This window comes from Hypomesus nipponensis, chromosome 17, assembly GCF_054491055.1.
Source record: "Hypomesus nipponensis isolate SF chromosome 17, ASM5449105v1, whole genome shotgun sequence".
NCBI lineage: Eukaryota > Metazoa > Chordata > Actinopteri > Osmeriformes > Osmeridae > Hypomesus > Hypomesus nipponensis.
In genome coordinates, this window is record NC_140377.1 from 20,035,001 (window position 1) to 20,155,000 (window position 120,000).

At 46.9% G+C, this 120,000-nt stretch overlaps 13 protein-coding genes and 1 long non-coding RNA gene across 27 annotated transcripts in view; 4 read left to right on the forward strand and 10 right to left on the reverse strand.

The window, feature by feature from the left end:
- nfixb (nuclear factor I/Xb) overlaps positions 1-12,520 on the reverse strand; it is a 111,950-nt gene extending 99,430 nt beyond the window's left edge. For 2 of the 6 annotated variants that reach the window (XM_084676856.1, XM_084676848.1), the window contains exons 1-2: positions 11,805-12,520; positions 6,627-6,710 (exon numbers count right to left, since the gene is read on the reverse strand). In XM_084676856.1, the coding sequence (XP_084532982.1) occupies positions 6,627-6,710; positions 11,805-11,807 (87 nt within the window). In that variant the 5' untranslated portion in view covers positions 11,808-12,520. Of the gene's footprint in view, positions 1-1,356; positions 1,393-3,371; positions 3,806-6,626; positions 6,711-11,804 lie in introns of those variants that run through there. The other 4 variants (XM_084676847.1, XM_084676850.1, XM_084676854.1 and 1 more) reach the window with 4 other exon arrangements.
- An 8,730-nt stretch (positions 12,521-21,250) lies between these two features.
- On the reverse strand, positions 21,251-26,690 carry LOC146253932 (uncharacterized). Its single transcript, XR_014731805.1, has 3 exons — positions 26,601-26,690; positions 26,244-26,436; positions 21,251-21,334 (listed from the first exon to the last, which is right to left on the reverse strand). It is a non-coding gene; the product is annotated as an uncharacterized LOC146253932 (long non-coding RNA).
- Positions 26,691-33,947: 7,257 nt separating this feature from the next.
- On the forward strand, positions 33,948-35,037 carry gadd45gip1 (growth arrest and DNA-damage-inducible, gamma interacting protein 1). Its single transcript, XM_084678100.1, has 2 exons — positions 33,948-34,374; positions 34,566-35,037. Exons 1-2 carry the CDS (start codon positions 33,974-33,976, stop codon positions 34,858-34,860), a joined length of 696 nt encoding a protein of 231 aa, XP_084534226.1. The 5' UTR covers positions 33,948-33,973; the 3' UTR covers positions 34,861-35,037.
- Positions 35,038-35,070: 33 nt separating this feature from the next.
- Positions 35,071-44,968, reverse strand: LOC146253934 (tetratricopeptide repeat protein 39A). Its single transcript, XM_084678098.1, has 18 exons — positions 44,598-44,968; positions 43,736-43,840; positions 43,070-43,201; positions 42,328-42,386; positions 42,111-42,178; positions 41,937-42,001; positions 41,439-41,538; positions 41,249-41,314; positions 41,028-41,136; positions 40,825-40,892; positions 40,450-40,509; positions 39,832-39,993; positions 38,744-38,835; positions 38,299-38,419; positions 37,512-37,623; positions 37,062-37,176; positions 36,247-36,363; positions 35,071-35,859 (listed from the first exon to the last, which is right to left on the reverse strand). The coding sequence occupies exons 1-18, from the start codon at positions 44,630-44,632 to the stop codon at positions 35,748-35,750; spliced, it is 1,698 nt and encodes a 565-aa protein (XP_084534224.1). The 5' UTR covers positions 44,633-44,968; the 3' UTR covers positions 35,071-35,747.
- Positions 44,969-49,131: 4,163 nt separating this feature from the next.
- Positions 49,132-52,022, reverse strand: tspan34b (tetraspanin 34b). Of its 2 annotated transcripts, none has more exons than XM_084678249.1 (7): positions 51,966-52,022; positions 51,201-51,416; positions 50,953-51,027; positions 50,630-50,737; positions 50,360-50,482; positions 50,025-50,117; positions 49,132-49,617 (listed from the first exon to the last, which is right to left on the reverse strand). In XM_084678249.1, the coding sequence occupies exons 1-7, from the start codon at positions 52,020-52,022 to the stop codon at positions 49,558-49,560; spliced, it is 732 nt and encodes a 243-aa protein (XP_084534375.1). In that variant the 3' UTR covers positions 49,132-49,557. The 2 variants fall into 2 exon arrangements, with proteins under 2 accessions (XP_084534375.1, XP_084534376.1); XM_084678250.1 differs by having other exon boundaries at positions 50,354-50,482.
- A 5,177-nt stretch (positions 52,023-57,199) lies between these two features.
- On the reverse strand, positions 57,200-63,446 carry znf653 (zinc finger protein 653). 2 transcript variants are annotated; one of them, XM_084677533.1, is made up of 10 exons: positions 63,018-63,446; positions 62,730-62,770; positions 62,314-62,607; positions 61,431-62,020; positions 60,866-61,034; positions 60,398-60,488; positions 59,852-59,969; positions 59,541-59,655; positions 59,299-59,398; positions 57,200-59,048 (listed from the first exon to the last, which is right to left on the reverse strand). In XM_084677533.1, the coding sequence occupies exons 1-10, from the start codon at positions 63,311-63,313 to the stop codon at positions 58,871-58,873; spliced, it is 1,992 nt and encodes a 663-aa protein (XP_084533659.1). In that variant the 5' UTR covers positions 63,314-63,446; the 3' UTR covers positions 57,200-58,870. The 2 variants fall into 2 exon arrangements, with proteins under 2 accessions (XP_084533659.1, XP_084533660.1); XM_084677534.1 differs by having other exon boundaries at positions 62,730-62,766; positions 63,018-63,076.
- A 135-nt stretch (positions 63,447-63,581) lies between these two features.
- On the forward strand, positions 63,582-65,543 carry swsap1 (SWIM-type zinc finger 7 associated protein 1). The gene is made up of 2 exons (XM_084677539.1): positions 63,582-64,126; positions 64,574-65,543. The coding sequence occupies exons 1-2, from the start codon at positions 63,854-63,856 to the stop codon at positions 65,114-65,116; spliced, it is 816 nt and encodes a 271-aa protein (XP_084533665.1). The 5' UTR covers positions 63,582-63,853; the 3' UTR covers positions 65,117-65,543.
- Positions 65,544-65,553: 10 nt separating this feature from the next.
- On the reverse strand, positions 65,554-71,394 carry epor (erythropoietin receptor). Of its 3 annotated transcripts, none has more exons than XM_084677537.1 (8): positions 71,116-71,394; positions 70,430-70,562; positions 69,985-70,151; positions 69,655-69,806; positions 68,859-69,015; positions 68,655-68,742; positions 68,436-68,523; positions 65,554-68,332 (listed from the first exon to the last, which is right to left on the reverse strand). In XM_084677537.1, exons 1-8 carry the CDS (start codon positions 71,213-71,215, stop codon positions 67,640-67,642), a joined length of 1,578 nt encoding a protein of 525 aa, XP_084533663.1. In that variant the 5' UTR covers positions 71,216-71,394; the 3' UTR covers positions 65,554-67,639. The 3 variants fall into 3 exon arrangements, with proteins under 3 accessions (XP_084533663.1, XP_084533661.1, XP_084533664.1); XM_084677535.1 differs by having other exon boundaries at positions 68,859-69,021; positions 71,116-71,393; XM_084677538.1 differs by lacking the exons at positions 70,430-70,562; positions 71,116-71,394 and adding an exon at positions 70,236-70,416 and having other exon boundaries at positions 68,859-69,021.
- A 1,410-nt stretch (positions 71,395-72,804) lies between these two features.
- rab3db (RAB3D, member RAS oncogene family, b) lies at positions 72,805-82,196 on the reverse strand. Its single transcript, XM_084678110.1, has 5 exons — positions 81,831-82,196; positions 79,162-79,401; positions 75,865-75,983; positions 75,500-75,624; positions 72,805-75,244 (listed from the first exon to the last, which is right to left on the reverse strand). Exons 2-5 carry the CDS (start codon positions 79,399-79,401, stop codon positions 75,057-75,059), a joined length of 672 nt encoding a protein of 223 aa, XP_084534236.1. The 5' UTR covers positions 81,831-82,196; the 3' UTR covers positions 72,805-75,056.
- An 881-nt stretch (positions 82,197-83,077) lies between these two features.
- On the reverse strand, positions 83,078-85,421 carry tmem205 (transmembrane protein 205). Its single transcript, XM_084678917.1, has 4 exons — positions 85,288-85,421; positions 84,703-84,813; positions 84,394-84,557; positions 83,078-84,174 (listed from the first exon to the last, which is right to left on the reverse strand). The coding sequence occupies exons 2-4, from the start codon at positions 84,800-84,802 to the stop codon at positions 83,872-83,874; spliced, it is 567 nt and encodes a 188-aa protein (XP_084535043.1). The 5' UTR covers positions 84,803-84,813; positions 85,288-85,421; the 3' UTR covers positions 83,078-83,871.
- Positions 85,422-85,536: 115 nt separating this feature from the next.
- Positions 85,537-87,895, forward strand: LOC146253941 (uncharacterized). Of its 2 annotated transcripts, none has more exons than XM_084678915.1 (11): positions 85,537-85,626; positions 85,712-85,739; positions 85,853-85,923; positions 86,082-86,163; positions 86,365-86,590; positions 86,847-86,914; positions 87,009-87,064; positions 87,217-87,302; positions 87,392-87,465; positions 87,596-87,713; positions 87,806-87,895. In XM_084678915.1, the coding sequence occupies exons 1-11, from the start codon at positions 85,606-85,608 to the stop codon at positions 87,813-87,815; spliced, it is 840 nt and encodes a 279-aa protein (XP_084535041.1). In that variant the 5' UTR covers positions 85,537-85,605; the 3' UTR covers positions 87,816-87,895. The 2 variants fall into 2 exon arrangements, with proteins under 2 accessions (XP_084535041.1, XP_084535042.1); XM_084678916.1 differs by having other exon boundaries at positions 86,389-86,590.
- A 109-nt stretch (positions 87,896-88,004) lies between these two features.
- On the forward strand, positions 88,005-89,946 carry elof1 (elongation factor 1). 2 transcript variants are annotated; one of them, XM_084678009.1, is made up of 4 exons: positions 88,005-88,094; positions 88,720-88,842; positions 88,977-89,047; positions 89,191-89,946. In XM_084678009.1, the coding sequence occupies exons 2-4, from the start codon at positions 88,727-88,729 to the stop codon at positions 89,253-89,255; spliced, it is 252 nt and encodes an 83-aa protein (XP_084534135.1). In that variant the 5' UTR covers positions 88,005-88,094; positions 88,720-88,726; the 3' UTR covers positions 89,256-89,946. The 2 variants fall into 2 exon arrangements, with proteins under 2 accessions (XP_084534135.1, XP_084534136.1); XM_084678010.1 differs by lacking the exon at positions 88,005-88,094 and adding an exon at positions 88,115-88,547.
- Positions 89,947-90,881: 935 nt separating this feature from the next.
- On the reverse strand, positions 90,882-97,580 carry cnn1b (calponin 1, basic, smooth muscle, b). The gene is made up of 7 exons (XM_084678008.1): positions 97,216-97,580; positions 94,472-94,593; positions 94,300-94,366; positions 93,364-93,501; positions 92,945-93,061; positions 92,698-92,844; positions 90,882-92,561 (listed from the first exon to the last, which is right to left on the reverse strand). Exons 1-7 carry the CDS (start codon positions 97,273-97,275, stop codon positions 92,316-92,318), a joined length of 897 nt encoding a protein of 298 aa, XP_084534134.1. The 5' UTR covers positions 97,276-97,580; the 3' UTR covers positions 90,882-92,315.
- Positions 97,581-106,172: 8,592 nt separating this feature from the next.
- tlcd4b (TLC domain containing 4b) lies at positions 106,173-116,316 on the reverse strand. Of its 3 annotated transcripts, XM_084677979.1 has the most exons (8): positions 116,000-116,316; positions 115,587-115,705; positions 113,015-113,167; positions 111,892-111,981; positions 108,148-108,206; positions 107,623-107,717; positions 107,390-107,463; positions 106,173-106,522 (listed from the first exon to the last, which is right to left on the reverse strand). In XM_084677979.1, exons 3-8 carry the CDS (start codon positions 113,158-113,160, stop codon positions 106,183-106,185), a joined length of 804 nt encoding a protein of 267 aa, XP_084534105.1. In that variant the 5' UTR covers positions 113,161-113,167; positions 115,587-115,705; positions 116,000-116,316; the 3' UTR covers positions 106,173-106,182. The 3 variants fall into 3 exon arrangements, with proteins under 3 accessions (XP_084534105.1, XP_084534104.1, XP_084534106.1); XM_084677978.1 differs by lacking the exon at positions 115,587-115,705; XM_084677980.1 differs by lacking the exons at positions 115,587-115,705; positions 116,000-116,316 and adding an exon at positions 113,539-113,876.
- Positions 116,317-120,000: the final 3,684 nt, after the last annotated feature.

The window sequence follows — 120,000 nt, forward strand, 5'->3', positions numbered from 1 at the left end:
CAGGAGAGAGGGAGAGAGAGGGCGAGAGAGCACAGGCCTAAAGCAGGAGAGAGGGAGAGAGAGGACAAGAGAGGGCGAGAGAGCACAGGTCTAAAGCAGGAGAGAGGGCGAGAGAGGGAGAGAGAGGACAGGCTGAGAGCAGGCGAGAGGGAGAGAGGGGGGGTGAAGGCTGGAGAGAGAGGACAGTGAGAGAGGAGTCCGGGAGGGAGAGAAGGAAAGAAGAGGGTGTGCAGGAGAAAAGTTGGAAGGCCACATCACGTAATAAACGGATGTGTTCAGTGAGAACGTGGAGCATTAAGACTGCGTTGATAAGGGAGATTTCAATTGAAAACATTAATCCCAAACAAGGATCCCATTAATTCAATGGGATTTTCACACAAAACATTGCAACCCATTCCATTCTATGTGAACCGTGCATACTATTTTTACTCAAAACACTGCAAGACAAAACATCCTAATATGGGTTAGATAATGAAGTAGGAAAATATAATCTATTTTACTGGAGCAACATAACCTACCGCAATATAAATAGTCCCTTAGCTAATTAATGGAGAGGCACCCAATAAACTGACCTCAGTTCAACCTTGAACTCCCATTAAGGACCAAAAATGTATAGCTACAGATTAAATCTCAAAACATACACAATAAAAAAAATGATGTAGTTGCTTGATAATTAGGTACTCTCTAGATAAAGATTAGGTCATAGGCTAAAAGGCTATAACCATTCTAAAGCAGACATTAAAATTAAACTGCACAGTGAGCCAAGACAGAACAAATAACGTTATCCAACTTTCTCATTTCGAATATTAAATTAACAATTAAATTGGACTGTTCTTACTTCTGCAACGGCCGATAGTGGCCGAGAATTACACAGCCTTACGCACCATCGCAGGCTGCATATCTAATTAAGATATATAACAATTTCTCAGCTGTTTTGTCTCCCACCTACATGTTTCCGTTTTTTGGGAAGTATAACTCAAAAGATGTAAACCATTCCATGTATGTAGTATGCGTTACATGAGGAGACAAGAGGATAAAACATGAGGCCTATTTTAAACCAGTCGAAATGACTGCATACAGCATATTTTTCCACTTCGGGCCTAGTTCATCGTACTTGCCTATATTGTATGGAAAATGCATGTACAAGCGATGAATCAATTGGACTTGAACGTGAATTTAAATGGTAAGTTTAGTAAGTTCAAACCAAACTGAGACGATAATCATTTCTCCCTCTCTGAATAGAAGTCAAAAGACTGAGGTCAAATGACGACCTTTCATCTCTGCCTGAACAAACGCAACATTACATACATCAGAAATATAAAATATGTACCTATCAAATAAATAGTTCGGACTTACCACTAATGCATTGTTTAGAAGGTGAGTAGGGTAATACTTTAGAGTGGCGAGGGAGTTAGGGAGCGGGGGAGAGAAGGGCTCCCGCGCGCGGCCAGGGGTCACCGTCGGCGGGCAGGAGAGCAGAGGGAAGAGGATGTTAACATGACGTAAGAGAATATGAGTTAAGCACATTTTATTAGTTGCATAAAGTTATGGAACATAACGGATGATGAACAATAGTTTAAGCAAAGGCAAAGGGGAGATCAGAAATGAGTTCGGCCTGGGCGAGAATAAGAGCAGTCCGACTCGCATGCTTAAGGCTACCCGATTACTGCAACACTAACAACTAAAACATAAGTTGTTATTTTAATTAAGATCATAATAATACACTGAACTCAAACGAACGTTTTCATTAAATCGTATTTTCTGATCAATAACAATAAATCATCATTATTTACGTCGTGATTGTTACCATTATATTGCCAGAGCAGGTCTCGTCGTTGTACCCTAGGCCTATTATTATACTTTACCACTTCAAGACTATACCATGCTTCAGACTAATAATAAACGACTGAAAGTGTAGCCTATCTTAACCTCCCCTCAAACCTATCCGCAACTCCCCTCCATTACGCACTAGCTCGAACGTCTTACCACAGCTGCTTTCCAGCAAAGCTTTTATCGCCGTTAATAATTCATTCGATTGTTTACACGTGTTGCCATATTTGAGGTTCAAAGTAGTTTTCACATTTTTTACTGCAATTAAATAAACACAAATGTGCGCCTCACTGTCAGTCAGCGCTGCCCAGTGTGCGGTAGAGTCTCGAGCACAGGGGAATGCTGGATAGTCATTCTGAGAAAGGCGCGTGCAGGGAAAAGCGTTGAAGTTAGCCTATTTCTTTCTTTGTTGCACATCCAAAGATAGGAAGATAGAGAAAAATAGATGTAGAAATGTGCAATAATGATAGTTACAATGCGAAACTTAAGTGCAATCTTAAGATTGCCCAAAGTATTTTCAACCCATCTGCATGTGTGCAGCACTTGCGCAATGCTTGTTCTGTTCTCAATTAATGTTAATCAACAGGAAATATCTCTGGCTCGATGCAAACCTTGATTGTTAGGCTATAGCGTTCATTGAATTGTGTAAAACAATTACAACACGTGCAGAACTATAGTGTAGTCTACTACCAGCTTTACTTAGGCTACGTTGACCGTCAATTATAGGCCTACCTACAAATCAAACTAGGCCCGCTTCACTTCAACAAAAACAATCTGGGGGAAATGTTATTCAAATAACTTATATCACAAGTAGGCTATGTCAATCTCAAAGCTCTGTAAAAACAGTACAATATTGTACCCATTCAACTTTTTTTAATAGAAAGCAGACTTCACTACCCTGCCAGTGCCCAGAAACACACCCTGTCTCTGCCTCGTCAGAGGCAAGAGAGTCAAACGTTTAAATAAAATCATTGTAAAAACATAAATGAATTAAACATCACACAGCGCTTGCCTTGGCAGTCTACTGCCCTACACAGCCAAGGAATAAACAAGTTAGCTTTGGAAGAGGGATAGGCCGATCTCCAACAGTTGTAAGTTGCAGACCAGTAGGCCCTATATAGTGCCTTTTTTTTAAAGGCTGCGCGCACTCACTTACTGCCCCTTCTCACCGTCACCCGTTTCCGAGGCCAGCCGAGTGAAACTTTTAAGTAAGACTGTAATTTTAAACCCCAGTCCTCAGTCTCTACATTCGACTTTCTCCTCCTCTTCCTCCTCTCCCCATACTTTTATATCAAATAGATTCGGGTGAAGCGCCATTTTATCTCCAAATCCATGTGCAATGCAACGCACAAGTCCAGAGAGGGGAATTATAATCTGCAGTACAAAGCCTACAGAGTAGCTGTAATGCCCCCAAAAGGACACGAAAAATCGAAATAAACTCTAATGCAAAGCCTACAGAACAGTCCCAAAGGAAGATCAAATAGGCTATTCAATCCCGCGACACCGATAATAAGCAATGACAAAATAATAAGGACTTTTACCTGTGTCAAGCAGTACGGGGAGTACATGGTTATTTTTAGAAATCAAAATTGGAGAGCTTATTTAAGTTGGATGGAAGTTCGCTGTAGTGCTGCATTGCAATCGCTCGCAGTCCTGTTTCGATCCCTCCACGCTGTAGCTTACAGTAACCCCGCCTTGGAGTCTGAAAGTGAACGCTTGCACAAACTTCGGGGGGAAAAAAAGTTTTTTCTCCCACCCTCCCTCTCTCTTCTCGCGCACGGCACAGAACTATCGTTACAACGACATTTGTATACACGGTGGCAAGTGTTTTTGTTTTGTATCAAAAACGGCATTCGTACTTACTGCAGAAAACACGACACGGCTATTATAAATATTACGTAGTATAAAGTCGAGTGTGATTACTGTGAAGGTGTGTGGAAACTTATGCAACAAGGTGGCTTGTCTGTTCAAGTTTAGGTTGATGCCAGAATGAATCAATAGGCTACATTTTACTGTGAAGTTGTGGACAGTGTTTTTGCGGACCAAAAGCAGAGCGAGTCAACCAGAGACTTTAGACCTGTAATCACGACTAGAGAGCGAGCCGCCACGTTACCGTTGGCTCACCTGACATTTATAGATGTTGACTTGGGCAAAAAAGGGCAAATATGACGCCAGATGCAAAATATCAAAAACAAGTTGTTTTTGTGTGTGCACGTGTGGTACATAACATAAATATTATTCAAAAACATGGTGCGTGATTTACTGAAAACAATTATATTATATTTCTCTCTTAAACACAAGCACACACATAAGCACTCGGAGAAAGACTTGTGTACTTCACACAAAGTAATAAAAATAAACTTTTGGATGAAGTCCTGAGTGTGTTAGGGGTTTGGTGTGTGTGTGTGTGTGTGTGTGTGTGTGTGTGGTGGTGGAGGAGAACGAGGGAGGGTGTGGTGAAATCATTGTGGCGAAGTGGATCTGAAATTTGGATCTGACACTGGAGTCCCCCAGATTTATGAGGGCCTACTGCTTGTGCATTGACACCGCAGGTCTCTGCTCCAGAAACAAAGAGATGTGGGGGCTCTGTGTGGCCAATTACTGCACACAACCAACCAGAGGAGCCAAAGAAGGAGGGAGGAGAGAGACAGAGAGAGAGAGAGAGAGAGAAAGAGAGACAGAGAGAGAGAGAGACAGAGAGAGAGAGAGAGAGAAGAGAGAGAGAGAGAGAGAGAGAGAGAGAGAGAGAGAGAGAGAGAGTGAGAGAGAGAGAAAGAGAGACAGATAGAGAGAGAGAGAGAGAGAGAGAGAGAGAGACAGAGAGAGAGAGAGAGAGAGAGAGAGAAAGAGAGACAGATAGAGAGAGAAAGAGAGAGAGAGAGAAAGAGAGACAGATAGAGAGAGAGAGAGAGAGAGAGAGAGAGAGAGAGAGGATGGAGAGGGGGGGTGACAGACGAGCCACAGAGAGAAGTGTGCGGTCAGGGGTTTGTGTAGCCCACATAACCGTAACCTCCCTCCCCCGGCCGCACAAGGTCATAATATCAGCATTCCTTTCCGGCTGATTCCGTCTCTGAATATGCTGGGTGGAGGACTGATATGACCCAAGTTAGCTGGATCTAATGGCACTGATGGCTCTACTGGACTGTAATACATTCTGCTGATACATGTCAAAGTAACGACCCCCTGTAAGCGGCCACATACACATACACACACACGTACACACACATACACACACACGTACACCCCCCCCCCCCCCCCCCCCACTCTCAGTTCTGGAGGCATTAAATCTGGTACGCAGGACCACAAAAGTGAAAGGTTACAATGAGTGGTTTGAGAAAGGGATAAAGAAGAAAAAAAATCCCTTTCTCTCTTTTATAGAGTCGAGTTGAATTCGCCACACTCAAACACTCATCCACCGACGTCCCTCAAACGAGTCCCACATTTAGCGGTCTGTGTGAGTAAATCTCTCATTAAGCAACACATGCTAGAGCCATATGCTATGGTGGATGAGACTGTGGCTCTGCCTCTTCACACGCTCAAACATACATATTTGCTGTGCTTCCACCACTAAGAGTAGTAAACTCATTAGCTGGTTTGCTGCTGCGTACCGAGAATCCCTAACAAGAGTTATTTGTCTTATGTCCTGTGGTTAAAGACAGACATTTTTCCTAACGATGACAGCAGTCAGATCCTCTCGGGTGCCTCCTTGTCAAGTCCTTCCAATTTGTTCAGGATTGCAACATTGCAGCTCACATGAATTAGTTGCTGAGTACTGATATAAAACATTTGTGCTTCTTGGACTATGACTAGGCCTTACACAGGCCCCCTAGACCTGCTAGTTCAACGTTTTGGACTACAAATAAAGTATGTCAGAAGAGGATGGAAGAACAGGAAGAAGAAAGATATTCCTGTCAACAGAAGGTATCCTGCTATCCTACAAGACACACATGGTTTTCTTCCTATCATATCTCCAAGACCTCCCCATGAGGTGAGAGGACTGGGGTCTGCCTCCCCCCCTCCCCCCCCCCCTCCCCCCCCCCATGTTGTTCTTGAACTCACTGGCCCCAAAGTCCAATATGGCCGCTGCAACGCCCCTCCCCCTGAACTTCTCCACCAACCAGGATCCTCAATTACCTCGATTATGGTTCGTTTCTGTACCCCGAGACACATGATACACACTCTATAGCCGCCCAGACTCCCTCTCTCACAGAGACTTGGCATAAGGCTAGCTCGCTGGAAACAAAGAGCAGGGAGAGAGAGCTGGCTCCTAGCTCATTAACAATCACATGTTCAGTCATCCACAGACTCCCACAAACCTCCATCCTCGCTTCTTTCTTTTTATCACCGGTTCAGGCCCGATTGCTATAAATCCAATGCGCTCTCTGGGCGGAATTTAATGGTGTTGTTTTGTGTGTTTTTTTTTCATCTGTATGTCGTTTTTGGGAGGAGTTGGGGGGGAGGGGGGTGGCGAAGGTTAAGGAGTCAGCGAGTTGGGGTCTTTTTCGTTTTACTGAACTCGGCTTGCTGTGCATTTTCGTTCTAATTTTCATTCCCACGAGGCCCGGGCACTTCGGCAAACTTGCAAAGGGCCCTCGTTTTTTTTTCTTTTTCTTTAATGTGCGAGTGGAAATAATGATTGTAATGGTTTGCAGCTGAGAAACGGGGAGCTGTGAATGACATTATGATTGTGGTGCAATTACCAAGAGCATGAAACAAACCTTGAGTCAAAATAATGACTCAAATAACACATTTAATAATAATAATAATAATAATAATAATAATAATAATAAGCCTACCCTATAGGAATCTGAAACTACAAAGCACTCAGGCATCCCCGGTCCTCTGGAGGGGTCCTCGTTCACCAGGAAGGATTCGGTGGCCTGAAACAGAACAGACTAGTCATCCACAGTATCAACGCAGTAACAGCCCTGTAAATACGGGTCATTTCAAATGATATCAACAGGAATAAATACTGCTTTCATGACTTTTTAATGCACATGTTATTGTCACAATCATTGTAGAGCAGCTTCATTCTATTCCCATTGTGACGGTCGTAATTTTGTCAACCAGTTCTGATATTCTGACTATCTGTATCTGACTGTGGCAGTGTGACACACACACACACACACACACACACACACACACACACACACACACAGGCAAACAGATACAAAAGCCTCTCCAGTCTCTTGCTGACTCTCTCCTGTTTCACACTCAATGGCCATGGCGTTAAAACGTCCTTGATAAAATCCGATCATATCATAGCATTGTTTCCATTCGTCTTGGTATATTTGTGCTGTACTGTGGAGCCAGACAGCAGGGGCTGAAACCTGGGGTCCTGAATCCTCTCACTAAGCCGGGACGTGAAGGTGTTCCCTACACTTCGGGCGAAACCCTTTCCATCCTCTCACATGCACACGCATGAATTGAAAACACAGGAACGGCAGATGAATGCATGACCCCCCCCCCCCCCCCCCCACGCTCGCACGCGCGTGCGCCGACACACGCGCACCCCCGTGCTCACAAACGCTCACAGACCCAAACATAAACACACAACACTATAATAAGTCCCAGACTTTGGCTAACCAAACTGCGGCTAGAAGACACAGGCTATTCACATCCTCAGCAATGAGAGGTTAGAACTTTTGTCTTCTTTCTTTCCCTCTTAACAGTGAAAGGCCACCCGTTCGTGTGCGTCTGTATTTCTGTGCGGTGTGTGTGTGTGTGATTAGGATCTCTTTAGCTCGTGTGCGCGCACACACACACACAAACACACACACACAGTTTCCTTGTTCCATCTTAGCCCAGCGCTCCAAGCTTCAGTCCTCATGTCATGACTGCTTTAGCCTTGCTACGATGTGGTAACTTGGCTGAACAGAGCTAGATTGCAGGTCTTCCAAAAACAGGGTCACGGAATACTATGAAAATACTTTCTATGGCATTAGGCCTTGACTCAGCGCTCTGAGCTGTCGCCATTAATATCATGAAAACAACTTGAGCAAAACCATTTGAAACCGTTTGTCCCTCTAAATGCTGGCCTCTCTCCCTCTTTCTCTGCTCTCCAGCATTTAACAGCCCTTGGTTCAACTGCAAAATGTGCTCAACTCCGCTAATGAATATCTGCCTGTCCAGCGATTTTAGCCATGGAACTAGTCATGTTAATACTTCAGACTTACAGTCTTTAAAGCATAAAAATATCTGTAGAGAGATGCCCCTTTAACACTAATAAACAGTGTTTTAGATTTGAAGTACACGTTTACAGTAGGTGTGATAACACCTGACTGAATACATGGATAGTTACGAGCTGTGTGTGTGTATAGGTATCCGTGTGACTGTGTGTATATGCATTGCATGTGTGCGTTTGTTTGGGTATGTGCATTTCCATGTGGATTTGAATACATTCCAAATGCACACCTCTCTCTCTCTCTCTCTGTCTCTCTCTCCCTCTCTCTCCCTCTCTCTGTCTATTTCTCCACGGTACAGATTCTCTCCATACCAGATGAGGGGCATGGTTTGTTCGAGGCGGGAGCTGATTGTTTGATGTCGCTCCCCGTTGCACTGGCCCCCTTCTTCCTGTCTGTGTGTTTTTATGGAGCATGGTATCAATTATAAATGCCACCCTTTTCTATATATGAGTGGCATATGCCTGATCCATATGGCCTGCCTTGAGCAGAAATGGTCTCAAGGCCTCCCTTAATTAACACTTAAAAAGCAGGAGAAAAATATCCGTTTTTGATGACCTAGATTGAGTGACTTGCTCAATTCGAATCAGGTTGACCAAATCTATCAGCTGATTGATATAGGTTTTCTGCACAGTGCATACTCAATTGAGTATGTGGTGATGTGGACTGATGGTTTGAGCCAACCTCAAATGATATACATTTTTGGTGTACAGTATGATCTTCCTGTGTGGACGTCATATGGATATCATCCATCTCTGCACTAATCACCACCCTGCACATGGTCTTTGAAGGGAGGATGCTTTCTCATGGCACTGTATTCATGAGAACACGTACTATCTCACACACACACACACACACACACGGTACAAAAGCAACTGACCTGCCAACGTGTTATTTTTACTCGTCATTCATGATCGAGAAAGACAAAAGTCAGTCAGCTGTGTCTTGCTATCGCACTGCTACCCTCGACATGTACTGCTGGCAGTGCTGGATTCAAAATCACTGGTCTTCATCTGCTGTCTCTTGTGCCGTATTTGCTGCCTCTCCTTTGCTCCGCTCAGTGGCTAAGACCTCATTCTATACCCGGTAACAAGCTAACAAACCTGTGCACATGTGGCAAACACTTCAAAGACAAGGAATGAGGGGAGGAGGAAGTTGTTTGTTCAAAAATGTGGGGGGAAAAATATGAAAGGAGAAATTTACGTTGTGTGAGACCACGCCAGGGCCACCTTAGGGAGAAATGCTGGGAAAATGTGATATTTTACACCTGCATCTCAGGAGAAGAGGGGCAGGAGAGGGAGAGAACGGAGGGTAATTAGGAGTGTGTGCGTGTGTACGTATTTGGTTTGTGTGTGTGTGTGCTTGCGTGCGTGTGTTTGCAGGTGTTTGCATTAAGAATTTTAAATTGCTTATTGTTTTAAAAGCTCTTTCGGCTTCACCATTGGTGCTTTCATGCTTACATCCAATTGCTGAGTCTGGTATCTGATGCCAGGTCCTACTGATTGCCCGACCTCGTGGTGAATACTTCAAAAAATTATAAATAAATTGAAAATGCTTAGGCTGATACACTGATTAATGGCCTGCGAGGGATAATAGTTTTAATGAATAACAATATTGGCTCGGACACCTAATCAGAAACCCGGACCAAGCCAACCACGTAAATACTCCTATTGTTAGAAACATTCTTTCAAATTAAACAAGGTGGGCAGGAGACACCTATTCGGTTCCAAACTAAACAGATTAAAATGACTCACTTAAGACTTGGTATGCAGTCTGTAGTGTGCTGAGACCGACATGTTGTCGACTAGGTGTGAGGTCGATGTGTTCTACTTCATCGAGAGAGCGTCATTATTGGGATCTGCCTTCTCACTGAGAAGGAGCTGCTGGTCCGAGGGTGGAAGGTCATCAGGTTTTGCCTTGGGATCAAACCCAGGTCTGGATCCAAGAAGCATGAGGATCTATCATTGGATTAAGAGGGACTCTTTTTCTTGTGGTCCGACGGCAACCAGGAGAACATGGTTCCGAACCAGCTCTGCTATGTTCACCCTTCCTAACTGCGAGAAGACCATTCAGAACTTCTCTCTGCTTCCTTTCCATCAGTCTGGTCATCGCTACAATCTGTAGGATGCAGGCCACTTTATCACAGACTATTGACGGGCGTATAGAAAAGATGGAAGGAGGTTCACATCTATATTCTGATGACATCACCCGCAGGGATATCCAGCAGCAGGAGAGAAGGCAACAGACTGGAAACAGACTGTTTGATTACATGCAGAATATGTAAGAACGTATAAGCGATACACACACACATTGCAGAAGCGCAAACAAACCCAGCTTTACGCACGTATGCACACAGAAACACACACACACACACATGATAACAACCAGGTTGAAAAGAATGCTCAAGTCTGACCCAAACCAACCTCATCAAAACAAACTAAATTGTGTATGAATACAAAAAAAGAAGGGCAAGTTAAGAATTAGACACAATCCTGATGCTGTACTGGTGGAAAAGGAGCTGAGCCAGAGGGAGGGGAGATCATTCTGATTGACACATGTCAACTCCTCGTTTCCTGAGGAAGGATTCAGCTGACATGGAGAAAACGACAAGCAGACTCTCTGAACTTTCCTTAAAAAGAGGTGATTTGCTAAGTAGCTGAATAGCAAATCACTCTAATCCCACATGAGGCCTGTCCTGAATTTGGTATTTAATATTATTTTACTGATGAGCTAGCCTACTTGGACCAGTGCCATGTCAGAATGCAAGTAAACAAATAATTATTCACACGAAATAATCGCAATTAATTAACCTCTCCAAAAACATTGCTTTCCTAGTTTACCTACATTCATATCTATGGTAGTAATCAGTTTCGTAATTGGAAATTAGTCAAACTTCTTACCCTAGTTACTTGATTAGTTGTAGTTTTAGAACAATGTTTCAATGTATAGGGTATAGGCTACTAGGCCTTAAAACTGGCCCAAGACTTATGCCAGTGTCTGAAATGGAAAATTCGGGTGGAATCCATAAAAAGCCCATTGGACTGGATTATTCGTTTATTTTAATATGTTACTATTTGTTCCTTTATGTCCAGCACGACAGGAGTCTTGAGTCTTGGGGAACTAGAATAATGCGTAATTACGCACAATCCATACGCGAAACAAAACCACGAGCTGCAAGGGCAAAAATGATCAATGTCCTCGTTCAACAACTTATGTCGTGTAATAGCCAATTCTGTTTTGTTTAAAACAAACGTACAATATTGGCAACATCTCAGCTACTAGTCCTAGTCTGTCTTTGCACAATCGGTGTCTTACACGCTTGTGAAACGCTGAGAGCAGTGCTGCACTTAGTAAATAAGAAGGCACGAGGGGGATGACCGCGAGCTACCCATGATGACTGGCAGCGGGCGCCCTATGGAATGGTGGAAAGTTCACTTTGTGTAAAGTTAGGAAACGAAAATATATTGTATAGGGTTCCTGAAGGCTTTTGAATTCGGCATATGCATATTACGAGGCAAACGTCGATTCTGCTTAGAGCTACACACAGGGTCAGATATTACTTAGGAAGCCCAAATACTGCTTTAGAGACGTTCCTCTACAAACTTCGGACAATATTAAAATGATAGCAAATAGGCTTCCACAAAACTTCGATAACCTTAGAGATAGTAAATACTGCTTTTGTACTATAAGCAATAGCAATTCACTTTCTATTCGTGTTTAAGTTAAATAAAGTTGTTCAGCCAAAGCCGGAGATTCATAGATGGGTAAATTATTGATTTACACAGCACGTACCATTGTGGAGCAGGGAAAAGAGCCAACAGTCTCAAAGACCCATTTTCCTTTCAAAAAAGTTCAGCTTCCAAAAGAGGCGAGAGAGAGAGAGAGAAAGAGAGAGAGAGAGAGAGAGAGAGAGAGAGAGAGAGAGAGAGAGAGAGAGAGAGAGAGGGGGAGAGAGGGAGAGGGGGGGAGAACCGCTCCGTTTCTTCTGATTCTTCTGATACCGGAAGCAAAATATCCCTCTTATGGTACGACCCGTGGCCCGGAGAACATTTCATATATTGTGGCTAACTCTTCTCCACAACCGGGAAACGGATTATCCAAGGCGAACGGTTCTTATTTTTTTTTCATTCGGGGAGTTTATGTTTGCCGTCAACACATGTTAATTCCATGAAAACAACACAGTCCTCCTCGGTGTCAATACTGTGAACGTGCTGCGGTCGCTTGTCGGCGTGCCGTCCTTAGCTGTCCCCGCTGCCCAATGTCCTGCGAAGCAGCGCCGTTCGCGGTGTGACAGTCTTGTCAGCGCCCGAGTTAAAAAAGCAGAAGTCTCGCAATGCAAGGGCACCGAGAGTAAGTAGTCTCTGCTTACGCGCTCACAAATCAGCTGTTGCTCCTTGGTGCCTCAAATGGACTATGTAGCGCTGAAGCTTACCAATCCTCTGCTTCTCGTAATTAAAAAGCCGGTATTCCCTTTGGTTCCTATTCACCTGTTCTCCAGTGGCCGGAGAAACTCGGGGCGAAAAAGGAGCCTGCAACTGCCACAACTATGGAGGTTTGCCACATCAGAGTTTTCGAGACTTTACCATCATGAAATGCCAGCCTGGTGACTCGCGAGCACGCGCACACGTATAAGTCTAAAACTAATAACGAGAAGAGGAACGTTTGTGTAGTTGCACTGGTTGTCAAGAATAGTCTAAACAAATTCAAAGCTAAAAAAGAGGAAAGTGCTGAAACTGTCCAATAGCGCGTCGCGAGACGCAGCAGTGGATCGCGGCCGGGGAAGCGCGAGGGCTGGTGAATTATTAATAACCGGAGCGGTTCACAGTCTGTCGTGTTCAGTGAGTAACCGGGGCGGCAGCTGGGGGTTTAGAGGCATTAAATACGGGCTCAGAGTAAACCATGGACGGCATGGGATTAGTAGCCTCTCACCCGCAACAGTGGAGGCAGAGCGGGATGCAGAAAGGGAGGGGTGAGGAGGTAGCCTAGTAGCCGTTGATAAACAACAAAATTATAATTTAAACAGTGCAATGTAAACTACGCGTGTGCAAACCATTTCATTTAAATCGGGGTTAGGTAACATGTTATGATCCAATAAAAATACGAAAGATAGACAGGAAATATAAGGTTTAAAAAAACAGTCTCATATTCACATAATAAGAGGATTTGTAAAGAATGCATCATATAGGCCTAACTGGTCCTTATTTAGTATGCCTATTTTATTTATATAGGCCTATTTAAAATGAAAAGAACACGCTAGACTTATTATCAACATAAGAAAACTTGGGACACAAGGACAACGTGAATGCCCTGCGTTTTTGTTGTACAAAATGAATTACTTGCTCTAATTGACACAGAATGAGGTGAAAATGAGATGTTCACCAATAATAAACTTTATTTGTGTGATAGGCCCTGATGGTATGCGTGTATAGAATCCCCCTCATCCATCCACCTTCTGCAGACAGCAAAGAAGCGGCAGGTGCACGTGCTGATGATGTGATTGACCACATGCGAAGATAATAATGCAAACATCACACTGGCCAACAAAAGTTTATACAATCTTATCGGACCTTTATTGGAATTCATTATACAAAAATGTTGACCTTTTATGATCAAAGGCGCACAGAGTCGCGCAAGCGCAGACATGATGCAGCTAATTATAAGAGCGCCCTAGGGATTCCAAATGCCAACTGTGGTTCTATATTCCCTCAGTCAGTTGATAAATTCATGAAGAGACATGAAAAACACAAACGACAAATTTACACTATTGGGCAGACAACAAACATTTAACCAAAATGTAATGTATCCTCTACTGACCAAATGGTCAAAAGGAACATGGTGCTTTCTTGATATTAAATTGTAGGTTGTGGGAAACATGAATTGCTTTTAGAGAGGCTCTTGAGAAAGAGTTGCGCATTATGAAGTAAGCTTAACAGGATGTGGTTAACAAAAACGAATTTATAGATGAATAATAGCAATGTAAAATATTTGCATTTATTGCATTATATATTGCACTTTTTATTCATATTTTTATATTTTTCAGGTAAGCTATAGTATGGTCGGCAGTAGCATTTAACTTTTGTTATCATGAATAGCCTATATTTTCCTAATAGTGTTATTAGCATTGTTGATTTGTGCAACTATCATTTAAATGATCCATGTTATTATTTTACACAGCTCACCCAAATGTCTCTGACTTTTGTCAGTCTGATATTAACTATTTTATCCATGCGTTTTTAATTATATTATTAATAATATAAATGCATCCGTTTTTGAGTGTTTGTAATCGGTAGAGATTACAAACGGTAGAGAGCTTGACCTACAATGATATGAAACACAATCGGACATTTCGAATAATAAGCCTTCAACAACCAGAACCGTAAAAAATGTCTGATTGAAAAGTTCTACACTAGCCCTATACAGAAAGAATAACGAAAATTAAAGCCTGATACAATAAATCCCGTATATTTCTACTAAATTTTATATATTCAGATCACCAAAAATAGGTTTCATTTGTTGCTATGTCCATAGGCCTGTATTTCATGGATAGGCTGAAATACAAATGAAAGATTTGTCCTCTACATATAGGGGATTGCATCATCAACATTCTGCTACAAATGAGCGATATATAATAACCAATCCAGCGTAGCTTTTAAAATGAATGTTGTCTAGTTTACAATCTAGTCAAGTATTTATCCTACATTTTCATATTCATTCATACATCCTATTGTTTTACCAACGATACTGCTTTAAGTGGATTTATGCGACCTGATTAAGTGAAACTAAACAATATTCGATTGAACCAAACAGTCGTTTTTCCAAAGCTCAGTTTTACTCATTCCAATTTTGTTTGCATATGTTTTTAGCAAAAGCTGTGACCGATACACCTGTCACAGCTGGGACGGGGCCTACTGCGGATCACGAGCTCTGGGCAATCACAACCAATTAACGTGTACGAAGTCAACACAGTGCATATTTTGAGTATGAACAGGCACTATATTCAGATTCCTCAACTGTTTCCATAGGAAACCCTGGTTTGCTTGCATTTGTAAAAAACGATTAGCTCGCAATCACGAGGAACAGACAAAGGGTGTCCCATCGGCTCGGCCATTTGTGGCATGGGTTGTAGGCCAAGTTACACCTCTGCCAACATCAGTCTTTTTTAGACTATTAAGCTACTACGACACGTTATGCGAAGCAAACAAAATCATGGTCGACCGGTAACACTGGTTACATGAAAATGAGAGGCCCTTCAGGGTGGGTTTGTAAGGCCTTATTCTCAGTATTCTCCTCATGCACGGCCCAGACTTGGTTTGTTTTTTTGCCGGTTTGCTCGGTATTCTTAACGGCTCGAGCTTTACAAAACCAGTGAAACAAAAGTTCCACTAGGCAACGCTTTGTCGTAGAATGAACCTTGGCAAGAAACGCGGGCACAGTGGGTGCAAGGGCAGTAAAAGCATGGCGGCTCGACACTGTCCTGTCACCTAATACTTGTTCTCAGTTTAGATATTTTCAACACAACGCTGATTAAATGAACAGGTATCGGTTTAACTAAACTTGCATAGAGCTTGTGACTTGTGAAATCAAACATTTTAGAGGTAAACGTTCACACCTGCATACCTTTTACAGTATAACCAATTACTTGGTCTATAAAACGAAAGAATATTAGGTATACTGTTTGTTCTTTCATGATCAAATCATCAAAACATATTTGTGAAGGAAAGGTTGAGAGTTTTAGGTGGAAGTGGTGTTAACTGCAAATTCCCTGAACCAAATAGCCCATTTCAAAGGGCCTCACTGATCTTAAAGGTGTACATTTCTGCATCACAGATGATAGGGAAATTAATCTACTAAGGGAGTTAAAAATCCAATGGGTTTTTAAAATTTCAAGTTGAAAGTCCATCAATAGTATTTCACCTTTAAACCCCTTTAGGTTTTAGAAGCCGGTGAAAGAGTCTATTGACCCTGAAGAGTGCATGCATGCTTTTCGCAAACATTTTTTTTACAAGCACATCCAACAATATAAGAAACTAATCAAGCTGACATCATTCTGAAGCAGTAGGGGAATATAATAGTAACAACCAAACTCCCAAGGTACACACTGCACACACACACACACACACACACACACACACACACAGCCAGCCAGGTAGAGCAGCGCACCGCACTGCACACACACACACACACACAGCCAGCCAGGTAGAGCAGCGCACCGCAGGCACACCCATAGCGCTGAGATTAACAACATGTGACGGAGAGCAGTGATTGGCTGGCCCCCAGGGCCATGTCTGTGTCTGGAGGTTGCATCAGTGGAGCAGCCCCTGGACCCAGGCGATCCCACACTCCCTGGCCTTATCAGGCTCCTACCACGGCCCCGCTGGAGGACCACAGCTCTCAGGAGGACAGGGCTACCAGCACACTGCTTATCTACCAGGCGCAAGCAGGGTTTATAGGGTTTATATGTCCGATTAACCGTGAGTGGGGTTGAGGGGGAGTGTGTGTGTGTGTGTGTGAAAGAAAGAAAGAGAGAGAGACATGGATGTGTGTTTGTTTGCAGAGAGCATTCCGCCTGTATTGTTTGAGCAGTGTGTTTTAAGTGTATGTGCTTGTTGAGGTGCTGTTATAATCACGTCCAAACAGATAGAAGGATGATGCCCACTCCTCGATAGTGATGTCAGTGCCAGCCCTCTCTCTCTCTCTCTCTCTCTCTCTCTCTCTCTCTCTCTCTCTCTCTCTCTCTCTCTCTCTCTCTCTCTCTCTCTCTCTCTCTCTCTCTCTCTCTCTCTCTCTCTCTCTCTCTCTCTCTCTCTCTCTCTCTCTCTCTCTCTCTCTCTCTCTCTCTCTCTCTCTCTCTCTCTCTCTCTCTCTCTCTCTCTCTCTCTCTCTCTCTCTCTCTCTCTCTCTCTCTCTCTCTCTCTCTCTCTCTCTTTCTCTGTCTCAGTACTTCAAAGCTACTCCAAAGGAACTCATTGTATTTTTCTCCACTAAGGTAAAGTGTTCTTAGTGCTGCAGGTTCATACTGCCATGGTTATGCACCTTCCTGCCAAAGTAAATTCCTTGTCTGTGCAAACGTTCATGCCGATTAAAACCCTTTCTGATTCTGATCATTCCCAGACAAAACAGGAGGTATAATTTCAACATTCCTCACAACAATGTGGCCACAGTACCTGGCTACCGGCTATTACAATCCTATCAAAGACGCAATGCCAATAAAAGAAACTGCGTAGTGGGGAAAAACCAAAATCATGACATTTCTATTGAGATTGGGTCAGAGTGCGTCTCCACACATCTGGGTATTCCAGAGGTAACCCTCTTCATTTCTGAGACGTCCTCTGGGCTGGCTCCAGCCAGACACGGAGGAGGGAGGTTTGGGGGGGTGGGTGAGGGGCTGGAGGAGGGGCTTAAAGGAAGGGGGTTCTGGGTGAGTGGGGTAGTCTTCCCCTGGAGGACATGTCGATGGGTATAATCTGTTTTTCTGGCTCTCCATGAAAGAGAGAAGGAGACCCACTAGAGGCCATCTCCCCCCTCTTAGATCCACTGGCCTAACCCTGACTGTCTATCTTCCTCTTCTATCTCTGTTTAAACCTCCATGTCTTTCACTCTCTCACGGTCTCACCCACTCGTTTTACAGTGACATGTTAAAACAACATGTTAAAACAAGCGCCAGCCCCACGTTGTTTTCCCGAACGCAACTCTCTCCGACATGTTGCGTTACCCACGCCGCCCGCTCTGCCCTTCCTCTGCGTCGTCCCCCTCGCTCCGTCTCTCTGTTTCCTGTGTTCGCTCATTCACACCTCTGAGGGGAGAGCCTTGTTTATGGAACCCGGCCATACAGTCTGGTCTGCTTTGGTCTCTCTCTTTCTCAACCCTCCAACCCCCCCCCCCCCCCCCGCCTTTTCCCCCTGCCATTTTTCCTGTCTTCCTCTCTCGACTCCTTTAGTCCGACCACTCTTTCAGGGGGCGGGGCCTGCTCAGTAGGGCCAAGCTCTGTTTGGTAGAGGGGATCCAAGAGAAGATGCATATTCATGACTTCCCCCAACCACCCCCCACCCTCCCCCCGAACACACACACACATACACAGTCGGCGGCAACACTTGGTAGCAGCACATGGCGAGACAGCTGTTGCAAGCCCAGCCAGGCATCTGTGGGAGAGGGAGAGAGCGGGAGAGGGAGAGAGAGAGAGAGGGAGAGAGGGAGAGAGAGAGAGAGAGAGGGAGAGAGAGACAGAGAGAGAGACAGAGAAGGAGACAGAGAGGGAGAGAGGGAAAGGGAGAGCGGGAGAGGGAGAGCGGGAGCGAGAGAGCGGGAGAGAGGGAGAGCGGGAGAGAGAGAGAGAGAGGGAGCGGGAGAGAGAGAAAGAGAGTGGGAGAGCGGGGGACATTGGGAAACGGGGGAGGCGCCGACCAAAAGACGGGGGAAAGGAGAGGTGGAGCGCGACACGGAGCAGGGGCAGCGTTTAGGACCAGGGCATCAGGGCGGGAAGGAAAGACACAGGGACGCAGAGACACGGGGACGGGCAGACAGACGGGCAGGCAGACAGACGGGCAGACGGGCAGGCAGACAGGGGCGGTGGTAGGGTCATCTGGGTGGGGAGAAAGGGGACAGTGCCAGACTGGGAAGGGCACCAGTGGGAGGGCCCATCTGGAGGGGGAGGGACAGGCAGACTGGGGTGCCAAGGAGAGGGTAAGACAGTCAGAGAGAAAGACAGGTAACGGGAGAGGAAGACATACACACAGACAGACAGACAGACAGACAGACAGACAGGCAAGGGGCAATCTTGTGGGTTGTTTAAGGGGTGGTCTTACGGACGTATTGTGTGGACAGAGTCGTTCATCCAGAGGGAGGAACACAGAGAAGGCCTGGCCATACTGAAGGACCACAAGGCGAGGGAATGCTCCTTCCTCAGCCGTGCCCCACCCTGTGCCCCCCATGACGCTCACTCCCCTGCCCCTCTTTCCATCCCCCCCATCCCCCACTTCCCACCCCTCACCCCCCTGTCAGCGTCGGGGGCGGTGCCCGGGCCCTGTGCTGCCCTACATAGCAGTGAGCTCAGCAGACTGGCACTGCAGGGAGGCCTGGGGTTTACAAACTGTGTCAGGCCCCAAGACGGCCCTCCCTCCCCCACCCACCACCCCCACCACCCCTCCTACACCCCCCTGCCCCCACCCCTGCCACAGGCTGGGCAGTCGGGACTCTGAGTTGTCAATCTGCTGTCAGATGAAATGGTTTCATAAGGGACGACCTGTAGATGAAACCATTTTCATCTACAGGGACCAACGGGTGGCCCCATTTTGCTTTGCGAACCCTACCCCATATCAGAACATCTCACTGTAACCCATGGTGTTAGCGCTGCGGGTTTGTGCACTCAATTTGAGGCAGAGCCCTTTCAAATGGATGGAAACAATTGTAGCACTCTTAAGGTGGCTTCCAAGCAAAAGTTGACAGAAAACGTGCTCTTGGACAGGGTGTTCAATTCTGTCCTTTCGAGAACATTTCAGTCTGTCTTTCTTGGGAACATGAACAAGTAGTGAAAAAACAACTTTCTTTTATGAGCTCATTATTCTATTGAATGTGTCTATTCAATATGTCATATATCTAAAGAGAAAATATATTCTGTCCAAACGTAATATTGCTTTTCAAAACATTCGAATCTCAATCTTGGCACCCTTTCCATTTTCCCCTCAAGGAAGTAGAGCCAAGTGATTGAGAACTGTTGGAATAATTGAAGTGATCAAACTTTGTTAACAGGGAACAGGGAATACCAGAGATGACTGTAAATGTTCCTGTGACCATGACTATGAGTACAAAGGTGACCATGCAAGCTAACGTAGGTATGTCAACAACCTACCCAGCGTTGGTCAAGTATTTTTACACCACCTAAATTTCAAGCCGACCGCTCAGAGCCAATAATCAAAAAGGAAACAATTCCGAAAAACGCCCACCCTTTCCAACAACAACATGGAATCATGCACCGCTGTTCCAACAAAATCCCTGGAAGCGAACATCACCACGTCAAAGACACACTAGCGATAAACTACACTCAAGGAAGCCCCTTCAAATTCAGCCAATAAAAAGGAAGAACATGGACGAGGAAAATTAAAGGGGTCAAAGTAAAAAAGACAGGAAGAACGACCGTACATCTCCGTGATAAACGGCGAGAGACAGAGAGGGGTGGATGTGCAGATAGAGGAGAGAGATGGAACAGCCCTACCATCCACCATGACCTGGCAGAGAAGCCATAACACAGCTGCCACCTGAGCCCAAGGTCAGTCTGACGCGCCGACGCCATTCCTGGACTCCCACGCCAACTCCCTCTTCCTGGAACCGCTGACAGATATATAAATAAAGAACCCTCAACGAGGGACGACGCACATGCAGCCCCAATTTGGTGGAACCAGGAAGCTCCCAGTGAGAGTAGTAAGTGTGTGGATGTTTGCGAGAAAGAGAGAGACAGAGAGAGATAGAGACCGAAAGAGAGAGAGAGAGAGAGAGAGATAGAGAGAGATAGATAGAGAATTACAGAGAGAGGAGAGGGGAAGAGAGGACATGAAAATGCCAAGAAGCTCTCTCCAGGCAGCGGTGCCCGGTGCTCTGCCCGTCCAAAAACTCTCCCTGCCACGGGTACTCTCAGCCACCAACTCTAAACCAACCCAGGCTGAGCTTAACATGCACATGGGGGGGGTGTCATGTATGCTATTGTGTATGCGTGTTTGTTTTTATGGCATTCAATGTACTCTCTGTGTGCATGTTTATATATGGGTGTATTTGTTTTGTGTATGTACATATGTGTAATATGCTTGGATGTATGTCTGTGTGTATGTCACACTGACACAAGTTCGGAAATCAATCATTTATTGTCTTTGTATGGTCAATAGACTGTGTTCCTCAAAGGGCCAATGGCCAAACTCTCGTGTCTGTACCACATGTCTGAAATTGCATTGCATTTAACAGGTATAACAATTACATCTGATGCTGCTTTTGGGGTCTAAATGGAATCAGTGGTGATTGAATACAAGTGGGCGCTTGTAAATAAAGCTGTGGTGTTTCAACGTAGCCTACATATGAGTGTGTTGATTGGGATCTATACTGTCGGGGTTCCAGTCTTTCTTCCTTCCGCTGCTGCCTACTGGCTGCTTCATCTTTCCCCCGCCTTCTCTCTTCCTCTCCTCCTCTCTCTCTCTCCTCCTCGCTTCCTCTCTTTTTATCCTCCTCCTCTCTCCCTCTCCTCCACTCTTTCCTCCTCTCTTTCCCTCCTCCTCTCCTCCTCACTTCCTCGCTTTCTCTCCTCCAGAACGCCTGCAGATCGGTTCGGACTGGATGGAGGTCTGTTGTTGATGAGCATAATAAAAACAAGAGAAAGCCATTTTCCTCTGTGGTGTAAACAGTTAGTCATTCACCATGAGGACATCATTATTCTGAAGGGAATTTAGTCAGGCCGATTATGGAAAATAACAAAGAGATGACTTAGACTAAAATTAGGTTTATGCTTTGTTGCACTTTTCTGCATATTACTGCAAAAGAGCACCATTATGTGTTTGTAAATCCTCACTCCTGTGTGGGTGCCTTCGTATCTGTCTGTCTGCGCTACAATAGAGTTTCATTCTGCTGATAGAGACACCAGTACTTATGGAGAGGTTCATTCGTAGTCAATGACAGACTGTGAAGGAGAGTACTATTCAAAGGACATGTATTCCCACATGACTCTGCTTAAGTGCTTCATTCATCTGTGCGAGTTACATACGAGCACATGCGTGTGAGCAGATGACAGTTACAGGGAAGAGAGCTAGCGAAGGAGAGAGTGAGGAAGGAAGAAGGCCGAGGAAAAGAGAGGTGAAGGAAAAAGAGTCTTGAGGACAATGGAAAGAGAGAGAACAGGCAAAGAGACTGAGAGATGTAAATATACATGTGGAGACATACAGATGGACAGAGAGAGAGAGAGAAAGAGAGAGAGTAGGTAAATGGGGGACCCGAGGTGTAGGATGAGATGTAATTATAGAGCCAGTTATACCGTGATAGTTATTACAGAGGCTGCGCTTGGCATGGATCCCCCAGTTTAAGGGAATTAAAAAGCGTTAGACGAGACCCTATTGTGTGACCTCCCCCCGCCTCTCTTTCCCTTTCTCTCACACTCACACAAACACACACACAGACACAGACACACACAGACACACACACACACACACTCACACACACACACACACACAGGGCTGTCTTTAATCTCGGCAGGACACAGCGGGGCCTACAAGCACAGGGAACGGGCGCAGTGCCTAGATGACCTGAGGTAATATGGAAATGGGAGGAGAAATCCCTTATTTTCTCCCTCCCTCCCTCCCTCCCTCCCTCCCTCCCTCCCTCCCTCCCTCCCTCCCTCCCTCCCTCCCTCCCTCCCTCCCTCCCTCCCTCCCTCCCTCCCTCCCTCCCTCCCTCCCTCCCTCCCTCCCTCCCTCCCTCCCTCCCTCCCTCCCTCCCTCCGCTCACAACACCACCCCTCAGCTGCCCATGCACCAAGGTGGCAGAGCGTAAAGTGCCCATGCAGCCTCTCAGCCCATACACACCCTTATCTCCACCCATCATTATGTTTACTGGTCCGGAAGGTTCTGCTCATTTCTCTCCACACCGTCGTTCCTCTACAGACTGCGAGGCCTGATACTGTCGTGTTAAATGAGCTCTACAGATCCACTTCAGTGCATTAACGCACACAGGGTCAAGAGCTTGCTGAACGTAGAAGAGGGAACCATTCCAAATTTGAATGGAATTCTGGCTGAACATTTCCTCTACACTCTCCCTTTTTGTTATGCTTGTCAGCTGACTATATCTGCTCTGTTACAGTAGGTAACGTGTAGCCCCTAGCGTGTGCAGGATCTGTCTGCTACTGTGGACATGCGCAGTTACATCGTTGTTGTGATATCAAAGTGTTGTATGTTGTAAGACAGTCTGCCTCCATGTTCTCACTAGGCTGGCCCTCTATCCCTGCCTCTCTCCCTCGCTGCCTCCCTTCCCGCCCCCCCTCCTTGCCTCCCTCCCTGCCTCTGCTTGCCTCCCTTCCTGCCTCCTTCCCTGGCCTACTCGGTACTGATCACTAATCACAGGCCTTTTTCCACTCAAGACTAAATGTATGCCTTGGGACAGGATACACTCAAATACCAAGTTTACCCTCTTACTCTGTTTCCCTCACACACTCCCCTCGTAATTTGTCTGTCCACTGGTTTCACTTATTACGTTTCAAAAGGTTTCTGGGCAACTTGGTATAAGAAAGAAAAAAAAAAGTTACCATGGCATTTTTTTGGCACAACACTCTACCCGTCTTGTCCAGGCCGAGGGGGTTACCATGGCATCGGATTGCACCTCATAAAGCACACCATTGTTGGAATCTGTGTGTGTGTGTTGTGTGTGTGTGTGTGTGTGTTTGTGTGTGTTTGTGTGTGTGTGTTGTGTGTGTGTTTGTATGTATGTGTGTGTTTGTGTGTTTCTGTGTGTTTGTGTGTGTGTGTTGTGTGTGTGTGTTGTGTGTGTGTGTGTGTGTGTGCGTGTGTGCGTGTCACATCAAGTTGCCAGCCTCCTTTGAGCACCAACACTCACAAGAAACCCCAAACGATCATGCGGGCAGAAATGCAACTATACTCGACCTTCTTCGTCTCTTATTTCCCGCCTGTCTCTCAGTTGGAGGGCTAAAACGGTAATGTTTCCATTTACTATATTCCAGTCTTATGACAACCACACTTTTAAGCACACACACACACACACACAGACACATTATTCCATTGAGTCCATCATTCTGTCATCATATCTATACAGTATTAAAAGCTCATGTAATTATATTCAGATCACCATTAATTATGTGTCACAGAAAGGACTGCAGGGGCAATCCTACAAGAGAAAACATAGTCGTGGAGGCCTCAATGAAATCTATGATTTCCAAAAACATTAAAATACCTAAAAAGGGATGCTTTAAGCACACCCGCAATGATTCAAAAATAAACTTGCAATCAAAAATAACCGAAGGGGGAAAAATATTGTGATTTATTTTCCTGCCTTTTCAACTTAGATCCATTAATGTGCGGAGACATATGATACAGGTTTGTTTGTGATTGTTTCTGTTCCAGATAGCCCCCAAACACTAAGTTACTATGTGTGAAAACCTGGAAACAATTTGTGGTTGGTTCACTTCACGAAAAATCACACACACACACACACACACACACACACACACACACACACACACACACACACACACACACACACACACACACACACACAGGAGTGGAAGGAAGGAAAATGTCTATTTTCAGTTTGTAAAGGTTTGTTTGAGGTTGAAAACTCATGGACGACCATAACCTTCGACAGGTGCCTGTTCCCCGACCCCATCTTGCAACAAGCCAGATAAGGCTGGGTCTTGTGCCACAGATAAACACACAACAGTCTGAGGGAGGAACCGCTCTGGTGCTCCCTACTGGTGTCTTTGGGAAATTACATTTGACAGCCCAATCCAAGTCAAATGATATATAATATAATATTTAATGATTGTAAATATTTTACGTTGTGGTGTTCAAATTTACAGATCAATCATCAAACGCGATATGTTCAGGCAGTGCCTCTGTTTTGAACATGGCTTGTCACAAATTGTTCAATCGCAGAGAAATGTTGGGTGCTGTGCATAACTAGGCGTCCCCTAGTCTATTGATGCTCTGCTGTTGTGTAGCATGTTCCCCTTAAGATGACTGCAACCCATGAGCCAATCCTCCTGTTTCGAACTTGAATGAGTCATCTGTGTTACTTACAAGCCCTGGGTGTGAGAGAGCGGAGGGATTTGGGTTGGGGGTTGATCGGTACCTCCTTCGACACAGAGGCAGCACCCCTTCACGATGGAGGAGAAATGAGGGGAGGGTTTGGTCCCACAAAGGGTTAAACCTGAGGTTCATCTGGCTCAATGCGTACTGCTGGCTTTTTTGATACATGTGGAAAACAGCTCCGGACTGATTTTAGCACAAGACACGTGCCAGGATTACCATCTGCTTTGAGTTTTACCCCCTCCTCCTTCCTCTGACTCCCCCCCCTCTCTCTCTCCCTCGCTCTCTCTCTCTCTCTCTCTTTCTCTCTCTCTCTACTACCCTCATATACCCCCAATCTGGCTTTATCCAACTCTGTCTCCAGTTCTCCTCTCTTCCAATCACCGGACGAGACTTGCCCCCCCCTCCCCCCTCCCCCCAACTGGCTGTGTACCTGGCTGAGATGTGGAGAGAAAGCAGAGAGAAAGCTGTAAAATAATCGGAATTCTCATCAGGTACCCCAATTTCTGCAAGCAGGCTATCATGCACAAATACGCAAGCACACACTTGCATAAACACACACCGACACACGGACAAACACACACACACACACACATACAGAGAACACACCGACAAATGTTCTAGGTATTCTGGCGGAATATGACATTTATTTTCTGTACGCCTCTACAGACACCCTGAGAAGAGAGGGACAGAGGGAGTTTGCGTGAGTGACCCAGCCTGTGTCGGGCTGCCAGTCATGCACGCCTTATCTGGATTGTCCTTGAATGAGCTCTTGGTCTAGCGCATGGCTTCTTTCCCTTCACTGGTGGAGTCTTTCCTATAAATCAGCTGTAAAAGCAGACCTAAACTGCATGAGGCCTTCAGGCGCCAAACACTGGAAACTGCTGGGACCATTGATTTATGTTCCGTACTGTTCTCTAGACTTCCTCCCACTGATTTGAAATGTGCTTTGAGCACATAAGACCAATTAAATGCAAGTCGACTCACATCATAGTCTATATTCAAATCCAATGTTTTCTGACCAAAATGAAACGCTACGAGAGAAAAAAAATACATGTTGATATTTCTTGGGAAATTGTCCGTTTGGTACAGGCCCAGTTAGGAAAACAGCGACTTTAAAATGAAAGCACATTTGAGCACATTTTCCCCAACGGAGGACAGGGCCAAGCCTCACTGAGAGCTTGGCGCCTGCTCATTACTTGAACCTGCGTTTGCGCGTTGCTGGCACGGGGATGCCGCTAATGAGGCCGTAAAGACAGAGGTGAGTTTTAAAGAAGAAGGTAAACAGGCCAGGCGACAAATGGCTACATGGAAAGGAGTTTCCGAGGACGGGATGTACCGTAACTCGGCGTTTCCTCTGTTCAAAAACGATGTTGGTGAGTAAGTGCCAATTCTTTAAGCGTTGTGAGGTCTGTTTTTGTGTTGGTATGATGGAGACTTAACCTACCTCGCAGGTGCTCTTTTCAAAGACAAACCCAACACAGCACTTCTTGGCTAGTCTTGAATGTTGCGCTCTCAGCAGACTTGTTTGGGGACTTCATTTAGTTACTCTTTGTACAGCATTTTCCTTTCAATTGCACTCACTGTTGTAAAAGGACTGTTCGGGTTTTCATGAAGATGAAGTAGTCTATGCTATAAACCTGTTACGGGCAGAAAAGGGAGATCATTCATGTTCACCAACTTCTCCACAGAAAAGATAACCGCAACTAAACTGCTCCCTCAAATGGCACACAATGAAAAGCTTATTCAGCAATAGCATCTTAAACCAGACCACAAATAGGCTAGCCATAGCTCCCCGTTTTACCACAATTTGGTGTGTTTATAACACGGTTCTAACTGTCCTTAAAGATGTTATGAACGTGCCACACCACGGGGAAAGCCTTCAAAAATCCAACTATCGAAGAAAGTATGCCCAGTTCCCATGGCAACCATGTGTGCCCTTTCAGTCTACCCAAGGGGAAGGTGGTCTGAGCCCAGACCGGTTCACATTATCTGGACGTGCCTGTGAATATATTTCTCTCTCTAAAGGGGGAAGGCTGTGTGTGTGTTAGTGTGTGTGTGTGTGCGTGTGTGTGAGATTCTTTGTGTGCCACGTCAGGTTGCCCATGCAGGGCAAGTCCTGCCCTCTCTTTCATCTCAGGCTTCTTCTCCTCAATCAGCTGGCCAGAGTCCTGCCCACGCTCCCAGCAGATGGCTGTGGAGAGGGGCCTGATAGCGTTGTGCGTGTGCGCGCGTATCGCTCCGGACGCAGCTGTGAGAGGTGAACCCCGGCCCAGATACTGCTGAGTCGGGCTTCACGTGGCAGGGCACAGCCGCGGCTAATAACGAACAGAGAAGAAAATAAATGAACGCGCACGACTCGGGTGTTTTTCGGCGATCGGGAGATACGGAAAGGAGCGGTCTCTGCCAAGCTCGCCGTCAAATCCTCCTATCTCTCCCCCGTGACACCCTCGGAGGCGGTCGACGATTTCATCGGAGGGTAATCCGTGAGATTATATGCGTGCGTGGTGGACAATGAGCATATTGTTTTGATCTTGTTGCTGTAATCCAGCTCAGCCCCGTATGCAGTAGAGGATGGCCCTGTGAATGTGGCCAGATCTCATGTGGGCTCAAGGCCCAGTCGCTGTCCCCTTCCCTTCCATACTATGGATCCCTCTGTCTGAAAACAGCTTCTAATATCTTCGATTTCTCTCTGCGATACATGGTTAACATAAGACAACCGTCTATCTCTGCGTGTCCCCGACAGCTGTATGTAAGAGATGCTGTGACTTCGTTGTTTATTTGTATTTGTGCCTAATTGAATGTTCCTCAAGTCCTTTATTCCAGCCTTCATGAACAGTTGGCACGGTGTGCACTGATTAGAAAAATATCATCTCTCTCATGAATGCATTGACAGTAATGAATTTCCTCGGAGCTGACACCCCATGAACACACACAGCACCAGTAGTTATGTGAAGTCCAACAGAGAGAGAGAGAGAGCGAGAGAGAGAGACAGAGAGAGAGAGAGCAAAGACAGAGAGAGAGAGAGAGAGAGAGAGAGAGAGAGAGCAAAGACACAGAGAGAGAGAGAGAGAGAGAGAGACAGAGAGACAGAGAGAGAGAGCAAAGACAGAGAGAGAGAGAGAGAGCAAAGACAGAGAGAGAGAGAGAGAGACAGAGGGAGAGAGAGAGAGAGAGAGCAAAGAGAGAGATAAAAAACAAGAAAAGGATGAGGCCATCTGTTTTGCTGAAGAATCAGAGACAGGCCAGAGACTGGGGGGAAAAAAAGAGAAAAAACGTTGCTGCAGCCAAGAAGCCTCATAAAGAGAGTGCAGACTGAGGCCAGCCTGACAGGCAGTGAGTGGATCATGATGGGGTGTCATGCTAGCCAGACTCATCTGCCTGGGAGGACTAACATCACCACAACTGGAACCACGCCGCCGCATTTCTGGTGCCGGTTCGGTGCTGGTTCGGTGCTGCCGTTCGGGGGTGACGCCAATGAAAACACCAGGCGCACTGCCGTGACACCGGGTGACAAGGGCACCTTGGCGTTGCAGATGTTGGCGCTGATGACAGATGGCGCCGGTCTGGGCAGGGGAGCACCGGGACGCGAACTGCGCCAGCCTGGTGCCAACTGCAACTCCCTCCTCTACCCCCGCTCTCCCATCTGAACCCCATTCCCCCACTCCCACACTTGTAGTCGCATGTGTGTGTGTGTGTGTGTGTGTGTAGGGGGAATGTGTTTGTGTGAAGGATGGGCAGGGGGGGAGGGGGGTTGGCTTGTGCTGTTTATGTGCTGTGCGTGTTTGTGGGGTTGGTGCGCGTGTGTGTGTGTGTGTGAAAGAGAGAGCCGTTGCGTGACTCGGCGTCCTCGGATCGCCACGGATACCGAAAGGGTTTTGCCACGCTTCTGCGAAACGATTCCGGATCCGTGCGTTCTGTGGGACGTGTCGGATCAGGTAACACAATAAGGACAAGCTCATGGAACAAGTCTGTAAGTGTTTCCATTTTCACTCTCCAAGGGACCGTCAATGTAGAAAAAGCAGGACACATGAGGTCAAATCTATATTCCATGTAAAACTCTTTGATCGTTCGGCTTACGGTTTCTCCAGAAGTAGTTGGTCTTTTTTTTTTTTACTGCAGTGAGAAACTGCTGCAAGTTGCCAGGAAGGTCTTTGTGAGACTGAAGTACAAAGGTGTTTTTCCTACCACCATTTTAAAGGGATATGGAGCAAAATATTCTTACTACCCCAAGATGCTTCACTGTCAGTAATTCATCGGGTCCGTATAACGGATGTTTGACTGTTTAACTTCATGGGAGCTAGCGGAATTCTACCACAGCATATGCCCATTTCTTTTAATCAAGGAATTCTAGCTCAGCAAAAGAAGAAAGGTCTGCGATTTGGCGTGCAGCAGCTTGGACCAGCCAAACACATGATCAACAACAGAGGATACAAGGTGTTCGGCCGTTGAAACCCTGCGGTGTGGAAGTGTGACGATGAGGTCACTCCTAAGAGCTGTCACTCACACAGTAGACTCCAGCCACCGCGTAACCGGAGAAACATGACCCACACAGACCACAGGAAAACTTTGGGAGGAGGGGTGAGAAGGGGGTGTGGAGGTTGTCTGGGAACCGATAGGGCCAGTAATTACCCCTATTCATCTTCCCAGGACCCGAACACCCTGTTATGAAGACACGCCCCAGCGTTTGATAAATCTCCCCTCAAATTAGCAGCCACCAGTGAGTAGACAGCCTCCATCACTGCCATTCATCATCTCGTTACGACCCGGGGCCCCAGGACTAGGGGCTGGCCCCGGGACTCCCTGCCATGCCATGGAGCTTCCTCCAGAACCAAACAAGCAGCTTTGTTACTAAGCTGGATTAGTCCAACCCCAGTCCCATTTCAGCAGTGTTCCTTCACAAATTGTTTTTCGCATTGTGTTCTGGACAGTCCACACAACAAATCCTCTACACTGACTCCCACCACATCTTTGACGAGAGAGGAGTATGTGTGCTAGCTATGCATTTATCACCGGTTGCCGGTAAACAGTGAGCATCTATCTTGTTGTCTTGGCTAGGCCAACCACTTCAGGGATGGTGGAGTGGCACGAGCAAAGGGAATTGGTGCCAAGTCTGAAGTGCACCATATAGATGCTTATGCGGGGCATGTGTGTTCCTCTGCAGGTGTTTACATGGTAAGCTGGGTTCGTTGATGTAAGTTAATTTGGTTAAAACATTTCTGCTATTATGTGGCAACACACAGGATGCACTGGCGATGCCCGGGGAGTCCCTAACTCCCATTTAACAGCTCTCTTTGCTGCAAAGTGAGCAGAAATAATAGCTCCCTCTGGGCTACACACACACACGTACACACACACACACACGTACACACACACACACACACGTACAAACACACACACACACACACGTACACACACACACACAGGTACACCCACACACGTACACACACACACACGTACACACACACACAAACGTACACACACACACATACACACACACACACACACACAGACACACACACATACACACACACACACATACACACACACACACACACAGACACACACACATACACACACACACACAGACACACACACACACACACACACGTACACACACACACACAGACACAGACATACCCCTCCCGGGTCCAGGTGGATAAATCTTTTCAAAAGCCACAACCATCCCTGCCTTTTTTTCCGTAACACTCAGAAGAGCGGGGCACAAAGCCTGCGTCTACCGTTGCGCTCCAAACACATCACTAACCCGATCTCCATGTGGCACATCCATTACTGTAAAATACTCTGCTGCTCCCTGCTGAACACTCACGTCGACCCCCCACCCCCGGCCCCCCCACCCTCGCCCCCTCCCGTTATAAGACCGCTTACGCAGGCAGTTCTCTATTGGGCTATGTCCAAGTTTAACATTAGCCTGCATGCGATCGTGCGATCGTGCAATCGTGCGTGCGTGTGTTTGTGTAAGTGGATGGCGAGGCCTTTGCGTGGGTGTGTGTATGTGTGCGGAGGGCACGGAGGGGATCGCGGAGATGCATGCGAAAAGGCTGGGAAGGTCCCGGTCACAAGTTTCTGCTCCGGTGACAGACTCCGGACTGTTCTTCTTCTCTCTACCGTGCCAACGTTGACTGATCTCTTCTGATCAGATCATGCTCGTACTACATACTGTACCTATCACATCAAATCAGCTTTCTGTTCGCCTGTGAGGCCCACTGGGTCGTTGCTAACTGTCACACTGCCATATATGTTTACAGTTAATGCCTTTTTATTTGGCATTGGTCCAAAGTGTTCTTTCCTATTGACAAAAGATGCTGACAATCTGCTTCTTTTTTCGCCAGATTTTGAGGAAGCACTTTCCATTGTTCAAGACAAGTGATTTGACCCACATATGATCACGTCTTGTTTGTGTTTCTGACTGCAGTGCAGGCTCAATGACGAGGCTGCACTGGTGAATCCATGGACCGTGATAACAGGATTAACAAGTGCGGAGCTAGGGTCACAGTGCAACTGAGTACAATGAATATCTCTCCAATTTGAACATGAATTTTACATGTGTTTGTGGTGCGCTGACGTGTTCATATTTAATCTCTATGAAGGCCATATGGATGGCGTCTATGGGGGTAAATGTCTTGGATTGGGCCAATGACGGAATCTCATCCAAATGCAGTCATCACCGTCCTCCATTGGATGCCATGTTTGGTGCCAAGACCAGTCGTCATCCAGACTTTCACATTGTCTGCAGGAGTGACATGTCGCTTCTCTCTCATCCCACAAACCCTGACCTCCACCCTACCTCCCCCTGATCTCCATCTCGCTTCCACATAACCCCTCCCTGGCGTCCATCCTAATGCCACCCTCCATCACCCTGACCTCCTCTCTACCTCCCTCCCTCCACCCAATCTACCTCCACCCTTCCTCCCCTTGTTCTCCACCCAACCTCTTCCTGACCTCCACCCTACCAATCCCCGCCCTGCCCACCTCCATCCTACCACACCTGACCTCCACCCTACCAATCCCCGCCCTGCCCACCTCCATCCTACCACACCTGACCTCCACCCTACCAATCCCCGCCCTGCCCACCTCCATCCTACCACACCTGACCTCCACCCTACCAATCCCCGCCCTGCCCACCTCCATCCTACCACACCTGACCTCCACCCTACCAATCCCCGCCCTGCCCACCTCCATCCTACCACACCTGACCTCCACCCTACCAATCCCCGCCCTGCCCACCTCCATCCTACCACACCTGACCTCCACCCTACCAATCCCCGCCCTGCCCACCTCCATCCTACCACACCTGACCTCCACCCTACCAATCCCCGCCCTGCCCACCTCCATCCTACCACACCTGACCTCCACCCTACCAATCCCCGCCCTGCCCACCTCCATCCTACCACACCTGACCTCCACCCTACCAATCCCCGCCCTGCCCACCTCCATCCTACCACACCTGACCTCCACCCTACCAATCCCCGCCCTGCCCACCTCCATCCTACCACACCTGACCTCCACCCTACCAATCCCCGCCCTGCCCACCTCCATCCTACCACACCTGACCTCCACCCTACCAATCCCCGCCCTGCCCACCTCCATCCTACCACACCTGACCTCCACCCTACCAATCCCCGCCCTGCCCACCTCCATCCTACCACACCTGACCTCCACCCTACCAATCCCCGCCCTGCCCACCTCCATCCTACCACACCTGACCTCCACCCTACCAATCCCCGCCCTGCCCACCTCCATCCTACCACACCTGACCTCCACCCTACCAATCCCCGCCCTGCCCACCTCCATCCTACCACACCTGACCTCCACCCTACCAATCCCCGCCCTGCCCACCTCCATCCTACCACACCTGACCTCCACCCTACCAATCCCCGCCCTGCCCACCTCCATCCTACCACACCTGACCTCCACCCTACCAATCCCCGCCCTGCCCACCTCCATCCTACCACACCTGACCTCCACCCTACCAATCCCCGCCCTGCCCACCTCCATCCTACCACACCTGACCTCCACCCTACCAATCCCCGCCCTGCCCACCTCCATCCTACCACACCTGACCTCCACCCCACCTCCCCGAAAAGGGGATAGTGACCTCTGTCATTAGCAGTCTTCATCGGTACACCCGCTTTACATGTCCGACGGAATTCTGTTCCAATTGTTACCATCTCACACCCTCCTCTTGCTCAGAAATAGAATATTTCCAGCTTGCCATTGCCATGGCTTATCTCCTAACTCCTAACAAGCTTATTTGCCAGTGACTGACGTTGATTTGATCCCTAAAGCCTTACGCTTGGCACCGAATCGTTCCTAAGCCAAATTAAGCCTCTGTCATGCCAGCCCCCCACTGCCCCCCCCCCCACTGCCCCCCCCCCCGGCCCCAACCCCCTCCATCCTCTCCTCCCCCCTGCCCTGGGAGCCCTACATCTTTAATGACGATGGAGGGCTCTGCCCGCTCACCGCGCACAAAAGCAGTGACATCTGTCCCTGTAAATGCTGCACTCAAGAGCAACCCCATTTGTTCTAACTCTCCTTCTTGAAAAGAAATCAAAAATAAAAGAGTGGTTGGTGGGAGGGGGGCTGTTTGAAAGGGGAAGGGGAGGAGAGGGCGAAGTTAAAACAAAGGACCTTTCTTTCAAAGTGTGTTTTCTGATGAATTCCCTATATCGTATTCCAAAGTGTTCAAAGAAGGCGTTGGAGTCCCTGCTTCTCACCATGGGCTCGTTCGGGAACGAAGCCCACCTGCCCTTAAAGGAGGTGGTTTCAAGTCACCTGATCTTGAAAGACCATTTTCCCAATCCAGGGCTTTTTGTTTAAAAGAAAATATCAAAGGCAGAGTATTTTGAAACTTTGTTAGATTCACAGTCGAAAGTGGCCTGACTGCTAGAGATACCGTAATGATATTTCTTTATTAGACCACTTAACAAGCATAATCCATAACGCAACTCGTTTAGCTAAGTTAATTAAAACTATAACTGAAAGAGTAGGCTACTTCTTAAACAACGCACAGGTGTTTTCCAGATCTGATAATGCTGATCGAAATCTGTGTGTAGGAATGTGAAAGACGAGAATTATAATACATTTTGTTTTTGGACAGGCACCGTTGCAGCCGCCTATCATACGTCACGAAGGTCCTGCAGTTTGCAAGCAAAAATGGCGACCTCCTTGCTAGGCAGGAGGACGGCAATTTTCTGTTGGTCATTTAGGGGTATTTTACCCTCAAAATCTGTTTTATATGACAGTTTTCCGTGTGGGATCTTACACCAGATTGCAAATTATAATCCTAAACCATTGAAACTAAATCTAAAAGATCCCTACATCCCAGACAAAGAAGGACAGAAAACGCCAGAATGGCAGAAGACGTTGAAGTATGACCGTAAATTGTACGGTAGGTACGGTTCTGCGTCGGGGATCGACCCGGAGAAGCTGTGGCCTTCTCCTGCCAAACTAGAAGAGCTCATTGCAGAGGAAAGGGAGTGGAATCCTTCGCTCGAAGTGATGCTGGAGAACATTGGGGCCAGAGAGAAGGAACTCGCAGCAAAACGCCTCGCAAAGTAAGTTAATGATCAAGTCTAGGAAATTGTGCTAACGTTAGCTAGCCGGAACAGACATTATCTGTCAGAGGTGCGTCATTGTCAGTGCATTACTATCCGTGTTGTATGTGGCACAGTTTTCTATAATGTAGTTTCGGCTTCCAGCAGATTATAATATAGTGTCAACACAATCTGTCCATCCTGTATTCCAGAGAGAAACTGATAGCAGCTAACATGGCTAAGATGCCCAAGATGGTAGCAGACTGGCGAAAGGAGAAACGGGAGACCAAGATGAAGGCTCGGGAGGACAAGGAGAAGCGTGCGCGTCTACTAGCCGAGGCCCGGGAGCGTTTTGGCTTCGCCATAGACCCCCGCAGCACACGGTTCCAGGAGATGGTGGACGAGATCGAGAAGGAGGAGAGGAAGAAGAAGAAACTCATGAAGAGGAAATTGAAGATCGAGCAAAGTCTCACACCCGTCGCAGAGGCACCTGCTGCCTCAACGTAACCCTGGGAAATGCCAAGAGTTACACTGTAGATAATGAGAATTTTTGATTTTGTTTACCGTCTCTCATGCTAGACATGACTGGTTATGCTTGCGTGTCTGTTCCACATGTTTATATTTGTTTCTGGTAGCAAGAGTGGCCTGTCATTAATTTAAATAAATCACAATGCAAAAAAAATACTTTGAGAAGTTGTAACACATTATTGGTCATTCCACAAGCCTTCAAGTGAGTTGTGTTAAAATAATTGTTATGTTTATTCTTACGACATTTGCACAGCCTGTAAATATACTGTATTTCCAGTTTTTAAATAGTGTGTAGGTGTATACTGGCTAAATGATTTCACACTTGAAAAACTAAAAAGGTGAAATATTTACTATTCTGGAAGGCGCAAAATCTGGCATCTGTAATATGTTAATCTACAGATCTTTCCCACAATACTGACTTTCACTGAAGTCATTTCTATATATAACTGGTCTAACAGTGTAATCCAACATCAATAATTGGCCTAACAGCATAATACAAATGTCAATAACCAGATAAATCACATTAATTTTTTGATTATAATACAGTGTCCTCAAATGAGATCACTTCTAAACATACAGCCCACATAAGCCTAGTGCTGATATATAGTGTGTGCATGTGAACAGCGCACACTGATGTAGCCCGTGTTTGAGATATTGGAAGTGTACACCTTCCTCTCAGCCCTCCACCAGGAAGGGACCCACCAGCTTTGAAGCTAACAGTCTTTGCCCATTGGCTTGGCCACACAGAGAGGCAGTGGATGTTAACAGAAGGACGGTGTCCCTGGAGACCTCCAGAGAGGCTCCGATGGGGGGGGGGGGGAGAGTCCAGAGTGTCCTGACCACCAGCTCCAACCCTCCACAGGCCCCTACAGTTCAGTGATCTCATCCTGGTTGCCCGTGTCTGCCCTCAGCTTGGACAGGGCGGCGTGGATCCGAAACTGAGTGCGGGACTCCATGGAGTACTCCTTGTAGTTATTTCTGAGGGAGCAGAGAACAGGATATGGATTCAGAGGCAGAACCGGGTAGCACTGTGCTCCTGCCTCCGAAAGACTAACGCGAAGAGACGCCACATTTTACATTTTGTCATTTAGCAGACGCTCTCATCCAGAGCGACTTACAGTAAGTACAGGGACATTCCCCCCCGAGACAAGTAGGGTGAAGTGCCTTGCCCAAGGACACATCGTCATTTGACACAGCCGGGAATCGAACTGGCAACCTTCAGATTACTAGCCCGACTCCCTAACCACTACACAGAGGAAACAAGCGTGGCTTATTGTTTCGTCCGACCGCTTCGTTGTCTTTGTAATTCCATTCCAGCCAATACAGTTTTGTGTACATTCCTCCAGCCAGTAGAGGGCCACTCACTTGGCCTTGTGCAGTAGTTTGACAGCTTGGTCCTTGCATCCCTGGTTTGAATAGAGAAGGCTGAGTTCCAGCAGGGCATTGGGCACCAGATAGTGGTCAAACTTGATCTTCTTCTCACTGTGGGGGCGGGGGGAGGTGTAGAAGACATGCTCAACAACACACTATGGAACACTCGTAGTATCAAATACAAAACACAACGCTATTTACAATGGCTACAATAAAAATCTAGAAATACTGTTGGTGTTGATAGTTAAAGGCATGTGCTCTCAAGCTGGTTGGCGATCCCCTGTTCTAATTCAACAAATAATGATTCATCATGCAAATCGAAAATGGAAACAAGCACTTCCTACGTCACAGATTACATTGAGGAAAATGCATCACAAAGCAGGCGAACACTAGAATAGCTACACTCCAGCTGTAAAACATAGGCTTGGCAAAGCAACCATCTTCGGCATGTAAATATTGGCGCTATGACTTAAGGAGCTTGTTCAGGTGGTTTATAACCTCCAAACCAACAACACACTGTTCATGCTCGATTGATCAGGCAAATGTTTTCCCATAAAGAACCTCACGCTGTATTCGAATCACATTTACACAGTGGATACAGGAGGACCCATGCCCTGAAATTCTATATTTTGGACATTCATTTTTGACCGTTTCCAGTGTCATGTCTTTAGATAGTATTTCTTATTTTTAGGACTTATTTGAATGTCTTTCTCGACCTCGGGAGGAATGACTTCAAAGCCGATCCAAAAAGACAGTCCCTCGAATAAAGGCGACGGATCGTCGCGCGAGTGAGGTGATGTGTTGCTGACCTGCTGTGGACCTTGTTGAAGCACTCCTCAGCAGCCTGGTACTGTCCCTGGTTCTTCAGACACAGCCCCTTCAACAAGTGGATGACACAGCGGTCGTCCACAAAATACTCGTTCCCTGTCCGGGAAGAGGAGAGGAGCCAGACAGAATGATACTCCACTCCACCAGCTTCACATGCGTCCTCGAGCCTTAAATCAGTGATCCCAGAAGTCATTTTCCCAGAAGTTGAAATACTTTTAAGCGCCAGAATCAAACCCGCACACGATTTATGGGAAACATGCTAAGTAAGGTTTTATATCTAACTGGGCAGGGCAGATTGATGTAAGATAACATTGCATACAAGTGTAGTGTCCTTAAAGGGGAATTGGTCTATCATCAATAATGTCATGTATTCATTTAGCAATGCTCATGACAGTGTCCTGCAGTAGGGCTGAAGTAGTGTGTTGCAGTACCGGGAGACTCCAGCAGGGCGTGCTCTGCCTCCATCAGTGTCTGCAGCATCCCCTCAGTCATCTCTGGGCGCTTGCTGATTATGGTGAAGCCGTTCCACATGTACATCATCTCCTACAACAGCACAGGAAAACACAGTCAGGACTGCTGGGGAAGGCCAAAGGTTAGGGTTCACACACCTCTCCCTGTACTGCATGTCGCTTTGGAGAAATACAAAATGAATACATGACATTATTGTTATTATGACACAGAGATAGAACGAAGGAACAAAAGTGAGTCAGTGAGAGAGAGAGAGAGAGAGAGAGAGAGAGAGAGAGAGAGAGAGAAAGAGAGGGACAGAGAGAGAGAAATATATAATATATCATAAAATAAATATATAGATAACAGATTTTTGGGTCATGTTTAAGCTGACACAGTACTGGCTCCACAGTATTACACGTTTCCCTCCTTTAGGCTGCAGCCAGACTCCCATGTGACCAGACTGGTCGTTCACTGCCCTGGGACGGTTCTTGAAACGAACCCCAACGCAGGTCAACCTTCCAGCTGACCTGGTCCCAGACCCATGCTCTATTAACTCTTCCTCCAGAGACACTATCTCCTTGGCTTTGCTCTATCGGCAAACCCCTGAGATTTGTTGCCGTCTCACGACCCTTTATCTTCGAGGCGAAGCCTATCAATCCATCACCACCGGCCCTTCATCTTTGTTTCTGCGTATCTCCGTAGAATCTTTGTCATCGCAGCGCTCCTCCTCCGAGAGAAAAGAAGTAAATAAAGATGGAGCCAACTCACCAGCACAGGCACAGGAAGCTTGACGGGAATTTTTGCTTTGTATCGTCTGGCTTTACGGACAGCAAACTTTTCAGTTGGGGGCGACTTCCCTGCTATCTTCTGCTTGAAGGTCGACACCTGTCTGAGAGAGAGAGAGAGAGAGAGAGAGAGAGAGAGAGAGAGAGAGAGAGAGAGAGAGAGAGAGAGAGAGAGAGAGAGAGAGAGAGAGAGAGAGAGAGAGAGAGAGAGAGAGCAGGAAGGAAGGATGGAAGGAAGGAAAAAAAGAAAGAGCAAGGACAGTCGGAGAAAGACAAGAGGGCTGGTCACATGGTGATCCACACTGCAAGGATTCCGGATTTGGATCTCCGCACCGCGGCTACACCGGGCCCGACTGAGCTGACGCCGAGGATGCTACGGTTCCTCAGAGAAGGCCCACCCCCCCCCCCCTACCGGGGGCGTGTGGTACCTGAAGAGCTCCACCTCATTTTCCCCGAAGGGTCTGGCCTCCTCGTGGGGCAGCATGCTCAGGTAGGCAGCCTTCATGTACACGTACATGGCCTGGAGGGGGACAGAGCGGAGACGTCAACACCTTGGGAAAGGCACGGCACATCGGGCGCGGCCTAGGCAACAGCACCTTCATGCATGGAGGATACAGAGCAGACTCAATGAGCGAGAGGTACTTCCAATTCAAGGATTAACATGTGATTAAATGCTGCACTTCCTGTAGGGAGTATTTACATTTACATGTATTCATTTGGCAGACGCTTTTATCCAAAGCGACTTCCAAGACTGTACTTTGCATGCTAAATTAAATGGAACGTTTGGACATAAGGTAAGAGGTAGTAATGCATTTAACAGCATGGCTTTGCACTCTGTGAATAGTGTAATCAGATATGATTAGATAATAAGATGTCTATGCTGTATTATGTCAACTGCCCTCTTTCGTCATCCTCAAAGATAACCTCAGATGACTGAGGTCTCGTAGGACTTCTCCTGACAGCATTCTCAAAGATAACCTCAGATGACTGAGGTCTCGTAGGACTTCTCCCGACAGCATTCTCAAAAAATAACCTCAGAGGACTGAGGTATCGTAGGACTTCTCCCAGCAGCATTCTCAAAGATAACCTCAGATGACTGAGGTCTCGTAGGACTTCGCCCGACAGCATTCTCAAAAGATAACCTCAGAGGACTGAGGTATCGTAGGACTTCTCCCGGCAGCATTCTCAAAGATAACCTCAGATGACTGAGGTCTCGTAGGACTTCTCCCAACAGCATTCTCAAAGATAACCTCAGATGACAAAGGTCTCGTAGGACTTCTCCCAACAGCATTCTCAAAGATAACCTCAGATGACTGAGGTCTCGTAGGACTTCTCCCAACAGCATTCTCAAAGATAACCTCAGATGACTGAGGTCTCGTAGGACTTCTCCCAACAGCATTCTCAAAGATAACCTCAGACGACTGAGGTCTCGTAGGACTTCTCCCGACAGTATTCTCAAAAGATAACCTCAGAGGACTGAGGTATCGTAGGACTTCTCCCGGCAGGCTCTCCTCACCTTGGACCAGCGGCTCTCCTGGCTCAGCAGGTCGGCGTAGAAGTAGGCCATCCTCCACACCCGCTTGTAGGTGAAGCACCACATCAGCTCCCAGTAGCACATGTGGTGAAACTGCTTCCACTGCTGCTGGGCCTTGCAGCCGGCCTCAAACAGCACCACCGCCTGGCCGGGGAGAGCAATGCAACAGCGGGTCAGGCGCAGGTAGCGGACATGACGCCTTGAGGGGCTTTCGTGTTCTCCTCGGGTCATTCTGACCCATCAGTCATTGTGACCCACCGTCGTTTGCGACAACTTTACCGCATACAAAAACAAAGTGAAGCATTTTCTTTTAACCGTTGGGCTGTCTCAGACCCCCCACATTGCGAATGTTAAAATAAAATTATTTGTATTTGCTTTTGTATTGGGTAAAATTGGGTAAACACAACAATGGTTCGTTATGAACCTTTTGGTCATGTGACCCGAAGGCAGCACAAGGGTTAAAACAAATCTAAACTGATTGACATGCTGTGAGCGGATTAGGGTTAGACATTTGTAGCTCATGGACGTACAAGATGGCGCTAAGGTTTTTTTGTTTGTTTTTTGATTCAATTAGATGAGTCAGATGTTTGTCAGTCCCACCTCGTCGATGTTGCCTTTGATCTCCTCCGTCCTGCCTTCAAAGAAGAGGAAGATAGCCCCCTGACCAGAGAGAGAACCACGCTCAATTATTGCAACACCATAACCCTACATACTGCACTGCTGATGTTTGGGCAAGACCTGCAACGACACCTTACACAATGGAAACCACAGTTTCTCCAGGCACACCTACACTACCACAACAGGGCCAGAGCCCACATTAAAATCCTATTAAAACGTGCAACAATGTTTGCCTGTGGCGTCACATGCTGTGAGCACACATTTGGTTCACTCGCTCCCTCCCTCCCTCCCTCCCTCCCCAGTCAGAGTTTGCTCTGGGTTGGGCGGAGGCGTGGGCGGAGGTGTGGGGGGGCTCACCTGAGGGTAGCGCAGTCGGAAGGGCTTCAGCAGTTTCTCGGCGTCGGCCACCTCTCCCTCGCCTGTCCCTGAGAGGGGTCAGAGGTCACACGCTGGCCAGGAGCAGACAACACACACACACCCACACACACACACACACACAGGGGTGCACAGTCTCCCACACAGACACAGGTACACGTCCCGTCCACGCGCACCTGTCCTACCTAGGATGAAGGTGAGGAAGGTGTAGTAGCAGAGCAGCAGGAGGGCACACAGCATGGAGCGCAGGTTGAGCGCTGTGGCCCCGTCGTGAAGCTGGGAGAGACCGTACTCCTGCACGCACACACACACACACACACACACACACAGGGAGAGAGAGATATATACATTGGAGTCACCCGACCCAATCATTTTACTATGTTCTATTTATGCCGTGCGACCCTACCTTGTCTCCTGAAAAGCCAGCAAACTCTAAAACTTTGAGTATCCGGGGAGGAAACAGAGAGAGAGTCTGTGGGAGACAGTACAATTGATTGCAGAGGCATGATTACATATATATAGATAGATATAAATACATATGTCGAACAACAACTCTCAGCCAACTAATGGAGTAAGTGTGGGCTTTTGGGACGTACCAAGTTGAATGCTCCGATCCCAAACGCCACCCCCCCCTCTAAGTGGATGTGGTTGGGCCCACGAAGCGAGTTTCGAGACTGAATGAAGCCATGCAGCTCCCTGGGCGATAAAAGGCAATTAAGTCATTCATTTACCGACATGATTACACATAATTACATAATAGGCCCTAATAACGCATAATTATGCAATAAAAACATGTGTTAATGGACCGATGTGCGCACCTGACAGAAAGGCTGCTTTTGTGTGTTTTTTTTAATTTTTTAAGCGAAACATATTTTATATTGTCCATGAGGAGTTAACTTGGGTGACTGTTCACTCCTGTGACTCACAAACCTGGCACAAATCAACACTCTTCAGAAGTAGAACTTAACTTGGTTCCTGCATGTTTGGCCACGTCACTTCCACCTGTACACTCATATCTGGATGTGGGTCATGGTGGGGTATGGGGTCCCTGGATCTCATCCCCCACCCTTGCTCCTCCACTCTGGTCAACTTACTTGTAAATGAGGTAGCTGTTGCGAACTTTGATTCCTCCCTTGATAAAACTCACCATGTTCTCATCCTTGAGTAAGAGGAAATAAAAAAACACAGGACTTCTTCTGTTGTTTTTGTTGCTGCGGCATGAAGACAGGTACAACCTGTTCTGGTTGTTTGCGAGGGAAAAGTCTCACCTGTAGGAAGGTGAGAGCAGATCTCTGGAGCTGGCACTCAGCGTAGCACACCTCTGCATGGAGCTGCTCTGCAAACACAAACAAACACACGCTTTTTGAGTAAAAATCGTTGTAAACAGTTGCAGGAACGTGTCACATGCGAGTGAGATTTGAGATTTGGTTTGCAGACGGGACTCAGTCTTTAGTTTTGGGATGAAACGAGTCTGATGCTGCCCACCTTCAGTCAGCGCGTCTCCCGAGGACTTGCTAGCCAAACCAGGGGACTTCTTTCGAAATCTGAAACGAGAAAGAGGACGTCAACCATCTGATAACGCATCCAGCTCAATAAACCAAGCATGTTAGCGTGTGGCTGAAAACTCCCAACCAATCCAAAACAGTTTCCCCCTCCACTTACAGTATGGCTCCAGAACAGTCCGGCACTCTCCATGCAAACATAGGGAAATGCTTGGGAGCCGATTACCATGTAAATGCTCTCATTTACCTGTCAGTGACAGCTTCTGGTCAGGGAGGACTAACTGTGGTTCATGCTGCCCTGTCCAGAAGCAGTAGCGCACGTGCCATCCCTTGAGGCCAAAGTAACCATAAAGGCGGGGTGATTTTTCACCCAGCCCATTGAGGGGAGAGCATAGCCATCATTCCCAATAGCTAGCAAGACATCTCATGAAGGAACTATTCTCGTAGTTCCACTGATGGTTCATCTAATCCCAGGTCAAAAGAGACCTTTTTCAGGAGGGGACAGTGGAACGAAAGGCTCTGTTCGGACCATGACGGCCCTCCTGCTGATGAATGGGGATGGCGTGGGGGCGTGCTCAGAGTGCGGATCATACAATGACAATCGGGGGGGGGGGGGTCAACTTCTTCTCCAGGGCGTGTATCGACCCCCCCCCACCCCCCCCACCCCGACTTGTTGTTTTTACCTGTTTTGGGGTGGTCCTAGTCTTAATGAGGGGGGTGCTCACCTCTGACACACTTCCTGGGCGGTCTTCATGGTGTTGCCGGCGCTGGTGATGTCCTCCTGCTCGAAGGTCATCATGGCCTGCATCTCCAGAACCGTGGCGTAGATCAGAGCATGGTACATGCTATCCTTCGCCCTGCCCCAGAGCGCACGCACACACACACACACACACACACACACAGTATCTAATGACAAAATATGATCATGCAGAATGCAGACTGGTCACAGGCTACCCAGGTCCGTATCTTGCCCAGAAGCCAAGATAAAACCCCAACAAGACCGTAGTGTTATTATTGTGTCTGTCTATCTCTTCCCTCCCACACTTTGCCTTATGTGCTGTTGATTTTCCGGGCCGCCGCTCTGCTCTGCTCTGCTCTGGGCGTCAGCTTCAACAAACACTTCATATCCTGGAGAAGTGGTCTGACACCTTGCCTTAGCTACCAGGAAGAGCTAAATGTGATGTGACACCACAGCCAACGCTCTCACAACTTACTGGACAAAGTCACTGGTTGAACCATAAGAACCACTAAAATGATCAAAAAGGACGATGATAGTAATCTACTGCTTAGTCTGACACGTATTCATTGTAAGGTCTAACAAGGTCTGGCCCTGGAACAACCAGTCCAAATACTGTGCTGTCCACTTGAGATAGAAAAGCGGTTGTAGTCACCGTGGCTGCAGCTTGTCCAGGCTCTCGCTGAAGTGGTTGTTGAGGAAGAGGTCCAGGGCCTCCATGCACTCATCCAGACACTCCTGCAGGCTCATCTGAGCGGAGCTGTACACACACACACATTTTAAGTACATAAGCAGAGTTCCAGGAGAGCCCCTACAGTATAAGGCCCCTTGTGAGGTGATCACATGGTCAGAAGTAATGGTGGTTACACACACACACACACACACACCCACACACCCACACACCCACACACACACACACACACACACACACACACACACACACACTCTCCTGGGAGTCCTGTGTAGTCTTGGAAGGAAAGGTATACACTGTCCAGACAGCAGTGTGCTTTGCAGCATACACAACTCAAGATGTCGTCTGTTTACATAGCATATGGGCCTGAAATCTATAGCTCTCTCTGGGCAACAGTAAAATGTTAATGACTTGCAGATAAATATTGTCTGTTTTGATGGGCTGAAGGGCATTGTTCTCCGAGGATTCAATTGGAATAACTTAAGTACAATGACTCCTGTCGAACACAGTTTAAACTTATTATTTTAGCGTTCTTTACAAGGCCTTGAAAGGGTTGCTCAATGAGGAAGGAATGTAACGGATATGCTGTGAACGGCAAGTAGCCTAATCTTTTTAACACAAAGTGGAGGAAACGAAGAGGGTGGGTGGATCTTATAGAAATTACGTTTCTTTTTAAGTAAAGAACATTCATTTATATTTAGCTAAGGCTTATAAAGTACCACCAAGAAATACATTTACAGTTTAAAATAATATAATACTGTCGTACTGTAAAGCCGTTTAATACCCGACTTTCGGAGACGGAAAACGATAAGCGATGTACACTTACGTCTCTGTGGCAGGTGCATCTTTCCCATTGGACATGTTTGTCTCCCCGGGCGGCGTGCCCACGCACCTGTGTAAAAGTTGCCTATTCAGGACGGCTTGATGAAAAACATGAACAATCTAAGCGCGTGCGAATGAAAGTCTGTTTAGCAGATTTGTGGATTCCGCGTTTAGATGTGTCACATTGACTGGGGAATTCGCGATCACTGTTGGAATAGAAAACTGAGATGAGGTGGACAAATGTATTCCATTTGCAGGTCTCCTCGGCCGTGACGTGAGGGCGGGGGAACCAGGGAAGATTGGGCATCGAGATGACTCCTCCTAACAAACTTCGAACATGTCTGTTTGCCACGCACGCATACACACCGTCCGCATAACATTTCTACCTTACTGACATAACTTTTACCTCAACAATATTCCACAGTGTGACTGGCTTTAAATGTCATCCATGTTGTAATGGTATGTTAATTAATATGATGTTAAGTGTGAGTACACGTATATATCCTGGATGGCATCAGTATATTTTGTTTCGTGATGTAGCCTATATGCTCAAGAGCGAAATTAGTTCGTAAAAATGTTCACGTTACAAGATGTCCTTCTGGAACTTTTACGACACTCAATTCGTGAACCATCAAGAAGTGTTTCGTATTGACCAGTGATCAGGTGGGATCACAATGTTCCAGTAGCGGTTCTAGACAAATTTTACTGGGGGGGCCAAGGGGGGGCCAGTGTTTAATCAGACGGGCACATTAAAAAACGGAAACAAATTATATATGAACATTAAATACGTAAATTTGCTTTACATTAAAATGATATAAAATGCTCTGCCTCTCCCTCTTCCAGCTCCTCAACTCTCTCAATACATTGATATGTTTCTCTAACTTCACTTCTTTATTTACTGGGGCAAGAAAGGCTGCAATGTCCCTTCCTCGGTTCATGATGACTACTAGAAGAAGAAAACCGTTAACAAAATAAAACCGTTTTCTTTTTATTTATTATTCAGTCAACTCAGGGGGGCCACGGGGGGGGGGGGGGGGGCAGGGACATTTTTACAGGGTACTGGCCCCTGTAGGTCCCCGTGTAGAAACGCCCCTGCAATGTTGTCATTAGAAGAGGGAACAATTTATTCTTCTCCGTGACCCTTTACATACACTCCACAGCATTTTCCAACTCCCTAGAAAGAGAAGGAAAACCCTAAAGGTAAACAAGAAGTCAAAGCCATTCTGATGTTACAGCTCGGCCTACCTATTGTAAGTGAACACTCCCAATTCCTTACATTTGATAGATTTATATTCAAACCCATGTCAAAAGATCATTAATTAGGGTTAGCGGCATATAGGGTGATAAAAATGTTTGCCCCCACCAATGTTCAATACAAATGTGCACATTTGAATATCATCCAAAGAGATTATGTAAGAATGATTACATGATGGAATGAAAATCTGTCATATTATTGGTATGTATAGATTGTCTATCTACACCATAACCTAAGACTGGAGTGGAGATAAAACTGCAGCACTTGACACAACTATGCCCCCCAATAATCTCTGTTCAGTTTGAGTCCACGCATTGCTGGTTTGTTGTATGACAAATACACAAGAAGAAATGTCTATGTAGTGGAATTCTATGCCATTTGTAATACATGTAACTAAGTTCTCAGTCTAACAAACAGTACTTCTGAGGAAAACAGTGACTTCCATTTAACTTCTGAAGTTGCTAACTCCCTCTAACTCCCGTATCCCTGGTGACCCACCTTGCTGCCTAATTTCCCCTCATGATGTAGATTGCAATATGACTAACAGCAGCATGGTGTTGGTCATGGTGGTCACTCAGCTAGACGAGGGGAAAAGAGGAGGGAGTCAAAGCCAACTCCTTCCATGACATTAATTTTTGAACATGGTTTCCCAGACACAAATCAAGTACAATCCTTCAGAAACCTTTCGAGGAGTCTCAGTTTACTTATTTTTCTTCCATATGCCTGGTAATATGTTTATAATACATCCCATAATATAAAAAAACAGATCTGTATTATAAATCTATAGAAATATACTTTCTGTTGCACAAAACGTAATGGGACATTTTTACAGACATGGATTTCAGCCTCGTCCTAGACAAAAAATATGTTTTCAATGGAGATTCAATTTCTCTAGGTCCAGGTTAATCCATGTCTGGGAAACTGGCTCTATATCTACGAAAGGCTTTGTCTCAGAAAGCAGGAGAATGGTTTGCTGCTGCATGCTGCAGTGTCCCAGCTTGACCACAAGGGGGCAGTGTAGCTCCATGGCCAGCCTCACCTAAATTGTGCAGATGTCCCAAGCAGCAACTGAGCGTAGGATGACACCCTGCCCTCTATCACTGCAAAGATCTTACCAAAACGCCTCTGAGTGGGGGAGAGACAACAGGGGTGTCCCTCAAGGGCGTCTACAGTTCCTCTTGTGTTTTCTTGATGTAAGAGGACTTCTTGATGGAGAGGGGATTCTCCGATCTCCTCACATGCATTTTAAGAAAGGGGTCACACAGGTAGAGGGAAAGACGCACAGGGCTCATCAGGATATACGCACAGGGCTCATCAGGATACATTTACATTTAGTCATTTAGCAGAGGCTCTTATCCAGAGCAACTTACAGTAAGTACAGGGACATTCCCCCCGAGGCAAGTAGGGTGAAGTGCCTTGCCCAAGGACACAACATCTTTTGGCACGGCGGGGAATCGATCCGGCAACCTTCTGATTACTAGCCCGACTCCCTCACCGCTCAGCCATCTGACTCCGCGGATAGACGCACAGGGCTCATCAGCATATACTCACAGGGCACATCAGGATAGACGCACAGGGCTCATCAGCATATACTCACAGGGCACATCAGGAAAGACGCACAGGGCTAATCAGGATAGACGCACAGGGCTAATCAGGATATACGCACAGGGCTCATCAGGATAGACGTACAGGGCTCATCAGGATATACGCACAGGGCTCATCAGGATAGACGCACAGGGCTCTCGAGTCTCATGGGATGAACTTGTTCACACAGCACATGTTTGGGTACAACCACCCTGTAGCTTTGGTGAAAGCAGAGTCCTCGAAATCGAGGGTTGAATTCTCTAAGCCACAGCACTTGAGCCAAAGAGAAATAGAGATGTTCCAAAACCAAATGAATGTAACATCGTATACTCCAGCCAGATGAACTAATCTTACAAGCTAACACTCGTTAGTTAACTCGTTAAGTTTACAAGTGAAGTCCAACTAAATATGGCCGCAGTGGTCTGTCTTTTGGATGTAAATACAGTATCCACAGGACTGAGTGCTAATGAAAACTCTGCATCACTGGACCAATTAAGGGGCGCTTTTTGGCCTCATTATGGCCTCTCTCATCTTGATCATGACTGTGTTTCAGGCTAACGAGATGGGGTCTGTTGCTGCCAAGTCCGTATAAGAAGTCACCAGGGTCTTTGTGCTGGCCTGGTGCACCATTACGCTTCCCTGTGACACAAACAGGCCACGGCTTACAGAGATATGCATTAAGACCGGGCAGCTACCAGTCCAAGTGGAAACAAGGTTAATGAACAACACCATGGACATTGTTTGCACCTGAAACCCTTACCATATCTCTGTACAGGGTTACTCTATAATTGTTATCAACAGATAACACTGTCACGATTAAAGAACTGGAGAAAAACAACATAAAATGTCTGTGTAAACTTAAGTGAAGTTTGTAGGGATAAAACACGTAGGCCAACAAATAAAGTCTGCAACTGTATGCAATTGTCATATAAGGGTATGCAACTCTCATTATAGAGTACTTTGTTGGCCCAAATGTTGAAAAAAAAAAAAACCCTGGTCTAATGGCAGATGTTGAGGCCTGAGTTCTTAGCTGTGCTGGTTATATCCACTCTGGTGAACAGAGCTGTGTCTCACCAACAAGATGGTGAAGCAATTCTCCTTCCAGGCTCTGCAGAAACCAGTGAAGCCAGTGATAGACCACCCTGCACCCAGAGCAATGCAGATGTAGCTGACCTTGACAAACTGACCCATGTAGGTGCCTGGGACACCCAGGACATGCTGCACCATATCTGATCCGAACACCAATTCCCCAGGGAGCAATACTCCACTTATTTAGAGGGTGGTAGAGCTGAGGTCTGTTGTTTTTCGAATAATGGTACGTTCAACTAGGAATCTTGGATATGAACTGTAGCTGGCTAATAGATTTAGAAAAAGTTAGAAAACTGGTCAGGATTATTTTTATATTTTTAATGATTTCTGCTAACAGTATAGTGTACCTTTAGGTAACACATTACTGCACATAGAATGACAGCTAATTATAAAATACTTACATAAAGTATCCCACAAAAGCAGAACAAATACCGCATTCATGTGCGCCGATGGTCATGTTTGTCCACTTTAGTGCAAAATATTTATTGGAGTATAATTGAAACCGAATATTCATATGAAAATCTTTAAATAGAAAACATGGAAACAGCACAAAACACTAGGAAGAAAACAAAGGGACAGCAAGTGTAAAGCTTTATTGAAAAACGTCAACTTTACAGTTGCATTTAAATGTTAATTGCTAAAATAAATCTTAAAAATAATTTAATCAGCTTTGAAATCTCCACTGCAACTCTAGCTACATTATTACAATGAAAAATAAATTGGAAATTTTCCAACGATATTGACCAGTAATGTCTTTTTGGTTTGTGATGTTAGTCAACTGGCAGATCAGTGAAAATGCACAAAAGGCCACTGTTGTAGTGTCAATAACTAGAAAGTATGTAAATACTGTAACAAACATAAAAACGAATTTCATAATATATCTAGTGTTGATCCCTTAGATTTGATGAAACTCTCAGTTGAACGAAGCTTCATTAAGGTCCTTGGCTCTTCAGCTTCATGCAGACAGAGAACGTGTGTCTGTAAGCCCGAAGATTATGCTTCTGTCACAGCTCGAATTAGTTGCTGTAAATTGATCTCAGTCTCTCTTTGAGCCGATTTTACAGTACAGAGTCATAGAGAAAACCATTGCCAATATCTGTGGGATTAACAAATAATAATGTGAATTAGCAATCCATGATTGAAAAACCTATGGCCTCAGTGTCGCAGTTCTATGGGTGTATGTGAAGCCCTCTGTGACATGCTTGCGTGTAAAAAGGGCTATACAAATACATTTGATTTGATTTGAGTGTCACTTCCTCTTTGTATCATTTGCAACATACATGTATTGAAAAATAGATGGCGTATTTGTATGTGTGTAAATGATTGGCTATGCATAGAATCCATTTACAAAAAAAACAAACATACTATGTAATGTTACAAGCCAGAAGGAGGAGAGAGAAAGAGAAAGAGGGAGAGAGAGAGAGAGAGAGAGAGAGAGAGAGAGAGAGAGAGAGAGAGAGAGAGAGAGAGAGAGAGAGAGAGAAAGAGAGCAAAAGTCCATACCTCTAGGGCTGCAATGCCCAATGCCACACCTGCAATCACCGCTGAGTTCTCATCAATCAATTTCTTGAATTTTGGGAAGCAGCCAGTCACGGTCTAGAGGAGAAACAGAAAACGGCTAAGAACAATAGAAAGACCAGAAGTACAAGGAAGTAGTACACAAAATAAACAGACCATTAACATACACGGTGCTATTTGCAGAGCTATCAATTTCAGCTAAATTGATATCATTTGTCATCTAACAATCCATATCCTGTTGTACTGTACAAAGTCAATAGTGATGGTAACAGTTTGGCTTGGGTAAATCCCCAAAGGATGAATGAACACAAAGCTAGTACCGCATCTGCCAAACCACAAGGCCTTGTTGTGTCTAGGCAGCACTGTGGTGGGTACTGGCTGCCCAGCATGAAGAACGGAGAGCCATCAAAGTCTGAGGAGTTGTAGAATCCACAGCACTTTAGCTGTTGGGAATGATAATACCATTTATATAAGATTTTTTTTTTAATCATATCTTTCAAGTGATTTAGCCTTAACATGGCTTAAGAGCAGCTATATACACCGCAAATATTATACATTTGTAGATATCTTGCGTGTTGGGGAGATTGTACCGTATCCATTGTAGCATTCCAAAGACCAGTCACATCTGGATTTTTTCCATAATCCTTTTTTATGCTATCAACTGCTTGAGTGCCCAGCTTGCTGATCAAATCTTCTGCCTGAAACATAAATCAGTCATTATCCCAATGTAAAGTGGCAGTTTCAACGTTCACCTTCCAAAATAGTGAGGAGATCAGTGAAATAGTGAGGGAGTGAGGGAAACAGGGAGGGAGGGAGTTAGGGAGTGAGTTGAGTTGAGGAGAGGAGGGAGGAAGGGAGTGAGTTGAGGAGAGGAGGGAGGAAGGGAGAAAGAGAGCTAGAATTGCCTCCTTACCAACGGCTTAAATACCAGGATCACCACTGCACCAGCAACCTCTGCTATGAAGACCACCAAAACTACTATAAAGAACTAGACAAAGATGAAAGGAGATGGCAGCAAAAGAGAGAGAGTAAAATACCTACACAACATCATTACCACGACATGTATTAAAGTGGTTCATCTGCTTGTTTGTGTATACTAAATATTGGGTGAGTGTGTGTGTGTGTGTGTGTGTGTCAGGCCTTATTCACAAAGTCACTGACCAATAGCAGCATACACCTGCTCTCCCTGACGGCCCCACAACAGCCCAGGAAGCCGATGATTAGCAGGAGAGCTCCTATTGCTATGAGCAGGTAGCCCACGTTGAGCAGCTGGTTCAGGCCCTCCGGTGCGTCCTTGATGCCCTGGATGAAGCCCAGGATGGAGCCACTGTCGACCTTCACCCATATCCCCACCCCCAAGATGGCTGCCCCCGCCACCTGAGACACGAGGTGGAGACATACCAGGAAGGAGAACAAGTAGGAAAGAGAGAGGGAGATAAGGTTACGGGAAGAGGGAGGAAGGCGAGCAAGAGAGGTGGGAATGTCGGTGAAAAGAGACATGTATGTTGAGGATACTTATTGAAATGTATACTGGGTATTTGATGTTTCATGTTATGAACCGAAGTTTAAAACAGAACCACACATTTCTTTTGGGTGAGAGAACACATTGTCAATTGTTGTGTACAGACGTTTACTCCAATCTTGTTGTGTTCCAATCAGAAGACTGAAAAGTATCTTCACCTGCTTGGACATTCATTGTTTCGTTCACCTCGCACTTTGGACAACAAATTCACAAGTCCATGCCTCTTATCTTTCCAAGCCAAAACCATGAAACCTTTTGTCCATTGCACGTCTATAAAAATGCACCTGTACTTGTGTGTCCCGTAAAAAATATAATGAAAGTGTCAGATGATGTTCTGTACATGCGTCATATGCCCTTGAAGCTATTTAAACCTTTCTCAACCTTGTATAAACATGTGTACTTACAAAGATGATGCCGTTGAAAACAAACATCATAACTTTGAGAAATCCAAAGCAGCCCATGGTTAAAGCAGGTTCTTCTTTTCTAGAAGAAAGTAGGAGAGAGGAAGTAAACATGTAAACAATGATTGAAATTAGATCTAAGGACTTATGAAGTATGAATAGGATTATTGCTTCTGTTTGTGGAGTTGGCTATACAGTTACTTTTTAGGTACTCATCACAAAGAAGGGTTGTTTGTGATAATTTACTATCTTTATTCAGCATTTTCAGGGAGCCACAAAGTGAATATTCCCACCCAGTGAATAAAATGTCCCACCCACAACTTCCTACCAGATAATTATTTTAACATATGAAGTGGGCGAGCTAAGGACATAATTGGGGCATTTTAAGCAGTTCCTGGACAAACATATTATCTTGTGAATCACTCAGTTGCAATACAATCCAATTTCTCAAGCCATTGTGTATCATTGTGATAAGGTGTTTCTTTAATGCATTTACTCGTTCGTCATGGGTCCAGTGAGGTGTCATATTCTGGTGATGACAGTTGGTGACAAATTAACAGACTTCCTGTACACAAGGATGCTGTTTGCTAGCTCTGACGTGTTGCTAGGAGACCAGTACTTTGTCAGGTAAGTGAGAAGGAAGAGATTGGTGGGCCCAAAAAAAACAAACACCTGGTCCTTTCACAAGGAACGGTTCTCTATCAACTTTTCGTCCTTAAACACTCAAGAGTGCCCTTGCTTTTTGTCCACCCCTTGCAATATTGACATTAAACATTACAACCACAATGGGGCTGGGGTTAGGGCTTTGTTTAGTGGCACACCTGCGATGACAAACTCCCACACCTCTTTATAGTCTCAATACAAATGGGTTTCGATGGACAATTATGGATAACAAATGTTATGCAAACATTCGGAATGACATAAAAATCACACTAACCCCAGAGCCTCATCAACATTATGCTGGAAATGGCCCTTTACATTTACGCATTTAGCAGATGCTTTTCTCCAAAGCGACTTCCAAAAGAGATCTTTACAAAAATCCATAGGTCACTTATCATAACAACAAGATAGCCCCAAACATTGCGGGTAGTCAAAACATGAAGCATACACTGTGAAAACTAAATAAGTCCCAAAGGGAAGAACCATAAGAGCATGTAGTTGCACAAGTTACAATTAAACAATTTAACAACATGAACCTCTTTGGTTGGAGTTGTTTAACCCTATTTCCTATTCAAAATAAAATTCCTTAGCAAGCCATAGACATACATCAAATGTTAAGATCTATCATGGTGGATCATTTTGAACAGCTCATGTGAAGTCAAGCATGTGTAGGATGATAAGTGAGGCCCATGTGGGCACGCAGAATACGGACTCGAGAGTTTTTGGGACAAGCTTTTTGCGTGGGAGACTCGTCGCGTGGCGGCATACCTTTATCACGGCTCCAAGGAAGTAGGACTTTTATGGTTCTAACACTCGTTAGCCATCAGTGGAACATCTGAATACAGTTGGCCATTAACCCCCCCCTCACCCCCTCACCCCCTCACCCCACAGACAGACACAGAGGGTTTATGAGCTTGTCTAGTTCTGGTTGAATGTACTATCTGTGGACCATCTCAGACTTTTTTATGATCCCTCTAGTTGACCTTTAACTCTGTATGTCCAGGGCCCTTCACACTGTGCATGTGTGTGTGTCTGTCTGTGTGTGTGCGTGTGTGTGTGTGTGTGTGTCTGTCTGTGTGTGCGTGTGTGTTTGTGCTTGTCTGTGTGTGTGTGCGTGTGTGTGTGTGCGTGTGTGCGCAAAATATGAACACATGGATGGGAACCGTGCCGTTTGTCTTAAAAGGACTGAACAACAGTCTTGTCTTTGATCTATACTTTGGCACCCTGTGGCTTCTCTAGTATCACCATCCTTCCATTTTCCTTGTATAGCATCTTCCTGGTCTACCTGGGAAAACTGCTATGGATGGACAGGGGCCTAAACGAAACAACCTTAGTAAAGACTCGGGGGCTGGTAAACAGATAAACAGGTTTCCAAAAGAGGAAAGAAAAGCTCAATGATTAGCCAGAAACAGGTTAATCATAGGACAGGACTATGGTAATGGGTACGTACTGTAGCAACTCACATGCTGGGGTTACCCTCTTTTCTCAGCCCGGAGCGCTTCCTCAAACATGACGCAAGTCACTCCTCAGAGGCAGTCAGCTGTGATTTAGCACGGTTACTCGTTAACAGCTCGAGTCACATGCAAATGACCAACGAACGACCTCAGCATCCACTTCCACATGTCATCCTCGTGAGAGATAACAGCCATTTTGAGCGTGCGTGCCATCTTGAGTTTTAAATTTTTTTCTGTAGAATATTGATGTTGGCTTGATTTGTTTTTTACTGATCTCAGCCAAGGCACTTTGGTCCATGAGATATTCCACCTTTGAACAAGATGGGGTTCCCAGAGATTATAGTGAATAGACCTGATTTGTATATTCAAAACAGTTCCATAACACATTTACTTTTGCATGTGACATCATCCAATGATATGTACTACATTTATAAACAAACAATGAAGAATAAAGAAGAGGCATGTTGAGTTTTAAACAGTTTCCTCAACATTATGTTACTGAGTCATGCTGTAGAGTCTGGGGGGATAGGGGACTGCTGACAGACGCTTCCTGCTATGACAAGGTGGAGTCAGGTGGCTGAGCGGTTAGGGAATCGGGCTAGTAATCTGAAGGTTGCCGGTTGGATTCCCGGCCGAGTCAAAATGACATTGTGTCCTTGGGCAAGGCACTTCACCCTACTTGCCTCGGGGGGAATGTCCCTGTACTTACTGTAAATCGCTCTGGATAAGAGTGTCTGCTAAAATGACTAAATGTAAATGTGTGACAAGAATGGTTGAGCCCTTCAGTGGTGTACACAAACAATTAGCTGAAAGAAGTTTAAATGCTTCTGTACAGTCTTTTAAATACGCCACACCGATTCTAGATAGTTTAGTTTGGCGACGAAGCTCGTGAATATATTCCGAGCAACCTTGGTTACAGGTGACTATTTTCCAAATGTGGTTAGAAGAACGTACTTTATGATGATAGTCAACAAGGACCGCTAATTTCAGGGACAAATCTCATTAAGATTTGATAGGTTTGAAAAGTTTGAAGGGAAAAAACATCTAACAAAGACAAGCCTTAGTAGGATGAGTACGATTTTTACCGTCTCAAAGGATGTCATTGAAAGAAATAATTGCTGGCTAGAGACCCCAGGAGACAAAACAAAGGCCCATTGTGGGATCCTTCCTAAGTTGTCATGGTATCAAGTAGTATAGAAAAACATCATCAAAACTACAACTACCATCAAAGTTTAGAGAACCCACAGTCAAATATGAGCCCTTTCTTTCCCTACCCACCATTCCGACCAGTGGAGGAGAAAACAGGTTAAGTGGAGACGAAAGGTGCGGAGGAGAGAAAGCCTCTTACCGTCACTCAGGTGATGATGGTGTCAGTCAATGAGAGAGCAGAGCGACTGTGAGATTACAAGACTGGAGGAGCGTTCCCTGAGAGCGATCTGACCGTCCCTCTCTCTCTTGCTCTCTTTTTCTGTCTATATTCTCCCGTTACCTCCCTTCTTGTCCTGTTTTGTGACTCCAAGTCAGTTATAAACAGAGGGGGGAGGGGGACATGGGCGAGTGAGTTTGAGAGAGGGAGGGACCGTGGGAGGGAGGAAGAAGGAGGGAGAGCGCACAGTGACAAACAGGTGGGAGTGATTGGAGAAGGCAACCATTCTCTGTGGACTGAACTATACCTGGGGGAAAGAGGCAGCACAGTTGTCTTTGTAGCCACAGCAATGTCACTAAATTACACACACAAACTTTCCTGTTGTCTACAGATAAAAGTCAATTCCAATATGTGTTGTGGTATATTAGAGAGGTTCTGAGAATTCAACCCTGACACTGCGACGTGCCTGCTTGTTAATCAAAGGTTGTGGTGAGCGAACTGACCACATCAGGGCGTGAGCTTGGATCCTGCTGCAGGTGCCTGTGTACAACTTCATTCAATGCATCTTATTGACATCCATTTCGTGTAAAGGTTAGCTGATGAATATCCCGTATAATGCATGTTGTGACTTTTAATACCTGGAAGTGGATATTTTTAAGCGCATGGTCTTTAGACATGGACATGACTAAGCCTCGTACAGGTTACTTAATGGATGAGATGAGTGAAGGGGTTGAATCACAACAGTTGTGGAGGAGGTTGTATGAATCTAATTGGAAAGAGTATCTATTCTAAGTTTTGCATCACATATGACCACAATTTCACCGGCTCACTCCCTTTGACGTCAAACTTAACATATTTCGATTGTGTCTGTAAGGCTAACAGAAAAACAAATGTGCTGATAGGCTCAATACATGCAGTGAATGTGTGTCTGTGTGTGGAGACACCGGTCTAGTGACATTACTTTTCTATGCCAACACATTTACATTTACATACATTACATTTATTCATTTAGCAGACGCTTTTATCCAAAGCGACTTCCAAGAGAGAGCTTTACAAAGTGCATAGGTCACTGATAGTAACAACAAGATGGCCCCAAAGCATTGTGGGTAGCCAAAACAAGAAGCACACATTGGGAACAACCAAAAAATAAGTGCTAAAGGAAGAACCATAAGAGCATGTAGCTAAGCAAGTTACAATTAAACAACATGAATCTCTAAGTACAAGTGTACCTGTAGAAAAAGCAAGCAACAATAAAAATAAAAATAAGATGAACTAAAATAGAATATTTTGCAGCGAATACAACAGTTTAAATCAGTTACCACCAACCAACAAGAGCAACAGGTCTCTGAGCAAGAGTCATTGTGATCCTTGAGGAAACTAGCATTGGGTTCAGCAAACCATTCCTAAGTACCGTTGTACTCCCGGAACAAGTGCGTCTTGAGCCTTCTCTTTAAGGTGGAGAGACAGTCTGTGTCTCTGATGGAGGTGGGGAGTTGATTCCACCACTGGGGGGCCAGGCAGGAGAAGAGCTTGTGTTGGGACCGGGCGGTCTTGAGCGGTAGGACCACCAGGCGGTTGTCTAAAGAAGACCGTAGGTGGCGGGTGGGGGTGTAAGGCTGCAGGAGAGACTTGATGTAGTCGGGTGCAGTCCCGTTCACTGCTCGGAAGGTCAGTACCAGGGTCTTGAATCTGATACGGGCTGTGATGGGTAGCCAGTGGAGGGAAATAAGGAGCAGAGTAACGTGGGAGAGTCTGGGTAGGTTGTAGACCAGGCACAATTACTTTATTTGTCTCAAACAAATACAAATACTGTATCTCTGTCAGAACGGTACATCATTGGCATTATCATATCTCACAGGAACCAGTTCATCCACACAGAAAACAAGAACATAACTACAAATAAGTGCATCCGCTTCATCATCGGCAACAATATGACGCAACAACGACCCACCCCCCTGGACAGGAAAGCATTTCGCAACATCCCAGCATGTGTCAGAACCGTTAGTGTGCGCGTGAGACCCAATAGTTGCCAGAAGCCAAGAGGACATGACTTGACCTGACATCTGAAGCCCGTTCCATAAACCAAGTTCACCGAATAAGCCAGGCAGTTAGTTGGTTGGAGGCATTTTCAGTTGATTCGATTCCGTAAACCAGACATTCCTGTAACACCTGATTGGGAAGAAGGCAAAGCCTGGCAGTTCGCTTGCACTTGAGCAGGTTAGTTTGCAACATAAGTTGCCATAGGAACTGAACTTGTACTAAATTGAACTGGCTTTATGGAACCAAATAAGCTGTAAATAAGACTAACTGACATAAGCCTGGCTTTTTAAACTTGCTTCATGGGACAGACCTCAAAAGTCAACAAGACACACACACACACACACAAAACCTATGTGAGTGACAGGGAGAACATTTAGGATCCAAAAAGGATGATATAGGTGTTTATCCTGAGCCCCATCTTTCATCCCCCCCAAAAAAATAAATACAAACATGTGCAATCCATGGACATGGTATTGAACAATTATAAAGTTGCAAAGGTAAACAATATGTAATGTAAACAAGGATGGGGAAGGTACAGAGTACTGTGAGCAACAGACTTAGCGAACAGTCTGCATCCAGGCCTGTAGCCTGCCACCTAGCCACCTAGCCATCAGTCTGCATCCAGGCCTGTAGCCTGCCACCTAGCCACCTAGCCATCAGTCTGCATCCAGGCCTGTAGCCTGCCACCTAGCCACCTAGCGAATAGTCTGCATCCAGGCCTGTAGCCTGCCACCTAACCACCTAGTGACCAGTCTGCATCCAGGCATGTAGCCTGCCACCTAGCAAATAGTCTGCATCCAGGCCTGTAGCCTGCCGCCTAGCCACCATCTGCATCCAGGCCTGCCACCTAGCCACCTAGCGAATAGTCTGCATCCAGGCCTGTAGCCTGCCACCTAGCCACCAGTCTGCATCCAGGCCTGTAGCCTGCCACCTAGCCACCTAGCGACCAGTCTGCATCCAGGCCTGTAGCCTGCCACCTAGCCACCAGTCTGCATCCAGGCCTGTAGCCTGCACCTAGCGACCAGTCTGCATCCAGGCCTGTAGGCTGCCACCTAGCCACCTAACCACCAGTCTGCATCCAGGCCTGTAGCCTGCCACCTAGCCACCTAGCCACCAGTCTGCATCCAGGCCTGTAGCCTACCACCTAGCCACCTAGTCCCTTCCACAAAAAAAACTGACTTCAACTGAATATTGTTATTATGTCCTTTGAAGGTTCCGTTCACAGGCTTCCAACGTCTATAAAAGAACTATCTGTCAGTCAGGCAGTCTCTGTCTGCTTGCTTGGTTCCACGAGGGCATGCCCTCCGTCCAGCTCAGTGGCGGTTTCTTCGCCAGGTGCTCTCTGGGTCCTATCTTCACCCGGTTTTCTCTCCGTCTCTCTCCACTCCTCAGGTGGCCTGTTTGTCCGGGTGGCTCTTCAGCTTGTGGAACTTGACGCTGTCCAGCTTCTCAAAGCGCTTCCCACAGTGTTCACAGGTGAAGTTGTAGTGGGCCTCCGTGGTGTGCTTCTTCATGTGCCAGTTGAGAGACGCCCGCTGTCGACACTGGTAACCACAGATCTCACACCTGGGACCACAGACCGAGAAAGACAAAGACAAAGACAGAGACAGAGGGAGAGAGAGAGAGAGACAGAGAGAGAGAGAGAGAGAGAGAGAGAGAGAGAGAGAGAGAGAGAGAGAGAGAGAGAGAGAGAGAGGGAGAAAGTGAGAATGAAAGAGAGAGAGACACACACAGATATAATTTGTATTGTACTTCTACCAAAGGAAATAAATGTTGGGTATCTTGGATAGCTTCAGACCAGGGTGGTCATACTGACTGTAAGGGGGTCTCTCCTGTGTGGGTCCGCCTGTGTACTTCCAGGTGGTTCTTGCGTTTAAACGACTTTCCGCACGTCTCACAAATAAAGTCTCGGACTCCTGAATGGAGAGTTGGGGAGGGGGGGGTTAAAGGTAAACATACATTTTGTGCTCATATTTACAAATGACTTAGTATTTATCTGTGTGTGTGTGTGTGTGTGTGTGTGTGTGTGTGTGTGTGTGCGTGCGTGCGTACACCCACCAGAGTGGATGATCATGTGTCGGTGGAGGTGGTTGGACAGATAGAACTTCTTGCCACAGCCTGGGTGGGGACACACCTTGGTTCTCCCCTTCCTGTGCACGAGGTTCACATGGTTCTGCAGGTGAGAGGAACGACAGCACGGGGCGGAAAGAAAACGAGTGAGTGGAAGGTAAGTGAAAATGGTGTCGTCTTCGATACTTGGTCAAGAATCTGCATTTGTACTCTCCATGTCCACACAGTATTGGGATTATATTCCAGGTCAAAGGGCTTCCTGGTAAACTCCCAGGGAGCCCCCTGGTTACTGTAGTTACCTGGAAGCTGCTGATGGCCACGTAGACCTGACTGCAGCCCTCGTACGGGCAGTGGAACATCTTCAGCATGCCGTCGGCCTCTATCACAGGCCCACGCCGGCTCCTCTTTGACCTGACGCTACACAGACAAACACCAACCGTTAGGCTGGCCGGCGGAACGACACAGCGGAGGTCAAAATCCCCCGTTCCCTGTTACCTTTCATCCGTCTGTGTACCTACACCTGTGTACCTTGGTAAAGCCTTGGATCAACAAAGGACACACAGACGCAATGGGATATTTAGAGAAGGGGGTTGGGTCCGTTTCTCGGGACAGACTTAGTAGTTTCCCTAGTCCAGTGTTGCTCCAGAAGATCTACCCTCCTGTAGGTTTCCAATCAACAACCCGAACCCACTCCAAGCCCCGGTTGTAACGAACATGATTCAGCTCGTCAACCGGCTAGTTACTACGAGAATCCGATGTGTTGGATTAGGGAAGGAATTAAAAGATACTGGATGGTAGCTCTCCAGGAACAGGGCCAGGCAGCCCTGGTCTAGTGCTCCACTCACCTGCTCAGGGTTCTCTGCAGCTCCCGGTCACAGGTGGATTCCAGGCCTGGGGACTCCACACTGGGCTGCAGCATCTGCTTCTCACTCAGCTCTGAGGGGAGAGGAGAGCTGAGGGTCAGATGACTGAGCAGTCAGGGAATCGGCCTACCAATCAGAAGGTTTCCGGTTCAATTCCGGGCTGTGACAAATGATGTTATGTCCCTGGGCAAGGCACTTCACCCTACTTGCCTCGGGGGAATGTCCCTGTACTTACTGTATGTCGCTCTGGATAAGAGCGTCTGCTAAATGACTAAATTGATTCTACAACTGCAGCGTGAAGACCATTAGAGCTAGTGGACAGGCCAACCTTATTAACATCATTTGTATTTATTTATAGCAAGCTAGTCCCAGTACAGTACATAGCATGTGTCTGAACAATATCAAATCCACGTTTAAACAAAGGGTAGCGGACTAGAGATCAGATCAGACCTGTGATCGCGTCATCCTCCGTCGGGTCAACTCCGGATTGGCACACCTGGTTGTAGGCCACGCCCTCTATGACGGTGCAGGTGACTTCCTCTACGTTCCCGCCCCCCATGTTCAGATGGATGGCCTCAGACGCCAGGGCCTCGTAACTGGGGCCTGTGATGATGATAAGCTGGGGACAGGGCCAGACTGGTCAAATGGAATATATATGTGGAATGTATACAGGGGGTCAGATGGCTGAGCGGTTAGGGAATTGGGCTATCAATCAGAAGGTTGCCAGTTTGATTCCCGGCCGTGCCAATTGATGTTGTGTAAGAGCGTCTGCTAAATTACTAAATGTAAATATGTAAATATGTATGTATGTATGTATGTATGTATGTATGTATATATGTATATATATATATATATATAGTATACTATACTGCTTCAATTGGCTAAATTATAAATGGGACAGTGCCTCTATTTGAAATGAGCAGGCAGCAGCCCACGTTTCCTTTTCCATGGTTCACATCATGATTGTCTCTTGGAGCTGTCATGTGCTGTAGCATTCATCGGTGCAGCCAGTTACCTGGGAGCCCTCCAGAGATCCCTGCTGATCTGGTATTTCACAGCTGGCCACCACGGTCTGCAGTGTCTGAGCGTGAAACAGCTCCCCCTGCCTCGGCAAGTGGCCTGGCAGAGGCACGGGCACAGCGGCCGTGCGGAGGTCGGGCTGGGAGCCCGCGCCCTCGTCGGCCCTGGGGTCGCTGGTCTCGGCCGAGTCGTCCACGCGTTTGTGGAGCCTGTCGGTCAGGGACGTGGTCACGACCACACACTCATAGCCCTCAGTCTCTCCTTCTCCTCCTTCGTCTCCTCCTCCTCCTCCTCCGTCGTCCCCCTCTCCTCTGTCTCTCCTCAGGTCTTCAGCCTCCTCTGCGGGGTTGACGGCCTCGCCCAGGGCGTCAAAAGCCGGTCCTTGGATGTGGGGGTCAGGGTCTTGCGGCCTCTCCATCTCCATCTCCCAGACGGCGCCGGGCGGGCCCCCGGTGAGGTGCCCTGTCAGCGGAGCTTCCATGGGAGGGGGGTCCAGGCCTGGGAGGTGGCTGAGAGCTGTGGCCTCCTCACCGTGGCTCAGAAGGGGGATCTGGGCTCCGGAGCCTTGCGAGTCCTCTCCGGCATCTGTAGTGGAAGGAGGGGGAATCAGATACTGCCAGTTCAGAGCGGTTCTCAAGCTCATGACAGTGGAATTGTTTTCTGATACTTTTTTTCATTTTCAATGAGCAAAACTCTGCTTTGTTGGTTCCTTCCTTGCTTCCCCTCTCTTTTTCTCTCTCCCCCCCCTCCCTCTCTCTCTCTCTCTCTCTCTCTCTCTCTCTCTTTCTCTCTCTCCCTCTTTCTCTCTCTCTCTCTCTCTCCCCCCCCCCCTCTCTCTCTCCCCCCCCCCCCCTCTCCCCCTCCCCCCCTCTCTCTACCTGTGAGCTGTGTTTCTGCATCTGTCTCTCTCCTCCTGGTTATAATGCCGGCTGTGGTCGTCAGGTCTTCCTCCTCCTCGCACGGTATCTCCCCCTCTGACTCACTGGACCCTCTTGGAGGCAAGGAGAGGTACTGCACGAATGAGTGGTCGCCATCACACTGCCAGATTGCCAGTGTGGAGAAGCCTGGCTGGGGTTCCAGTGTTTTGAGCTGTGGTTCATGTGGGCAGGTTAGTAAGTGGTCCTGGTACCAGCTGACCAGGCTACGAAGGCTGGAAACCCTCTCCTTCTTGACTAAAGGACAGAGAGCAAACAGACATGACTGGTGAGACAGGAAAACTCCTCCGTATACTGACTGGTGACTGCATTGAGACACACACAAACACACACAGCTGTATTATCGCAGCATCACTAACCTCTCCTCTGTGTCATGCATGATTCGGGAGTAATCTTCTTTCTGGCAGCAAATAGGATAAACGTGACAACGTTACTGTGACATTGTGGCTATTAAATACAATGTCATACAATTTTTGACAGGGAAGGGGCATAGATGGGTTGAACTCAGATCAACTTAGAACAAGAACGTGTATTAGGACTAGTTAGGTTCACCACACACAAGGATGTCCAGCGGGCCCTTTGGTTGGCATTGTAATCAACTGGCTAGTAAACACGAATGCATAAATCAACATAGAACGTAGATCTACCCGCCGTATTTTTGCTGGTATCGCTCCCCGTATGTTGAGTTGAGTAGGATCAGGTACTCTGCAAGTCCAGCGTCACTCAAACTCGTTCGCCGGCGAAGCTCACTCCAGACCTTGTGTGATTCTCCGAGGTAGACTCGCCTCACATCGTACTTCTTTCGAGATTCAAGTCGTCTCTGTGCTCGATCAGAGTCTGTAAGCCTAGGGCGTCCTCTGCACCTTCTCAAAATTGCTTTCATTTGGTCCCCGGCGTGTTTAGTATCCAGGGGACCTTCTATTTCTGCATAACCATCCGACATCTTACAACAGCTGTCTGTTGTTGTGATTTTCAAGGAGAGGATTCGATCGCGGAAATACTGTGTGACCTTACAGGAAGGAAGTCAACTGAGTTGCGCGTACATCATTGTTGCGCTGCACATTCCCATTTTCTGATGAAACATAGACATTATGCACGAACAGTGAAGCTGTGCTCGAATATTGAAACGAAATAAACTTGGATATATGATGAATATTTTGTGAAATAGTCACTTCTGTTGAAAAACTTGGATTGGCAAAGTAAATTGCGCTGATCGCGTCCCTTGTTGATCTGCACAAACTTTCGCCGATGCTAAAACCTTTTCAATATTACGGATAGCCCGAATAGGTGGAGCATTCATTTAGGAGGGAAAGTAAAGTTCAGGAAAAAAACCGATTCTGTCTGATTTTGTCCTTTCTGCTACGCCGGCGTAGTGATCTGGTTGAATTGTCGTTGTTACGCTGTCACGTTCCACGTGCAAAATGTCAACAAGCTTGTGCAGGAAAACCCACAGCCAACGGAGACATATGAGCCAGTAACGTTAATGATCTTTTTTACGATGGCCGATATTTTAACGCTTGTGTTTCAATCATTCACTACGCGCGGATCGAAAAAATTCAACGTTCTGCCCTCATCAACATGCAGTACGTTGGTAATCAGTGATAAAAACATTAGCCGCTCGCTTCTCCTTTTCGCGGCTGTGAAAGCTGCCAGTGAAATGGGGATGAAAGTTTTGTTTCTGACCCAGACTCAAATAAAGAGCCTTCCAGCGTCTTTACAACATTGCATGTCCAGTCTGAGTCCGGACAATTTAAAGGTACAGCAAATGACTAGCTACATACCTAACTAGTTGTATTGTTCTTCGATTATTTGATTTTGCTAAACAAACAGCCATGGCCTATTACAAAGCATAAAAATAGTGTAATCTAGTGAACGAGAACGTCGCCATTTTGTTTATAGGGTGCTTTAGCTCTACCTCTAGATTCTAGAGTCTAGAACACTCAGACTAGTCCTAACAACAGACAGGGTGATACAGACAGTTTGTGTTGGCCCACAGGCAGCCAAAGCTCCCCTTTAATCACAGGGACATAACGTCCAGGAGGATTTTAAATATATTTCTCCAGTAAGATGCAGTGAAGGGATTGAGTAGTTCATTTAACCTACTCCCCAATAATTAAAATAGGGGTGTTGTGAAAAAGAAACAGTAAGGGCAAGACCTTGAGTCAAACTAACTGTAATTATTGTTACATCTACTGCACCACAGAAAATCAAGTTTGTGTATCCTCGGACGGTGGAGGAGTTACTGCAGGAAGTGGCCAGCCTGCACGAGTCCACAGCCCCTCCATCCCTGGTCATCGTCGATGGACTGGAGGGTTACCTTGCCTGTCCTGGGCAGAGCCATGGAGGGCAGCTGGGACAGCAGTCCTCGGCCGCCCACGTCTCTGCACTGCTGTATGACACGGCTGCCTTCCTCACACAGACCCTGGAGAAGAGAGCCTCCGGCCTGGCCCCGTGTCGGGTCATTGTGTCCTTCCAGTCTGACCGGGAGGGCCACGCGGCTGGGGAGCCCTCAGGTGTGGACCCTGTCCTGCAGGTCTTGGATCGCTACTTCCAGGTGCGCTGCACCCTGGACCAGGATAGAGGCTCTGGGCCTACTGCGGATGGGTCTCAGGACTTGTGGCGCGTTTACCTCTCTGGTTCGGGCATCACCGAGGCCACCCATGGCGGATGTGAGGACCTTGGCGTAGCTCGAGAGTGGAGGATGACCGTTCAGCCCAATGGTTCGTTGGCGTTTTCGTTGGTTTAAAACGCAGTCCAGCCATGGAGGAGCCTGTATGTTCTGATCTGAGGGGATTTGTGTCACTTTTTCGTATATTACTGTATTTTGACTGGTTACTGTGAGCTGTAGCCTTTTCAAAAGCTCTGCCAGAGAAGTTTGTATTTTTTGGGGAACGTGCTTTCTGTATGAACAGACATGACCCGTGGGCACAATGGGACCTGATAACACTAATCTCCTCTCCTGCTCTGTCTTTATCTCACCCATATTTCTTTGTGACCTTACATTCCCTCAGTCTGTCCGACTCTTGGCATGGCTGTCGAAGCCTGCATGTTCTGTATGTCTGTTCTGCAACAGTACCTTTTTGTCCTCTCAAACTGCTGTACAGACCATAAGGCGTACTGGTAAAACATAATCAATTTAATCAGATAAAACGAGGAAAAAAGGAATGAGACATGATCAAACAATTGTGATCCCAACGTTTTATACACTTTAAAATTGAGATTATCATCACACTAATATCGTGACATTGTGATTAAGATATAATTTACCAGCTTGGACTTGAAATAATAAATATAAGCCCAAAAGCAAAACACAACATTGTATTCTCAAGAGACATTTGGTATAAAAAAAAATGTAATGATGTACCAATAACATAAGTGCATATGCAATTTTTGAAATGTAGTTACTTTGTTGCTCTACCGATGCTGTCCAACTGATCCAGGGATTGTATCTGCTCTTATCAGGACTCTACCTCAGCAAGCCAACATCTAGGTCACTCAAATAAGAAACCTCTACTTATTTTTGACCTGATTCAAATGAGCTTATTATTGAACTTAATACAATAATGCGCCTAGACCATTTCAGGCTGTAAAACTGATAACTGATGTAAAGATGTTGACAGTGTGAGACAACCTCAACATTTGATCATTTTGGTTAATTCAGCTTCTACAGAATTTTACAGAAATAATCTAAACATTATTTACAGTTTTATTTACAAACATTGTGGCTAAAATACTTTTTAAAATTCAACGAGACAACTCAACAAACATTAATGTAACAGAGGTTTTGAGCATGTACATTTTTACAACCCATTCATGGCTCGAAAAACACTTTTTTACTTGGTGGCACTGCTTAAAGAAATTTGGGGCTCACCCACTTTTTTGACCACAAAAAAAAGAACTATCGTTTTTAAGTTTTATTTTGCGTACTGACACACAACCTGACAACGGAGCGCAGTGATTGGTAAATATTAGCCGTCAATCTAAAATCTGCATTAAAGTTTAGAAAGTAAAGATGACGTTTCATCGGTTATGTAACGTTGGATAGAACGGTGGACCGTTCACTGTATCAGCTCCCAGCAGGCACATACTGTGGAGTAGGCCAGTTAGCAAGCGTTTGGTAAAGACATTCAAACTGGTCGCACCAGGGGAGTTTCTAGGATTCAAAGAAATGGGGGGAGGGGGGGGGGCTTAGCCCCAAGGGGAGTGGCATGTTTGAGCGCGTAGCTTGCCATTTTTGGTTGGCCCCATTTGGGGCCGCGGATATCCATTGTTTTAGACAGTTCATAGATGTCCGTTACTATTACTGACAAACAATACTTTAGTTTAATGACATCAGCAAAATAAAATATATATTTTATAAAGCCAATATTGCCAAATTATTTATGGGGGCTGAAGAACATTTTAGGGTTAACGACACCCCTGGGTCGCACCATAACGATTATTGGCACTCGCACAAATGCTCCCAAATACATTTTGAGGTCACACAGATACAATTTTGGGAGCATATGCGATCTAAATCGATCAGCCCTGAACCCATGACCTGCTAGGCATAGCAAACTAAAGCTTTTACTGAGAAGTGACACCATTGTAACACAGATGTAACATATGTCACCACTTCTCTGCATGACCCACCTAATGCAGAGATTTGCGGTTTAGGACACGGCTACATAGGACAAGACACTATAAAAAAATAAGTGTGACCTTTTTTTTGTTTAAATATAGAAAATAACCTTATGATTTTACCTAGTGTATATATGGGATAGGCCTATAATGTTTTTACAATACATTTCATTTAGTGATTCAAATTCAGTGTTTCAGTAATAAAAAATAAAAAAAACAGCTGCCATGCTTTCACAGTAATAAAATAATACCCATTTTATCCAAGTGAGAATGAGCTAGTGGTAATATTTCACGCTCTCCTTACCACAGCCCTTTAGCTTATGGTTAAACATATGCTTCAACATGCGAGGCTTAGGAGACTCATAGAACCTTCTGGATACTGCACACAGCCTAAGGGAAGACGGAAAGTCTAAATATGTAGCGTCATCCTCTGCCATCCCTCCAGAGAGACGCACACTGCCTCCTCTGGTGTTCCAGCTAGCAACTGCACCATGGCTCCTCAAGCCATAGTGCCCCATCAACGTCATCTTTAGTCAGGCTTGGCTCCAGTGAAGAGGCCCGGCTGCCCAACAGGCCTTGGACCGCCAGCGTATCCGCTGTATGTACCAGTGGGCATGAAGTGCTTAAGTGCGCAAGTTACGTTTGCCCATCAGTAGACTATGGCTCTTCTGTGTGCTGCTGGGATCTGGTTCTTGTACTCCGGACCCTTTCCCAGGAAGTCTATCCGACTGGAGCTCATGGGGCTGTAGTCCATGGAGATGCCAGAGTCCGCCACCCCCATGTAGGTGTACCCCGGGCCCTTGGGCGGCCAAGTGTGGTTGAAGTACTCGAAGCTGGACTGGGAGGAGAGCCGCCCCGACCCGGAGCTCTGCTGTAAGGAGCCCAGGTCGGAGCGGGACCCGGAGAACGATCTCCCGGAGGCGAAGAGGACCTCCAGGGGCAGGGTCTCCTCCAGGATGTCGTTCAGGGGCTCGTCGGTGCTACCACTGGGGTGGCGGATGTTGAGGGTGACGTAGGTGTCCTGAGATTCCAGCAGGGACGACTGGGAGCAATGTGTCGGGTGCTGGTGGAAGGCCCGTAGCTGCTCGATCAGCCACTGGTCGTTCTTGGACTCCCTCCAGGCTTCCTCCGTAATCTCCGAGGCCAGCCTCTTGTCTTCCTCCTCTTCCCCCCCTTCCTCATCTCTGCCCTCCACCAAAGCTGCAGAGGCCTTGGGGTGCGGGGTGGGTATGGGGGGACCCAGGCTGACCTCTGAGAGGACCTCCACTGGCGCAGGAAGTTCATCAGAGTAGAAGAAAGCTGGCGTCAGCCACATGCCTCTGTTGCTTTGGCCCAGCCATTCCTATGGAGGAGGAGAAATGTGAAAGCATCAGAAATGCTGAATGCCAGGCCGTCAAAAAAAAAAATGGGCACACAAAATAACGTTTTTTTTTTTTTTAAATCACCTTAAAGTCACCACCGTAATCTGTGAAGAGGCCTTGGAACTTGCTGTCTGGGGTGGGAATGACAGGCCATACCTTCTTCAACAGAAACCTGAGGAGGTATACAGAGATAGCGTGCCGTCACATCTCACATCTTGGACTCTGTGCTGAAGTTAAGGGAGACCTACATACAGTATGGGTGCGTGTGTGTGTTGAGTGAGCATGAACGTGCGGACGACCGACCTGTGATAGTACAGAAGCACAGTTAGAGACAGCAGGGTGAGGATGACTGAGATGATGATGCTCAGGGACAGAATGAGAGGATCCAGGACTGGGATGAACACGGTAGAACATAGTTAAATACAGTAGAATACAGTCGAATACAGTCGAGACCAACTGTCCCCAACGACAAGACGTCTGTACTCCAGTCTATGTTAAGAAGCTCACCTGCCGGGAGTGTTTCCATAAACACCGGCGTGGCCCAGGCACTCCAGTAGCCGTTGTAGCTGACACCATCCAGTTTGACCCGCACGCTGACCTGGTACCTGGTCCCGGGCTGCAGATCCCTCAGGACCAGCTCTGAGCTGGCTAGCACCTCCTCCACCTGGAACTAGCAGAGAGATCAGCAAAGGCTCAAGACGCACTTGTTCCGGGAGTGCAACGGTACTGAGGAATGGTTTACTTGACCCGATGTTAGTTTCCTCAAGGATCACAATGACTCTTGCTTAGAGACTTGTTGCTCTTGTGGTTAGCGGTAACTGATTTAAATGGTTGTACTCGCTGTGTCGTTTGTTTTTACTGTTGTTTGCTTTTCTACGGGTACACTTGCACTTATATGGTTCTTCCCTTTGCCACTTATTTTGGTTGTTCACAATGTGTGTTTCATGTTTGTGCTACTCGCAATGTTTTTGGGGCTATGTTGTTGTTGTGATCAGTGACCTATGCACTTTGTAAAGCTCTCTCTCTCGGAAGTCGTTTTGGATAAAAGCGTCTGCAAAATGAATACATGTAATGTAATAAATGTAACACAGGTCAGACTCACAGCTTCGAGGTCAGTCACACAATTAACAGTGATGGTCAGACTAGCAAGAGTTGCATCTGTAGCCATATCATTTAGCAATGTGCGTGTCCTCCTTGTAATATATGGACACCGACAAATAGCATATTCACAGCAAGTTCAATTCTCCAACGACTCTTATCGAGAGACATTTTGTGGGAGGACATGTTGGGCAGTGTTGCACACCTTTCCCTCGTGGCTGCCCTCCGGGGCGTATCTGACCTCGTACAACATGTTGCCTTCGACGTATTTGAGGAGGGGGGGCTGCCAGCTCACTCTCAGCTGACCCTGCTGGTCTGTGTTGCTTACGGTCAGCTCGGCTGGGGGGTCCAGCAGGACTGATAAAGACAAGACAAGAAGGGTCGTGATCAATTTGACCTTGAGCAATAGAAAACTACCGATCGAAACGAGTCTGAAGGTTTCGTGGCGGGCCACTTATCCCACCCACGTGCACAAGTTGTCACGTGACTGGCTACAACGATCGCAACATTTCCGAATCCCCAACGGACGACTCACAGACGAGGTCCATGAAGAGGCTGCGGTTGTGGAGGAGCTGGCCATCGCGCCACACTTGGACATCCAGGGAGACAAAGACCAGGGCCCGGGACAGACGGCAGAGGTAGAACCGCTTCCCGCCCACTAGTGGCAGGGAGGTCACATTACACCCGTTGCTGTTCTCATTCCTGGGGAGAGATTGGGGGGGGGGGGGGGGTCAGGGAGGTGGAGCGGAGGGGCAGAGAGAGCAATACTTGAAATGTTGAACATACTTCTCCTATTGGGTTTCAAAACCGTGAGGAATTTCTTCTTGACATGTGGCTGTTGCTGTCATCTCAGTCTGAGCTTCCTTTCCACCAGCATAGTATATCTGACATCTGACCCCATGAAAAGAGGCCCCCTGGCTCCCTCAAAACATCCCTAGGGACGACGTGAGCTGTTGACAAACTTCCCCGCCCGTACTTACAGGTATTTGTAGGTGAAAGTGTACTGGTCAGGTGATCCTGCCGTCTCCTCGTCCTCCCAGAAGCATGTCAGGTCTAGCCAGCTCTCAGAAAAGCATTTTGGGTTCTCGGGCTCTTGGCGGAGCAGCAGGGACACTGGGGTGGAAAGAGGATGAGTATGAGCATGGGAGTCAGATGGATGAGCGGTGAGGGAGTCGGGCTAGTAGTCAGAACGTTGCCGTGTCAAATGACATTGTGTCCTTGGGCAAGGCACTTCACCCTACTTGCCTCGGGGGGAATGTCCCTGTACTTACTGTAAGTCGCTCTGGATAAGAGCGTCTGCTAAATTACTAAATGTAAATGTACATGTGGATGAAGGTGCACAGGAAGTATGGTTCACAGACAAGGCAAAGGCACCATTTTAGGAGTGTCTTTGGAGATATCGTACGTATAGATTAATCTGGTTTGGAAGTTAAGTTTCAGTAGAAGAAGGAGAGCTTCTTCATGACAATGTGTCTACTGTTTAACTCTATAAATATATCCATTGAAATATGATCACATAAAGATCACATATGCTAAATAGACCATAAACAGGAAAACGGTGTTGAAGAGATTATAGGCTAATTATAGTCTAGGTGTTGAACTCTTGGAAAGCCACTAAATGCAGTTGAAAAAACGAAACTAATGAATTTGTAAAACTATCTCATACCTTTAGTTTCCAGATCGTGCGCACCTTGCGCCGAGGATTCCTTCAGGACACAAAATATAACCGAGCATATCACCAGCCGAGCAAGTTTTTCATGGAACATTTTCCCTGCGCTGTCCGTTCTTTCGCATAACTACTGCACAACCAGCTCCACGCGTTTGTTTTCTCGCTTGTGCTTCTAAACAGCTTGAGACGGAGATACCGTGCATAGCCCTGCACAGTTGCGTGCGTGCATCGCTGGAGATAAGGCAAGGGAACGCGTCTCTCGAAGGCTGTTTACTTCCTTTGCAAATTCACTAGTTTCTTAAAGGTGGAGCATGGTCAATTTCACAACTTTCTTCAAGCGTGTTTTAAAGGGCGGGGACTGAGCAAACTCATTCATGTTTACAACCTGCGTGCATGTGTCTGTAGGTCTGGGACAGTATGTCCGTCACACCGCTACTCAATCACGAATTGCCGAATCAGTAAAAATAGTGAATGATGTGCATAGTCATTATGTTAAATATCTTAACCTAATTATCAAATAGCCTTGCCCTGGGCACTACTGCAATCTTATTTATGCACACCTTCTGATTAGGGCTAAACACAATCGGACCGATTTTTCAGCATCCACTATCAGTCTCGAGTATCATATGGTTCAGAAAGTCAAATTAAACCGTGCAAGTGTGCTTTTCTCCTTCTGGTGCTCGTGCTTATGTTTTTTATAACGCATTTAATTTGCTAAACGAATTTACCCCACAAAACCAGAATCAAAACGGCACTAATTGACCTGAAAGTAACAGCAACCATGGGGCCAGTGAACTCACAACACATTACTAAACGGTTTCTTATCTCTGACCTGCACCCATTATGTTTTTTTGCGCTCAACCCGTCTTATCGGCCCCGTCACTTGTCCAGTGATAAGCATGGGGGCGTTTAGCCTCACAGGACCCACCCCCATCTACTCCACCTCCCCTTGAATGTTTCAACTCCGCTCCTCGATTGCCTCCCCCTCCGGTCTCACTAACATTTTGGTTTGGACATAAGTCTCGCCAATTACTGATCTTATGAAACAATCCCCATATGGGCCTGTTGTTTTGCCAAAGACTACACGCATGCAGGCACACGAGCACGCCCCCACCGGGAAGTTTGTGGGTGGCAGGGGGGGGGGGGGGGGGGGCTGGATAATTATAAACACGGTCTTTGAAGCAAACTATATGACAACAACGTTTAATGCAACTTGTCCCTCTAACAATACAACTGCCCCCCCCCCCGACCCCCCCCCCCAGTTGAAATGGTCTCTAACCTCCCATGGGCAGAGTGTGGTTTTCTGCAAAGATAAAAACAAACCACTGTCCAATGCGGCTCGAAATGATAGATGCAATCAGCATGTCTACACACATACATGCACGCACGCCTACACACATACACGCACGCACGCAAGCACCTACCGGGCAGGTTGTGGGGGGCTGGTTTAGGGAGGTGGAAGGAAGAGGGGACAAGGGACAATGGCAGCATGTGGTTTTCTGTGTCGTTAGATAAAAACGCCAAGCCTTTGTCCCATGCAGCTATAAATCATAGATGCAATCAGAAGACTAACCACAGATGTGTTGTGAGCTAGAGTACACGTTGAAATGCATCTGATTGTGGGTCCTGTACTTCAGCTCTGGCTTGTTTACGGAACAGTAGAAATGACAAATATGGTTTCTCCTTTTTTGTGTTTTCTTTTTGACAATTATTTTATTTCCACAAACACATTTATGAATATATATATATATACTCACTTTATACACACCTTCGAATAAATGTTTTCATCAGACAAACTCAAGAGTTTTACGTGGAACATAAAGAAATACATGGACAGTGTGACTACCTCTCTTCTGGTGCAAAAGACCTACAACATCTGGAGTGAAAAGGAAGGTACAAAAGGACACAAAAAGGGAAACAAAGCAGGCATACACACAGTCCTTTCATCGACTATCAGGCTCACAGGCCAAACTGGAACGAGTTGAGTATCTATTAGGACCTTTACAGAACCACGCTGTCAATGCTGAACACCAGACACAGTAGCCAGCTGGACATTCCGGACACAGTAGACATCGTCCTCCACCTGCAGGAGCGGACATACAGCCACGCTGCCCCGCGACAAGGGGACACCATGGAGCCAGCGTGTTGTAAACTAGTGAGAAAAGTCCTGCTTTTAGTGTCATCGGTGAGCGAATTGACCATGCACTACAACCAAACTCGGCATTAACTGTCCACAACACACCCACGCACAGTGTAGCCTGTGCTCATTGGTTGACCCCTCCCCGCCTCCCTCCAATGCCCACGGAGCAGAGCCGGTAACACACCGAGACCACCACTGCTGTGGTGAGGTCCAGGACGGCCGGGGCAGATAAGGAGATAGGGCTCAGCCAGCTCGCACCGCTCTGTGAGGCAACAGTGGACACAGGCAAGACGGACCGTCGTGCGAGACAGCAGAACAGAGAGGGAGAGCAGGGTTTGGGGTCAGGCTCCCCCCCCCCCCCTTCGGCAGTAGTGTCGAGAAGAGAGGAGAAGAGGGGAGGGAAAGTACGTTGGCATGGCAATGTGAGGCATCCACTTTGGGGACAGAGACCGACACTGACCCTCACTGACAGCCAGGAGCTTGCGTAGGCAATGATCGTAGCATGGCAGTGTGTGTGTGTGTTTGTTAGAAGTGTGTTGTTTTCACAGTCATTCTTCAAGTGTCTGTGGTAATGTGCGTGTTCTGCATGCCTGCCTGCGTGTGTGTGTGTTTGTGTGTGTGTGAGAGAGAGAGAACACTGAACGGAGGCGTGCCGTTACCGAGGGGTGTTTGAGGGCATGCCACGGTGTGGATCATGTGACCAACCAGTGACAGTGGTTGAAAGACCCTCTAGCGCCCCCCCCCAAAAAAAATTTTGGGGGGAAATGTGGCTCTTGCCAAATATTCGACTTCCATGACAGCAGACATGACCCTCAGGCTCTCACTGCAGTAAGTGAGGCCCAGGCTGGCTTTCCATACATGGCAGGCTACTGGCAAAACATAATAAGCACCAGAATAGTGTTAATGGACTAGGAGGAGATGGAACCATAACCATGCCGGGTTAGAGAGCTGAATGAGGCAACATTTGCTGGTTATCGGAAATGCCTGGCTCGTGAAATATAGTTGAGTTGTTGCTCCTGACAAAAACGCTCGGAACGCCAAGTACCTTCAGCCTCGTTAGAGACTGAGGGTCACTGCTGTACAACTGGTCAGCGTGTCAGAACATCAACTTGTCTCAGGTTAGCCGTCTTATATTGGGCACTCATCTCTTGCTCTTCCTTTTTACCGTATGGCAGTGGCGCGGTGTTACAAGCGTTCTCAAAGGGTGAAACCAGGCAATGGTTCAAAAATGGCAATCCGACATAACACATTGGCCTTTCTAGAAACTGCATTCAATGGCTCTAACAGTAAAGCCATTTATGATAGCCGGTTTCTCACAAGAAACGCCCGTTTCACTATGAAACTCCAACAAGTGCTTAGAGAGAACAATGCTGAGAAGGCAGTTGACTGAGGAGGGAGAGAGTGTGTCTGTGTGCGTGTGTGTGTGAGGGAAGGGGGAGGGCTGGGATATCAGCCCAACACAGGCCTAGCACAGTCCCCAGGAGAGAGATGGGGAGATGGGGTGTGCGGGGAACAGGGGAAGAGGCCCGGGAGGGGTGAGGAGGTGGTGGGGACGAGTTGATGGGTTATCTCAGAGCTGCTGTGTGGGTTTGTGGTGGCGGTGGTTGATGGGGACGGGGGGGACGGGGGGACAGGGGGCTGTGTTTGGGGTTAGGGGTAGTGGGGCCAGGCTGGGGTGGAGAGGTGAGAGGTGGACTTGAGGCCCGGTGGAGGGGGGAGGCTTCAACAGAGGACAGGGAAGGGGGTGGAGTCTGTTGATCCAGAGAAGATGAAGGCAGAGGGTTCGGAGGGTGTTGCCTTAGCAGCCGCAGCCCCCGTGGCTGACCGGGGGCGTGTCCTGCAGGTCGGAGGCCCCGTGATTGGCCATGAGGTTGGCGTCCCCGGCCATGCTCTCGTTCATCTTGTCGCAGATGACGTCCACCAGCCGCTCAAACACCTGTTTGACGTTGACGTTGTCTTTGGCGCTGGCCTCAAAGAACTGGAACCCTGGAGAGAATGAAAGGAGGGGGGGGGGGAAGAAAACAAAAGAGAGCAATGAGAGAGAGAGGGATGGGGGAGGGAGAAAGAGAGGGATGTGGAGGGAGAGAAAAAGAGAGGGATGGGGGAGCAAGAGCGAGAAACGGAGGGGGAGGGAGAGAACGGTGGAGGAGGCATGTTGCAAAATCAAGCGAACAGACTATGTATTGGAAAGGGAGGGAGGTTTCCAGGCTCGTGTGTGGTAATGCGAGGGGCCCCCCTCACCCAGGTCCTCTGCCAGCCTGTTGCTGTCTTCCGTGGGCACGATCCTGTCATCCTCCAGGTCGCACTTGTTCCCCACCATGATCACCTGGGCGTTGTCCCACGAGTACGTCTTGATCTGGGTGGCCCTGAAAGAGAAACAGAGAGGAGAGGAGAGGAGAGGGAGAAAGGGGAAGAGGAGAGAGAGCCAAAGTCACCTTCGTCTCGCGTCTCACGAATCGATTCGACCGAAACTCTACAAGGCTCAAGCCTCTTCCGGTGCCTTCTCGACTCAGTCCCTTTCGAAAGGAACAGGCTTCTAACTGGCCCAGCCTGACGCCACAATGCCAGCGGTGTGACCGAGTCTCTCCTTGCCTTCGCAGACTCACCAGTCCTGCACGGCGTTGAAGGAGTCCTGGTTGGTGATGTCGTACATGAGCAGGAAGCCCATGGCTCCTCTGTAGTAGGCTGTGGTGATGGTCCGATAGCGCTCCTGGCCCGCTGTATCCTGGTTCACACACACACGGATACATACATTACATTTAGTCATTTCGCAGATGCTCTTATCCAGAGCGACTTACAGTAAGTACAGGGACATTCTCCCAGAGGAAAGTAGGGGTGAAGTGCCTTGCCCAAGGACACAACGTCATGTGCACCGGCCGGGAATCGAACTGGCAAACTTCAGATTACTAGCCCAATGCTCTACCCGCTCAGCCACCTGACTCCCTTTGACACCTGACTCATGCACACGGACACAAACCCACCATTTACTTTGTTTGCACTTCATACTTCTGCTTTGAAGCTACTACGACTTGCATTTCCAGTTAGATGCTAACTGCTTGTTATAAGTGAGATTGTGACAATAAAGGTTTGTCTAATCTAATCATGAACTCTAATCGTCATACCGAGGTCAGATTGGGAACGAGCGCTGTTGGGCCAGAAGGGGGCAGCATTGCCATGCCTTCCTACACTCCTTCCTTCTATAGAGCGTTTTACAGTCATGACAAGAACAGTATACAGTGTCATTGACTGATTCTTAAGAATAAAAACAACATTAAATCAGGTGTCACAGAAATCGACCGTTCCAACGTGATCCGATTGATTGATTGCGAGTCGCTTTGAGGATTCAGCCCTGCGAAGGCTGCTGTCAAACCACTCATGGCGCTGCGCCTTCGGATGCCGGCTTGTTCTTCATCCCAGATCCTCACCGAACCACAAAGGGCACCCGGAGCCCCTGCCCTTCATTCTGATTGGCCGGTCAAACGACCCAGGGTAAGACAACGCCACCCAGGCCGACAGGAAGAGGAGGAGGACGAGAATGAAGAGGGAGGACAGACAGGCCTCCCCACGCCCTCACACGCTCGTTTTCCGGAAGAGTCTTCAAATCAAGGCGAGCGCAATGTCACGGTGGCCCTCGTTGGAAGCTTTACAAACACGAGTACTGTAAAAACCGATGGATTCAGCCCCCCCACCCCCCCAAACAAACACACGCGCACACAAACAATTCAACAGGTGAGAGAGGGGACTGGCAACCGTCTCACGCACCTCTGGCTGTCGCCTGGTAACCTGGCCTGGGTCCTTCGTTAGCATAAGAGGCTCTTGCATCACTGAGGGGGCTGGAGTGAGGGCTGGGAGGTTTCCCTGGTAACAGGGGTTTATGAATTTTCTATTAGAAGGAGGGGGGGGGGGGATTAAGTGTGTTGGCCGGCAGATAGACCAACCTGACCTGCCTCTCGGTACTAGTCTAAACCACAATACACACAGCTGTTGGTATAATAGAGACAGGCCACAGGAGAAACATGGACCAAGTGGTTCTGAGAGCGCGTGTGTGTGTGTGTTTTGCGCTCGTGCTCAGTGTCTTTGTGCGGGCATGGGGAGGGGGGGGGGGGGCATCTGTTTCATCTCCGAGGTCCTTTTCCCTTCCATTGATGAAGGACAGGGACCAGTTCCATGCCTTCTTATCTGATGTGCGCAGGGCTGATCAAATATTTGTCAGGATAATGGAACTCGTGTCAGCGTAACCAAATAGACTAGCTCCCCAGGGCTCCTATAAACATCTACAAGGGACCCACAGCGACGTCATACGGCTTGTTCACTGTGTATGCATCCCCTTCCGCCTAAACACAGCAGCAACACGCACACTATTTTTACACAAACATACATACAAAAACTCCTGGCCCAGACTTCCTGCAAAGCAGATGGTGTGTGTGTGTGTCCATCATTGTACAGGTGACAGGCATGTCACCACAGAGGCCTGCTGGCAGCTGGAGTGCTGTCTTCGTCACCAACTCACACCCACGGCCCGACACGCCCGTGTTCACCCGGAGTCGACCAGGTGACACACACACACACACGCAGGTGTTTGACTCAACCCCCGTTGAACATTAACTTCACTCGGCATTACATTGGTGCGCTCAAGAAGGAGAGCCTCCCTTGAGAGAGAGAGAGAGAGAGAGAGAGAGAGAGATGCCTGCGACACCCACACCCTGAAAACACACTGATACTCAAGAGGCCGGTGAGGGGAACGCTGTTTGTCAACCGATGAGTGAACTCATGGCGGCATGGCTGGCCTGCTCCATGATCTGTGCAGGATTCTATTTTTTTCTATAGCGTATAGACTTGCCACCACTAGCTGCTGGGGGAAAGCTTGAAGGAGGGTTAGCACGTCTGATTTGGCCTGGCCTGCCCTTGTCTAGGTGGCTGAGTGTGTGCTTTGGTGTGGACACTTGAGCTGTTAATCTTTCTGGAAACACTCTTTGCTTTGGATGGAATGGTCGAGAAACCAGTAGCTTGCATACGCAAGCCCACGTAACATGAAACAGATCATCTCAACCACATCTGTGGCTAGTTTACTGGCAACAAATCTGGTAGTTGAATAGTATGGTGTCCACCTCAACTGGACTGCCTGGGGTGGACGGAAGGAACTTTACAGAACCTCACATGTTCTAGAACTACCCAAGTCTGGTGGAACACAAAGCCTTGACCAGGAACATCGTGGTTTAGGAGTTTGGGAAGTGGACCTGAAAGCCTGTGTCACAGCCTGTGCTTCAATTAACCGGGAGATGAAAAGGGGGGGCCGTATTTGAGCATGACTCATTGTAGACTTGTAGTATTACGAGGAGGTATTTGTGGTACGTAACACAACCTGATCACTATTATTTAATGACAATCTGCCAGAGACAGTGTGTCATGTCAAGAACCGGGTGAACCTGAAGGAGGACCGTAAAACTGTCTGAAGAAGGATAGGAGGAAGAGAACATGGAGAAGCAGGAAGGAAGGGTAATGGGCCATATTTAACATGCAAACAGTAAGTCAAGTCGTGGTAGCCTATCACTTTGGTGATGAACAGATTATTAAGTATGATGGTGTATCTATTACCATTAGGTACCATAGACTTAGAATTTTGAGATATATTTACATTTACATTACATTTAGTCATTTAGCAGACGCTCTTATCCAGAGCGACTTACAGTAAGTACAAGGACCCAAGGCAAGTAGGGTGAAGTGCCTTGCCCAAGGACACAAAGTCATTTTGCACGTCGGGAATCGAACTGTCAACCTTTAGAATACTAGCCCAATTCCCTAAACGCATTACAGTTGCTTCATTTACCAGACATTATGACCCCAGGAACTGGACTCGTGCGAGCATCCCTATCACAGCCCAACCTTCTCAGCTTCCAGCTCACCCAAATCTGCAGCTTGATCCTCTTGTCATTGCGGAAGATGGTCTTGACCTTGAAGTCGATGCCCACGGTGCTGACGAAGGCGGAGGTGAAGGAGTCGTCGGCGTAGCGGAACAGGAAGCTGGTCTTGCCCACGCTGCTGTTGCCGATGATCAGCAGCTTGAACATGTAGTCAAAGTTCTGGTCGGCCGCGTCCTTCGGGGACGGCTGCTGCTGTAATCGGGATTCACCCACCGTCGCCATCTGCGGGGGGGGGGGGGGAGGGTGAAGAGAGAGGAGGGGAGGGGTGGAGAGAAATGGGGGGGGGGGGAGGGGAGGGGGGACAGAGAAGAGGGGAGGGGTGGAGAGAAATGGGGGCGGGGAGGGGAGGGTGGAGAGAGAGGAGGGGAGGGGTGGAGAGAAATGGGGGGGGGGGAGAGTGGAGAGGAGAGCGGTGGATAGAGTTTTGGTTCATCTTGGCACTGACATCTTGGCACTGACGTCCTCGTGGTTGGCCTCGTCACAAGGCCAACCACGAGGACGTTTGGACATCCTGTGAGCTCACGCCAGGATGGGGTTGGTTTTCCATGTGGCATGAGAGAAGAGGAAGAGCTGCTCATCTCTCATGGGACGGCGATCTGCTTTCATCACGACCTCGGCGCAGTCTCAATCATTCTAAATGAAGGGAGGGTGAACTAAAGAGCCACTCTCTCTCTCTCCTTCCTTGTCCACTCCCCTACCATCCTTATCTACATCCTCCTCACACCTCTCCCTCCGCGCTCCTCCTTACCCCTCGACCCCGTCCACCTCGATCCCCCTCCTATCTCTTCACCGCCACCCTTTCTCTCCGTCTCTGAACCTTCGAGCCTGACAGCAGCTTTCCTCTGATGAGCGGCGTCTCCGTGGAAACGGAACAAAGCAACAAAGCAGGCTGAAGCAGACCCATTAGCGAGGCCAGCCCAGCTCACTCTGTAGCACAGCACACCCTGCTATCAGATCGGCCCAGACATGCAGGTACAAACGAGAGGGAGAGAGAGAGAGACAGAGAGAGAGAGAGACTGAAAGGAAGAGACTGAAAGGAAGAGAGAGAATGGGAGAGTAAGAGATTGAGAGACAGAGAGAGAGAATGAATGAGAATGGGAAAAAAATGACACTGGGAGAAAGAGAAAACTCTATACATCCAAAATAAGGCGTCATCGATAGGGCCTGGGATTGTATCAAAACCGAATCTGCCACAGCAAATGACCAAAGTCACACTTTTTAAACAGCACGTTTGCTGCAAAAGTTGCAGCAATGACAGGTGTTGAAACAAGTTCCTTTAAATATGTGTTTCCTCACTACCTAGAAGGAACAAAAGACTAAGCAGCAACATAACATTGCTTTCTCAATACATTCACAGACAAACTAACCAGTGCACCAACTATGCCACGATTCAACCCGTTCAATTTCGCAAAACCCTTTTAGGATAATCTTGTCACATGACACTTGTCTGGCTTGAGACCAGGCCATTAACTGGTGGTCATTTATTGAAAGTATGTTGTTTTACTGTAAATATCAACATTTAAATACCAAAGAGTGCTGTCGTTTAGAGTACAGGGCCAGATAGTTATTTCTCAATATAGGTGACAGAACTGCTCAACTATGGCCACGTTTTCAGTCAGTACAGCACCACTGACTCCTTCTGCGTGCAAAGCCCCCATGAGTAAACCAGTAGTTGATCATATGTTGTTTTCCCCTCCTGCCATGCGGCTAGCAGGACTTAAGCCTGAGGTAAAACCAGTCACATGGTCCCCACAACCACACAGCCAGTAAGAACGGCCTCTGTACTTCACAGGGCTAATAACCAATCTGGTACTACAGTGACCTCTAACCTGTTGAATGAAATAATGTCGAAATCAAAGTAACAATATCGGCATGAATGTCTTACAGTGAACAGACGCACAAAATTCAATCGAAGAAATTAAATCACAGGTCATGTATCGTCTTAAATTTTAGAGAGAAATGAAAGTGGTGGTGAGTATCAGGAAGCCTCCCTTAATGGACCTGCAGCCATGGTATTAAGTTACAAAGTGCATAGGCCATCTGCCAATATAATTGTGCCGAACTACTGTTGAAATGGTTCGTACTGGCATTAAATTCAATAAAGCAAATAGAGACGCCCTCCCAGTGTCTTTCTGTCAGCTGGCACTGTTTGCTAAGTATTAGGGCCCTCCGACCCCCCGACTGTTGCAGGAAATTAACTCGGTTGATTATAACAGCTGTCAAATCAGTTTTTTTATGGTTGTCCTCAAAGGTAAGGTAATTGAATCGAGAAATGTAGGGAAGTTACCGAGTTACATTAATTGTACGTAGCCTAGTTTAAATTTACTCACACTTGTTTGATTTACGTGGGAAAAAATAATAACATTTTTCATAATGCAAAGTAGGCTCCAGACCTTTTAGATTCCCAAAAATGTGACAACCTGTCACCGTAGGCGTTTGCCATGTTGGCGATGCTAAATGCTACAGGCAATGGCTCAAAACAGTGGCAAGTTGGCAACTTACACATTTCAAAGGGTGTTAAATATACTTATACATAGTTGCAACTAGTAAGCCAAAAACATACCCATATATGTCGAATTTGACATAAAGGAAATGGAGTAGGCAGGCTTGCCTCGGTTACAAAAAGAAACAAAACTTTCCCAAATCCCTACCTTTTTATTATCTTACAGCCTATGGATCCTTTTCGACTGCGAGAAGCTTTGTCTATCTTTCGGCTGAGTAGAAGGACAGTAAAAAAAATCACATAAAAGTGTTCCTTAACAATCAGAAATCTTCCTTCTGCCTCCCCTTGCTTGCTCGGCACGCCGTTTCCCTTTGAGTGTCTGTCAGAGGATTGGAGCAGGCAGCTCCCGGATCTTTCCACTGTGTACAAAGGAGTACCCCGCAAGAGAAAGGACCGTGGAACAGGCAGTACTGGAGTGGCCAGCCTAGGTAGTCCTACCAAGCTGTCTAATAAGTCTCTCTCTCTCACTCACACACACACACACACACTGTATAGCAGTAGCGTAGTCATGCCGGTATATATTTTTTTTTTATGAAGGGGGAGAGGGTGGCGGCTACTGCTTTATGGTCTAATAACCTACTTTTGAAATAATAATTTAAAGTCTACAAAATACACATTGTTTCCCTGTTAGAACGGTCAGACTTTCATAGTTTAATCAGCAAATTGAACTCGAGTTCGCAGATAATCAAAGATATACTCCACGAGTCTCCGTGCAGTGCACTGAATGGAGATGGTAAACTAGTTTAGACAGCTGTGCACTGGCACTTGTACAAATACACATTTGCTTTCATTGTGAAGCCTACTTATTTCCTGGTGTAAAGATTCTTGACGGCATGTTTCCTGGAGTTTCATACACTTCCTTGTGTCAAGAAATTCTAATAATCCCAGGGTTAAGCCTTCCTCCCTGACCCGTCACTGGGTCGACTCTCTGACGAGACCCTCACCTGTCTCTGTTGCCTCCTAAATAGAATCATAACAAGGTCACACACAAGTTGAAATGGGATGTTCACTAAAATGATGACACTGAACCACAAACAAGGCTAACTTGTTATGGAGCTAAAAGAATGTAATTGTCTTGTTGCTGTGATGCGGCACTGACAAAACAACGTCCAGGAGTCTGCCTGTGCTGAAGAGAATGTGTGTATTCAACCTCTGAGTAGATCATTCACCTTGTGTGAATACATGAACTTTTTTATTTATGTATTGTATCTTATCACAAGCAAACGTGATTTAAACATCTACTTAATATCAACCAGCAAAACACTAAAATAAAAACAGATGAGCCTAAATAAATCAGTGGATAAGTGTTGAATAAAATGCTTGAATTTCATATTTTAACTCTGGAGTGAAATACCAATGGCATGAGTGCGACATGACCTTAACCAACCAGAGACATTTTTACACAGGATTCTTTATTTTTTTGATTCAAATTAAAATACAATTGTGTGTTAAAGTGATCTTTCAGAGCAAGGAACCCTTTTTGCTACTTCACTGAGCACTACAAGTCATCCTACTGGAAGTACATATTTGCCTAAACATCATCACCTAGTGGACAGTAATACACATGACATTCAATTCAGAAATGCAAGTCAACAGTGCAATCTGCCAAAAAATATTTTGCTCAGCGTCCATAGTTTCATTATTTATAATGAGTACAATTCCAGAACATACGCAGACAAGATGTTATAAGATTTTGATGTGTTATAAGATTTAGTTTAGAGTCAATTGGTTGCCTCCTAGACATTCATCCTGGAAACATGGTGAGTTTAACATGAGGGAAACACAGGGCTCAGACATGGTGAGCAACATTCTCTGATGTGAGGGGCCCTGTGATAGAAACTAAAAGAGGCCAGAGGCTCTGGATCCATCACTACAGTCCCTTACTATGTGCTTATTCTAACAAAACAAGCAAACAGCAAACCAGAACTGTAATGATGAGGCACATTTATGGAACACAGTTTAGCCAGTGGAAGGCCAGCCATTTTTAGTTGACGGAGAACCAGAACATCAAGCTGAGAACTTTGTATTTAAGTTTACAGGCTTCTGTATGGAATTCAATACGCAATCCGCATTCACAAAGATGATCAGTTTTGACCTAATGTCAGCTGTTTCCCATTTGCATCCTCAAAAATGAGATCAAATGCCGGTTCTAGATCACCGAGCTACTCGGTGATGCACAGGGAGACAGCCTAGATGGTGCTCAGATTGAGGGCTAAGTAGACTAGGTTAGTGGTGGTGCACAGGAACCCTATCAGGTTACAGAGGTTAGAGAGGCCGTGGTACTGACCAAAGGTCTTCTTGCAGGCCTTATATTTGGGATCCTGCTCTTTCAGCTTGGCGTACGCCTCCTTCTGGCTGAACAGACCGACCTGCTCCCCCAGGCCGTGCTCTTTCTCCACCTCCCGCAGCTTCAGCATCACCTCCGTGGCCGAGGGGCCGAACCACTGGGCGTTCAGGCCCGCCATGACCAGCGCCACAAAGTACAGCCCCATCTGGAAGACAAGGAGGAGAGATGATCCGCATGCACAAGCACGTCACTTTGTACCTGTCCACCCAAGTTAGCGGATACGCCGTCTCGGGAAATAGAAGCGGTGACAGGTGCAAATCAGGGTGCTCCTTTTTTTAAGAGAATTGGCACTCGACTGGCCTTCCTCTCTCTGGACACATGCCACGTGCCTAACGTGAGCACGGTCCGGATGGTTTGGCCTGACCTGCAGACTCTCCTGCCAGTCCAGGAGCTCTCTGGGGTGGTATACGGCATACACTGTCAGGTTGGCAAAGTTGCAGCCCAGCAGGCAGTAGAAGTAGACGGGGAAGAGTTTACTCTGCACCAAGCCAAATGTGTGCAGGGTCACCTGCTTCACGAGAGCAAACCCTGGAGGTGGAGATGAAGGGACAGAAAGAGCAGGTGAGAGAGCCACACTTCATGTGATTTCAATGGGCTAAATCATCCAGCAGGAACACACAAACACAGCTGTATTTTGACATGACAACAGAGACACAAACACTCAATCTCTCACCTGCTATGAAGGACACCCAAACCTGCATGCCCCATGTGAAGGACAGCACCAACAGGTGTAGCACTTTCACCCAGTCTGAGGGCTCCCCTTCAGTAACCATGGCACTGCTCACTGAAATAAGAGTATGACTTCTTGGGTATAGTCTGTTCTGCATTTTAACAACGTGTTGTCAATACCAGAGTCTATTTCTGTGAACCTATTTCACGCAAAAACATCGAACTGCATCTGTGTAATTGCTGCTGTTTGAACTGCAGACAAACGTGGAGACATGATTATGCGTTCGAGTGCAATGAGTTTTCAGAGATAAGCACTCGGGACCACTAGATAACATGCTTCTAGAATATGTTGCTATTAGAACTATTAGTATGACACAGATTATAATTCAACCGTTTTCGGAACAAGAAGTCACAAACAATAATTTAAGTACAGAGGTGTATCTAACTATATAATTGATATATTGACCGTTAGCTGCTAACAAGCTAGCAAGGGCTAGGTGAGTTACACAAGTTTTAATTAATTAAGCGATACATTTTTGATTATGTCTAAACTTGAAATTGAAGTGTGTTTATAAATATCTGCACTCACCAGGGACGTTTATTTTCTTCAGATTTAGAAGTAAAATGTGATCGCTAGTTAGCTGTTGAACCTGTGTTGAACAGTTCACATGGACAACTTCCTACTCCACACGCCCACTTTCGCAAACCACGCCTTCTTACCAGTATCTAGCGAACAGCATCATTTTACAAAATGTATCTAGCATAATCGAACATGGGCCTTGATAGATAATAATGATCTCAAGGCCCCGCCCCTGCATTGTGACATAAGGGGTGAACCATTTACATACAAAGCTGTTTCTTACCTCCTAATTAGTTACTTGGGTCAAAAAGTACCTTGTCAGTTGACATGGATGACCAGAAGGAAGTGGTGAGCGAATCAATGACATGGATGAAACTGAATTTTACAGTGGAGGGCCCTGGTATTGACTGTGTATGTTTAATTGTTTTTGCAGAAGCAATCAATACCATCTCTTGCTGAAGGTGTGTACTAGTTCTGTGCTATCCGTCAACAAAAGGGCAGAATTATAACTCATTCATACATTTTCTGTCAATTAACTACCACTCTATTTGAGTATTTCTTTACATCCACACAGATGTTGAATCTCAGGAGACTCTAACAGAGTTAGTCCAAAGACTGAGGACAGATGTGGAGAAACAAGCCGAGGTAATTGTCTTCTGGTCTGTTGACCTGCTTAGGGATGTATTGTGCATTTAAGCATTATCTTCTGTATCAATTCATGATCATGGTGGGTTGTGGCCCAATATGCTCACCATTTCATCTACGAATATCATTTTAGATGATTATTTTCTCTTTTTTTATAGACAATTGGTACTCTTGTTCAAACTCTGGCCTTAAACGCAGAGGAGAGGACCCGAAATGTCAACACCATCGCCGTCCTTCAAGGTGACATACATTTAACTTCACTAGCTCCACCTCAGTCTGAAAAATCGATTTTTCCGAAAACGTCTTTTAAACAATCTACCTTCCTAAAACATATGACGACAACACAATCTGCCGTAATTCACTGATGTCATCGAAGCCACTCTCATGACCACAGTCATGGTATTCAATGACTAGACCAGGTTCAAGTAAGAGTCCTTACAGGTCATCTGTCCTGTGTGGGCCCAGAGAAAGTGCACCATCTGGCCCGTCACCTGGCTGCCCAGCACGTGGAGGAGCGTTTCCAGGCCCTGCGTTGTGAGATGTCCACAGAGCTTCAGTACCTGCGCAGCCTGCTGACCTCCTGCCCGGCACACAGCTCCATCACACCCACCCCCGAACTCCAGAGACAGGCCGCCATCGAAAACCTCACTCAAGAGCTTCACCACAGGTAAACACCACTATTCCATTTAACACGTCCAACAGAGTCTACTGTAGAGCAGGTAACGGAGACAGTTAACACAGCCAAAGGCAAAACGCGCACAGGTAACACTGTCACAGGTAACACTGTCACAGGTAACACTGTCACAGGTAACAGTAAGTCCCACAGGTGACATGGCCAAAGCACATCAGCTGATATAATACCCCGTCCATTAATCTAGGATAACTGCACTCCTCTCTTTTTCGTTGTCTGTTGTTTACGTTAGCCGCAAACTGTTGTGGGAACAGATATCGGTGCTTAGGGAGGAAGTCCTCAACATGTATGGCCTGCTCAGTAAGTGTAACATCATACCTTCATCTTACCTGCCATTTTAGTAATGTAGCAAAATATCATTTAGGAAATTGATTATCCACCTTTTTCATGATAGAATGCCACAGAGATGAAACCCAACGTAGACTGTTGCAGAGTCACTGCAAGGATATGGTGCTGTACAAGTCACATTTTCCTCACCTATGCATGTTTTATCATTGTCTTACAAAGGCCCCGTCCATTGCATTTGAACTGTTGATGGATCCTGTTGTTGAATTGCTGACAAGAGAGTAACTGTTTAATAATAAAACTTACCATCCATTCAGTGCTTGGAGAGGTTGATTGACAGCTTACAGAAACAAGAAGTGGCACTGAGACCAGCACAGTTGCCCACAGACACGACCAAGCACAGGTAGAACAGCATACTCTGAAGGCATTCACACGGACCACTGTCACAAGTTCTCAACCTTATACTTAAGGTAGTTGCTTGTTTCTCTTCAGGATGGATGTCTCTGAGTTACAGAGCAAGCTGCAGGTTGTGGCCATATCTAAGGGCAAGTCTCCCAAGAAAAAAGGTAGGGTCATCAATTTCAGTAACGATCTTGCTATTTCCTCTCACCTCTATGACAAAAACGGAGTATGTTTGTCTGAATAGGCCGGAGAATGTATTTATAATAGTCCTTCTGTGATGGCCTCTCTTGTCAGGCCTGTTGACTGGCAAGGCTAAGCCAATCCCCTCAGACTCTGAAGAACTACTCACCCGACAACAGACCAAGGGAACATCAACACAGAAGGTCAAAGACAATGTCAATATATTTGCCAGGTAAATGAATGGATGATAACATAGTGAAGGAATGTCTTGTGTACATTTTACAGTCTACAATTTACTGTATTGTTTTTCTGTTTTAATTGCAGAAGGAAGTAGATTGGGTTCAACACAGAAATGGTCTGCAAATAAGTGTAATTCAATAATTCTCTCCGTCGTGAAATAAAAGTGGTAATACATAATCAGGGTGTGCTTTTAAACTTACATTCATGTAAATGTATTATAATAATAACAAACTATAAATGTGTAATAGCGTCATCTGACACTAAAATTGGACCAATGGTGATCCTAGAAAGTCACACACACACACCCAATAAGGTGAAAGAGTACAGAACATTTTCCGGAGCGACATCCAAATTGCAAGATTACTGTTGTCTGGTGAGAGAATGCTTAATTCCATACGTTAGATTAACAATGTATTCAAGAATAACCTGTTTAATTATTATTCACATATTTAGGATTCTAATTAAGTATATTTTGCCTTCGCAAAAGGGATCGCATCTCATGTTAACCTCACCAGCCTCGCGCTAGCCAGCTTGTCGCGCGCTCTATTGTGCGTACAGGCTAAGTTTAGCAACCTAGCTAGCTCGCTAAGCAACGGAGTGTTCAGGCATCTTCTTGTCTGTTAATGCATCGTCATCATTGTTTGTGGCCTCTTAAGAACATGCCCACTCTTAAGTTTATGGATGATAATACTACGTTTGGATATATCGTGCAAATGTGTGATTTCTGATCCGTGTGAGAGCTGGAGGAGAGGAGACTATTGCTAGGATGCTTAGTTCAATTTATTCGTGCCGTGCTTGCGCAGGAGGCTACTACTGCCCGTGACAGGTTAAACAGCATCACATCATTATTTTATCAAAACATATTTGGAACTACAGCTATAATTTCGGTAGCTTTGTTATGTTTGTTGTATCATGATTCCAACCCATCAGCAAAGAAAACGTGTGTAAAACTAAATGTAAGCTAAGTCGACAGACAGTAAACAGTTGGTTTGCTACAGATTGGAAATGGGACGCCGCAAGTCAAAGAGAAAGCCTCCTCCCAAAAAGAAGTTGACGGGGAACTTGGACACCCAGTTCACCTGCCCCTTCTGTAATCACGAGAAGTCCTGTGATGTCAAAATGTAAGTACAGTAGTCTGTGAAACGGTCTTGGTGTTCTGTAAAATACCTGTTTTGTTAGTGGGATAGAAAGTGTGATGTGGGGTTTTCATAGCGTGTTGATAAGAGCAACGTTTTGACACTTTCTTGTCTTACAGGGAGCGCACCCGAAACACAGGGATCATATCCTGCACTGTGTGCTTGGAAGAATTTCAAACTCCCATAACTTGTATCCTTTTCAAGCACATCAGACTTTAAATTGTTCTCCTGTTCATTGTCATATGATACAAAAGGGTTGTTGAAGTCAAAATACCCACTTTTTAAAATTGACTGTCCGTGTACCCAAATTATGTCCTTAACCTGTCCCTCCAGACTTATCAGAACCAGTGGATGTCTACAGTGATTGGATTGATGCTTGTGAAGCCGCCAATCAGTAACAGTGCTGCTACTCCTAACTCACCTTCTGTCGGACCTCCCTCCATCCCCAACCCCTGTGATTGGTTGCCCGGATCTTTCTGTCCAGTTGACACATCAGAACATTTAGCAGTGAAGTAACAGGGATATATTTTGTGAAAGGAGACGTTCATCTTGGTTTTTGAATTTGGCACTGGCGCTTTTGGAGTGTCATCTCTGGCTGGGCCAGGATTTGAACTTGTAGTTTATGTGATGATGTTTGGAATGCAGACTATTCCATGGTTCATTATTTGTGATAGTCTGTGTTTGGGAAGGTTTCTCTAGACTCAAGCGAGGCTGCCTTGTACAAGATTATAAAACCTGCCAAATTAATGGGTTCTTGACCAGGCTTGAAATGGGCCCCTCAGTGTACACATTTACTAGTAACTGTGTGAATTATTGAGCATGTTTACACTTGCCATCTCCCCTATTACACGGGCGAGGAGGGCATTATACACCACATTCCAATCCCTAAATGTTTTCTACCTATTTTATTCTGATTTGTAGAAAAACAACCTTGTGTTTGGTAGTTTATTGTTTGTTTTGTCTCAAGCTGCTGTGATGTCCTGTAATAGATTTTTAATGAGTTAGCCTATCTTGTCTATCCTTTCATGTTAGAAGTTTTATCACAATCAAGGATTTTTTATATAAGAAATTAAAACCAGTGTCCATTTACGGATATCTCTTTTTTTGTCGCTGGTGGTTTTGGGGAGGGATACTGCATTTCAGAAAGAGGTATCGCCTATCAACTTAATTTTTCCCCAGAGGGAATTGGTTTTGCAGAAAGACATAGACTGCAGGCATAGAGGTATTTAATTGATAGGAATTTAACTTACAACAAAATGGCCCTCCTATAGGCCAGAGTAACGAATATTGAAAATAAAAAGGCTAATTAAAAGAGCCATTTGTTTCAGGTCTGTGGCAAACATTCTTACCATCAACTTTTAAACTAGAGCTGATAATGTCTTGAATGTTTCATAGCACAAAGATATCTGAGGGACCTCTAAACCAATTTTGTTGGTGGACCATGGAGTTCACATTAAGTATACAAATGTAAAATATTTTAATCAATCACCTGATTTGTCAGGTAGTTTCTTAAATGGAATACCTTTGCTAACGATACATTATTTGTTATAAAATGTACCATTTCATTTATCAATTTAGTAAATAAAAAGCTGTATAAAATCCCTAAAATGACAAAAGTCAGTTGAAAATGATCTCATTAGTAAATGGCCTGTACAAAGGTATATATATATTTAGTTTTACTATTCTAATCACGCAATTGCTTTTTTAACCATGCCACATTTACTATTTTAATCAAGCCACATTTATTATTTATTATATAGTTATTATTTACCCGTAGCTTATGATAAATGACGATGAGAAAGCAAACATGATCTTCTGGTGAAAACACACTACAAATGTTTTTCCCCCCCTCTGGAGGCTGTGGGCTCCAGGCCATGTTAACACCTGGGTCAATAATGAAGCTGCTGGAAGTGGAAGGCCATTGTTGGTTGTGTGATCTTGCACAGGTTATATAATAATGTTGATTCTGGACTGCTTGTCTGCTGGCACACACAAGGCACTACACAAACATTTGGAAACGTATGCACTGGACAAGTTAATTTATTATCTTATCATTAAAGACACATGGATGTTTCTGGAACAGTTTGCTGCTTTTGAATGGTTCCTCTTTGGGGAAAACAAGGTCTTGGCTTTTAAGATAATTTCATTCAAGGCCACAAGACGTCATGCATCAATAAGTAACATTTCCCAGCAAGGAGTTGTAACTCAACTTTCCAATACATTGTTTAACTTTCTGTGTATTCTGTTCATTGCATCTGAAAATTTTAGTAAAAAGGTACATGATGATTTATTGCCTTCTGAAAGATGGCAATGACCAATACAATATCAACTTGTGAATATCAATAGCACCTGACATCGTCTTATTATCTTAAAACATTCAAGACAAGCGGTGGGAAAAAATCTGATCTGCAATTAAGTTCTGGCATTTTCTTTTGGCAACATTTTGTCAAGTAAGCAATATAGCCTGCTTGCCCTTTGGTATACTAGCCATGTGCATGTGCATTAAGTTGGTGAAAACAGATACAAAAGCTAGGTGCTCTTGAGAAATATGGAGCCTAAAATACTTGCATACTAGAGTGTAGAGTCTTTACAGAGTGCTGGAAACCCAAATTAAACCGAATTTGTATACTGTTCAAGGTAGGTAGTAAGGGCGATGAGGCCACCATGGTAGCTAATTTAGTGGCAGACTGTACTCACGACATAACTCCAAGCTCAAGAAACCTTTCATTTTTACAAATATTGCAGAAAGGTATGATCATATCAAGAATAGAAATAATGTTGCAGATAGTCCATTTACTAATGTTATCAAAACAGTGCTAGGACAAAGTGCCTGTGTGGGCTCCAGAAGAGATACCAGATGCATGGACCAGCATAGTCCACTTGTAGATACTAGTCCATGTACCTACTTTTTCTCACTCTCCAGAAGATTCCACAACAGAACTCAAGGAGAGTTCCGGAGCCTTGAATATTCCAATGTGGACAAGGACTTAAAATAATAAAAGGTAAACAGAACCAAGTCAGTCATTCCTTTTTTTGCTCTTGGATTTTTCAGTTTTCTTTATGTTCACTCTAGAATGGGGCATCTACAGCTGTAACAAAATTAAATGTAAAAAAAACATCTATAAATATCTAATTTTTGGGCTTCTCAAAGAAATATTATGGCGGTTACCATATCAAATACAAAAGACAAAAGAGGGGAGTTAGGCTTGCCAACATCAATATCATATTTGCGAATACTATAAATCAATCCCATGCACCAGACGGAACAAAGAAGAAAAAAAGAAAAATGGTTTCAAAACAACCAGGCAGGAAGATGGCTATGACTTTGACAATCAGTGACGGTACAGGTGGTGGTCTTGCTAGGTTGGGAGGAGGGGGGGGGGGGTTGTTTTTGTAGGCCGCTACATTGCAGGGAGAGGGAGCCGGGGGGGTCAATTCTGTCCTCTGTCTGGTTCCGTTCAATCAGAGTAGTGGTGGTACCCGTCAAACTCGGCCACGCCCTCTCCATTGTCTATCTCGTCACCAGGGTTGGAGCAGTACTTGTTGTCGTAGACCTGCCGTGGCTGGCCGTAGGAGGTCATGCCCTGCTGGGACGCCATTTTGTTGGTGCCCATCTGCAGGGAGACAGTGCTGGTGTCACAGTTCTCCAGATCCAGCTTCTTATCAAAGATGTGTCTCCTGGTACCTGGGGCTGTCATGCCAGACTATGGGAAAGAAACATGAGAGAGAGACATTGGATTTACAAAGTACAATATTGTCTAAAACACGCTATTTACAATGTCCAAATGTATATTGTGTCTATTTAGTGTACGATCATTAGATCACTTATGCTGCCCTCACCTGGTTGGCACCCTTGTTGGTGCCCATCTGCAGGCTGATAGTGGCCTGGTCCAAGGGGTTCTCCATGCCCGTCTTGGGGTCATACAGGTGGCGTCGTGTTCCATAGGAGGTCATGCCCTTCTGGCTGGCAAACTTGTTGGTGCCCATCTACAAAAACACAGAGGAACCAGCTTGGTTGGCAAAACCTAGCTGGTAAATTAATTGCTGTGGCTGCTGTATCTAGGTAATGGAGGAAGTCAGTTCTGACCTGTAGGCCGATGACATTGCGTCCCTCCTTATTCTTCTCAGGAGCAAAGTGGCGCTGCTGTTTCTCTGCATACTTCACGCCAAGGTCGTACTTGGAGTGGAAACCTTTGGACTTGGCCTGAGTCAGAGAGAGAGACAGAGAGAGAGAGACGTTATAAATAACCGAATGATGATAATAATAATAATAATACCTGCATGGTGTTATGACACTCTTGTTACTAGGGTTTCCACCTTCAATGTAGAAATATAAGGGATGTAATTTGTAGCTCGTAATTAACATGCTCTCATACCATATTGTCTCTCAAATGAACGATACAGTCAAAAACTGAGATATATCGTCAACAAGGACGGTCTCACAATATTATCACTGTTTCAGTTACGGATTTTCCTATAATTTGCGGTAAAGGAACCAGGACTTACGATGCCAGCGAGGGTGATGAGAGTGCTCTGGACCTGAGTGTAGTTGGTGTTCTCAAATAGATCGTTGGCCTCAAAGATGTCGTGAGGTTTCATCCCATAGTCTGTGATTGCTCGCACAAAATTGCTAATGTTTTCCAACTGCAAAGCAAGGAAGGGAAATATTGACTTTGAAAGTGTAAAATAGTTGGGTCCTATCCAACAGATAAGATCCAAAGTTTAAGTTGCCAATGCAATAACTACATCTCTAACATCTTCATTTGAATTGTTATTATTTTTATGCTTCAAAGCCCCCCATTTTCTGTCCTATATTCCAGAACCATTTCTCACTCCTAAATATGTGGCCTTTGACCCAGAGAGTCAGTATACTGCATCTCTAAATCACTATTCAATTTTGTCAGTCCATAGACAGTAACAGCAGAGATTAGCCTCCTGTGAGACCACAGCTGCAAGCTGGAATGTTAATAAAAATGGTGTCTTCATTTCTAGCCTAGCCTCTTTAGTGCGTTAGTCTTCAGCCTAGCTTCTACAATGTATAGCCTGTGGCCTAGCCTCTTTATCGTGTTATCCTCCAGCCTAGCCTAGCTTCCACAGTGTTAGCCATCAGTGTAGCCTAGCCTCTACAGTCTGTTAGCCTCCAGCCTAGCTTAGCCTCTACAGTCTTTTAGCCTTCAGCCTAGCCTAGCCTCTACAGTGTGTTAGCCTCCAACCTAGCCTCTACATTGTGTTAGCCTCCAACCTAGCCTAGCCCCTTACAGTTTGTTAGCCTCCAGCCTAGCTTAGCCTCTACAGTGTGCTAGTCTCCAGCCTAGCCTAGCCTCTACAGTGTGTTAGCCTCCAGCCTAGCCTAGCCTCTACAGTGTGTTAGCCTCCAACCTAGCCTCTACATTGTGTTAGCCTCCAACCTAGCTTCTACAGTGTGTTAGCCTCCAGTCTCACCTGGTGCCAGTTCTGAGGGGAGTTGTTTATCTTTCTTACAGACCCTGGCTGCAGAGCGTTGATGAGTCTAGAAGAAACAAGAACAAATGGATGTTAATGAAGTAACAAATGAGTGAAGTTAATGACAAAAAAACACTCCTCGGTATGTAAAAATGTCAATGGTCCCACTTACTCGCAGAGTTGGACTCCATCCTTCAGACTCTCCATGAAGTTGTCTCCAATCCTCCGACCAGTCACGTCCTGGATCCACAGCCTCAGCTCTTCCTCCTTCTGGGGGTCATACTTCCCTGCTAGCTGAGGGGTACAAAGGTCACAAAGGTCACTCAAGGTCAACGAGTCAAATCCATGTCACGTATTTATTGACCACTTGAGACCAGAGAGCAGATGCAGTACTCAGCAGCTCAATATGCTAGTGAGAGGGGAGTGAGTGAATGAACGGGGAGGGGGGACTGTGCTTTGACCAAAAGGTACTGTAATAAGAGGGTGATATAGATCTATGATAATCTTCTAAGCTTCCGTACTCCTGTATTTCATGTGTTCTATTCCTGTCTGGAAACAAAGGAGCCACATTCCTGTCTTCTCTACGTAGAAAACTGTAAAACCTGGAGATGAAGAGATGGAGGACAGGAGTAGGAAAACAAGAGAGAGAAATAATTTAATGAAAAACGCCCGGAGACATACCAGCATAGAAAACCCTCATTCCCTCTCCTCTCCTTTCCTCTCTTTTCTCCTGCTCTCCTTGTATTTCCTTATTGGCACACATGTCTCTCGGTAATACTTTGAATTCTATTGTGGGGCCTTGCCCCCCCCTCCCCAATTCTAGTGAGGGGCCTTGCCCCCCCCCCCCCACACACCCCCGCCCTGCTCTGGCTCTCCCCCTTTCCTTTTCTGAACTATCCCTCTCTCCCTCTCTCTCTCTCAGCCTGGGAGAGGGTTTGCAGGGGCACAAGCCAATACAAACAGGTATTTCAAAGCAGCAGGCTTCCAGTCATCACACCAAACTTGGGAGAAACAGCTCTCTCGCCCCCCCCCCCCCCCCCTCGTCCCCCCCCCCCCTCCACTCCCTCTATCTCTCATCCTTTCTGTCTTTTTTTGTCTCTAACTCCCTCTTTCTCCCTCAGGGTTGTCCGGAATCTGTCCTTTTACAGGCTGCCCACTCAGGCCAACCCAACCTGATAAAGAGATGCCAGTAGGGATAGACTCTCCAATCCCGCCAAAGTATTATAGAAACCTAAAACTAATATTAATGGCCTTGGTGGACGGATTTCTACGTGCCAAGTTAATATAATCTGAAATAAATATCACGCTGTAGGAGCATGTAAGAATGACATTTCAATACACAGCGGTGGACCTCAGTATGACGAAGACGTCCGTATTATTATATCATCGTCATGATATCTGTCTTCCTCTGTTCTGCTAGCTGTCTCTTCTCTCCTCCCCGCCCTGCCTGCAGAATGTTTTGTCATTCGCAGGCCTGCAGTGTAAACTGTTTACACAAGGACACTATTTCAGGTTTGTCAGACAGGGCAGGAGCATGCTTGCGGTGAGGGTCTCCTTAAAAGGCATCCAGAGACTCTGATGTACCTGTCACCCCCAAGATCCCCTCTCCTCTGATCCCACCCCCTTGGCACACACCCGCCCGCCCACCCCCCCTGGACTGGCATCACCCACAACAGCCAACTCCCTACACAGTAGGGGGGCTAGGGGTTCCCCCCTGTCTAAACCCCCTGACCAGGAAAGATCTAGAACCCTCACAGTGGTTGCATCTAACATAGCGTGTTAATATTAAGTTAAGCCAAACAATTCATTAAAAACGACAGAATATTAACTACTGTAAATATAAGATCATTAACCTCGGGTAAATACCTAGGAGGGCCTTACTTCCTGTAATTTCCTTCTTTTAATACTTGTTGACAGGCACAGATCAGGTAGACACCCTGCCATTGAGGCTGGGGACAATATGGATTGAGGTAGGCTTGTGCATTCTATAAAAAACACTGCCTTCCCAAATGTATTCACGAGACGTTGAAACGAGTAGAGGAGAAGAACAGACGAAGGCACTTTGAAAGTAAAAAAATGTGGACGTAGAAAAGCCTCCCTTCAAAGTCAGATCTTACTTCTCAGTGGCGGTCAGGGAGCCAGTGTAAGAATGAGCTGTCAGCAGGTGGGAGTTGAGCACAAACACAGTTTGAGTGAATTCAGTAGAGCCTACTGTCATGAGAATGTCACCCAACATAAAAGTGAGGAGTTAATTTGACCCCCCCCCCCCACCCAAAGCAACCATCTCTGGCGGTTGTTGACAGCACCAAGCATACACCCACTGTTTGGTGAAGTCCTGTGGGACCTACTTGTGGTAGAAGCCAACAAAAACAGGTATTTCTAAGCAGCAGGCTTCCAGTCATTACACCAAACTTGGGAGAAAACAGCTCTCTCGCTCGCCCCCCCCCCCCCTCTCCCCCACCCCATTCCCTCTATCTCTCATCCTTTCTGATCCAGACTCAGATATCCATGTACTGTCTGCATATCCTGGTGCTACATCATGTGTATACACATATGCATTACTGTCACTCTGTCATTTGTTCCTTTAGTCTTTAACCACAGGTCTCAAACGTGAATGGTGCCATATCTGCCTCACCCCAGCACCACCCTCCTGGTGCAAATACATTTGACGCATATAGGCTATACCGTGTTTTAACGTCAGTGTCATAAAGGATGCATAGACAACGCCACATAACATTTTGTGGTAAAATTAGGGTCTGGCACATGTAGGAGTATTACTGGTGAATAGGCAAAAGGACAGAACAACTTGTGTCTGCACTTGTTGCGAGCGTCAGCTGAGTCGTCTAGTCCTTAACACAGCTGCGATAAAACGCAAACGGTGCAAACAGTATATATAATTGACACACGGATACGCACCTTGCTTTTGACCTCTGCGGATAGTCCGAAGCTTGGGCCGCTCCTAAAATGGGTTGTCATTGTACACTTTGGTTGTTCACAGAGGAGAAAGAACCTTTAAAAATCGAGAAGTTCCACCTCTCTGTTCCCCGCAGGAAAAAAAAAATCACAAAGTCCTGCGTTCCTCTGGACTGCTGTGGACCTGACAGATCCTCAGACGTTACACGCAGCCTGTGTTGGGATCCTTTGTCGTAGTATTCGCTCTGCTGACGCTTTTGGACCACTTTCCGACACTTTTCTGAATCTTTTTTAAACTCTTCCCATCTGTGCGTGTCTGGAGTGAAGCGTGATTGGCTAGGGCCGACGTCCAATCCCGACGTTGCGTCTTTTTTGGGGTGATGTCACCGCTATGGCATTAGGTTTGATCACTGTCACTTTTTCCACCTTGAGGCAATTTCAAGGATGGTTTACATTTCTATATTATGTTCATTTGTGACCAATATTTCTACCATGATTTTACACCCCAAATTCACTGGAAGAAGTTTGAAACTGATTAAACCCAATGTAATGGACTGTTAAATAAAGTGACAAATATACTGTTATTTCATTTAGTTGGGCTATAGGACCATGATTAAAATATTTTTGGTAGTGTAACCCACTTAGTATACAGTGCATTCAATCATTATAAAATTGCTCAAGAACATCATATTAAAGAAAACATCATATTTAAAAAAATGATCAAAACAGAATCACACTGGCCAATCAAGTGGTGGCTATGACCGTGACATGTGTCAAGATGGTGTGTGTCCCCCCCCAACACACACACACACAGCCCAGTTCCAGAATTACATGTGTGAGCCTTATATAGCTGGGCGACATGACATCACTTAGGGAGTGATGAGTTGGTTCTCCTCTTTTACCCCGACGTGTCACTCCCCTCCCCTACTCTCTTTTAATCACCCCTCCTCACCCCTCCCTACTCTCCTCTTCCCCCGCCCGGTCGACTCTACCCATCCGCAAGCAGAAGACAGGCCATGGAATGTACAGCCGCTGGGCTGTGGAGCAGAACCTCAGAACATGGGCAGAACATGGTCGAAGGAACGGGCAGCCATGTTGCTCCTCTGAGAGAGGGTTGACTGTGCCTGTCCCTGTCCCTCTCAGGCCCCGGGATCCAGGGCCCAGGCCACCAGGGACCAGAACCTCAATGATTGAATGCCAGGGCCCAGGCCCCAGGTACCAGGCCCCAGGCCCAGCCCAGACACAGATGGTGGGGAGGCACTCACAGACAGACAGGAGCAGACTGGGGAACATTCTGGAAGGGCCCAGCGGCTGGGGATCTGGGATGTACAGCTGGGTTGGACAGGAATAGAGGAGATGATGATGATGGTGATGATGGTGATGATGATGGTGATGATGGTGATGATGATGATGATGGTGATGATGATATAGAGCAGGGGAGGGAGGGTCATAGACAGAGGAGGTTATGATGATGGGGTTATGAAGGGGTAATCTAGGGATGGCGATGGGGAGATGATGTCGATGGTGAAGAGAAAGAGGCGGAGCAGAAGGAAAGGGAGAGAGAGAAAAAGGGCTGGATTCCGTCCTTAAGCCCAAAACCATTTCTGGGGTTTAATTCAGTCAAATGATTAACGGTTGGCTCAGGGCCAAGGGGCACAGAGCTGAGAGGATCCACAGCTGGGGAAGGCATTGAGTGATCTCACAGCTCACGAGCATGCCTCCACGTTCAGTGGGAAATCACACAAGACAACACAAACCACAACATCATTAATAAGACTGTCTTTGAACAACAGATGGGAGGAGAACTCTTTTTGGGGGGGGGGTTTCGCTCATCTTGGCGAATGAGAAAGACCAGTGGAGTTTGGGTGTGTTTTCCCTCTTGGTGACAGTGATGAATGAAATCTCGCCAGAAAATTTGAAAAGGTCAATTTCTATTATATGGACAGGTCCGACTCTAGATTGGCTGCATGCCAAAAGCAAAAAAGAACAATTTCTATGTTGAGGAGATTTATCCTTTAGCTCAGTGAAGAAACACTGTTGTTCCTCAAAGACCGGTGTGAGAAACTTAGTCAGCCTGTTCAGATGATATATGAGAGTCTGTCTAGCTGACTGAAGTACTGGGTAGTACCTCTGTTGTCTTAACATGCAAAATAAGCTCCAGAGCTTTATGTCTCAACTTGGCAAGTCCCTGTGCTGTGGATGGGATGCCTGTATAAGTTTAGTTTTTTATATGCAAATCTTCTGCAAATTCACACATTTACATGACCCAAACTTGATTCAAGAGTGACTACACAACCTAAGTTCAGCCTGAGCCCACCCCTTTGTATTTATTTTAACATGTTTTCTGTTGAAAGGTTGTGGGAGGTGGTTTTTTCGTAAATATTCATTTCAGGACTTCCTGAGATATGCAAAGCAAGACTTGAAAATTAGTTTCAGTTTTTTACACAAGCTCTTGGCTACAAAGAGGCACTCATTCGTCACAAATGTCTTAATGTTTTTAACCACTAGGGGCAAAAAGAACAGAGATGGTGTGCATATACTACCAAGTAATCAAAAACAACACTTTTGAAAAAGATTTTTCTTCTACTAATCAAGACCGGAATTGAGGTTAGAAGTGTGAGTATTAGCTAGAGGGGTTATACTAAATTAAGAGGATTTTGTATTGAGTTACTCTTGAATGGTGTAGAAAATAAGAGTAGAAAATATCAGTAAGCTATGTCCAACAATGCACTCCAATTTTCTTTGTCTCATGTCTTCAAAATCCCAGGTCATTGAAAAAGAACTAGCCAAAACTGGATTGCTACTTTTCATTAATGTAAAGTCGGACCACTGGTTTACCTTATCAACCTCCAACATCAGCCTTAAAAAATCCCTTTGGGGTTCAGGGCTGACTGTAATGACAAACAGAAATGATAGTGTATGAGTGTGAGAAGCATTACCTAACGCCGTCATAAACAGACTGTCAGTGGTATACAGAAGCTCAGGGAGGTAGAGAGCAGAAGAGAGAGAATACGAGAAATGTACAGGTAGACAGAGAGATCGACAAATAAAGGGAGAGATAGGGAAAGACAGGAAGAGAGAGACCGAAAAAGAGAGACAAAGAGAAACGGAGAGAGACAGAAAGAGAGAGTACGCCAGTGGCAGCGCGTCCCAGCGTGGATCGTATAAACAAATGAAGTCAAGTAGAGAAGAGGCACATGGGAGGAATTCAGACCCTTTATTTGGGCATGATGGGAGCAGGGAAGGGAGAGAGGGCGGCTAGGATGTGGGTGTGTCGTGAACGAGGAATCCCTTCCACTGCCGAGCCGAGCGCATGTCACATACCTGCCATGCTGTGGGCCGTCAGTGTCTCAACTGGCTGTTTGAGGTCACTCACTTGGATGCAACTTTGAAATATGACATGAAAGTGTCACTTCTAGATCCTGCATGAGCAAGGAAGTGTGAATAATCTTATTAACTTACAGTAAGTACAGGGACATTCCCCCTGAGGGGAGTAGGGTGAAGTGCCTTGCCCAAGGACACAACCTCATTTGGCACGGCGGGGAATCGATCAGGCAACCTTCTGATTACTAGCCCGACTCCCTCACCGCTCAGCCATCTGACTCCTACTAAAAAGGATTCTAATTTCAAAGAACGGCTCATGCAGAAAAATGAGCATTAGCATCATATGTCCCAAATAGCTAAAGTATATCTCTGTACAGTCTGGATCAACCGATGTTGGTAAACAATTTTGGAGGAGGAGAGAGCTTTGGGGAACAAAAGAGAGGAGGAGGGGAGAGAACAGAAGTTTTGGGAGGGCCAGGGAACCAAACTAGCCAGATAAATGGCTGAAGTCATAATATTTCACAACACACACAGCGTGCATGCCAGTGTGTGTGTGTGTGTGTGGGATTGGGAGCTGCTACCAGAATAGAAGGACAGAAAAGCGAGAGCCGTAGTAAAGCGCTGTCTCCCGATCCGAGCGAGGGGCATTTCCAACGCTCCTGCCCGATTCCACCTTCCTCCCTCCCTCTGAATCCAGTGTGGCTATTTATGGTAGAAGGCCCTCCGCAGCCCTTGTGAGAGAGAAGAATTCAGAAGACTGGCTTCTAGGCATCATAACTTCACCAACCAGTGCACACTTCGCTTTGAGGGAAGGTTTAAACAAACTGTTGGCCCAGACCAATAAAATGAGCATGTGTGAATGTGTCCATGTCGAAACAACTGGGTGGATTACTTGAATAAAGTCTGATGAGGTGACACTTGTTAACCCATGAACTGAGACATTGCTAGTGAAAGCTGGAGGGTTCAAGTACTGTACCTCGTAAAATCAGCTCTTTTTATAGGCTGTAAGATGTCAGGAATGCCGATTCCAGAGTTGTTTTTTTGTTGTCGGGGGAGGGGGTCTCTGTATAAATAACTCTTCAGCGATCTTAATAATATAATTTATTCATAGGTAACATTATATCTTAGTAGTGCTGGTTGAAGGAAGGAAGGAAATGAAAGTGAGTCAGGAATAGATCAACTCTGAAGGTTATTGGGGGGAGATATGAAGTTTCGATAGACTTGGCCAGACATTTCCACGCACCGACTAAATATTTTAGACCTCAGACATTTGCCCGATTATCGAATCATCTGAAGAAAAAAAAAATCACAACCCATAAGTATTAGACTACGTCTGTGTGTGTACAATTACCCATGTATGTGGAAGTTCAGCCTACGTGTTTTTGTAATGAGAGACGGTATGTGCATGTGCACGCGTCTTCTGAAACTGTGTGTTGTCGGTGAGATGGTGTGCTGGGGCCGGTGTGTGTGTGTGTGTGGAGGTGTGTGTAATGAGTGAGTAGTAGCAGAAGGGATTTTCATTGAGTCTGTGTTGGATGACCATGTTTGGTAAAACTCTCATGGTTCCTTCTGTGACCCAGCCCCTGGATTGTCCGCCACCCCCCCCCCCCCCAAACACACACACACACACAGCAGTGCTGGACTCTCTCAGCCAAACAGTGGCTTGCACACAGCCTTCTACCTCCCTCCATCTCCCTCTTTGCTTTAATCATCCAGCTCTCTAATGACTGCGGAACGCTGGCGCGTCTGTACTTGCGTCAGAATATCTGACCTCTACAAAAGGTCAGACCGCCGCAGTCTGACAGAGGCTTCGGACGAAACGTCAGTCTTAAAATTTTATTGAAGCACAAAACCTTCAAGTAAGTCTCAACTTTCAGCGCTACAATTACATCATTAGTAGTGGTCATTGTAGTCGATACAATCTGGGAGTCTCCTGGTGCCGGGACTGAGACAAGGCCTGGGGTGACTGAAGTGTTCTCTTCACATTACAAGTTCCAGGAAACAAGATGAAATTGCATTGCATTTTAAGAGAAAAAAAAAAAAAAAAAAAAAGGAAAAAACAATGACATAAAAACTCCACCGGCCGTTTATTTGATTGCGTTTTTGTTTCCATCATTATTTCTTCTTATGTTAGATTAACACGTTTTTTTTCTTAGCATCTGTCTCTCTTGAAGTCCTTGGTACCTTCTACGTACACAGGCCTCTCTGGTGACTCCAAGGCAACAAGGCTGTTTCGATACGAGGGTACTCGTAATAGATGGGGGCTTGGTGCTCAAAAAACTACATTTACAGCGAGGTTCAATAATCATCCAGGATCATTTTCATTGTTAAAACATTGTTCTGACGATTTTTTAATATTGATTTCATGTTTCTCTCGAGAGGGAAATCCTCACCACAAACACTACATTGTCCAATCAGTAGCATTTCTATTTCGCATTCAAGAAGATTTCAAACATTCCTCTCGGTGTCTATTAGATGCCAGTCGTACCAGAGGTAGACACACCCAAGTTGATAGGTACACATATCCTATAGGTCAATGTGGCCTGTGTGGGCTTCAAGACACGACGAGGACGCCATGCCAGTCGCCACGGCAGCACTGAGAACCTCACCTATCCATAAGTATGTGTGTTTATTGGTAAACCATTCGAATCTCCTGAACAACCGAACTGTCGGGTTGTGCTCTATTCACAGCTTACAGTGTCAGAGGACCTCGCCTGCTTCACCGGCCAAGCAGCTGCAGAACGACGGCTGCACGTCAACAAAGACTCCATCTCCCACCTCGCCCTCCCTCCTGTTCACAACCTGCACGTTGCCTCCAGTTCTCAGGGTGCTCCTCTTGCTTTAGTCGCTTCCCGCTCGACATAATGCCATGGAAACGAGGCAGCTCCACAGTCCCTGGCAGCTCCAATCCACTGTGACCACTGCTCCAACAGGGATCAGACTTTGGGTAATACTTGGCCGGATTATTCGTTTTGCAGGGTACAAAAATATATACACATACAGTATACATATATATTTATATATATATATTTATATATATATATATATTGAATAAAGTAGGGGAATTACCATAGCAAGGGGAAAAAGTACAAAACAACAAACCACTAACTGCAGCGTAACATCAAAACATCGTCATCATGCTCACATCTACCTGACTGCATTCCGTTTCCCGTTTGTGTAAAAGGCACAACAGTCGACTGCACTGTACTGTACCCGGCTATGTGGTACAAAGAGAGAGAGAGCCGTCAGCCCCGGGGGATGAGGAGGGCCGGCGGGCCGGGTGGGCGGAGCCTAGCTTCAGCCCCGGGGGAAGAGGAGGGCCGGGGGGCAGAGCCTGGCGTCAGCCCCGGGGGATGAGGAGGGCCGGGGGGCGGAGCCTGGGGTCAGCCCCGGGGGATGAGGAGGGCCGGGGGGCGGAGCCTGGGGTCAGCCCCGGGGGATGAGGAAGGCCGGGGGGCGGAGCCTGGCGTCAGCCCCGGGGGATGAGGAGGGCCGGGGGGCGGAGCCTGGCGTCAGCCCCGGGGGATGAGGAGGGCCGGGGGGCGGAGCCTGGCGTCAGCCCCGGGGGATGTGGAGGGCCGGGGGGCGGAGCCTGGCGTCAGCCCCGGGGGATGAGGAGGGCCGGGGGGCGGAGCCTGGCGTCAGCCCCGGGGGATGTGGAGGGCCGGGGGGCGGAGCCTGGCGTCAGCCCCGGGGGATGAGGAGGGCCGGGGGGCGGAGCCTGGCGTCAGCCCCAGGGGGGCCGTAGAGAACGGGGTCAGCGTTTCCCAGGTTATTGCTCCATACAGAGTGTGCTTAAATTCCACAGTGAAAAAGTCTTGTCTTTCCGGGGGGGGGGGGGGGTTCCGACTCTCCGTCCCGAATTGTCCGGAGGACGTGAGGTGGACACGAGGAGGATGATGGGAGGCGGGCGCGTGGCGGACACGGGGGACACGCAATCGAGACTGTCGAGTGAGGAGCGAGAGGGGGGCGCCACCTGACCGGGTGAACTGTTCGAGGGAGAGCAGGCGCGCGGGCCGAGGCGGAGACCGCGCCCTCGGGGAATCGGCGTCGCTCACGCGGGGCGATCGGACTCCATCTGAATCCAATCAAGTTTTGGGGGGATTTCCGTTCCGTTCAGCATCAGTGTGGGACAGCGCAGGGACAAACGTGTCGGCTGTCGGTCCGTCTCGGATAGTGGATTCGGAGCGGAGCGTTTGTTTATGATTATCCATAGAATCATACTCTTTTGTGGAACATTGTCTTGCTACGGGAGCATTCCTATGGCTGACAATCTACAGGAGGAAGAGCACCTAGTAGTGTTCACAAAGGGACCACACACACACACACACACCGTCACATCCCCATGACCTTGAACAAGGAACCACTCTCCTTCTAAACTTGACCGTTGAGAGACAGAAGTGGGACAAACGGATAAATGACAGTTTAAAAGGTGCCTCTGCGGGACAGCCACTCGGGGACACTGAGGTGACGAGCAGTAGACGGAGGGCCGGCTGGTAACAGACAGAGACAGAGAGCGAAGAGGCCCCAAACGGACAGAGACTCCGTTTCGAGTTCGGCTCATGCGGAAGACAGCGGCCGAGCTTTTTTAAAACTAAAAAGGGCCCAAATCGAAAGAACGAAAAACACCACTTTAAAAACAGCCTCTTTGACGGGGAAGAGAGAAAGCAAGGCTCGACGACCGCGCGGTGACGCTTCTTTTATGGAGGGATTGGCAATCGAGTTTGTAAGGAGGGGGGGGAGGGGGGCAACACGGCCAATGAGAGAGCCAGCTGATGATTTAACGCGAGGGATGTTTCGTTTCGCGGCGGAAGGGGGCGCGGCCGGCCCGGGGCCAAGGCTTGGTGATGTAGATGGGTGTCGAAAAAAAAAAAAAAAAAAAACAGCAGCTAGAGGCATTGCGGTGTCTTGTCTGATTGGCTGCCTGCAAGGACAAACTGGTGCTCGGGAAACTGGTGCGCGCGCCTCAGGATATGCTCTGAGAGGGCCTGGCATGTGGATGGACGGATAATGCCACAGGCAACTGAAAAGGGCCGCGGGAGGGGGGAGGAGCCTGCGAACGAAGGAAAACCAGAGCACGGCGAAAGGGAGGCGAGGCGGAGAGCAATCCTCCGGACACAGAAATGGGAGTTTGGAGTCGGCGCTTGCAGAGATCCCGCCCCCTCCTCCTTGCTCACCTGTCAATCACAGCCAGGCAATTCACACCACTGGACAGGAGATGGAGAGAGAGAGGAGAGATGCTGGGGGGGGGGGGAGGGGCGAGCTAGAGGAGGAGAGGGCGCCACGCCGGCAGTGTCACTGGTCAGTCCGTCTACTGCGGGCGAGAAACGTCGAGATGCGCCTGGCTGGTGCGTGTGCGCGTTGGACTCCTCGTCCTGGGAGACGGGGAGCAGAGCCGTTCAACCCCGCCGCCCCTGCACGGGAGGCGAGGGGGGGGAACAGGACGAGGTGTGTGTGTGTGTGTTTCTGTTTGTACGGGTGGCGGAGGCTGAGGGGGAGTGAGGTCGGCGGGGCGCCCCAAGGCGATGAAGAGCAGGGCGGTGGGGGGTGATACTTCTCAGCCCCTCTGTCTCAGCCCCCCCCCCCCCCCCCCCCCGGGTCTGAGGCCGTACCCTCCCCCCCCCCCCCACCCTCCCTGCAGTCGCCTCAGTCGGTGTGGTTGTTGACGTTGTTCTGCTTGTCCGTGGGGGCATCCGCTGCTTTGGCCTTGCGCCCGGCGCCCCTGATCACCTTGTAGCAGCCGCGGGCGATCTTGTACATCCACACCGTGTTCAGCACGTCCAGCGCGATGCACGACGTGATCCAGGCCACCTGAGCTGCCAGGCCCAGCCGCTCGAACGCCGGCGTGCCGAACGTGGCGAACACGCTCCGCCAGTAGGGCGGCATGACCACGATGCGCACCACAAAGAAGACCACCGCCATGGCCACGCCGTTGGCGCACACCAGGCGGTCGGAGCGCGGGTACTTGAGGGTTTCGAAGAACCACCTGGGGGGAGAGGAGGAGAGAAGAGGATGGATGGAGGAGGATGGATGAGAGGAGGAAAGAAGAGGATGGATGAGAGGAGGAAAGAAGAGGATGGATGGAGGAGGATGGATGAGAGGAGGAAAGAAGAGGATGGATGGAGGAGGATGGATGAGAGGAGGAGAGAAGAGGATGGATGGAGGAGGATGGATGAGAGGAGGAAAGAAGAGGATGGATGAGAGGAGAGAAGAGGATGGATGAGAGGAGGATGGATGAGGAGGAGAGGAGAGGAGAGAAGAGGACGGATGAGAGGAGGATGGATGAGGAGGAGAGGAGAGGAGAGAAGAGGACGGATGAGAGGAGGATGGATGAGAGGAGGAGAGAAGAGGATGGATGAGAGAAGGAGGGATGAGGAGAGGAGAGGACGGATGAAAGGAGGATGGATGAGAGGAGGAGAGAAGAGGATGGATGGAGGAGGATGGATGAGAGGAGGAGAGAAGAGGATGGATGAGAGAAGGAGGGAAGAGGATGGATGGAGGAGGATGGATGAGAGGAGGAGAGAAGAGGATGGATGAGAGAAGGAGGGAAGGGGAGAGAAGAGAAGGAGAAACAAAAAGGAGAGAAGACAAAGACAAGAGGATGGATGAGAGGAGAAGGAAAACGAGAGAAAGGGAGGAAGAGGATGATAGCGGCATTTATTATTTTAAAGTACAGACAGTGCAGGGTTTGAATGCTACAAAGACAATCCACACAACGAGTAACCATTCACCCTGAGCATTACCAGTTTGATGAGGTCCGTTAAGTCAGAAATCGCAAGAGGCACCTTAATAACAAAGTACGTGGAAAAGGAAAACATTTTGAAAAGACTGAGCAAGCTGCAAGCTGGGGTACCTTTGGTTCACAAAAGGCGTGGATAATTCTGAAATGAGGCGGAAGTTGGCAAAATATGGAAGCACGCCGCGAGTCTGAGGGAGAAAATGACCAAACAAAAAAAAACAAAAGGAAAACGCTGTTAATGTTTGCACAAAATTACATAAACAAACAAATGCTATACAGTTCAAGAAGTGTAACCCTCAAAGCCGGAGGAAACATCCTTCGGCTGTGGAAGGTGACCGCCTTCTCACCAGGACGTATCCGTAAGCGTACAGCGCCGCCAAGTGGTGACAGACGAAGAAGCTGTCCCCCATGGTGCTCCAGTTCCGGGCCAGCAGCACCAGGTCTGCACAGCACACAGGGGAACGCCAGGCCATTAACACACCGCGTACACTGACGGAGCAATACAGCCAATCCAAATGAAAAGACAACCGACGACTGTTGCAGATTTGATTTGAAGACGGATGGAAAATGATACATATACATATATATATATATATATATATATAATAAATAACCAATCTTAAGGTTATGTTAAAGTTTCCTTTAAACTTTCAACTGAATTTGCCATGTTTGGTTGATATTGTATTATCTGGTAACATTAATAGTATACCGACGTCCATAGTAACGATATAAAAATTGTTTCTGTGTTCTGTGGTTCCACCGTTGCTTTGGCAATATGAACATTTGTTTCTTAATGCCAATAAAGCCAATTGAATTGAATTGGAAAACGATAAGAGGGAGGCTTATCACCATAGACACACACACACACATACCGTAGAGTAGATAACCGCAGGTTATAGCGACGTTAAGCTTCACTAGACTGGGATCTCCCCTGTGGGACAGAAACGACACACAACACAAAACAAGATGATCACTTCAGGGAGGCTGACCCAACCTAAAACAAAGAACAAAACCGACTTACGGATTTCAAGTAAGTAAGTAAAACTTTATTCATATAGCACATTTCATACAAGAATTGTAGCTCAAGGTGCTTTACATAAAATCAATAATACAAGTGATAAAAGTAATAATTAAAATAGCAACAATAATATTCAAGTGATTTGAACGCACGCCTCGGGGGAACGGTCTACTCCCAAGACGCAAACTCGGCGTACTGTGGTGCGACGCTGCGCCCGTTCTGCTGCAGAGCTGCCCCATGGGAGGTCCTACTGACTGGTAGGCCTGCAGGCCTGGTGAGGCTGGCCCTCTGTGTGACCCGCTACGGCCCAGGTGGATGTTGACAGAGCGTCAGTGGGATGTTGACTGAAGGAGCGCTCCTGCTGGGCGTGCGTGTGCGTGTGTGTGTCCCCCCAGAGTGGTCAGTGTCCATGTAAGCAGGCACCAATGACATAAATAGCTAAGTGGATAGGGAATCGGGCTCGTAATCAGAAGGTCACTGGTTCGATTCCCGGCCGTGCCAAATGACGTTGTGTCCTTGGGCAAGGCACTTCACCCTACTTGCCTCGTCCCTGTACTTACTGTAAGTCGCACTGGATAAGAGCATCTGCTAAATGACTAAATGTAATGTAAATAAAAGAAAATCTTGACTGAGTGTGTGGGTGGGCGGGTGAGGGCCTTCAAGGGCTGCACCGTAGGTCGTAGTTGTAGCCCAAGGCTATGGTTCCTTGGAAAGATTGTTTTACCGCTGTATGCTGATCAGAAGATATTCGGCATTGGCATGCAGCCTGCTCGACCTGTATGCCAACATCACACTGTGCGTGTGTGTGTTGAGGGGGGCACGAGGGCAGGTGTGTGTGTGTGTGTCGGTAGTAAGGTAATCGTGTAACTGATACAGTTTCCAGTCGAAAGTATTGTGTGGCAGAGACAGGTCTCGTCATGGCTTCTGTGAGTAATAGAACACCCACACACACACAGAGCGCTTTAGGGGCAGCATCAAGAGAGAAGCCATCTTGCCTTGGGAATATCTCAAACGGGGAAATATCTCAAACGTGCAGGACAGGGGCACCCTGAGGACCAGGGTTGGGAACCACTGCTTCGGATGACACTGTTCCCCAATTGAACCCCCCCCCCTCTCTCCCTCTTTCTCTCCCTCTCTCTCTCTGTCTCCCGCCCGCTCTGCTTCCTCAAGTCCCCTCCCTCTGTCCCTGAACCCTGTTCCATAGTACTTCCATATCATGACACAGAGGTTCATCGTACAGCAGCGATAATGTATGAGAGTCGGGTCAGTGTGAGCCGGGGCCTGTCCAAAGGTCCGTCTCTGATAGAGAGAGAGGGGGGAGAGGATGTTCACCCCTCAAACACTAAACCTTGGACTCTGACCAACACCCCCCCCCCCCCCCCCAGTCCAGCTAAGAAGCTGTGTAGAAGCTATCGGGCCGATAGCGCGTGGTAAACACTCGTACAGTAACATGAGTGACAACCGTTCCGAGGGGAGGCCCAGAAACACATGCCTACAACACGGTTCGTCGTCCTCGCAAACACTAAACGTTTGTCGACGCCGGCAATGCCAAAGCTCGTTGCTGCGGCGTTGCTGCGGAGTGCGGCAGAGAGAGAGCAACTCTTCAGAGCCGCTTCGCGAGTTGTTAACGAGAGAAGAAACCGACCTCGGACATGAGAGAACGGAAATGCTTCTCTTTATGAAGAAAAATCCTTCTCCTTTAGTTCACTCTGCCAAACGAGATGAGCCGTTTGCTGTCACTTAGCCAGACTGTTTGTCATTGGCTACTGGTTTTCTTTGAGCGACTATTACGCTTCCTCTTTCATTTGTACTCTATCGACCGATACTCTCAAAACTAATTGGTATTGGTGCGTGCACCTCTACTGGAGGGGGGTTTCCGGTATGGCTGAACGTCTGAGGAAAGATACTGTGATGGAGGCTGAGCGGTGGATGTGACGGTGCAAACTGTACACAGCAGCTTCCCCCAGCCAATCAATCAGCCAGTCAGTCAGTCAGTCAAACACCGGCCAATCAATCAGCCAGTCAGTCAGGTAATCAGCCAGCCAGCCAGTCGATCTTCCACTGTGTGAGTGATGGTGCAGAGGCTACAGAGCAGCTTCCGCTAGTCAGTCAGTCAGTCAGTCAGGGCTCGTGCTGAGCGGTCCAGCTCGATCACAATGCCTCTCTGTGACAGTCTGTCTCAATGAAGCTCTAATACAGTCACGCTGACTGGGGAATCCAGCGTTTACTCCACACGCTCAGTGATGCAACCACAGGGACTAGCAAGCCAGCTAGTTAGCCAGCCAGCTAATGAACTAGTATTGCTACAATCAAGTACGACGGCGCGAGTGCAGCAACAACCAAGGACTAGTGAACTAGCTTAGCTACAGCCAAGCTACTAAACTGGTGTGGAGAGGTGGAGACTAAAAGAGAGGAGGAGGAAACGGTTAGGGAAACCGTGCTGTTGAGTGACACACAGGGAAACCCAAAGACAAGATGGCGACAGTACATCATGATTGGCGGAGGGGGGGGGGGGGGGGGGGGGGGAGTAATTACATAGCAAACACAACAGACTAAACTCTCTCAAGAAAAGGATTGGAGCGTGAGTGAATGTGTGTCAAGCACCAGTAAGTACACCCTGCAGAGGGCTGTTTCCCTGAGCCAGGTCCACTCTCCTCTCCCTTCTACTCTACTGATTCTTCTCTCTCTCTTTTTGCCCCATCAGCTGGCCAGGACAACGCGGGGACACAATACGAGTGAGGGCAGGGGGGGGGGGGGGGGGGGCTGTATTGATCATGCAGCCTGAGACGTAGGGTGGCACAGGGGGAGAGGGGATGAGAGGGTGGGTTGGGGCTCCGTGAGGAGAGGGGGCTCACGGGGGTGTCACACGGAGAGGCAATGGGGGAGGGGGGGGGGTGGAGGGAAGGGGGTAGGCGGAGACTGGGCTACTGTTGTCTGCTATGAAAAGGAGCCTTGTTGGCAGGATTCTGTCCTGTCTGATCGGAACAGGAGAGGAAGAGAAACAGAGAGGGGCAGAGAGAGAGAGGGACAGAGAGAGGGACAGAGAGAGAGAGGGGCAGAGAGAGAGAGGGGCAGAGAGAGAGAGGGGCAGAGAGAGAGAGGGGCAGAGAGAGAGAGGGGCAGAGAGAGAGAGGGGCAGAGAGAGAGAGGGGCAGAGAGAGAGGGGCAGAGAGAGAGAGGCAGAGAGAGAGAGGCAGAGAGAGAGAGAGAGAGAGAGAGAGAGAGAGGGGCAAGAGAGAGGGGCAAGAGAGAGAGAGAGAGAGGGGGGGGGGGGGAGTCTTTTAGGATTCGATGATGGAAATCCCAGTCAGAAGTAGGAGCGTTCAAAAGAGAGAGGGAGACGGGAAGTAAACAGGGGGGGGGGATAATGAAAGGGCAAATCGGCTAGAGCTCCACATCTCTGGAGACTTCCCCGACAGATGAGCTCGGTGCACCTCCCTCTCTTTCCACTGACGAGAACAACAGCTTCACCATATCCCTGGTGTCTAAACCCCTCCTCCTTCCCCTTCCTCCCTTGGGGGGCCGGGGGCTTGTCTTGTGTTCTGGTCTAGAGACACACAGATGGGGAGAAAGCGAGCCGGGTTTCAATTCCTCTTACCAGACGGGATCCGCGTTGACGGCGTCGTCAAACCACAGGATGTAGAGGCAGAACAGGCCCACGATCAGGGCATGGACAGTGGACACCAACCTGAAGGAAGGACACACACACACACACACACACACACACAGAGAGAGAGAGAGAGAGAGGCTCAACATGAGGAAGTCGCTTTTTGTGCCAAGTGTGACTAAATGAGTAGAAATGTCAACACAAGGCCTCAAGTTCCGGTTCTCACACACTGACAGATAACCTTAGAGACGTCTACAAGAAGAAGAATGCCAATAACGGGAAAAAATTATCTGCATCATCTAACACCACAACAAGAAATTTGGGCTGACTAAGACCATGGGAGCTTTCAATAATGCCTGGATGACAACGGACACAGCAAACTGGAACAAGAAGGGTTCCATGTGTGTGTGTGTGTGTGTGTGTGCGTGAGAGAGAAAGAGACTATCAAACATGGCTGAGCACCCCTGACCTTTGGAGCTGTTATCAGAGTAAGTTAAGAGTCACTCCAAGTCTCAGGTGGCTGTTATCTGTCCTCCACTCAGAACCCACAGGCTCAGAGTCTTTAGACCAGGGGAAAGATGGCAGAATAAGGGATTCACCCCAACACTCTCCGAATCTGGGGGGAAAGGCACGCTTTTCTAGAGCTGAGCCTCCAATCCTGCCTAGTCTGTTTCACCGAGGGGCCTCAGGACTCCCAGTGTGCTCTTCCTCCTCACATAAACCACACAGACACACCGGAGTTACACAACCTCCAGGGCCCACTCTGTCTAACCTTAGTACCTGACAGATCATCAATGTCTACAGGGCACAAACATCCAAACTGTTGTGAACTCTAACCCTAACCCACACAAACATGCATACACTAATCCAAGGGAGGTACGGAAAGAACCAGTAATCCGGGCTCGACCGTGCTATTACACAACGACAAGCGACCTATCTTTGTGCCGAAACCCTAACTAACTCCACTCTCAGGTCTCTTTTACTGGTTCAGCCTCAAAGAATACCAGCCAGGCATAACATGTAACCAGTCTCACAGGAGTTACAGGCCAGACGTATAGCTTTGGTGTGTGTGTGTGTGTGTGTGTGTGAGTGTGTGTGTGTGTGTGTACTGTACCTGGAGTTCCACTCGGTGAGCTTGGTGGTGGGCAGGCTTCCGTAACTAGGGGTGATGACAGCCGAGAGCAGGGGACTGGCCACCGAGAACATCAACTGGAACCCCACAAAGCTGCCAGCCACCACGCTCAACTCTCTCGTCTCCATCACTCACCTGGGGGGGGGGAGAGGGGAGGGAGAGAGAGAGAGAGAGAGAGAGAGAGAGAGAGGGAGGGAGGGAGGGAGGGAGAGAGAGAGAGAGAGAGAGAGAGAGAGAGAGAGAGAGGGGGGGGAGAGAGAGAGAGAGAGGGAGGGAGGGAGGGAGAGAGAGAGAGGGGGGGAGAGAGAGAGGGGGGGTAGGGGAGGGAGAGAGAGAGAGAAAGAGAGGGAGGGGAGGGACAGAGGGGGGGGGGGTAGGGGAGGGAGAGAGGGGGGAGGGAGACACGGACCGTTAGTTCAGACACAGGAGGCTCGGGCTGTTAGGGGAGACTGTCGGTGGCGGTGGTGGTGGTGGGGGGATGGGTTCGAAAATGCCTAAAGAGAGACCTGGCATAACCATGGCAGAGGAGACCAACCGGGGGGAGAGGAGGGGATGGACCCTCCAAGGGCCCGAAACTCACTCGTGGGTACTTGGGCAATGGGCGATTATGTACAAATTGTTTAGGGCATAGAAAAGGAATTAGCACTCGAAAGCAAACAATGCCAAGTTGTTGAGGGCAAAGAGGATTGTTCTGATGAGGCAAGCGGTCGGAGGGTTGGCGCAACGGAGAGGAGGATGAAGGAAATGAGTAATGGAGCGAAGCTGAAGTAGTCAATTAAAAAACAGACAACAAAGTCGAGGTGGAAGAGAAGGAAAAAGAGATAGAGAGAGAAAGACCTTTGAGAGAAACAGAGAAACAGACAAAAGCAGAGAGAGAAGACAGAGCCTTGAAGCGAGAGACAGAGAAAGAGAGAGGAGTCATTGCCCCGCAGTGCCTAACGAACGGTCATGTCGAGGACCTGGTGGACGCGTCTGGTTCATCTCACACGCCAAAACACACTACATGTCCACAAGTGCTCCTCTTCATTCACTGAAAAGACAAAACCACAGCCTCTGATGAGATCCCCGTGACCCATCTAGCGACAGGCTTCCTCCCGCTCCATCAACATGTTGTTTTCAACGAGAAGAGATTAAGAAGCTGGGAGTTCTCATTCCCTGTGGAAGGCCTTTTGCTCAGAGCTTCCAACACTCGACCTCAAGTTTCTCTGTGGTTCCTGGTGTTTTGCGTCCTCATCTTGACCACCACACATTCTCAAGAAACCCCAGTGGACACAGCAAAACTCCAAGGATTCAGGCTATTGTGAACCCTGGACTCGGCTTAATAAGGGCTCAATCGCAAATGCAAGAGTAAATCCACCACCAAACAGGCTGCTTAGATGAAGCAACGCAATTCAAAACTCTATCCTGGAACAAGCAACTCGTTTGACGATAAGCCCGTGATTGCGAAAGGGTACACATGATTGTGTGACCGGTACCGTCCAGAAGGGCCGGTAAGGTTTGGCTAGGTAGTTGGCTACGTCAGGTTCTGAGAAAGCCTCTGTAGGTCTCACTCTTGGCCCAACTGACACCACAGGCATTCCGCCTGCTCCAGTCTGATCTATTTATACCACAAAAACCCCAATGTCATAAGTGCCTTCTGTCACAGTAGTATAGCTGTTATGATATAGGCTACATAATACAAAGCATTCAAGCACAGCAGAAGGCCACGCTCATACTGGGGCCTGCCTCATTTTTGTGGCCTGCCTCAAATTATGCCAGACAACTGTCAAAGCTATTACCCCTACCTCACCCTGAATTAGGCCCAGTAGTGTGAACCTGTTCGTTACTATAAGAGGATGCCGGATAGTCACGCTGTCCCTATCCACGTTCATTGACGTCCCTGATCGTAGGCTTCGTGAGCTTGAATAATTAATTGGCATTTCTCACCTGGGAAGCTGGTTTGGACTGCCCGGGCCGGTCTACTGAGACGGAGAGAACGGGTCGGAGGCTTGCTTGAGCTGCTTGACAGCTCTAGCACGCTGTATACCATCAACGGCTGACCTTGTTCCTCACACCTTAGTGCTACCGTCAGCAAACCATGACCTAAGTCCTTGGCATATCGACCAATATAAATAATAGCGGTCCAATTACCCCCCTTACAGTGGAAATCCAAAACGCGTTCCGGCGGAGTATGCTGCAATGCTGCACAGCCTGCACAGCACAGGCCGTTGCAGGTGACAGGCTCCAACTCAGGGAATACACAATCTTCTGCAATTAAAACCGTGGAGTGCTCTACTTGGAGATACGATTTCAGATATTGAACGTTACCAGTATTTCTAGAACAACTGATAGCGGCACGGTTTCCTTGCTGAAATATTTACCAAAAACGACAGCCGATTATTTCCTCCCCTTAACGGGGACTGCAGCAAAATTCCTTAAGCGAGCTAGCTAGCAAGCTAAACCAATTCCCTTTAGTGCACTTACAAGTGTTAGTTAAATTGTGAAAGCATTAGCTCTACAGCTATGTATTTAACTAAGTAAGAATTCAAACTGGGGTTAGGGAAATGTTGTTTACCTCCCTGAGTCTGGCTTATTGCCCTTCCACTTGGGAAAGGCATACACAATCATGCATATGTTGGCAGGGAATGCAGCAGTCCCTTGTTCTCGGCGTCGTGCGTGATAGCAGCAGGGAGACTAATGTGCAAGAAAGAAGCAACGTGTGAAATGTCTCGCATTTGGGAAACAGATTCCTAACCAATGACATTGGATTATAGTTTAGCCAGATGGTAAACGAGTTTTAGCATGTTGATAGCCAAAAGTCAAACTGCTACATGAATTGTGAGAAAGGCAAAGCTATGCTATAGCCACAATGTAAGGGGTCGTATTGCGGTCACAAGGTCTAAATAATAAAGCATTGGTGTCTTCACAATCATAGCATGCACTGGAAAACAATTAGATATATGTAAATAGTGTATACGAAGTCACTACCTGATATCAGTTGCATAGGTCTGTGTAAGTAGATCTAGCTTCTGTTTAGCTGCCGTCTTCACTTTCTTAACTTAGCAAGTCGGCTACAGCTTGCTAGCAGTAGCAGAATCCCACTGTCACTGACTAGCAGTGAGCGTCCTCGGGATCAAGGGGCAACGCCGAATATGCATAACCACTATACAGTCCCTGGAGAATTCTTGATCCTAGTTTATTTTCCAAATCGACAGTTTCCAGATATGATTTAAAAACAAAGTTTCCCCCGTTATATTTTGGCATTGACAGCTCGTAGTGACTCGTAATGACGCCAACACGCAGATAACCTACCACCCACTTCTAAAGCACACACCCCTTCATTTGGCCACACCCACAACGAACAAAGGCCAAGCAGCACATTGTATTTCTTAGTTAAAATCAAATGTACATGACGCATGCTATTATTATCAATAGTTCACCTAACCAGAAGAACGTGGAAAAAAAATCCTGAAAGAAATAGGTCAAGCACTTACCCGATTGCTATGCATGTAAATGAAGGTTTCTGTCAAAGCTTTCAAGAGGTGTGGTTGATTTAATGTTATTATTTCTTAAATCATTGTTGTGGTGTACTGAAGATGTCATATCCTCTGTTGTCTATCTATCTGGTTTCTTTAAAGGCTTTTTTATGAAAAGGCTCTGTTCAACAATGACAGATGTGATCTTGGCCTTGGAAAGCCCTTATTTTAATAATAGAGTTCTTGGTATTAGGTATGAATCAATCAATGATAAAGAGAAGTTGAGAGAGAAAGAGAGGGAGGGTAGAAAGAGAGAGGGGGACAGAGAGGGAGAGGGTAGGAAGAGAGAGTCTGAGGAACGAGATCCTTGAGAACAAAACGGCAGATGAAACCAGTAACACTAATCCTATCACCGACAATCAAGAGTATCCTAGATTAACCAAACATCCCATGCTAATCTGAGTAGATTAAACACTCCTTAGTCACACTCTCCCGGTACACACTTGCAGTAAGACGGAGATAAGCCATACATAAAAGCCCTCAGAGCAGTAAGTTTGCAAACTATAAAGCTTTTTCGCAAATTCTAAAATCGTTTTACCAATCATGTATGTGTATCAAATAATTGAGGAAGTCTTGTCTCATGCAGGTGTACTTTAGTATACTTTGCAAGTGGACCTCATACATAGAGAAGGATGTGATTTAGGCTACAGTACATTCACTTTAGGATGTTACCAATTTGTGAAGGTATTTAAACCCTTAGGTGTAAAGAGGCCAGTATTTCTGAAAGAAATAGGAGAACAGCACAACAAAACAAACATGGTTTAACTATGGTATGTTTTAAAATGACTACAAAAACCCGGGCTTTTACTTTTACAACGAAAAATATGATCAAGTGTACAGTGTTTTATCCTTGCATACCTGTTTCCCTAAAGACTAAGATGACGACATCATCTTGACTGAGCACATTCCTGATCTGAGGATTCTTTCGTGAAAGGTAGTTGACCCTGTAAGACCCAGTTTAAAATTACAACATCACTTTTAGCTTTCCAAAAAAATCATTTTTGAAAGATAACATTTACCTAGCCATTGGGTCCTATTGTCTTGCCTTGCAATGCCATTGGATAAATGTGGTCTTTCAAAATAAAGGAATAAGCAATTAGAGAGCTAAAAGTGACGTTGTCATTTTACAACCAGGGGTCTTAAAGGGCTAAGGCAGAGAGGGGGCGAGCGAGGAAGAAAGTGAGAGACAGGAAAGAGAGTGAGAGACAGAGGCCTGCCACCGCATTGACATTATTGTACAGGGCATGGATGATTACAACTGGAATATAGAGTAAAGGCTTAGCTTAGTCAAGCTTGACACAGTGCATTGAAAACCAGGAATATATTCAGTGATCAGAACAATATAGTAGGTTGTGGTATATGATATACTGTATCTGGATCAATATTACGCTACTGAACTGTGGCTTAGAAAATAATACTCAGGTGAAACTATGGCACAGCATGTAGAGTGGCTGAACAGGTAACTTGCATTTACATTTAGCAGACGCCCTTATCTCTGAGGGACATTCCCCCCCGAGGCAAGTAGGGTGAGGTGCCTTGCCCAAGGACACAATGTCATTTGGCTTGGCCGGGAATTGAACTGGCAACCTTCAGATTACTAGCCCGATCCCCTTACAGTTCAGCCACCTGACTCCTTAACTCTAACTATGCAGGTAGGCAGGCAGTCCAGTCTTCCCCAGGAAGACATCTAGGTTATGCGGGGGTGTGGAGGGGAGAAAAGGTTAAACATACACAGATAAGAAAGTATTTTCTTCTGATTGTCATCTGATAGAACTTTCAGGCAGGGTTCTAGAAGATAAAAAGATGAACTCTGACCATACAGTGAGCTGTAGATTGTTAAGTCCTCATGGCTTTGGGTCACAATCGTTCATTCATCCAATTCATTTAGATTTGAATCTTTTACAAAAATAGAAAACATGCGTTATGGAACGATAACCGGTGAATCGTAAAGATATAGCTTCATGAGAATGCTTGCTGTTTGAATTCCTTGCATTTGGATGGTCTTTGCCTTTGCTGATTCAATACGTTTCCTGCAAAATGTTAAAAGCATGTGTTGAAGATGCATAACGATAAATAGTATTCTACCTGAACTCAATGTTATAATTGCTGATTACATGTGTGTGCAACCACAACGCTACAGAATAATGTCGATTCACCGATTGAAAGCTGAAATACCATTTAAAAACACAAGGCGTCACTGTAGCTGTCTCCCGTCCACGACGTTGCTGGCCCACTGCAGTAGTACTTCGTTTTCATCAATGGCTCTTTAAGCCGGGGTACCCTGCAATACAGGCACAGCACAAGTGGAGTACAGCAACTCTGTATTGCGCTAGCCAACGGCCCAGAAGGCTGGTGTGTTACAGTAATAATGACTTGATGCCATGTTATCCAGCTCTGTAGCGGTGACTGTAGGCATTTGGGCTCAGGAGGGAAGGAGAGGCAGGAGAGCTGCAGCCGATGCCAGGTTTCCTGGTGTATGTGGGGGAGGGGGAGTGTGGAAGGGGGGGGGGCGGTGGTTTAGGAAGTAGAAGGTGCCATCATTTGTGCCGTGCCATGCACAATCCATTCCATAGCACTCCTACACACAGCTAACTAGCATGGCACGAAAACAAACATGAATACGCGCGCGCACGCACACACGCAAACGAACACGGGGGAAAAAAAAGAAGAGAGGCATGCACACACAAAGATATAAATACTCACGAAACACGAATTGGCACTCAAGACACACACAGACAGACAGAAAAACGCACGGACGGAAAGCAAAAGCACACCACCCGGTCCAGCCTCCTTCACCTCCATGCAGGGTCCCATGTCAGCACAGTTGAACCCCCGCCCCACCCCTGCCAGCGGGGTCTGGGGGGGTGGCTTTGATGGGCTGGCTCGAAGGAGGGGTGCCAGCCCCACGCGGCTCTGTCAGCGGAGATCAGCTGGGTTCTGTTTTTGACCGTCCATGGCACATCTGGGAGACTGCACGGCTGGCTCCACACCCCCATGGCGGCCATTTTCCCGCAGCCACCTGCGTTATCACTCAAGGCCTCACCTCCAGGATGGGGTGTGTGTGTGTGTGTCGGCTGTGGAGTGTATATCTTAGGAGGAGGTGGGTCAAGCGTCGAGCTTTGAAGCAACGCTTGTCACCTCACTTTCAACTTCAGAAGGTTTTTATATTTTTTTAAGCTCTTAACAAAGTGTGGTCGAATTTGATTGGTTTCCTAATGTAAAAAGGACCGTATTGAAGACCTGCTAATTACTGCCATGCATGCACAATCAAGGTTTATTCCACTGCGCTATTACACTTGTTACAGCACTGTAGCTATGTTGGTCACAAGAACACCTTGTTTGTGCATTTGTAGAGTTAGGTTGTCATGGTGACTTAAGTTTTATTCTTTATGAGCTTTTACACAAAACATAACTTGTGAACACAGTTTTTTTGTATTTAGTATTCTGTATATG

Coding starts and splice junctions, on each gene's coding strand:
- tspan34b (XM_084678250.1), bottom strand. CDS start 52,022: ATGGGCTGCTTTGGATTTCTCAAAGTTATGATGTTTGTTTTCAACGGC. Junction 50,118..50,353: donor GTTTGGCAGATGCGGTACTA/GCTTTGTGTTCA, acceptor TTTCTCCTCTAG/ACCGTGACTGGCTGCTTCCC. Junction 49,618..50,024: donor TGGGCATTGCAGCCCTAGAG/GTATGGACTTTT, acceptor TTAATCCCACAG/ATATTGGCAATGGTTTTCTC.
- gadd45gip1 (XM_084678100.1), top strand. CDS start 33,974: ATGGCGACCTCCTTGCTAGGCAGGAGGACGGCAATTTTCTGTTGGTCA. Junction 34,375..34,565: donor GCAGCAAAACGCCTCGCAAA/GTAAGTTAATGA, acceptor CCTGTATTCCAG/AGAGAAACTGATAGCAGCTA.
- swsap1 (XM_084677539.1), top strand. CDS start 63,854: ATGATCTTTTTTACGATGGCCGATATTTTAACGCTTGTGTTTCAATCA. Junction 64,127..64,573: donor TGAGTCCGGACAATTTAAAG/GTACAGCAAATG, acceptor ACTGCACCACAG/AAAATCAAGTTTGTGTATCC.
- tlcd4b (XM_084677978.1), bottom strand. CDS start 113,160: ATGGAGACGAGAGAGTTGAGCGTGGTGGCTGGCAGCTTTGTGGGGTTC. Junction 111,982..113,014: donor CTCACCGAGTGGAACTCCAG/GTACAGTACACA, acceptor TCCTTCCTTCAG/GTTGGTGTCCACTGTCCATG. Junction 107,464..107,622: donor ACGCTTACGGATACGTCCTG/GTGAGAAGGCGG, acceptor TTTCTCCCTCAG/ACTCGCGGCGTGCTTCCATA.
- LOC146253941 (XM_084678915.1), top strand. CDS start 85,606: ATGGATGACCAGAAGGAAGTG. Junction 85,740..85,852: donor AATACCATCTCTTGCTGAAG/GTGTGTACTAGT, acceptor ACATCCACACAG/ATGTTGAATCTCAGGAGACT. Junction 86,591..86,846: donor ACTCAAGAGCTTCACCACAG/GTAAACACCACT, acceptor TGTTTACGTTAG/CCGCAAACTGTTGTGGGAAC.
- elof1 (XM_084678009.1), top strand. CDS start 88,727: ATGGGACGCCGCAAGTCAAAGAGAAAGCCTCCTCCCAAAAAGAAGTTG. Junction 88,843..88,976: donor AAGTCCTGTGATGTCAAAAT/GTAAGTACAGTA, acceptor CTTGTCTTACAG/GGAGCGCACCCGAAACACAG. Junction 89,048..89,190: donor ATTTCAAACTCCCATAACTT/GTATCCTTTTCA, acceptor CTGTCCCTCCAG/ACTTATCAGAACCAGTGGAT.
- LOC146253934 (XM_084678098.1), bottom strand. CDS start 44,632: ATGTCCAATGGGAAAGATGCACCTGCCACAGAGAC. Junction 43,202..43,735: donor CTGGACAAGCTGCAGCCACG/GTGACTACAACC, acceptor GCTCTGGGGCAG/GGCGAAGGATAGCATGTACC. Junction 42,002..42,110: donor CTGCTCTCACCTTCCTACAG/GTGAGACTTTTC, acceptor CTCTTACTCAAG/GATGAGAACATGGTGAGTTT.
- tmem205 (XM_084678917.1), bottom strand. CDS start 84,802: ATGGTTACTGAAGGGGAGCCCTCAGACTGGGTGAAAGTGCTACACCTG. Junction 84,558..84,702: donor TTGGGTGTCCTTCATAGCAG/GTGAGAGATTGA, acceptor CTCCACCTCCAG/GGTTTGCTCTCGTGAAGCAG. Junction 84,175..84,393: donor ACTGGCAGGAGAGTCTGCAG/GTCAGGCCAAAC, acceptor CTTGTCTTCCAG/ATGGGGCTGTACTTTGTGGC.
- znf653 (XM_084677533.1), bottom strand. CDS start 63,313: ATGTCGGATGGTTATGCAGAAATAGAAGGTCCCCTGGATACTAAACAC. Junction 60,489..60,865: donor GGAGGATGACGCGATCACAG/GTCTGATCTGAT, acceptor CTCTCCCCTCAG/AGCTGAGTGAGAAGCAGATG. Junction 59,049..59,298: donor ACAGGAGAGACCCCCTTACA/GTCAGTATGACC, acceptor CTGTGGTCCCAG/GTGTGAGATCTGTGGTTACC.
- rab3db (XM_084678110.1), bottom strand. CDS start 79,401: ATGGCGACGGTGGGTGAATCCCGATTACAGCAGCAGCCGTCCCCGAAG. Junction 75,625..75,864: donor TTCAACGCCGTGCAGGACTG/GTGAGTCTGCGA, acceptor TTTCTCTTTCAG/GGCCACCCAGATCAAGACGT. Junction 75,245..75,499: donor CAGGCTGGCAGAGGACCTGG/GTGAGGGGGGCC, acceptor CATTCTCTCCAG/GGTTCCAGTTCTTTGAGGCC.
- cnn1b (XM_084678008.1), bottom strand. CDS start 97,275: ATGACAACCCATTTTAGGAGCGGCCCAAGCTTCGGACTATCCGCAGAG. Junction 92,845..92,944: donor GCAATGTCATCGGCCTACAG/GTCAGAACTGAC, acceptor GTGTTTTTGTAG/ATGGGCACCAACAAGTTTGC. Junction 92,562..92,697: donor CCAACAAGGGTGCCAACCAG/GTGAGGGCAGCA, acceptor TCTTTCCCATAG/TCTGGCATGACAGCCCCAGG.
- epor (XM_084677535.1), bottom strand. CDS start 71,215: ATGTTCCATGAAAAACTTGCTCGGCTGGTGATATGCTCGGTTATATTT. Junction 70,563..71,115: donor GCACGATCTGGAAACTAAAG/GTATGAGATAGT, acceptor TTTCCACCCCAG/TGTCCCTGCTGCTCCGCCAA. Junction 70,152..70,429: donor ACTTTCACCTACAAATACCT/GTAAGTACGGGC, acceptor ATCTCTCCCCAG/GAATGAGAACAGCAACGGGT.